We start from the raw sequence: 144,179 nt of genomic DNA, 5'->3' as shown, positions 1-144,179 counted from the left end.
AAGAAAACAGAAAAGGAGAGCTTGCTTGCTTGCTTTTTTTCTTTCTTTCTTTTTTTTTTTTTTTTTCCTTGCTTCTCTACACTGTTTTCTTTGACAAAAATGTTTTTACAATCCAAAGTCTCTCTGGCTTTTCATGCCTTTTCCCAGGAATTCTCCTAATGCAACAGCAGATGAGGACATGCTGAGCAAATTCACTCAGCTTTGGTAAAGGTAAATACCGGTAAATAATGGTAAAGGACAATACTGAGCAAAGAAAATATCTGCATACCTAATATTATAGTATCATATCTTTGGAAATACTTGAACTCTATCCTTAACTGCACTGCCTACTGGCAGTCAAGATGCATGGGTAGAGGAAGAGACACTGACACTTGAAAATATTACATTAAGTAGAGATGGGTGTTAATGTCTTTCAGACAAGACAGGGCTAAATAAAAAATGCCTACAATTCAATTTTGTTGTTATTTACAGCTGACAGTGGATTTCTGATGAATGTGTAAGGATAAAGATGGGTGTAGGCGGTTCTCAGACAGTAGAAAATAGCATTAACACACCACACTTGTCTATGAAAAAACCAAGGTTACAAGCAGATGCCAGGGAAGGCTCACTGACAGTTCCTCACGGATTATTATAGTATTCATAACAAAAATTCTTCCATGGGGGGGAAGGGAAAGGAAGGGAAGGGAAGGGAAGGGAAGGGAAGGGAAGGGAAGGGAAGAAGGGAAGGGAAGGGAAGGGAAGGGAAGGGAAGGGAAGGGAAGGGAAGGGAAGGGAAGGGAAGGGAAGGGAAGGGAAGGGAAGGGAAGGGAAGGGAAGGGAAGGGAAGGGAAGGGAAGGGAAGGGAAGGGAAGGGAAGGGAAGGGAAGGGAAGGGAAGGGAAGGGAAGGGAAGGGAAGGGAAGGGAAGGGAAGGGAAGAGTCATGTCTTAGCAGATGCAAGGATATCCTCTCTGTCTTGGGAAGTCTCTAAGCGAAAACTTAGGGAAACCAGAAGAAAATCTGAGGAAGCACTACTACATGCTGGTCCTGCTACAATTGTGTTACAAACAGCACCTGCTACTGATGACTAACAAAGTCAGGATTTAGGCTGACATCTTTATATTATTACTCTGTATGTGGTTCTGTGAATCATAAATAGTATAATGGCTTTTCCAAGTAAACACAGCCCTGCAGTGGTCTGAGTTCTGCAGAAACATGTCATCAGGTGATATCTTAACTTTAGCATCTGCTTAATACCGAGTTCAGTGAAACTGCTGCTGTGATTCACTTAAAATAAACCTTAAGGACAGGATTCTTGTATGTCTAAGGACACCACATGGTAGCAATGACACAAAACCTTCTGAAGACTCAACAGGAGACCAGATGAACACCTTAAAGGATATCTTTAGTTGCAATGAATGTCTATGTTCAAGGAACTGAACCTCACCCTGTCTGAATTGGCCACAGAAAAAGCCCATGTCAAGACTAAGCCCTCTAATTCAAATTCAGTGACCCACATTTTGCAAAGCTTTTTTTTTTTTTTTTTTGTCTTGTATTGGGTTTTTGTAACCTGCTGCTTTGGGACAGAGAGAAGGTACTAATGTCTAAAAGCCAGTGGATAAGACGTGCACTGGGACCTTCACTGGAGAAGGTCAGAACTTGAATATTTATTTCATTTTATTGATTAATGTCATTCCAACCCTTTGAATATAATGGGAGAAACAACAGCAAGTCCCAGTACAATGGCACTATGTTAGAAGATAGTTTCATGCAGAGAACACAGTGAATCTCATAGTAGGGAAGGATAGAAAGAGATAAAAGGTCTTGGTATCTGAACTGGAGATTTTGGGATTGCTAAAACATTTCACAGAGCACCATGACTGTGCTGGAAAGTAATTTTGACTCAACTTTTCATTTTAAAATTTCAATTAGAGCAGATGAGACAAATAAAAATACATCACAGATGACAAAAATAGCATTTTGAAAGTAAAACTTTGCTCCATGTGAAATTATTTTTTCTGGATATTATTTCTTGGCAAATTTTAAAATGTCAGGTTTCGTACACAGCTGAAATTAAAGTAATTTTTTAAAACTGTAAGCTTCTCTGAGAGAATGAATTTCTACTCTGTGTGTCTCAGACAGAGATTCTGTGTGGGCTTGAGAAATTTAGGCTGGAACAAGGAACTTCTGAAGGAGACAGGAGAAGATACACGTAAATAAATTATTGAAATTTTCACTATTAAGCAATTTTAAAGTGAATTGCTCTTTAGCTGCTGGACTTATAAACTACATTCAAACCTTTCTTAGACATAAGGAAAAGTATTCTAAATTAAAGTACTGTTATGGCCAGGCTGAGAAGGCAGAGAAGGCAGCCCACAGTCTCCATCTGTGGAGTTGTTTGAGACATAAAGTATATACATATTATATGTTTGAGACATAAGTTACATCAGGTTGGGTCACTTACTTTTTTGGTGCCCCCAAAGTTTCAATCTGGAATATAGACTTCTGACTGCGTTTACAGTGTACTTCGGGAGAGACATTTCTGAGGAAGGAAAGGGAGTTTGTCTTTTCTTCTCTCTGGAGGACCATAGAAAGGAAGACACACGCTGTATGATAATATGTCTCTCCCCAGGTAGCCTGTTTTCTCTTTCCCTCTCCTTTCTTTCCCCTTTCTTCTACTCTTAATGCTAGAAATGAGTCTCAGAGTTTGGTGGTCTTTGTAGGAGGTGGGAGTTAAGGCCAAAATAGAAATATAGATCCATCTTTTTATTAAAGATATTTAAAGATATATTTATTAAAGAGAACATCGATAATACCCATACCTGTACATCCTTAAACACTGTTCTGGGATTACAAATGAGCCTCTTTTGAGAAAAAGGGAAAGGCTTCCAGCCTTCAGGGCACAAATCTGTTTCCCAAGATGACTGGAAACATCTGGTAATCATCTCTCATTGCCTCTGACATACAAGTATCTATTAGATTGAAAGAGCAAACACTTTAAATAGAAGATATTGGGTAATTTTAATAGCACATTGGGACAAGATTAGCCATTCACTCCTTTAAAAATTAAAGTCTCTGCTGTTGCATAAAGCTACTCTACTCACATTTTTCAATACTGCCAAAGAAAAGTTCAAATCAATAATTAAAAATAGAAAGATATTTATGGTGAGAAGACACATCATCCACTAATACCTGATGACAGATATGGTGATTGATATGCCTTGGCTGATTTGCTAGTGTTGCTTATGGGACACCACAAAAAAGTACTGAGGAAAATTTAAAAATAACAAGTAACGTGTAACAAGTGATGAATCAGCCGTGGCACCTCTGAAGTGCCCCTGTCAGAACAGGCAGGTGCTTTTGTGGACACTCAATGCAGTGAGGGCATGATTTGAGACCTGAACACAGGCCAACAGACCCATGAGCAAGGAGCTATCTGACAAGGCACCAGACAGGGAATGTGCCCAGCCCCAGTTCAGGATTCCATACCTTTGTGCATGTACCGTAGTCTGAAAGCAACCTACCTCAATTTACATCCAATAGAGAAAAAAGATTGTTACAATGCCATAAAAGGAAAGAAATCAATACAGAGAAACTGATTAATAAACTCTATGGCTTTAGTCAACAAAAATTTCTACTTATCCCAGGGTATAGGTCATTACATGTTCTCATGGGCAAGTTATTCCCTGGAAATTTATGAAATTGAAGACTAGATTCATTTTACTTGGGCACTTAACAGAGTTAAGTTAGGGATTTTTAGGTCCAGCATGGACACAGAAAACAGAAAGACAGAGGCTTCCCCAGGAGAGAGAAACGCCTCTTGCACATGATTCAACACACTTCCTACTCTGCCACTATTTCTTCTCCCCACTGTAGCTCTGTTCTCCATCCCTTCTGTACATCTTACAGAAATGGAACTCTTTCTTCAGTTCCTGGAAGAAATGGAATGTCATTATGGATGGGCTGGAATAAGAGCAGGTGCCATAAGAAAAGAGACACTGGGAGTTTCTGAACTCTTGTGATACTCATGAACAAAGGAAAGCTTTCCTAGAAGGACCTGGAAGGGAAGAAATAAACCTACCAGCTTGCTGAGTTATTTATTAGAGACAGATTCTCATCTGCAATTGCATCTTCTGTATTACAGCTGAAGGACCCTGTGCATTTGCCTACATTTTATTTTGTGCTTATGCCCCAACCTCACTCAGCATTTGATGGTCCAATGCTCTCCTGGGCTCTTGTATTTAGGGACCCCTATCCAAAGAGCTTCCTGACTGACCAAGTGTGCTATTGGAAAGCATGAATCATGGGGTACTCTGAAACCAGATTCACAATACTTGAATATGAAAAACCTATATTCATTCAAAAAGGGCAGACTGACTCCAGCCTTTCTGCTGCACAAATGATTCATTCCAGGACTAATGAAATGTCAAGGTTTTGGCAACCCATACTCCCACAGTCTGCCATATCAAGGCACAAACTTACAAGGACAACCTGAACTCTGAATTCATGTTCTGATTACTCTGTTTATTCGACCTTAGAAGTGGTGTGAGGACTGCAAATGTAATCATTGCCTGGTGTGGTGGTGCTTAAATTCAATTCCAGTTGGGTTTTCACTGCTCCAGTTTGGTTTTATAAGTTGTGTTTTATAATTTTGTAATTATTACTATTGTTTAAGATGGCCTCTCCTTCCCTCTCCTTCTCTCCTTCCCTCAGACTTTCCCGCCAAAACCTTGGTTGTCCTGGTAACCCTATCCCATAATAGTTGTTTACCAGTTTTCTGTTAAGTGTCAATCTTTAAGTTATATAACTTCCCCACCCCCTCATCATGTATTCCTCCTCCCCAAGTTACTTATTATTGGTTCAAAAGTTGTGCATTCCCTCATTATACGTTGGCAAAAGGTTGTGATTGGTCCCACGCAATCCCACCCCTGTAACCCACTCAATAAAGAGCCGTGGCATCCCGAGGTCAGCGTCTCTCTCGGAGTGCTGCCTTGGGGAACACGCATCCCCTTGGTTGCACATCCTGAGAGTCCCGCCTCTCTATTCTGCGCACTATCCGCACCGTGGTCGGGTTTGCCCACGCCTCTGGCAAAGTGGCCCCCGGGTTGTAGTGGCGGCAGGGCTGGCCGGAGCTGCACCCATTGGTAAAGCCGAACCACTGCAGCCTGGCAGGTGAAACACTCACAAGAGCAGGATAGTGGTTCCTGCCTCCTAGACTTCTGTTCCTTTGTGCTTATTTTCACAATGATTTCATAGGCCCTTACAAGATGTGAGACTAAGAATTTGTAAGATTTTTATGTTCAAGAAGTCTTGAACAATGATTTGTCACTCTCCTTTCAATTGTAAGCGATTTCAATGAGCAGGAAAATCTTACACCCCCTAATGCTATATTTGGCCAGTACTGCTGCACAAGTTCAAGTGGTCTTCTAACCAAGGAGAGAACACTTCTACTTAGGAGTAACTTGATGAAAGATAGATACACAGCAAAAATCATGCATTTAATGGATAATAACCATTTTGTATGCTTCCACTGTACATGTCATCTGAGGATTGCAGAACACTTCTCAAATGTTAATTGAACTTCATAATACCCTTCTGAGACGCATAAAAGATGTAATGAAGGCTTCAGCTCCTCAGTAAACTGTACTGGTTTCCAAGAGAGAACTAAGAAATTATCTGACAGTATATAAACACTTCTGCAGGAAGTGAGAAATGTCAGTATATTACTTTGAAATAAAGCAAAGGGAATTCAGTCGCAATTTATTCCAGAAGGCTAAAACTTCATTTTGCTTCAGATTCACTGAAACATTAATGAAAATACAAGTCAGAAATTTACAATTCACTTCTATTAACACGGCTGACTGTTTAGTAATACAAGTGCCCCAAGCTCTTTTTGAAGTACTGCTGCAGTATATTCCACCAAAAAGCAACTTCCATTGCTTCTCTCCTCCACTTCCTGCATCATTTGCAATCCCTGTACAGCAGCTATACCATCAGCTATGGCTACTGTACAGCCTCCCACTATAGGTCATGATACATATGCAGCAGGAAGTGGTGTGGCCCCAGGCAGGCCAATTCTGTGAGGCCAAGGCTCTGGAAACATAGAATCATAGAATCACAGAATCACAGAATTGTTAGGATTGGAAGGCACTTCAAAGACCACCTAGTTCCAACCCCCTCACCATAGGCAGGGATGCCTTTCACTAGACCAGCTTACTCGAACATCCATCCAGACTGGCCTTGAACGCTTGCAGGGATGGGGGACCCACAACTTGTCTGGACAACCTGTTCCAGTGCCTCACCACCCTTATGGTAAAAAATTTCTTCCTACTATCTTGCCTAAACCAACTCTCCTTCAGCTAAAGACCATTGCCCCTTGTCCTATCACAACATGCTCTTGTGCAAAGTCCCTTTCCATCCCTCTTATAGCTCCCCTTTAGGCACTAGAAGGTTGCTACAAGGTCTCCTCAGAGCCTTCTTTTTTCTAGATTGAACAACCTCAATTCTCTCAGCCTTTCTTTATAGGAGAGCTACTCCAGCCCTCCTGTCATCCTCATGGTCCTCCTCTGGACAGGCCAATGTCCTTTCCACTTGGACATTGAGACATGGACTGCAACTAATATATACATAAAAAATTAAAATATAGTCATTAAACTACAATATCCATGTTTACAATCATCCATCACAAAACTTTCCATTGCATTCTCCATATGTGGTCCCATTTACCTCAGGCAAAAAATGCACATACTTCTTCACTCTGTTTATTCTTGCAGGCAAAGACAAAGTCACACATCAGAGGTTACAAGGGATCTTGACCTAATAGACTACAGATGTTTCATAGAAGGGAGAAATCAAAGAGAGAAAAGATACTCTAAACTAGTTTGAAATTACAGAAATTTCAATAAACAATAATTTCCACAATCTAACGGGGTGGGGGTGCAAGGACTATTTTTTTTCCATCATTTCAAATGTCATTGTACCCTAAAAGGATACCTTTCTTCTGCCAGTGGCTGTTAGCATTCAGAATCTTAGTGAAAAAGTAAAGGTCATTTTCCTATATGTCATATCCTACTGCAAATTAGTTTTTACAATCACTAATTGATGAGAAACTGGAAGTGCTTATTATACAGATAAGTGTGAAAGCTTCACTTCAAGTTGATTTCTTTCTCCTATTGTGGTTATTTGGAAATGAATCATCTCCTATGCTCTCTTTTTAGTAACTGCAGACTACTTGCAACGAAAAAGAAAATAGGAAAGGAAGGAAGAGAGAACAGACATCAGAAAAATCAGAAATAAAAGTTTATTTCAAATTTTAGATTTTATGTTACCTAAAAATACATAAATAAATACAGGTCCTACTTGTGACCTTTCATCCTGTCATAAGTAGTACTATTATCCCTCCTATGCAAATGTGAAAACTATGACTCAGACATCTAATTTGTGTAGCTTGCTGATTCTGTTACGCATTTGATAAAGAGACTTAGTAACTCACTGAGCAGAGTCTCTGCGTGCTTGCACATATTCACAATACAAATGGTGCACACAGAATACAGTAACATATCACCATATTTCAGTGAAATCCCATGCCATGTGGCACCAAGAAAGATTATTACTTGTTGATACGTTGTCTCTTGTACTTGCCGCAAAGAAATAAGCTGAGCAGATAAACTTCTCCAAGAAAAATTAACCAGGAAAACTCTTTGTCCTCCTTCAATGTCTCCCCTCACCAGGTTAACTGTTCAAAATGAATTAGTGTGGGGACAAGGCTACAATAGTTCACTGTTGCTTCGCGTATCTGTCTCTCAGGTCAGCTCAGCGTCCGGCTGGACCACCCTGCTAGCTCTGATACACCCAACAGTGCCTTCGCGTGGGTTTTTGGCTCCGCAGCCCCTTTGCCTTAGCTGTCTCGGCCGTGGTTAGAAAGAGGGGACACTCCAGGCTCAGGGAGAAAAGGTTTTATTCGGGTAACTCAGGGAGCAGCCCCTGGTTCCAGGCCTGTGCCTCTGGGGAGTGACCCTGGGCCTCGGTTACAGGGGGTTTTTGTTCCCCCAAATCTCAGGGGTGGACACCAGTTACGGAGACCAATCACACAAAACCAGGTGGGTAAGGTCAAAATGCAATACACAACATTAACAAATCAGGTGAATTTGGGATGTGGTCCTGTGAGACCCACCAATCCCTGTCAGACACCTCTCCTGAAGGTTTTGGGGCCTGGGGGATGGTGGACATGTGGGGGAGAAGTACAATGGGATGGGGGAAAACACAATAGGACTATCGAAACCCAGGGCAGAGGATTAGAGTTGTCTTGGCAACTCTTATCAACCTCTGATAAGCACATTCCAAGACAGTAGCTTTACCTGGCTAGGGTTAAAGTCCAATTTACATCAAACCTACAACTAAGAAACTTATGATACTATTCCAGCACCCCCACACCTCCCCCTTTTTCTTTTATTTGTGTCACTGGTCTGGAGTGTATATATCTGATTCACACTCGCTGCTGGAGTCAGAGTCCGGTGGGAATTCGATGGCAGGTGTCACTGAATGCACTGAGGGGGCAGTAGTGGGGAAAATTGCATTCATGATCAGGCTTTTGACCAAACCAGAAGCAATGGCTACAATTAAGATGATGAACAGAAACAACAGTCCGGTTTTGATCCACGAGCTGGCGATGTTAGAGAGTCCAACACCTTTGAAGAGGTTATCAAACCAGTCCCCTGTTTCTTGTTTGATGGACTCGACCATTCCTCGCAGCTGCTGGATTGATGTTTTGATGATCTCAACCTTAGATGATAAAACTCAGCAAAAAAGGGTTAGTTAAACAACCATCGAAAACACTCCCCTGGGGGAAACAGCTTTTCTGCTTCCCCTTCATGACAGAAAACCCAGGAGGGAAGAGTAATTGGGCTGGGAGGACTTGCCTCTGGGCCCGCATCCTTCTCCTCCTTTTTCCTCCTTCTCCAGGAGGCCACAGTGACCTGGGGTACTTTCATTTCTGAACCCTTGGGAACATAGGGTCTCACATTTCTGGAGGGGATCCACCGCAAACCGGTGGGAGTGGAGACGCAGGCGTATCCACGTCCCCAGGTTACTAAATCATGGGGACCCTGTATTTTCAACGTTTCTGGATCCTTGACAAGGACCTTTGGCCTTTCCCGGGGCTCCAACTGTGAGCTCCCACGGAAATGCCTTGTCACCGGCGGGTTCATGGTTTCAAAGGAACAGTTAAGAAAGTTCAACGTGAACAAGGCACGGGCTAATCTTACAGACGGTGGCTCAATCTTGAGAATCGGTTGCTGTTGGCTGAGGACTCTTTTGAGGTTCTGGTGAGTCCTTTCTACAACCGCCTGGCCTGTCGGAGAGTGGGGGATCCCAGTTTTGTGTTCCACTCCCCATTGTTGCAGAAAACTGCAGAATTCTTTGGACCTGTATGCTGGACCATTGTCTGTTTTCAGGGACTTTGGGATGCCCAGGACAGAGAAAGCCTGGATGAGATGCTTGATAGCATCCCCAGCCTTCTCCCCTGTGTGGGCAGAAGCAAAAACCGCTCCTGAGAATGTGTCCACAGAGACGTGCACGTATTTCTGCCTCCCAAAGGGGGCAAAGTGCGTGACGTCTGTCTGCCACACTTCACAACTGGACAAACCACGGGGATTCACGCCTGTGGGCATGGATGGGATGGCATACCTGTGACATTGCGGACAGCCAGTCACAATCGCTTTGGCCTGGTCACGGGTTAAGTTGAACTGCCTGACCAGACCTGGTGCGTTTTGATGGTGAAGCTGATGACTGATTCTGGCTTGCTCAAAACGGTTTGGCAGAGGGGCCACCTCCACAGGGGCAGCGAGAGCATCGGCTCTCCTGTTTCCCTCTGCTATGAAACCTGGGAGCTCTGTATGCGACCTGGTGTGCATCACATAAAAGGGTTGCTTTCTGTGGGAAATCAGTTTGACCAGCTTGGAAAGCAACTTAAATAGAGTGACATTGGAAACCTCCTGCAGCACAGAATGTTCTGCTCTAGAAACTATCCCTGCAACATAACTTGAATCTGTTACCAAATTGAAAGGTCCAGGGAACGTCTCAAATGCTCTAACGACTGCGGCCAGCTCGGCAACCTGAGGTGATCCTTCCACCTCAACCACCTCTGATTCCCACCTCTGGGTGAGGGGGTCCCGCCAAGTCATAACTGATTTGTGGGACTTTCCGGACGCGTCAGTGAAGACGGTTAGAGCCTTAAGAGGCTCCTTGCTTTGGACACTTTTTAATTCCAATCGAAATTGGGCATCCGAATTGAAAATTTTGTGGGCAGGCCGATGAATAGAAATTTGACCAGGGTAGTTATCTAGGGCAAACTGCAGCGCTTCGTTCTCTTGAAGCAGATGCTCTAGCATAGCTTTTGTAATTTGACCAGATTTCAATTTGATTGGCATGTGAATGCACTCGAAGTCACAACCAGCCAGTTCCCTAAGGCGCATTCTGGCTTTCCTAATCAGGTCAGCCATCAATTCTTGTGGCTTTGTCATTCTTTTGGTCCTGTGGTGGCTCAGAAAGACCCACTCTATAATAGAGAGAGGATCTTCTTTGCCTTGGACCTCCCTTGATTTTTTGAGGGTTTTGTTGTTCCACTGGAAAATCATCCCATGGAGATGTGGCAGCTTTCCTAAAATGATGAAACGAAAAGGCAGGTCAGGTTTGCATCTGTTGGCCTGTCTGGTGGACAATGCATGTTGAATGTTATCCAGTGCAATTTTTGCCTCTGGGGTGAGGGCCCTGGGTGAACTCAGTTCAGCTCCCCCTTTTAACAAATTGAAAAGGGGGGCCAGGTCTTCGGTAGAAAGGCCTAGCCAAGGTCTCACCCAATTCAGAGCTCCACACAGCTGATGGACATCTGCAAGGGTCTGAATTTGGGTTTTGATTTCCAATTTTTGAGGAACAATAGTCCTCTTCCCAATTTCCAGCCCTAGGTATTTCCAGGGTGGCATCTTTTGAATTTTGGATTCCTGTAGTTCAAAACCTGCATCAACTAGTGCAGCCACGGTGAGGTCAAGGGCATGTGCCAACAGGTCATCTGTTGGTGCAGAGATCAACACGTCATCGAAGTAATGTTGGATTATCACTTGGGGCACCGCTGCACGCACAGGTGCAAGCAGGGAAGCAACATACCTTTGACAGATCACTGGCGAAACTTTTAGACCTTGCGGAAGGACTCTCCACTGATACCTCTTTCGTGGAGCCTCTCGGTTCAAGGTGGGCACCGAGAATGCAAACCTTGGGGCATCATTGGGATGGAGGGGAATGTGAAAGAAACAGTCCTTTATGTCAATTACAGTCAAACTCCAGTTTTCGGGGAGCATGCTTGGGGCAGGCATCCCTGGCTGCAGGGATCCCATGTCCTCAATTACCTCATTAATTTTGCGGAGGTCATGGAGGAGCCTCCACCTGGTCTTATCTGCTTTCTGAATGACAAACACTGGAGAGTTCCACGGTGAAGTGGTCTCTTCAATGTGGCCCTTTTTCAGCTGTTCTTCCACAAGCTCATTGAGCGCCTTTAACTTCTGTTTAGAAAGTGGCCACTGCTCTATCCAGATTGGTTCATCTGACAGCCAATTCAGTTTCTGTATAGGGCGCTCCTCAGTGACCACTGCCTGAAAAACCTTTGGAGGGTCAGGAATGTTAATCGTGACTCCCCATTGGGACATCAAATCTCTTCCCCACAGAGGTTCATCAAAATCTAAAACAAATGGGCGTAGCGTGGCTATTTGCCCGTTTGGCCCTTCAATTGTCACTGCCTTTTTTGACTGCTTGGCTAGTTGCAAGCCTCCAATACCATTTACATGTTTGGCTATGTCCTGCAGTTCCCAATGTGATGGCCACATCCTTTCTGGGACGACCGTCACATCAGCAGCTGTGTCCCAAGCTCCTTTAAGGAGTTTGGATTCCCCACTCATAGAAAGCTTACAGAAATCTTTTGGCCTGTTTGAGCCTATCTTTTTTACCACAGCGACAGTGGTGTCTTTGTCGCTTTCTCCTTTGCCACTCTCTGTGGCACTTTCCTCTGGACTAGTCTTTACTACAAGTCCTTGCACTGCAGGGATGGCCTGGGCAATAATTTGCCCTTTTGGTAGGAAGGTGGGTGGGTTTTCACTGCGGAGCCACACAACAAATCGCTCTGGGTCAGTTGTGATTGTCCCAGGGGCGATCTGTATGTCTGAGGGGGTGAACTTACAGTCCCCAATGACCACAAATTTTGTCTCCACCATGTGCCACGTGCCGGGTTCCTTTGAGACCATGGCTGTTTGCCACTGACTGTCCCGCAGGTGAAGAGGCTCAGCCAACTGGAGCCTAAATGGCCCATACCTGTCCGCTGTTGTCAAGGATCCTGATGGCTCAGGCAATACTATGTGCCTCGGTTTCTCTTGTTTTGTCAGGTCCTGTGAAGAGAGAGACAAATCTGATTTAGGTGACCTTTTTTCTTTTTGGGTTGTTTGGGCTGCCCGATTGGGATCGTCACGCTGGGCAGTTCCGCGCTCTCGAATCAGTTTTTTGACACCCTGGTGTTCTTTTTGTTCTCCCTCCCCTCATGTTCCCTTTCCTGTTTTAAGAAATTGTCAAATTGTCCCTTCAATGGACACTGATTGATCCAGTGACCGCTTTTTCCACACAGAAAACACTGGCTGTTAGCACGTGCAGGAGCGTTCTTCTTGTGTGGTTCTGGTGTTTTAGGTGTTTCCACAGCCGCAGCGGTGATTTTATGGCGCGTTTTCCCCTCTTTAAGGGCTGGTTTCCTGCAGCGTGGGACGACGGCACTGACGGCTTGTAGCATCTCCTTGAGAGGAGGTGTCGAGCCTGGTTCTCTGGGTATCAGATTTATTGCAGCAGTGGACTCCTCGTTCGCATGAGAGAAAGCCAACTGCTGAATCACTTGTTTCTGTGCCTCCTCTCCATTAAATTGCTGTTCCACAGCTGAAGCAAGTCGCTCCACAAATTTGACATAGGGTTCTTGTGGTTCCTGAAAAATGTCTAAGTAATATTGTGAGGGGCCATCGGGCCGCATTTTCAGAAAGGCTTTGCATGCTTGATTAGCTACAAACTCAAGGACATTTTGGGGAATGTTGGTAGCCTGGTCTGCGGCTGCTTTCCAATCCCCTTCCCCTAACAGGTGGTTTAGGGTAATAGGATTGCCTGCATTATCAGTTGCTGTGGTTGGGTCCTCTAGCAAACTTGGCAATGCAGCTTTCAGCAGTTTTCTCCAAGTGACCTCCCATAGCTCAAATTCCATTTTGCTTGAGAGGCACTTGAAAATCTGCTTCAAATCAAAAGGTACAACTGTGATTCCACCAAAAGAAGTAAACAACAAGCCTTCGAAATAAGGACTATGTCGCCTATATTCCTTTAATGCCTTCATGAGGTCTTTAACAAGCGTCTGTGACAACGCTTTCCAGGTGGCTACTGTGGTTCCCTGCCCCCTGCTCCTTCGGTATGTCACCGGAGTAACTGTGGGTACCCCACCTGTGTTTGCATCCCCGAGCTCCTGCTTCCCTCCCTCTCGGACTCCAGCCACTGCCTCAGGTTCCCAGTTGTAAGCTGGGGGTTGCTCCCAGCCTGCCTGTGGCACGGGCGGCTGTGGCCGTTGAAAGCTTGGAAAAGCATTCCCCAAAGGAGGTGCTGTTGGGGACACCGTGTTCCCGAATGGGGGGTAGGGCGGGGGCGGTGCCGGTGGGGCTCCCCCTGTGGGAGGGGGCTGCGGGGGGGCGGGCTGGGGCAGGGGTGGCGCCTCGCTCGCGCCGTGGGGGGGAGGCAGGAACGCGGGCTGGGGCAGGGGCGGCGCCTCGCTCGTGCCGTGGGGGGGAGGGAAGGGGCTCCACGGCGCTGTGGGGTGCTGCTGCGGCGGGGGAAGAAAGGGAGGGGGGGCCACGGAGTCCGGTCTTTTCAGCCACTGTCCCGGGAACCCGGCAAAAGCGGCTGCAGCGCCGGCATTCGGTGGGGGGAGGGGAACGGGCGGCTGCGGTTCCGGGAAGGGCGCCGGCAGCCCGGGCAGGGGAGGGGCAGTCGGCAGCCCCGACGGGGGAGGAGGGGCCGGCAGTGCCGGCGGGGGAGGGGCAGCCGACAGCCCCGGGGGCAGCGGCGAGCTCCACGCTGTTGGGGTTTTGCCCTGATCCCCTCCCGGTCCCAGGGGCAGGGGTGGGGGAGGTGGGGGGTGCAGGGCTTTTTCGGGACCACAAGGCTCGGGATAAATCGGTTCCGGAAAAGCAGGCTGAGGAAAAAGGGGGTGGGGTGGATAAGGAGTCTTCCCGGAGGAAGGAACCGCCCACTCCGGGGGCGGGGCGGGCAGGGGGAAGGTTCTGGGCGGAGTTGGGGCGGTGCCCTCACAGTAGGAGTGGGGTAAACCCCACCCCTGGCTCTGAGGGGGCGTGGGAAGGGGCGGGGGAAGGGGCGTGGGAAGGGGCGTGGGGAGGGGCGGGGGAAGGGGCGGAGGCAAGCCTTGTGAGGAAAAAGGGGGCGGGTACAGGGAGGGGCCAGTAGGAGGGGGCTGAAAGGGATTCTGGGAACAAGAAGGGGGAAGGGCACCAAGAGGCTGCACCTCGTGGCTGTCGCCATTATGGAGGCCTTTTCCTTTGTTCTCTGGGGAGGGGGGGGTCTCTGTGTCTCCCTTCGGGGGTTTCTCACAGCCGTTTTCGCTGCCGGACCCACCCGGGGTATTTGGGGACTGGCGGTTTTCCTCGGCGAATGAGAAACGGACTCTGGGTTTGTTGGCTGGGGAAATCGGGGGGGTAGTGGGGGGGGTTTGGGCGTTCTGGCCAGCCAGACTGCCCCGGGAGCCCCGAACAGCCCGGCCGTGGCTGCGGGGCGCGGGGGACCCAGGAATTCTCAAAATGCTTGGCGAGGGGGAACCGTGGGGGGCCGGAGCATTTTTTAAAATACCTGGGGGGGTTTTGGGGGTTTTAGGGGACTTAGGGGGCTTGGGTTCTCTGGGGGAGGGAAAAAGGGGAGACCTGGGGGGTTTGGGAGATTTCGGGGAGGCAGGGGGATGGGACCGGGGGGGCTGGGGGGACTCGGGAGAGGCAGGGGGAGGAGGATGGGGGGAAGGGACTGAGGGACGGCAGTGAGAGAATGCAACTTTGTTATCTTGCATTCCTGTGATCTCTTCTAAGGCAGCTTTTATTTGCCACGGCCAGAATGCAAATTTTGCAGCCAGGACGTCTCCTGACTTCCCTAATTTTTCCAACTTTTTAGAAGCATTTTCCCAGAACCAAATGCTGTTCACTTGGTCCGAATTAACATTCGGAAAATGCAAAAACAAATACCTAATAAACTTTTTCAGTTCCTTTTTTGAGTATTTAATTTTGGCAACAATTAAAACTCCAATTAAACTTTTAAAAACCTCTTTCTGGGTGGTGTTTAGTCCGTTTCCCATTCCGACTAGCTGTTATCCTTTTCCACCACCCCTTCCCAGCAAAACCACCCCCCAAATCCCTGTGAGCGTCCTTTCCTAGGGGTAAGGGCTTCCTTCGGGTGGACCCCCGGTCCCCCCCTGTCCCGTCCCTCCTAGGGTTCCCTGAGGCTTCCCAAGCCTCTGTGGTGGGTATCCTTCCCTCCCTTAGAGGAAATATACTCACCAAGCCCTCGGGACACTGGAGACGTTGCTGGGGCAACCACGAGCCTGAAGGGACTCCTCTGGGCAGGAGCTGTTCCCTTCTTCCACCAGGGGTGCTTTTTTAGCAAACCCAGTGGCTCCGTGAAATGCTGAAGACCTCGGGACACGACAAGGCGACGTCCTCTCAGAAGGTCTCTGGGTCACAGGGTCCGAGTCTTCCTCAGGCCTCCGTGTCAGCTCCCACGGCACAGCGGGTCAAAAGGCGTCTGCAGGCCCCACGTTGGGCGCCAATCTGTTGCTTCGCGTATCTGTCTCTCAGGTCAGCTCAGCGTCCGGCTGGACCACCCTGCTAGCTCTGATACACCCAACAGTGCCTTCGCGTGGGTTTTTGGCTCCGCAGCCCCTTTGCCTTAGCTGTCTCGGCCGTGGTTAGAAAGAGGGGACACTCCAGGCTCAGGGAGAAAAGGTTTTATTCGGGTAACTCAGGGAGCAGCCCCTGGTTCCAGGCCTGTGCCTCTGGGGAGTGACCCTGGGCCTCGGTTACAGGGGGTTTTTGTTCCCCCAAATCTCAGGGGTGGACACCAGTTACGGAGACCAATCACACAAAACCAGGTGGGTAAGGTCAAAATGCAATACACAACATTAACAAATCAGGTGAATTTGGGATGTGGTCCTGTGAGACCCACCAATCCCTGTCAGACACCTCTCCTGAAGGTTTTGGGGCCTGGGGGATGGTGGACATGTGGGGGAGAAGTACAATGGGATGGGGGAAAACACAATAGGACTATCGAAACCCAGGGCAGAGGATTAGAGTTGTCTTGGCAACTCTTATCAACCTCTGATAAGCACATTCCAAGACAGTAGCTTTACCTGGCTAGGGTTAAAGTCCAATTTACATCAAACCTACAACTAAGAAACTTATGATACTATTCCAGCACCCCCACAGTTCACCCTGTTCTCAGCCCATGAACTGGCAAGCCACAGGTGAAAAATGCATCATCCCATGACAGTTTTGCTTTCTGAGTGTCATGGTTTAAACCCAGCTGGCTACTAAGGACTGCAGTCACTCACTCCCTACCCTTGCTGGAATGGAGAGGATAATTGGAAAAAAAGTATAAATTTTTGGGTCAAGATAAGAACAGTTTAATAATTGAAACAAAATGAAAAATAGCAATAATAATAATAATAAAGGAGAAAGAGGAACACAACACAGGAAAATGAAGTGATAAACAATACAAGTGCTCACCACTCGCTCATCAATGCTCAGCCCATCTCCAAGCAGTGATTATCCCCTCCCAACCAACTCCTCCAAGTTCATACACAGAAAATTACATTTTATTGTATGGAATGTCCATTTAGACCATTTGGACCAGCTCTCCTGGCTGTGCTCCCTCCCTGCTTCTTGTGCACCCCCTCACTGTCAGAGCATGAGACATTGAGAAGTCTCTGATTTAGGGTAGGCACTACTTAGCAACAAACATAATGTCAGTGTGTTTTCAACAGTATCCTCGTACTAAATCCAAAACACAAGACTGTGCCAGCTACTAAGAAGAAAATTAATTCTATCCCAGCTAAAACCAGGATACTTAAGAAAAAATAAGTGGAGAAGTATAAGTGCCTTTCTTTTGTGTTTTATATAGATGCAATACTTATAAGATGCAAACTCAAACATTTGTCAAAGGTATGACAAGGACAAATGCAAGTAAACAACCTGAGAAAGAGTAGTGCTCTGCTTTCTGTCATAAATCTAAACTGAGATTACACCAGCATTCTGCTTAAGATACTCTATTTAGACAATGTCATTATCTCGCAGCAGTCATCTATAGAGCACTGTGTGGGTTGAGTTCAAACTCCAAGGTTCCTTTAAAGCAGGCATTTGCAAGTGTTAAAGTGAATTTGAGTACCAAAAGCAGAATTTATCCTTTGGACATAAGGATAAAGGTACATCTTACCCAGTACCTGAGGAAGATGCCTCCCTCAATTCAAAATCACAACCACAACTCCTTCCACTGCTGGGTGGCCATCTCCATGTCACTTCATCAATCACTGCTGCGGCTGCTCCTATGCCTTCTCTCTCATATGTCCTAATATGCACCTCAAGAAAAACACATGCTGCAGAGAAGATGGAATGCCCAAGTTCTCAACTTTCATGAGATCATAAGGACCTAAGCACAATTTTTAGCAGAGTGCTTAAACAACAGATAATAGTTCATGGGAGATTGGGAGAAAAGAGGATGTGAAAGATCTCTCTTTTTGGAAGCTGCTCCATTTAATTGTGGATAATTAACCATTTACTTAGCCAGAGCAAAAGGACAATGATAATTCCCAGTTCAGCAATCAAGAAGCTTTGCTTCCTGAGGTGAACTTTAATACCAATGCCTATTCCAGTGAACACTGTAAATACAAAATATTTAGCATCTAGTGACACATGGCAGCCAAACAGAAGTATGGAACTTCACATTTTGGAAAGGAGTTGTGATTCTGTGATCAAATATCTAAACCTTTTGGTCAAACTGGCCTTTTGTGGCTAAACTGATGACTTGAACTTGAAGAACTCATGTTGCATCTTAAGGTAATTGCTCCTGCTACTCAATAACATAAAATGAAGTTCAGCCTCTGCACTATTTGCAGGGAATTCTAGGACTGCACCTGCTGTTATGAGAAGCCAGTTTGACCAAATTCTTTATGGAATTCAAGTTTCCCATTGTGCCTTTTCCTTTCCTGTGGTGTTTCTTTGCTTAGCCTCTAGTCCTACTCATGTCTTACATCTGTTATGTGCAAGATTTAAAGTGTAGTGCTGTCTTGCAAAAGCAGGCAGCCTTCCATTCTGAAAGAAGCAAGGCAGGCTGCACACAGCAAGAATGCACACAAAGGCTTCAAGAGCATTTTGAGTATCAATTGTCAAAGCAGACAAATCAAGCAAGAAGGAACAATTATGAGCTGGAAGACAGAGGACCTTATTTTACACTAATTGATACTTACTGGGATGACAAAAGAGAGATTAATTCACTTCGCAGTATCACTTACTGTGGAAAGGTTTGAAAAAAACAAAGCCCATGGCACGCCTGTAGGTAATTGCTCTCACTTGGGTGTGTTCCCGGTGCCTTTGCAAGCACTGTTGGTGAGGACACTGCCTTCATGATTTATAGGAGCCTCTAAAATTATCTCCCTACAAATTACTGCAGATATGGTGGTAAAGTGGGCTTCCTCTGCATGTGGAAGAACAGAGAGATAAAGGCTCTGAGGAGGTGCGCTGAATTTTTATTTTGGCTTATTTCAATGGTGCCTCAGCTCTGGCTTATGTTTTCATGAGGGGGAAAACAGGATATTTGAAGGGCACATCAGTAGTTTTCTTTCTTTATTCCCATTTAATATATTTTATTCAACTTGGCCTGAAACAAGAAAGAATAAAATTATAGCAAAAATACTTCCTAGAATATAACATTTATTCATTGCCAAGAAACACCACATTTCTTAGAAAATATTTTTCTAGGATTTAAGGTTCATAAGCTGAGATAAGAAATTCATCTCTTCTCTGCTTGTCTTCATTGTAATTTCCAGTATATCTAATATATTTTTATTAGCCCTTTGAATTCGTCATGCATGGTTACCCAGTGTAATACCCTGAAACACTGTTATTTCTTTAGATTTTCTGAATGGCAGAAGCTTCTTCAAGTAAGTTTATTTTAACATTTTACATTAACATCAAGCATACCTCTGATGATATCAAAATAAAATGCTTGAGTGTGTTAACAAATATATAAAATCATTTGGTATTACCACTGATTTCTTATATTAGAAGTATTCTGAGTGGAAATTACCATTGAAGAGTTTAAAAATCAATAATTATCTGTAAAGTACATGTAACAACTTCTCACAAAACTCAGGAAAACATGTTCATTTTTTCAGTGATCCTAAGGAAAAGAGATCATAACTCCTTGATTAAGATTTAAATTTAAAATACTGTCTTTAGGACTTATTTGAATTCAAAAATACTGATTTAGAGACAAGACTCACACATACATACATGGAATGCTAAAACACCAACTCAATTACCCCAGCATGGGGTAATTGTGTCCTTAGCTGATCAAGTGGCCCAGCTTTCAAACAGAGAATACGGAGTTCATTGGTTCTTCCTGCAAGAAACAAGCAGATTTAGGCAATTCTGAATGACATCCATGAATCTGCCTGCCAAGGATGTGACCCACTATGATAGACAACATGAAATGGCAAGGACAAAGCTGTGACATCCTGCCCTTCTCAGCAACTCAGAGGTAACAATGGGTAGCATCCTCTACTTCATCCTTCTCCCAGCTGTCCTGGAAAATGAGTCTTGTCTTCGAAAATAAAGCTGAAAGAGACTGATTTTAGACAACAGCTAGCAACTCATTGCAGTCATAAGTCACAGCCAGCATGGCTTCATGAGGGGCAGTCCTGCTTGTCAAAACTGACCTCAAAGAGTAACTCACCCAGCTGGTCTAGGAAAGCCAGTAGATGCACCCTTTTGGACTTCAGCAAAACTTTTGATACTGTCTCTCACAGTATCCTTCAGGACAAAATATCCAGCACACATCCATGAATGATGGGTGTACAGCTGGCTCATGGGTCAGGCACAAAGGGTTATAGTGAAGGGGCTTACATCAGGTCCGGTCACAAGTGGGATTCTGCAGGACTCCATGCTAGCGCCTGCGCTCTTCAACATCTTCATAAACAACCTGGATGCAGAACTCCAAGGAATACTAAGTTTGCCAAGGGAGAAGATGTCAACTCCCTTGGAGGCAGGGAGGCCCTTCGGAGAGACCTCAAGAAATCAGGGGACTGGGCGACCACCAACTGAATCTGGCAAGTGCCAGATTCTGCACCTGGGAGAGGGCAACCCTGGCTGCGTGTACAGGCTGGGGAAGGAGAGATTGAGAGCAGTGCTGCAGAAAAATGGCAAGTTGAACCTGAGCCAGCAGTGCCCTGGCAGCCAGGAGGGCCAACCCTGTCCTGGGGGGCATCAGGCACAGATCACAGCCGGGCAAGGGAGGGGATTGTCCTGCTCTGCTCTGAGCTGGGGCGGCCTCGCCTGCAGTGCTGGGGGCTGGTTTGGGTGCCGCAATATAAGAAAGATATTAAACTATTAGGGAGACCTTTATTCTGCCACACTGCATTATTTAATTTCATTAATCACTTAATGGGTGGCAATTACTTAGTGTCACATAATGCTCTACTTTCAGTACTACCAAAGTGGCATTACAGTGTAGTTAAGAAATTATATTTGTCATAGGGCAATTTATGATGGCTCAAAGTTTTCCATTTATTTCTAAATGCTTTGTGGAACCTGTGAAGTCCATAACAAATATTTTACTAGTGCATTCTGAGGATTTCGTAGAAGTATATAACTGTATTTAAATTATCTATTTGAATCTCCTCCCTTCAGCAAAAGCCAATTTTATGGCCACATAAATATTTTTCCCTACATTACCATCTGTGAGTGGGCAGACTAGTCAGTCTCTGTGGACAGTATTTCTCCAATAGGTGCATCCTTTGTGTATGCCTAATGTTGCCTTTCTGGCATATTAGAGAAATCAGTACTTAGCAGTGAGATTGCCAGAGATGACTTTTAAGTTATGTGATCTGTATCTGCACACACACAGGGAGAGACACCGAGACAGCAGCAAGTGGAGGGACCTAAGTAATTCTCTGTCCTGGCTATTCCAGGGGCCACCAGAGGAACCACCATCCCAAAAAAGACCCATCTCCTCACACAGGAAGGAGCACCAGAACACTAGGACAGGTAGGGGAACACCAATAATGCCATCAGAAAAATGAGATTTCTTCCTAGATTGTCCTCAGGCTGTCACAGGGAAGTCTCAGCCCCATGGGCCAAGCACAATGACCAACACCATAGGGGAGCAGTTGCCTGCAGCACCTTCTAGACTGTGGGGTGTCACTGCCTAGGGATATGGGACACAATATGGGATGCAGGAGAAGAGTATCTTGAGATTGCACAAAAATGTGTCACGAGATGCTTAAGGGAGGAAGCACAGGAAAAGGGAGGTATCCAGGCCAATTACTGGGTACACACTAAGCCTGAGAATGGTTCCTAGTGTGTCCCTCCATGTGTGTGTTGGGTGTCTGAATGTGAGTCCATATTCACAGCCTGAGTGGGGCTGCAGCCTCAGGGCTCCTATGTCCATGTGCAAACAGCTGGGATGCAGGGAGCAGCTACTGGGCAGACTGAGAGTCTGATCCAGATGCTCACTGAGGAGAGCCATATGGTGTACACCTACATATATATATTCCTACTAGCAGATTTTTCACCCTGAACAGCCAGAGGGCAATGGGGTGAGGCTGTTGGTGCAGTTTGTGGTTTTTTTACTGCTGAGTTCATGTCTGTGCTGGTCTGTGAGGCCAGCTGTGTGTATATGCTTATGTGTGGGTTCTATAAAGGTGTTTGCAGGCATGACTATTGGGAATACAAGCCCAGTCTGGCTATTAGTCGGACCTGAGGGCACAGAGCTGCAGCAACCTCCCCTCTGTTGAGCTATTGGATTTGGAAAGCCTAACTAACAACCAAGAATTGAACTTGCAGAGTCAAAATACCTAAGAGTTAGAAAATGTAAGATTGTAGGAACTGAACTGGTCCCCTTACTATAGTATTTAATTTTATCATACACTAACTTCCTCTAGACCCTTATGTCATTAACTATAGTGGTAGCTTTTTGGAACACCTTTCACTCTTCTCATTCAATACATAGCTCTAACTCAGCAAAAGTAAAACTATTAGTTTGTGAAGGATAGTTGAGAGCATAGTTAACTATCAAGGACAGTCAATACAGTCCTTAAAAAACCATCATGAATCTGCTTTGTAGCCTTGCAGATAAGGAAATTGAAGACTATATCACAGAATCACAGAAACATCAAGGTTGGAAGAGACCATAAAGATCATCTAGTCTAACCATCAACACGGTCCAACTGACACCCTTCAGACTTGTTATGCAAACACAAAAGCTATCACTTACAGCTACGTTTATTAAACTTTGAAGAGATATTTTATTTTTTACAAGGGCAGAAGAACTCAGAGATGATGAAACTTAAGGTACTTATTTTCAACAAATGGATATAGTATTTGCCACTCTGCAGATTGACCTTATCTGCAGAGTCACTGTCACAATCTAGGAAGGAGACACAGGTGATCTGTGAATACAGAAATTATGCAAATGACTGAGACTGCTTCTTTTCTGTGAAGAAGGAAAAAGCTGAACTTCTACCAACAGGAAGGAATTACTGGTCTTCAACTTCACAAACACCCTTTCACCAGAATCTTGGGTACATAGTCCTATATTATCTGAAATTATTTGAAAAAAGGGTCTCACACATTATTACACCCAAAATGACCTTTATCATCTGAAAGCATTATTCTAAAGATTTATTTTACATTGCCTATGCCCTTGCAAAATAAGACTTGTAATAACTTTGCAAAGAGGTGCATTCAACTCTCACTCCCCTACCCTGAAATTTTGCTTAATGAGGGCTGTCTTAAACAGGCTCAACTCCCAGGGCTTTTTGCCAGCCCTCTCTGCATCCTAAGTTTTCATCTGCACCTTCCAAAAGGTTGATTTATTTGGGCATAATAAGTTTTTATGTGTAATCACTTTTCTGTGAGCAGTCATAAAGACTTGTATATAGCACTCCATTTACCTGGGCATCTGTTTTTAAGGGTTTTTTTAAAGACATTTTAATTTAATTTTTAAGTCATTTGTAATGCACAAAAGGGCTTTCTGATAGTGAGGATGACAAAAATCTAGCTATGACACAAGATATGGAGTGGATCTCCTGGCAGCCTTGATTTTTGTTTGCCATCTTCCCCATCCCTTCCACAGCCAGGCACAGTTGTGTTCAAAGGGCTAAATACTAATTGTGTACAGGCTTAGATTAAACTCTTCTGCTGGCTTTGGTGCAACAAAAGGCAAGCACAGAGAGAGGCTCCCACACTCTGTGCACATACCCAGAGATGAAAGTCTCTGAGAAAGGCCCAGTTTTAAAGCCTTTTTCCTCCTGCTCTGTGTATGACTATACATGCTATACTTCAGAAGGGGATGAAGAGGCACTGCCTTTGACCACGTAAAATCTCTGAGTTTCTGCTTTCATTTCCCCATGTCCACAGCTTTTTCCAGAGACAAAATAACTCCTATTCTAAAGCTCTTCCTAAATGCAACGCTAAATGGCTCTCTCCTACCAATGAAGGATGCTGAAAATACTCTCTCTGGCCATGAAGCAATACATGCTATCTGCTGAAAGTGCCCATTAATAGCTTACTCGTCCTTCACCTTCCATTTCAGTTTAGAATGAAAAGAGGAATACAAATTCTCCAGATCTATATCCCTCCCAAAGTCCAGTGACACCCCTTTCCCATTCCCTCTTCTTCCCCCCCCCCCCACAAATTATCAGATATACATCGAAAGAGTGTGTGGTCAATTCCACTACTGTTACCTGCCCTGAGCAGCACTGGTTCCCATTGTTTGTGGCACAAGCACACAGGTAATCCTTACAGACTAAAATGCCTGGGATTCTGCATCTTTCTCTTAGGTTGCAACTTCTTTCTTCTCCACTTTTGTGGAGAAATAGCGGGAAATAGCGGGAGGTGCTCTGCACAGGGTGAGCAGGATAAGTTTGCATCCATGATGAGGCAGCAGGAGCAATCACTGCTACTCTGCCACTTTCCTGTTCACCAGGAAATATTTTTTCTGCCTTATCAGGGATCTCTTCTGATTTCATTAGCGAGGCAGTAAATGAGCTAAGTCCTAATAATCAGCCATCAGGCAGTCCTGCACCTCTGTTCTCATTTGGAACACCTGATCACGAAAAGGTGCTGCTGCAAACAAGCAGTGTGCGAATTCAGCACCCAGTGACAATGAGTGCACGGCTCAAGAGAACGGTTTTGATGTCGTTCCTATCCGTGTTACCACATCCGATAATAATCACACCAATATCTAGGGGAACACTAGAACTTGGAGCTCTGAACAGAAGGTCCTCTGAAAATCCTGAGGATCCCTGAGATCTGAGACATTTCCAAAGGACAATTCTGTTCACAACCACCCCTCCCAGTAACTGTTGCCGTAAAGTTCGTCATATTTTATTACAAGGTTCTATTATCTTTATAATCACTGGGACATCATTTTGCCAAGACCCCCAACTCACTGGGATGATCAGTCGTGCACTGATCTCATCTCTGCACCGGCCTTTATCTCGCCAAGTCAGTCTCTCCCGGCTCTCTCTCTCCGGTGTTTGCCACCGACGCCTGTGGCGCTGGGGAAGGGAACATTTTGAGCGCTTTTGGCTCCAAGTGCCCCCCGCCGGGGCAGAGAACACCTTCGGTGCGCCGCCCGCTGGCCGCCGCGGTGCGCCCCGCTCTCCGCTGGGGGCGGCGGCCACCGCGCCCCGCCGGCCTGGGAGTGGCGGCGGCGGGAGCGGGAGCGGGGAGGCGGCTCCTGCCTCTCCTGCGGACCCGGCCCCTCCTCCCGGCCCGCCCCGGCCCGCCCCGCCCGGCGCACACATGTGCCCGCAGCCAGCGGAGGGACGCGCCGTCGGGGCGGGCGGGTTCCGTCGCCTCCCCGACACGGCGGCGGCGGCACCGCGGCGCGCCGGGCGTCCCTTCCCTGGGGCGCGGGGAGCGGGAGCGGGTGGCCGCGCTGGGGCCGCCGCTCGCCATGGCTGTCGCCTACCTGCTGGGGAACGGCTCCGCGCCGCTCCTGGCCGGCGCCCTGGAGGTGCCGTTCGCCGCCAACGCCTCCGCCTGCCGCCCGCCCTGCCCGGCCTGGAGCAACGCCTCGGCGGCGCCGGGCTGGAACCGCTCCGAGCCCTGCGGCGGCGGCAATGGCAGCGCGGGCGGCGGGCCCTGCGCCCCCGCGGGCGGCGGCCCCTCCGTGGTCACCGCCATCGCCATCATGGCCCTCTACTCCGTGGTCTGCGTCGTGGGGCTCTTCGGCAACTTCTTGGTCATGTATGTCATCGTCAGGTGAGTGCCGCCCTGCCCCGCCCCGCGGCCCAGGGGCGCTGCCGTCGGGGCGGGACCCCGTGGCCGGGACGGGATGCGGGACGGGGTCCCAGGGGTGCCGCGGTGCCCCTCGGCCGGGCAGAGCGCACAGGGGCGCACTGGGGCGTGCGGACGGCGCCGGGCCCCGCGGGAAAGGGAAGGAGGCTTTTGATAAAGAGCCGGGGCGGGTGATGGGGATGAGAAACTTGCGATGGAGCCGCGGGGGGGCGGCCGGTCCGTCAGAAAGCGCTGCGCGTCCGGGGACGTTCTGAGGACCCTCCGAGCTGCAGCACCTTGGCCAGCGGCTCTGGCCAACGGGGCCTGGATCCCGCACCTGTGCCCTGAGCAGCGGGGATTTAAAGGGACTGTAGGCACTGTCTGTGAGCGTGTATGGGTACGGGGCGGTGCACGGGTAGCCGGCGCGTATCCACCTGTCTTTCCACTCATCTCTCCCAAATGCACGAACAAAATGTAAATGGCACGGCGGCTAAACGCTTCTCCGTGGCCGGGTGCGGAGATCCTCTGCCTGATGTCTAGATCTATATGTGCATATTGCAATACATTGATATATGTGCACAGACATACACGCGTATACACGTGTACAGATGCCGTGATCGCGCCGGCTTTCCATAATCCCGGCGTTCCGGCCGGGCTGCGGCACCTCGCAGCTTCCTCGCCCGCAAGAGGAAAAGCCCCCGGTGGGGCTGTTACAGCTCAGATCCCGCGCGATAAACCGATTGCCCGTGGGGGAGCGGAAAAGGAGTGAGGGGGAGATGAGAGAGGCTCTTTGCCGGCCGGAGCGGAGCGGGGCCGGGCGGTGGTTCCTGGGGGAACACTGCCACCTCCCGGAGCCGCGGGACGGCAGCGGGGCGGCACAGGACGGGCCCGGCTGAGCTCAGCTCCCCTCCTGCCTGCTCGTCCTTTCCAATCCGAGCATCCACTGAGCCCTGGAGAGCCCAGCGGGCGCTTTTAACGGGGAGGAGATGGGGATACCCCAGGGGCGCGCTCCGATCCTATCGAGGCACCCCTCGCAATTCCAATTCCCTCCCTTTGAGCTCTGCGTTCTCCGAGGGGTCGGGGCCGCAGGAGCCGGGCTTGTCTCTTGGCCTCACGGGCAATGCAGCGGCAGCCGGGGGGCTTTGAGCTGCCTGGGGGCAGCACAAGCAGTACCAGCTGTGAAGAAAGCCGGGCTGAGGGTCGCGGTCACGGCGGGGCGCTGCGGGAGGATGAGAGATGATTCCTTCGGCACTTGTTAGGGATGTCACTGCAAACCCTCTGCATCTGGTAGACCTAGTGGGAACACAGTGTCCGTCAGTGGTTCAGGAGCAGTTCAGAAACCTTGTGAGTTTAACTATCCTTTAGAGGCTGCATGCACAGAGCTGGGGGGATTCTCTCCTGTCCTGTGGTTTTGGTCAGTCTGAAGCTCAAGCTGTCTGTGCGAAGATCCATCTGCAGAAAGGCTTCAGAGTGGGGGCACGACTGCAGTCACCATAGCAGTGCTGAATGCATTCCTCTGGGAGGAAAAGCAGATGCACAGTGGAGCAGACACAGGATAGCTGTCAGCAGAGAAATATGCCACAGGTTGTCCCTGCCTGGAATTATGTATTTATTATCCTGGGCATAACCCTTACTAGGTTCATATTTCTTACAGTAATTAATTGAATTACACTTGCACCACAAAGCCAAATCGAATGAGGCACTTGTATTTAGATTTCTAGCTGAAAAAAGCATCTTTCCCTGAGATGGCAGCTTAAAAACAAAAGCCAGAAGCAATAGGAAAAAAGCAAAAAAATATTTTCATTTTACAGAGGAAAACACAAATTAAATGGCTTGTCCAAAACCATGTTATGGTTTTATGGAATTTTATGGCAAACCATACATCTCTTATGGAAAAACAGCTTTTAGTATGACGGAATTCCTTCCCAATTAATACCACGCAGCTGTTTAACAATTGGGATGACAAGGAATTTACATGCTAATGGCTGAATAGGATCTGTGGCTTAAGCAGCATAAAAATACATTCCCTTTCTCTGCTTCTCTGTAGGTGTAGTGTATGTGGTCAGCAGTAGGGAACTTAGTCATTTAAATCCTGTTGCAAAGTATCCTAGCTTGAGAGTGTTTCAAATCATATAAACCTATGGAATGGTGACCCTATGTGCTCACATTCATGCCTCCTTGCATCCAACTGCACGTAAGAGGCCAAAGTTTCTCTGGATTGAATTTGTTGTCATATTAAACTCCCCTTCTTTATCTGCCTTTCCCATCATGCCTGCTCAGGAAGAACAAAACATTGAAATTCAAATTTTTGTGAGAGAAATTGAGGCTACTAAAAATTAAGATTTTAAAATAATATTGGTACCTAGTTTGTCTTGAAAATTGTAGGAGTTGGGAGGTAGGTACTTAGGTATTTGAAACTGTCCTATTCACTTTTCAGAGTCCAGCCTAAAAACAACAGTGACTTCAGATCAAGTGTGCTGCATGCTAACATCTCATGTTGGTTTCTTTGGAAATAGTTTTAAAATAATTTTATTGTTCTTATAAACATTATTACTCTAAAAATTTTTCCACATGAGGCAAATCCACGGGTTTGGATCCAGAGCTGCCCAAGTGCTGACCTGACAAGGAACTATCACTACCACTCCAAAATGCCACCGTGCTATCCCTGCTGGGGCAAACAAAGGTCAGAAAGCAGATATGTCAAGGAGGAGTTAGAAATGTATTGTGATTATCAATGTGAAAAGAAGGCTCTTCATGCAAAGCAGGTCCATGGATTTCCAATTTATACATATTAGTTATAATTAATGCATTCTCATCCACCCTCCTCATTCTTCCAGATTGTTCCTGTTCAGCCAAATGCCTTCATCCTTGAATTAATATTTACATGTTTTATATGTAGTGTGTAAGGCTTAACCTGATGTTAGTAACATTGAGCTGTTTTCTTTCTCAAGTACCAAAAAATGCCTTCACGTGACAGCAGTAGTAGTTTCATAGGTTTTACTGCCAGCTGTGAATGTCCTGTAATCTGAAAAATCTATATAGATAATTTTTATTATCTATTTTCTTCACGTGCTTTGTGTAAGTTACTAATATGAACACAATGTTGTTATGGCTATATCAACAGCACAGCAAATGCTACTTCTAGCTGCTGCAGAGTACAACAAGACAGTGTACAATTAGTACTATGTGGAATTGAATTAATTTTCACAGTAATCCAAAGGCTTTTCCAGCTTTCTCATTGTGTCGGTGGAATATTAGTCTCAGAATAAGAGTGGAAATATGAATATGCCTTGTGATAAAGGCAATATGCTAGAAAGCTGCAATAGATCCTAGAAGAAAATCTTAAGCATTGCAGGTCTGGAAAAGAGGAATAGCTCACAGAGGCCCCAGTCCTCCACAATCCAGATGCTCTGGGAGAACTGTAATTCCACCAACAGCCGCTGAAGTCACTCCAGTTCAGAGTGATTCCTCAATTGTTTTTCTATAAATTTTTCACATATCGTAAACAAAGGGATCTCAGGTTCTTCACAATCCTTTGTAGAGGAAGGAAATGCCTTGTTTCATTGAGTAAATGACTTTTACAGACCTTTAAAGAAAAAAAAAATATGAACAGGGAAAGAAGTTGAAGAAGTCCTCTCTCTGAAATTAAGAGAAATCTTTTCATGTGTCTCAAAACAGCCTCTTAATAGTGTTTTGAAAAACAAAGAGCTGTGATTGAAGCATCATCCAATCTGGAAATACTGTGCAGCACTGAAAACTCTGGTTAGTTCAGCTGTGCTCACTCACAATTCAGAAAAACTGTTCTGTTAAGTAGAACAGACTTACAGCTGAAATTTCAATTGTAGAAAGAATTGATATCAGAGGAATAGATATTCTCACACGTGTGCACAAAAGTGTGGAGTCTTTTTAGAGAAAAAAATCTGAAAATTATCACAAGCTTGAAAGTGAGTGAAGCAAAACAAGTGTTTCTAAAAAATAGGTTCTTTGCAAGGTGACATGATGTTATGGATGCAGTGTGTAAGGTGACCTTCAGCATCTTTTGTAGCAGCATAGATCAGGGAGCTTAGAAACTGAGAAGTGCATAAAATTCCTGCTTTTCTTTCCTGTCCACAGCCTCATGAACTTCTCTGCCTTTGCACTGCATTGTTTGTGTGAGTGTCGTGCCTGTTCCTGTGACTGCAAAGGCTGCACCCCCATGCTAAGAGCTGAAAGCCTCAGCAGCCTTATCCAGTCATGGCAATTATGAATTAATACAGCTCACAGCAGCAGCCAGGGAAGACCTGGGGACAGAACTGAGGGAGCACTGTTAGGCAGGAGCAGCAGAGGAGCTGGATTAAATCAGCAGCATAGCAAGGGGGTGACCCTCAGCATCCTGCCTTACAGAAAGGCAGGTGTCCCTGTTTACATATGTTTGTGATGGAGTTTACCTACCTTTGCTGGTGGGTAAATGTTTAACTAGCAAGCAGCTCCCCTCCTTCCCCCAAGATGAAGGAAAGCAGACAGCTAAAATGGACTGTATACCTTTATATTCTTATTTTTTTAAAAATATGTTTTTATAGACATGATCAAAATTTGACCAAAAATACGTGAGGCTACCACCTGGGTGTAACACCCATCTCACTGAGCAAACAGAGGCACCTGAGGGATGAGTGAAAGCTCTGCAGCCCCAGACTCATCTCCAGACACTGGGCTGGCATGCTGTCCTGTGTGCAGGAGTGCACAGACCCTCTGGCTCTGCTAGCACCTGCCACCAGGCAGTTCTGGGTAGAAAAGGACCCTTCTCACTCCATTTGCCTGCAAAATGCTGTTTGATCCCACCATACTTTTCCTGGAGTCACATTATGGTAATGGCTCCCATGAAAAAATAGTGTTAAGCACTTCCTGATTTTTTTTTTTAATTTCTTAATAATAATCTCAATAATAATCTTAATAATCTTAAATATTCAAAAGTTACCAACTTTTCAAGGCTTCAGTAAGGGTAGAAAATACTGCATTGCTTATATTACGTAATTGCCAGCAAGCTAATGACTAATGAGCTGTTTAGCTAACATAATCCTAAAGCGCTGCTTTATTTCATTCTCATTTACAGTGTTTTCCCAAACCATCAAGCATAACTTTTGCTGAACACTGTGGATAAGCTTTTATAACTTTTCTAGATCAAAAGGTGACATATTTAAAAAAATCTCAAACATAACATGATGCAAGTCCAAATGTCTCAGAATCATGATTTATCTTACTAACCTCTTTCCCAGCCATAGCCAGCAGCTGGTGTTTAGTCACAGAGTGGAAAAAATAGGGGCAATACTGTGTAAGTATCCTTCTAATAGACTTTTAGACTGCAGAGAGACTTTTAGAGCTGCAGTTTGCATCAGCATTTATTCAGTAGCTTTTTGTGGACATTTCTAACATGCAGCACTGCCCAAAAATAAGATTGGAAGAAGTAGGTCAAAAAGATTGCCATTACTAAACAAAGGTGCTTCAAAACAAACATTTGAAGCTTTTTTACTGATTCTAATTTGGTTATTTTTAAGCTTAGGTGTTCTAAGAGGGTTGTTGTAGAGATCTTCATTAACAGACATTTTCAAAAAACTACTTTCATGACGATTCCAAGTGAAAACAAGTTTTCGATGCTTGATAAATCTCTTAAAAATACAAATCCACTCTCGTAATTATATTTTTTAAAAATCCAAAAGCAACTATTTTCTGAATTGTTGTGCTTGAGCTGATCTCAAAGAAAGCTCGTTTTATAACCATCTGTGTCTCCTTTGCTTTATATCAGGAATTTTTGGTTTATGGTATTGAAAGTGGGGATATTATAATTATCTTTCAAAGACCCCTAGTCCCTTTTGGAAGTGGGCTTTTAATAGTGTTCACTATCAAGGAATTCCACAGCTTAGCTGAGCTGTGATAAGCATTCTCATTCATCCATTTAATGTTAAACACTTCTAAATTTTATTTATATTTCCCTTTGAATTTACATGATGAAAAAAGGTAGGGATGACACACCATAGCTAATCAAATAACTGTGAAGGACATGAAATAGATTTTTTTCCACCTTCTTACTGAGAAGTGTTCAATTATCAGCTATAAGATCTTGTATCTCAGATCAGGAATAAAACTTCAGAACAAAAATGTTTGTGTAAAATGGAACATCTCCTCCTCGTTGTGTTGTGTGGAGCAGTTCCAACTGCGTGAAGTCTCTTTTTTAAGGTGGAACAGGGAACAGCAGTTGTCACTGTGCTAATCTTCAGCCCTGGGATGTGCTGCCCCTATAGAAAAATCATCTAAGGAGTCAATTACCCAACTCACTCTCTTAAGACTGTGGTCTTAGCAACTCCCTCAGAGCTGCAGTTTCAGACACAATCTCATCCTTTTCATGTAGAGACTGAGTCCATGATTCCCAGTACTTTTGATTTGGTGTTCTCACATAACACCTAACTGTGCTCCTTCTTCCTGTCATGCCAGCTTCCACCATTGCCTGCTTTCCCCTTCTCCCCACATCATAGGCAATGACAATCCACCGCATTTATTTTCTCTCTAGTTTCTTTGTCTCACCTCTGTCACTCCTTTCCAGACCACACTCAACAGCTTCACCAGAAGATGCCAATCTCCTGTATGCAAGAGGCCATGCCTTGTATACCTGATGCTACTTTGGTCTGTGCAGTCTGTGTGTGGCCTGGCCTCCTTGCCCCATGCCATCTCCCTGCTACCCTCTGACCAGGGGCATTGACTACCTGCTATTCTCTACCACACCTTTAGGGATCTCACATCTACTAGCCTTAAAACTGACTTCAAAGGCTTCCCTGCCAGCTCCCCTGCTGACCAGGGATATTTCATGTACAGTCCTTATCTCAGGTGATCAGTCCACAGATCAGGAGGAGGGTATCCAGTGCCTGGAAACCAGACAAAGTAGCTGATAACTTGTCCCCCTCTAGAAAAATGTCACCACAGTTATCAGAGGTGTAGTCAGCAATTTTACTCTCAGTCGCACTTCCCTGAAGGCAGAGGGGAAAAAGTCAAATTGAATATACTGACAGTTTTCCTTTATATGTCTTACTAGCAAAGCAAAACCTTCAACAATAAGCACCTGCTGGTGGATAATGGCAATATATTGGAGTTAGCCTTTTTAGCACCATTGATTTATTTCAGAGAGATATGCTACACAATAACCATGAAAGCAGGGACCTTTATTGGAGACTTATATATGCCTCAGCACCAGGCAAACAGAGACTCAAATAAAAGTGGTTTGACAAACAGGCCAGATTAACTTCTGAAATAATTGGCAGGTAATTTTCCTCCTGTCCAACTAGGCTGGAAGGGAAGGAGGTGTACCGGCAGATGACTGTTTGGGCGCTGGAGCATACTTATTACTGTCATTTGGTTTTTATCATTAAGTGGCTTTTTAGGATGTCTGGGAAAAGGAGAAGAAATTAGGACATAAGACATGGCAGCATCTTAAATATTTTTGTGGCAAGTGATATACCTGTACCTATTCTTGACTGGTTCTCCACCCTTTTTTTGAAGAAAAGAATGCATCACATCAGTTTTATTTTGCATGGATTTCTGCCAGGATACTTTTCGCATTTATGTAGCTTAAAGCATAAAAATAAAAATAAGTCATAAAATAATTACTTGTTATGACTACTGTGAAGTTTGTGTGTTCTGTCTGAAGTAATCTCCTTGCTTGTTAATCCTCTCAGTCGGACATCAGGGGAAAGGACCAGCCTTCCTCCTGAAAATAGCTATTTTTCCCAAAAGAAAAAAACTTGTTTTATTCTCTCCAGGTAGGGCCTAAACTCACTGGCTCAAACTAAATAACAGAAAGAGGACTTCTATATGATGCCTTTCAGTAGGAAAAAAAAAAAAAAAAATAAAAAACAGGCAGAGCCACAAAGACAGCAGCAAATCATTTTTAGTCCAAAGTCCAACACAGGAAAACAGGATGAGTCAGATGCCCTCACAACTCTCATGGTGCCACATCATTTCCCAAAAGACTGACACTCATGTCTAAAGGTGACTCTGCCTAAAAGGCTTTTATTTAGCTCACCCTCTCCCAATACTGAGGTATGAGATGAATTCCTGATGGGCTCTGAATACAAGAAAAATGGCCCTGAGCTGGTGCTGCTTCCCAGGAGGTGATGTGCTCTGCTTGCTTCTTGCGCATCCTGTAAGCAAATATTGCTGGATCGGCACATGCCTTGGCACTGCCCTGATGAGAGGAAGGGATAAGCTGGGAAGTCAAAGATGCTAACAAGGTAACCCGAGGGAAGTAAACTATGGTGACATTCTGGTCAAATCTCTTTTGTACTACGGAGGAGAATAGAGTGACAAAGCATTAGGAAAACAAATTCTTAGGGAGGAAACAGGTAGCAACTGAAGCAACTACCATCCAGCAGCTCCCTGTCCTGTGCTCAGGTCCACACTGAGCACATATAAACTCCGACTCCTTCAAAAAATGGACATCCCCTTGCCAGTGAGTGAAGGAAAGAGAGAAAGCTGCTCCAGAACAATGTATGTGAAATATGACCGAGTATGTCAAATAACTAAACTTTTTGAGTTTAGATCTACTGCACTCCTTCAGTATGTCATGCCTTGACACCTAAGTGATGCCTAATATTTTTTGTCTCTGATTAAACCACCGTGACAGGTCACAGCAGTGACTGGGTAGTGCTGTGCTGGGAGTCAGGATGCAAGGCTTTAACAGGAGGGAACAGCAACTGTCTCTGTCATTCTTAAAGGCATTAAAAGCTTCCTTACTTCCCCATTTCAGCTTTTAACCCCAAACTCGGGATGGGCGCAGGAAGTAAGTGATTGTGATGCAAATTGCACAATTTCATTGCAACCTAGTGTGAACACTTTCAGCTCTATTGTTGTACCTGCTCAGGGTTTTGTTTAGTTTTTCAATTCTTTGCTGGTTTGGTTTCACTCAGGGCCAAATTACAGCCTTGTATAAGGCTCTTCAGTAGAACATACATCAAAAGGATGCAGAAGTTGTTAACCACAAGATGGCACCTGCAATCTGGGTGGCCTTACTGCCTAATAACCGATCAGTATTGTGCACAAATTTATGGTGCTTGTAGCCAGAGATGAAATTCAATGGCTAAAGGAATAAGCATTCAGAAGTACCCATGAATAGAAAAATCAAAGACTTATGTTTTCAAGCTGATTAAATCATGTGTTTGCAGACATGAAGGTTAGACCTATCCAGAATATATATGACTTCAGAACTTTTAATAGGTTAAAGCCTGCCACAACACACGTCACAGCGGTGGCTGAGATACAGTATGGGTCTTTCACTCTATAGAGACTCATTATCATGGAAATAAAAGAAAAGGATAATAAAATAGATGAACATCAGTAAAGTCCATAATTTGAGACCCTTCAGCTCAAAGGTACTTTCCAGAATGTGTCTTGAGAGACTTCATTTCAGTGTCAAATATTAAAACTGGCTTGGCAGACAGAAAAAATTTTGAGGGTTTTTACAAACCACCTTGAGTATGTCATGACTGTTCAAAGCTTTAAGGGCTCAAGAAAAATTGAAAGTACCAGATATCTCAGGAAAACATGACAAAAAATCCTGGTTTCCTACTGTTTTTTAGTTGCATATACAAGGTGTACCAGAACAATCATGGGGGGGAACAAGTTAATTTAAATTGATTCAACTAGGCATAGTTCACATGTTTTTAATCTTCCCACCCAAGGCAACCTCATCTAATCTAATGTATGCACATAATGATTCCTCATTTGTTTAACAAGTCATTTATGCAAGAAGAACATGAATTTGAAATGCTAACCTAATCTCCAGCATCAATAAGGGTCGTGTCAGGTGTCTGTGTGCAGGACCTAATCGTTGGCTGTTGTTTCTTTCAGCAGCCAAACCATTTGGAGAGTGACTGCTTTCTGCAGTGAATCTCCAGTGATTTTGTCCAGTTTTTTATGTATTTTGTGCTGAACTTAAACACAGATCTTAGAGTAGTCTTTGTCTCCAGATTGGCATTCTGTAGGCAAAACCTTGCATGCCTTTGTGTTGCTGAAAGCAATTATTACCAGTCTGTCATTGACCAGCCCATTTCCTAAGTGCAAAAGATTTCTGCTTTCTGTTTCTGCTTTCCTCCTCATAGATGTTATTCAGAGAGGAAATTTTTCAAGTTAATTTGTGATGTTATGAATTAGTCTGAGCATCATAATCATCATCATCATCATCATCTATTATTATTATTATTATTATTATTATTATTATTATTATTATTACTATATTCTGATCTGGTCCAGAAGGGCAGAAGGTCCTTTGGAGGAGGGGATATCTCAGCAATCCACATGGATGAAAACCACTTGACCAAGGAGCAGTAGGGACACAACTACTGCAGTTGTATAGACTAAATAGCAATGTACAAACTCTATGAGGTTTAAATAAATGATGCAAACTAAAGGTGTCATTAAATTTTAAGAAGCTTAAAAGAAGAGACTTTTTAAAAATATTTAAAGGTGGTAACTAAACTATTGGAGTGGACTGGCCAGAAACAGGGCTGTGGCAGGTGTCTTTGCAGAGAGTCACAAACATGCACACGTCTCTCCTGTTGCATGAGAAATGGAAGAGAAGGCACTCCTGGCTCCTGTCCAAGGTGCTGTTACACTTGGGAGCTGTTGTCGCTCTGAGGTTAAACCGGATGAAAGTTTTATTTGGTTTACAAACTACAAGTGGCCTGTGGGCAGACAGTTGAGGGGTCCATTTCAAGACTTTCTAATAATCCTTCAATACTAGGAACTTGGTGACTATCTGAGGTGATTTCTCACTCTTTTCTCCATCGCTTTTTCTTATTCCAAGTAAATCTCAATTGAATGGACTGTACAGATCAGGTCTTCAAACTTGAAGTTTACTTTAAAGCTTTGTAGGATTGAAGATAAAGCTGAGCTCTCTTAAAAAATTAGACAGACATAAAGTGTACTCCTACTGTTGTAAACCTGATTTATCATCTACTATTACCAATTAAAAAACAGTTCATAAACATTTATTTTATGATACAAAACCTGCACTGAGGAGTTAGAAGGCGTATACTAGTAGGTACCAGTATTATCATGAGCATAATTAATTTGGGTATATACCAAGAGCAGTATTGCACAAAATATTCACAAAGAGCCCCTGAATCATCACATTCTATTAGTCTTTTCATTGCAGAGATGCAAAATAAAAGTAAGGCCACCCAAAGCCAGCTTCTGTCTTCACTTGCAATCTTGCTCATTGTCATGCAAAATTTAATACACTTGATGTTTTAGATGATGAAATTTCAATGTAATTTAAATACCAGGATTCAGATTTTCATGAGTTAGCAATTAGGATTTTTTTCTCTACATGTCTGCTAATTTTTAGATTCTCTAGTGAGTTTGAATAAAAGTGTGAAAGCAGTACCTTAAAAGATTGCATTTATAAATTTTGATATTGCATTATAAATTTTGTTATAACTAAGTCCCTCTCAACTGTAGAAATCACATCACATATGCATCTATGTCTGGATAATGGAAATGTTTGTTCTGCTTGTTCAAATAGGTAGACCGATACCTTAGCAAACAGTATAATAACAGCTAAGATCAAGACTTTGAAAAACTCCATTTTGATCAACTGTTACTTTTCATGCTGTTAAAATTACGTTTAATTGATTGCTTTGGTATTTATTTATTCATGCAGAAAAATAATCCTGGGGACACTGATAATCTACTTATTTGGAAAAGTACATGTTTTACAAAATGTACCTTGCAGAAATAAGCCCCTTATAAAATCTTTAAATTTTCTACAGAGAAACACCCAAATCCCATCAAATTCACTGAAAAGATTATTGTAAATTTCAATAGGCTTTTGTTGATTAGGCAGTTGTGGAAGTAAATACTTGCTATCGCCAAAAGTGCTCTGCTTCTATTCATTGTAAGAACAGCATGATTAGAAGTACAAAGGGTACAGAGTACATCAAGCAAAAGCCTTCACTAAAGGTCTATAGAGGCCATTAAACAAAATAAGTCCAAGAACTTTTAAACTGACAATGTATATTAGATAGCAAAACTGAAAAATATGTAGCATTTAAGTAGGATAAGGCCCATGCCCAGCAAAGAAACTTTATTCTATTTATTCTGAGCTTTTTTCTGTCCATCCTCTGTCACGCTGAAAGTCATTTACATATTGGTTGGTGGTTTGGGCTTTTTTGCTGTGTCAAGCATTCCTTGTAAATCATAATTAATTATGATTTAAATGATTTAATTATTATTTGATGGCTTTAATTGCTGATAACAAAATATTGTCATTATTATCTTGTCCTGGAATCACGTGTGATGGCAGCAGCACTGAGCAGCATTCCCAAGTGTGCTTTCTTATCCAGCTGTAAAGAAGGAAGGCAACCACCTAAGGTCTGAGCAGGGATCAGCAGCCTGGGTGAGGGCACAGAATCCTCATCCCCTTTGCCTGTTTGTGCAGAGCTGAGAACCACTGCCCTTCTATCACTGTTCCTGCCTGAGCAGATCAGGCAGGAGCAAGCTGGATATGTCTGCTCACAACACAATCAAACCTTCAGGTTAGCTCTGGACACACTTTCAGCTACTCCTGGATATCCCAGACCTTTGGAGAGATACTCATTTTGATGAACCACAGGGCTTAGTACTGGATAATAGTAAAAGCAAAATATAAATGTTGCTGCTTTTATTCTCATCTGGAAGATTCTCCAGCAAATTGCCCAAGAAATATTCTCCCTCCAGTTTTTAGGGCTGTAGCTTTTATTATGTACCTCTCTCACACTGCAATCCTGTACATTTTTTCCAATTTCCAGAAGAGAGATGTTTGCAGCATCTACCTCCTCCTGTGTTAGTTACAAACTTGTTATATAAATGGAGTAAGAAAGATTTTCACACGACCTTCAGAATATGGAGTTTATTTACAACTTGAAAGTATCATATTCAGATCATACTTTCTCAAGGCAGCAGTCAAGATAGAGTTTGGATCTACTTGAAAATCTGTTTTTAAAAACCACCCTAAATTGAAATTAGGATTTTTATTGTCTTCTCATGGACAGTGGTAAAAATGAGAGAACAGATCAAGTACCAATGACTTCAAATGTTCATCATAAAAGCTTTCTAGGTCCATTCAACATGAAGTCCGCATTTCTGCACACCCTACCAAAGTTCCAAATGCACATTCCCCACACAATCCTTTCATTGGGATTTTTTGCAGCTGACTCATGTTCAGAAGAGATCTAACTCAGAGAGAGAAAATCCATAAAACAGAGTATTTTACATTCTGTCTTCCCTAGCAGGTTCCCTGACAGGTCTTTTCAAATGAGCTATTCCTCTTGAAAAGCACTCAATAAATTGTAAAATGTTTGATCAAACGCTCTGCTTGTTAATTTTGCAGAAATGGAAAGAGGTTTCTTCAAAAGACCAAGCCATCTGACCCCTCAAAATCCAAGCAGCCACAGGGCTCAACAACCTCAGCAGCAGTTAGGGCAGCATGGCCAGGAACATTACTTAAATTGAAACATTTTTTGTGCCACTGCAGAAGTACAGCATCCAGATTAAAAGTGGGTCTCAAGTGTGCTCATTTGGAATGACTTCATTACTACTCCACAACCTACAAGTGAATTCTCTATTTCTACAGAACATAGTTATGATATTTGGCACATCAGCCGAAAATCTGTCCATGTAGTACAGTACCTGATCAGTAAGCATAAATTTTTTTTCAGCTTCTCAGTTTTTAGCATCTATAATATTGTTTCTTCTATGTGTATCTTTTCCTTCTGCACAAGTTAAATTAATCTTTTCTTCCTTGCATGCTGTAGCTGATGTCTCACTGAACTGCCAACATGTAGGTGAATCATAACATGGTCATTCAGTTCAAAGCAGAAAATATGATCTTTGACAATATTTAGCACATTATTTAGCACATTATTTTACAGAAGCTTCTTATAGATGATGCACTGAATTCAGTTTTATTTAACAGTGTCAGTTGTGGTCATTCACCTGCTCTGCCAATTTTTTTTTCTAGGTACACGAAAATGAAGACTGCCACCAACATCTATATTTTCAATCTTGCATTGGCAGATGCCCTAGCAACAAGTACTCTGCCCTTCCAGAGTGTGAATTACTTGATGGGAACCTGGCCATTCGGTACCATCCTTTGTAAGATTGTTATATCCATAGACTACTACAATATGTTCACCAGTATCTTCACCCTCTGCACCATGAGTGTGGATCGCTATGTGGCTGTTTGCCACCCAGTTAAGGCCCTTGATTTCCGTACCCCCCGAAATGCCAAAATTGTCAATGTCTGCAACTGGATCCTTTCCTCTGCCATTGGCCTGCCAGTTATGTTCATGGCAACTACTAAATACAGGCAGGGTAAGTCTGGCTTTCATTCCTAAATTGAGTACTCAACATTTAAACTCCTTTCTGCATTGCTTAACTGTTGTGTAGAGGCATTGAATTAACTTCTGACCTCCAACCTGTGTAAAGCAAGTATCAGTGAAAACGAGTCCCTTCAACAAATTTGCATCTGGCTGTAGTTGACTGGACAAACAGTGCATGTGATCTGTCCTTTATGAGAAGCAGCTCCCCCTCCTTCTGTGGGTCCACAAGTCTTCTGTACCACTCAGTTTACTGTAGTGTTTGAAAAAGCATCTGTGCCTGCCTGCCTTCTGCTGTGGGGCCTTCTGCATTGCCCTACAGCCACCAGAGCCTGTGCTGTACCCAGGATACTCCCACTGGGAAGCTGCCCATAGATATGTTACACCGTGTCCAGCAGGACATGATACAGAGCAGAGAGCACATTCTGGACCACTAGTGCTCTAAGATCTTCCATAAAGCAGCAGTGAAAGCATGTCAACATAAATCTAGACCCTCCACAGTGCATAGTTACCAAGTGTCATGTCATTGCCCATTGCCCTGAAATGTCCAAACTCTCAGCATATATGGTGGCTTAACAATCTTTCTTTTCACCATGCTTTATACTGAAAGTGAAAATGAGTCAAAGTTTAAGCATTTATGACAGTTCAGCTCTTTTCATTGTTTAGTATGCATTAAATTCCAAGCCATAATATGCAAAAGAGAATATGTTAATTTGGTTTTGTTTTCCTAACTCATGCTTCATGCATGTTTTGCAGCGCTCGATCCTACCAATGTCTGTGCCAATGACAGGTCACAGATTGCTTCATTTTACATGTTTACTTAGGTGTAAAGTCTTCATATATTTGCCTATGATATTTAATTAAAGATAAGTTTAAAGAAAAGCAAATGGAAAACTGACCTGCATGTTCTTCTCTGCTGTTTTCCTTTTCCTCAGGCTCAATTGACTGCACACTTACATTCTCCCACCCTGCTTGGTATTGGGAGAACCTCCTGAAAATCTGTGTGTTCATCTTTGCCTTCATCATGCCAGTCCTGATCATTACTGTGTGTTATGGGCTGATGATTTTACGCCTGAAGAGTGTCCGCATGTTATCCGGCTCCAAGGAGAAGGACAGGAACCTGCGGAGAATCACAAGGATGGTTCTCGTAGTGGTGGCAGTGTTTATTGTCTGCTGGACTCCCATCCACATCTATGTTATCATTAAAGCCCTGGTCAACATCCCAGAAACTACTTTCCAGACTGTCTCGTGGCACTTCTGTATTGCTCTAGGGTACACAAATAGCTGCCTTAATCCAGTCCTTTATGCATTTCTAGATGAAAATTTCAAAAGGTGTTTCAGAGAGTTCTGCATCCCCACTTCCTCAACCATCGAGCAGCAAAACTCCACCCGAGTCCGACAAAACACTCGTGACCATGCTTCCACTGCCAACACTGTGGATAGGACTAACCATCAGGTATGACTAGCAGTGGAGATGTCATCTCTGGATCCAGGCCATCCGCTTGGAGATGACATGTGTTCTGAAGTTACCACTTACACTGATCTGTAGCTGTTGGAAAGTCTGAACACCTTCAAGGTTATATTTGAGACTGGTGTATGCATACACAGAGACCCCAGTCCTGCATGGTGCTAGTTGTTCTCTTCCCTGCTTGATGCTCAGAAGCCAAGGGTTCAAAAGCGCACCTTGGGTGACTGGGTCCAGCGTGCATGCATGTACAAAGCACATAAAACAGTGTTTCCCTTGCAGGATGTTTGCAACAGGTTGAAAATTAATCACAGATTTCCCTGTTCATACTCCTTGTCTGCTGATGGAGACAGGAGTGGGACAGAATACAGATCTCTCTTCTTCTCCCATCGCAGCAGTGAATAAAAAGATAAAAAACTCTACTTGTTCACTTTTTATTGAAGAACAAAGAAGGCCTACTTGGCCTTGTTTGTCCTGAAAGTCATGCAAGAGATAGACCAAGGCTTGTCTACATGCAGTTCTTGTGTCAGATAATTATGTGGTGAATAAGATGGAGTTAGATATGTGTGTATATATATATATATGTTTGTGTGTGTATATATATATTTATATATATATGTGTGTGTGTGTGTGTGTAGATATATATATATGAAAATACATACACACATGTTAAATACTAATGTGCCATTTTGCCATTTTGCCATTTGAGGTACACCAAGAAAATACCTTTTCCATATAGAAAAAGCCTTTAAGAAGTAGGGATTTTATGGCACATCAGATAACAAGAGTTGTTTTGGGGTTTTTTTTATTCAGCCTAAATGCCTAGTTTTTGTAAAGAAGCTTTTTTGTACATGTTCAATATCCATGGTCCTGTGCTTAGTCTTGAGAATTTCCAAGCTCCATCTCTCAGCAAAACATGAAATCAAATATAACATTCATGAAAGTAATTAAAGAACATGGCAAGCACTAGAAGTCTGAGTTGTCTCTGTAATTCCCTAAAAATAAGAACAGAAGGCATAAGTCTGGTTCATTCCTTGCCATATCACCTTTCAGCAATATACTTAGGTTGCTCATGCAACAATTTCTCACTGCTGCCACTTCAGCCACAAGCTGACTGCCTCCTCGAGGTGCAGAACTCAGTGGCTTCTTGTGAAAACAGCTACCTTCCTGACACTCAGCTGCTGCCAGATAGCCCAAATAAGAATATCCCCATCTCCAAGGGGATTTAACAGTAATTGCACCAGAAAAGAGGAGGGAAGTCTAAATGGAGAAGGGCTAAAATGAGAAGCTTTGTTAAGCATCAACAATTGGTATTATTCACCAGTCTCTGATTCATACATGCCAAACTGTGGCCTGTGAAATTGGCACCTGCTCAGTCTGGTGGTAAAGCAGAACTGCCAAACCTGGCATAGGCACACATATATATGTGTGTATGTATGTATGTATGTATGTATATATGTGTAGTATTTACTAGGTGTAACAAATTACTACATTCATCTGTTAACAATGCTTTTGTAATCATCAGTGGAGTCAATTTTGTGCATGTGTCTGACAACCAGATTGTATTTCTGTCTAGTACAATTCCAGCTTTTTGGAGTGCAGTGTGTATGCACCCATTTTCTACATTTAGTTACATATCTTTATATTACCTCTAGTAGAGCTGTAGCCTTCTAAACTTCTACCCATAGAAAAGATTCATGTGGTACTGCTAGGAGGCTGAGTGAAATAAAATCTATTTCCCTGAGCACTGAGAAAGCACAGAGTAGAAGATGATGTTTCCCAGAGAGATGTTTCAGCCTACACCACCAAGAGATACAGCCTTCTGGGGCTGGGATGGAGCAAGCAAATGAAGGGATCTTGAGAGTGGCAATAAGGAGGAAGCTAGTCCTGTAGTTGGATTCTTTTCTGGTTAGGGTTTGATTTTTTCCTGCAGGGAATAGTGATGATATAAATTAGTTACGAAGAAATAAAGCATATGTAAAGAGAAGGGAAGGGAAGGACACTGAAGGGAAAGGGAGGTGAGAGGAAGAATGATGAGGAGAAAGAGAAACATAAGGAATGAGTCCAAGTGAGGCAGTAAGGATAGAAACAGAAGAAAAGAGCCAACCTGCATGGAACAAAAAAGGCATATGCAAAGCTGGAAAAAATTGTTCAACTACTTTGGTAGCTCTTCTGAGCAACCATGACTTTTCCTCAGAGCCAGGGAGAAGAAGACAGCACTTGGTAGCTCAGGTCTTCATATGTGAGTGGATAGGTCTTGGCATGTTCGGGTATTTGAAAGACTCTGGAGGGGCCAACTCCACTTCTGTCCCTGCAGTCCTTGCTTTGGCAGCTGCTGATGCTGCCATTGGTTTATTTCTGCCAGATGTGCTCCCTGAATGCTGATCTGGGCCTTCTCCCTGGAGTTCAGCTCAGCAGCTATTTAGTACAGTCTTTCTCACTCTCTATAATGTCTACAACATGCATTCACAGCAAGCCATTTTCAAGGCTTAATTTATCTTTTTTCTCCAGCAAACATTTCTGTAAGAGACATTTTTTGATGTCTGCTTTTATCGGAATGAGAGACAAGATTGTTGAACTAATTACACTAAAAAGGTTTTCTGGAATAGTAAGTACAAGTGTAATACTTAGTATTTTTATGTTATTATTTTAAACACAAAAAGCCCTAGAGTGAATGTAGCTTTAGCTCTCAGAAAAGAAAAAAGAAAATAAACTCCCAAACCAATATTTGCTCAGACAGTGAGATTCTGTAAATTCTGTAGACAGGGTATTATTTTTACAGGTAAGTGCTTTCTGTGTATCTGTTGACTGAAGTATACTGACAAGCTCTTTCCTGTATAGACAAGGCCTTGGAGAGCATTTGGTATGAATTCTGATTGCAAGGCTGTGTAGTACTTGGCACACTTCTCATAATTTTCTAAGAAACAGACGTTCTACAAGTTGCTTTTTTGCTAGGTGAGAATACTTTTCTTCTGCTAAAGTTAATGAGAACTGCAAGGCTCAATCTCTTAAGGCCTAACACTCTTAAAGCATTTAAGAGCATTTAGAATTAACACTCCTAAGTATTTAAGTTGTTGGAAGGAACAGCAGCGATGAGTTCAAAAGCACCAACAGGAAACAACATAAATATTCATATTATTCTGAGTGAATAGACTGGCCTTTGGCCTACTCTGTGGCTCATTGGCACTACCAAAAAAGTCTAGATTAAGTGCTTATAGTTTTCAGGAGGGTTTATGCAATCTTATAAGTGCATTTCATGGAGAGGGAGTGATGTAATCCCAGGGAAAAAATGCTTGAAAAGCAAAACTGCTTTCTTTGAACTTTTCTCTGTGATCAAGTATTGGCAGGGGAGGGGAATGAAGAAACTTTTGCAAATGGCTGAGGGTTTTTGGTGTTGTTGACATTAGCTGATTCATATCAAACTCTTGGCAACTATATTGAAATAGCTTTTACTTCAGATGCTCAGAGACTCACTGCATCAACTTATCTCTGAGATTAAAAGAAGGTTTAAATTTTTTTAAATATAAAATCAATTTATAACTATTTTCCCCTGAAAATGAAGTTTTTGCTAGTACCTATGTGTTAATAACAAAAAATCCTAAATCATTAGGGAACTAGATTAATAGTTACAGAGATCTGAGAAATCTAATTTGTTTCAGTGGATTAGTTTCTTTGTGACCCATTTTTATAGCAGCTTCACCTGAATGTATCCATGCAACTAAGCAAATTATGTATAGGCACATCTTCAGGACTATTTAGTCCTATGGTAACTCTTCTTTTCAATTTCAACTTCTGATGCTTTCTTGTCAACTACTGAAATATCTACATGCCCTAATGGAAACTGTAAGTCCTCCCATATGATGAAAATCAGGCCTCAGATATGTTCAATAACAAAAAGCTCAATCCTGAAAGCTTTGCCTTTACTGCCTGGATTGGCAGCCACATGTAAAAATGAAAAGGATATTGGATTCAAGAAAAAAGTTTTTAAGTTAAAACAAGGAAAAATTGAAAGCCAGTTATACTTTGATTGACTAAATGAAGAAAGTTTTCTTAATTCCTAATTTTCCTTGTGCTATATGACCCACTGTGAACAAATATGGGGAATGCTGGTGATTCCTGTTGCAGAAACATGAAAAAAATTGGGCAGTGTCTTGGCAGATTCACGTCTACTTGCACTGACAGAGAATGGCCTTCCTGTGTATTTTTAGAAAATTAATATGTCTCATTTGTGAATTATACTGTATTCCATAATAATTTTCAAGTACTGGTTTCTTAAAAAGCCCATTTCTGGCAAGATAGTGACATCTATAAAACACTTGTCCAAGTTCAATAGATCCTTAAAACTGGGCTTTCTTTTGTAGCTGGTATGCATTGACATGAGCTGTTTGTGAATCTCCGGGCTTCATCTGTGTCTCTGCTTTCCATTCCATAAACCCTCGATTTGCAGAGTCTCCCACCCAGCTCTCAACAGGTTTTGGTACAAAATTTGCAGAGCAAAAAGGGGTTGCAGCCTTTCAGGACAAGCCATGCAGTAAGCAGGTTCTCTTGATGAAAACATCTGTAGTGCTACTGTGCCTGCAGGCAAGTAGGACTCAGCATGCAGACTGGGCACACAGGGCTGAGAGATTGTTGGGGATTTTTTGCTGATGTAAGTCCACCTCACACAGAATTGAAACTAGGCTATAACTGAAAATCCAGAAGTTAGACACTGTTCTGATATGAGCACAGAATGTATTCAACTAAAACACTAATTACCCTGTAACTGCTACAGAAAGAATACAGAAAGGGAGTGAAATTTTTCCATGGTCTTGAAATTTATAGAGAGTTCCACCTTAGAAAGAGAACAACTGGTTTGAAATGAAGTATATTCTAATTCAAATTTCAGACCTACTGATGTTTCTTTGTGATCATTTCCTCTGTTGCTTCACAGCAAAAGCCAAGTCTTGCCTTACTCTGGGCTAGATGCTTAGCTTTATTCATCAGGACAGTAGCTGCAAATGAGAAATAAATTCCTCTTAAAAACACACACACACAAACTTGTGGGTGGGAAGATATCAAGCAATTGTTCATTGTATTTGCAATTTCTTTCCTTTCAGCTGGAACTTCAAGAAGCTGAAACTACTCCACTGCCTTGACAGGGTCTCCTGCTGCATGGCTCTCACAGCAGTTGCCACTGCCACAGTGCGCTAGTGGCAACATGTAGGATATGCTTTCCCTCAAAAAAATACCACAGAGGAAAGTGCCTGCTTTTCCAGTCTGTCAAAAATTGCTTCTGCAGCACATCTGCATTGCACATAACAGAAGCATGAAATGTAACAGCGAGCAGAGCCAGGATATGTGGGGCCTTCCAGGCTCCAGTGTTCAAAGCATTCCTGTTTACCAGGAGCACATACATTAGTCTAAAACAAAGCTACTGCACCTGTAGCAACCTGACATGCTCTTGGTAAGTTACAGTAGTGTTAAAACAGGTTGGAAACACAAACTCAAAGGCTAGACAACTATAGTTTGAAAAATAAGGTGAGCTTTTGAGGACAGAAAATAATGGAATATGAAGTTGTAATACAGTTGGGTACACTCTATTTATTATTAAAATTTATTTGTAGAGGTGTTTTCTGTGCAGGTTATTTGCGTGCTGAAGTCTCACGAGGTCATGTAGAAAAACATATTTGTAGTTGAAGAGGTCTTCTCTTGCAAGGGTTGCACATTCTGCAGTTTCAAAGGAAAATATCTTTTTCAGTGATCCCTTAATAAATAAAAAAAATCAAATCCCCCAAAAAACCCTTCAGACTTCATCTGCTTCTAATTCACATGTATTTTAAAAAGACTTTAAAATCAAAACAATGAGCTATCACTTTTTCTAAAAGAGGTGAGTAAATGAAAGTATTCTACATTGTTATTGATTGTCAAATGATCGCCAAAACAGCATATATTAACATAAATTTCTTTGTGAATAAAAATGTAGCTATGCGCCTGTCAGAGCTTGCGCAGGCTGATGATGTCTTCTCTTTCAAGTAGTTTCTCAAATTTCAGCTGCTCTGTCAGCAGCATTTGAGTTTGTAAGTAAACGACAGCCCCTGTGTGAAGTACTTGGAGCAGTTAATGTGTTAGACCTTTTTTTAAAAATAAATTTTAAACAATTTGCTAGACATCTATTTTTTTCTTAACCAAACCCATACGTAGTATGTTTACTTTTCTAATTAACATAGTACAGTCTGCATCTGCATTTTGTATTAGCCGCTAAAACACATTAAGATTTCAGGAAGAAATATTGTGCTGCAGGAAATGCCTTCTTAGCTGTTTTCTAGTATGAAAATTAGAAATATACATGTAAATAACGCGTAGTGCAATGGTATTTTCTAGACATTGTTTCTTACTTGCTTTGTAAATAAATCATCAGTAGTTAGCTGGGGGAAAATGTACTTTGATGTATTTAAGTGTATTCTGAAATACAACTATATGGAACAGGGGGCTTTTTGTCTTTCTGCAGCCAAAATGTATTTCTTATTTTCATTGTTAAAGTCTGTGTTATAATAAGGTTATAATGTGAAATTGTTTGTTTCTGCCATAGACTGCATAATAAAGATTGAAGACCAAATCCTTGCGAGTTGTAAATTAAAGGATTATTTGAGTTCCATCACTGTGTTGCAGCTAAATATGTAGCCTATGTATCAGCAGAATATGATGCTAAGTATAACAGAAGTGCCTTAATTTTTTTCTCTTTCTGTTGAAAATTCCACTGTGTGGTCATATGGATTTATGTTTAATTTTGTGTTAATTTAGTTGTATCACCTCATAGTCATCATTAAAGTTTAAACCAGAGTCATCACCATTCTTAGAGGTTTTGCATCTAATTTTTAAACAGAATAAGATAGGCACTTGTAAAAAGTTGATATGTTGTTTTGCACCACACAGCAGTATTATTTAAATAACAAAACCAACACAGAATACATAGATTTGAATGGACTTACATCCTATGACATCATTACTACCTGAGGGATTCAGAGTAGTCTGACATGCTCACATACAACAACCAAAAATTTTTAAAATGTTGAATGAGTGTTTGGAAAGTCTTAACTGATAGACCAAAAACATGCTTAAGTAAACTTAAGATCACAGTTTTGTGAGCAGTCAAAAGTTCAGCTTTCACAAAATTTACATAATTAATTGAAGCCATTCTTTCTTTACTTTGCATGGAGCACACAGGCAAAATGCTGTGACTTGCTAGCAGACAGCCAAATATTTTTAAGGACATTTTCTGTTTCTGCAGTCCAGCAATTGAGAAACCTGACTGTAAACATGTTTAGCAGTAATAATGTAGCCTTGATGGTTTAAGGATATGAGGAAGTAAATTTTATTAGCAGAGCACTAGCAAAAAGTAAGAAAAATGGTTTTTTTTTCATAAGGCTTGAGTGTTCATTGTTAGTGCTTTGCAGCAAGTAGCATATTATTACACCACCTCTGTATCTGCATTGTAAACCTTTAATAAAAATGTCTGTTTCTTGTGGATTTGCGCTCAGCCCCATTGTCCATGTTTGTGGTGAAAACATTAAATAGCACCGACCCCAAACAAACCCCTGAGGAGACCATTTGTCACGGATGTCCATGTGGACACTGAGCCTTAGACCACTGCTCTTTGAGTGTGGCCGTCCAAGCAGTTTCTCATGTATTGAGCAGTCCACCTATCAAAGCCATATGTGCCCAGTTTAGAGAGAAGGATATTGTGGGAGATCATGCCCAAAGTCTTACCTATGTCCAGACAGATGACACCCAAGGCCCTTCTCTAATCCACTGATGTAGTCACTCCATCGTGGAAGGCCACAAGGTTGGTCAGGCAGGATTTGCCCTGGATGGCTGTACAGGCTGTCCCAAATCACCTCCCTGTCCCCCATGTGCATTGATATAACTTGTAGGAGTTTTGTGATGTTCCCAGACACAGAGGTGAGGCTAGTGTGTTGGTTCCCAGGAGCCTCCTTTCTACCCATTTTAAAGACAGGTAGAATGTTTCCCTTGTTCCAGTCACCTGTGACTACACCTGACTGCCATGACTTTTCAAATATGATGGAGAATGTCTTGGCAATTATATTAGACAATTCTAATTACTTGAAGGAGTCTCTACATAAAGGGAAGAGGAAAATTGAAGAAATTTTCTACTTAAATGTCTCCTCGACACGAGATGCTCCATCCTGGAGTTGACATTTTCCACTGCAGAGAAAAACTCCATGAACCCAAGTCTCTTTGTATGTTTGTCTCTCTTGAAGCTGGAATGTAGCTGAGTGTAATTGCAGATGCTTTAGCAGAAGAAATATGCAGCTGAGTTGGCTTTGAGCTGACTTGTGCCAGTTCACTCAACTAACAAAGGAAAAGGAGAGCTCACTCAGCAGCTGAGCTCTCCCTCTTTTAGGCTTTATTGTTAATAAAGGCTTACCTGTGCTACAGGTGTTTGACTCTCATTTTGAATATTGGGAAGAAACCTTAGAAATCTACATCATGCCCTTCTGTATCTCCAAATTAATAAAAAAACAGGTCACTTACATTAGATTATGTCATGGGCAAAACAATCTCAACTAATTCTTGCTAATTTGGTGGCCTCCAGTGGATCCCTGCCTCAGTGTGGGTTGCCTGCAGACACAGTCCTGCTGCTACTTATTTTTTGCAGGTTTTGGTGTATTGGGGGTCTTTTTGACCAAAGCAGCTTTTTGTATAAGGTCAGTGTTTTACCAAATTTACAAAAAAAAAAAACAGTTTAGCACTGATTTTCCAAAGACCATTCAATTTTAATTTTTTTTAAGTGACCTACTTCTGTGTTACTTGATTTTCTCAGAACTGTGTTTTTAAGATCAGGTTCTCTTGAAAGCCTTTTTGTACAAACAAACTGAAAGACGTTCTTTCAGTCTGTGCTTTGCATTAAACATTTTCTTCAACATGTAGGATCAAAGTGATGACTTTTGTGTCAGGACTGTTAACTGCCTGGAAAATCATCTAAGAATTGCCAGTACTGAAATCTCCAAACCAGGTGATAAGATCAACACTTTACTTGCTACTGGTGTCCAGTTCCTAATTTTACAGCTGCTGTTTCTCCTGATCTTTTAAAAATTTTCTCTTGATTAGTGATTCCATGTACTACATTTTGTCAAATAAAGTGAAGGCAGAAGTGCTTGGACTTTTGTGTATTTTTTGGCTGAACTTTTTACCTGACACAGGATCATATTCTTCTCTGTTTTTTCACCCCTACAGATTTCCAACAACTAGTTATTTTCTTTTGAGTCCTTCAAAGAAGCGATATATTTGTGAGTAAGATTCAGTTTAGTTCAGGATCATATGAATTCTCTCTCATTTCTTACCAATTCTGCGAACGCATGTATTCAAACCTCTTATATTAAATGTTTGCTTGGCTTACTCAATAGTGCAGAGATGATACAGGCTGTTCAAATTTAATTGCCTTTTTTGTATTTCTTCACTGGGATATTTTCTTGTATCTGATGTTCCAAAGAGAAGACAAAAGAAAAGGGAACAGGCAGGCTCCAGGCATACACTGTTCACATGTAAATGATGCATCACTTTTCTGCTCATCAATTTACTGTCACAGTCTCTTTCTGTAAATATCTATTTTATTTTTCCCTTGTAATGCTGTTAGTAGGCAGCATCAGAAGAACTCGTTCTTCTCAAGAGTCCTGTACATTGAGTCAGAGGGATAAATACAACCTGGTAATCCAAATGTGATAAGGGGCCTGATGATGAAGGCAGACAAAACTTCTTGCTCTGAAAGATTTACAAATCAAGATTGCTTCCATGTATCATAATGCAATTAGATAAAAAACAAAGAATAGTAGCATCATAACACTGATTAACACAAAAGTTATTATACAATGTTTATGACACTTTTATTTTCAGCAGAGGATCAGACCTTATCATAGTATCCACTCTTGATGGATCAAAATTTCATGCATTGACATTAATTCTTGGTAATGGAGAAGACGAATTTCATCACCAGATTAACTCTGAACAGAAGGCTTCCCATTGGTGTTGCTAATAACTATAACCTCCCTCTGTGCTGATGGTCTCTGGCTTAATGCAGTTCATTGCAGAGCAACAGAAAATTCTTTTTTTTTTTTTTTTTTGATAGAGCATTTATGTTGCCTTTTATACTGCCATCATAATTTTTGTAATTTGGAAGCTGAATATGGGATAATATTAAGAAAGTTTTTCTTCTCTCCTAACAAAAACCATGCACTAGATGTGTCAGAGAAACCCCATGTTAACTGTGTGAAAGTAGAAGTAGCAGTAGAATCACACAGGTACTTGTAACTGCACACACTACCTGTACTTCTGCCTGTTGGTTGAGCTGAAGTAGAATCACAGAATCATAGAATCACTTAGGTGGGAGAAGAGTTCTAAGATCATCAAGTCCAACCATTATTTCAGCACTCCCAAGCCCACCACTAAACCAGGGTGTATCTACACATCTTCTAAATACCTCCAGGGATCAGAACTCAACCACTTCCCAGGGCATCCTGTTCAAATGCTTGACAAGCTTTTGTATAAAGCAACTTTTCCTAACAGCCAAACCTCTCCTGTTGCAACTTGAGGCCATTTCCTCTCACCCCATCCTTTGTTACCTGGGAGACAAGACCAACCCTCGCCTGGCTCCAACCTCCTTTCAGGCAGTCAGAGTGATAAGGTCTCCCGTGAGCTTCCTTTTCTCCAGGCTAAACACCCCCAAGCTCCCTCAGCCACTTCTCCTAAGACCTGGGCTCCAGACCTTTCACCAACTGGAAGTTTTAGTCCCTTTAATAGCAAGGGGTCTTTAAACAGTCAGAAAAGAAATTGCAATCAGTAGGAAATGAAGCGATGACCTATTCAGGTGGCTCTCCTCTATGCATATGTATTAGAGACATTTTAGACAGAAGTATCATTAAGGTATAATGGGTTTTCAACTTACTGAACCAAGAATATCCTCCCTCTACACTTAAAGCAAAACATCATGTGTTGGGATCACTTGGATTTGATAAAAGACTTGCAGGATACTTGTGTAGAAAGTCTGAACAGAAGGTTGTAGCATATAGGTTTGGCTTTCAAATCTCTGGATTGGTGCATTTGCCTGTGAGGGATGAGAAAAACAGCATCTAAAGAAATCCTCGCCATGTTTTGGTTTAAAAGTAGTAATGCAGGTCACTAGTTGCAGTAGATTTTAGGTAATGATGGCAAAACTTCAGCAAATCTCTTCCCAGGCCCTAAACTAACATACATCAATTATAAAATGCAGTCTAGAATTGAATGAGAAGAAGAAAGCAAACAGCATAAGTAAATTTATTATGCAGGAAAATTCAGCGAAATCTGTATTACCTATAATGGAGTAAAACTTAGGGCAAATTTTAAATGTCACAAAAGCAGTTACCTCCCCAGGCTGTCTTGCTAAGGTTTCCCCTTTCCACTCCTTCACCCCTTTCCCTTTAACATTACTGCATCTGCTTTGTAGTTGCTGTTTTACCTTCTGCCTGATATAAGTTCAGTGGAACTACTGCTGCCTCTTCTCCAACACAGCCCCAATCCTCTTTCTTGTCCTATTCTTTTGTAGAAATGATCCTTCTTTTTAAGTGCATAGTTTCTGATCATGTATTTGATGGCTGCAGCTGGGCTTTTAGCAGAGATGTCAGTGTTAGAAGAAGTATTTTTTTTTTTAAGTTTATGATTAAAAGAACAGCGAAATAAAATGTTATATAAAAGTGTTATGAAGAAAGAAAGTATTGTGAGTGTTCAACAGTGTGCAGGCTTTTTTCAACCTCTGGGTGTTTTGTTGCAACCAATATAAACAGCTTTGTCTGTGAATCTGTGGGTATGTGCAAATTTACGTGTACCCCAGAACAGGCTGCTGGATTAGAAAGGATTAATTAGAGCAATACAGAATAAATGTCTCTCTGTCATCTTAATCTGTATTACGTTTATATTCCTCACTAATTTAGCACTCAGGAATTTAGCTTGATACTGCAGCTACAAATTATTCCAAAACTTTCACTGAATCTAAGAAAAAACTATCTCTCTTCCTTCAGCTAATGCCAAAGGTGAATTTGGTGCAGTTGAATTAATTGGATGCTATATTAAGAACTGAATACAGGTTTGTATATAGTTACTTTTCTGATCTTTATTGTAAATTTTGACAGACAAAGTAGAAGCACGAAATTGTTGCAAAGATCCTCATCCAAAGTAATTTTAATGAAACTCTGGGAGGCCGCAGGTGGCATAAGATCCCAGAGATAGCTATGTCTTTCTAGGCAGTTATGCAATGTCTCTGTAGCTTCCCTTGATCTATAAACAGAATTTATCACTGTTTCCTATCCAGGAGGTAGGTAGTATATCAGGGAAGGTGTAAACCCACACAGTAGGATTTCATATCTTCCAAAGCAACATAATCACCAGAAGACTAAAGCCTGGAGAAACTAGATTGCGAAGATTGCCAAAAGTGGCGTCATGGTTCAGGCCACACTCCAAAGTTCAGGCCCAGGGTGCTGATCTATTGCAGCTGCCTCTTATGTACAAATATGTCTTTGGGAACTGAACCTACTGCAGTTTCCCTTGTGTCACCTTTCCATCCTGTCTTGACACCAAGACACAGTTTGCTATGTCTGGGTGCTCTACTTACCTTGCCATGTGGTGTCTATGAAACAAATGGAACTTGGGAACTAAGGCTGGTTCACCCTGTTTTTTTTCTCCTCATGGGATCCTCTTACCTTGTGCCATTAGCCTTGTTCCAGACCTGATGTGCTGTCCAGCCAGGTCACCCTACAATCCTCCAGAGCAGCCATGCTCCTAAACTAGTCCATACCTTCCTGCATCTGAATTTTATTCCCAAAGGCTACTTCACACACTGACTTTTTTTTGTGTGAATAGCAGTGTCACACAAACTCAGCCTTCATAATTTCTCTGATTCCTTATGGGAAAGGCTTCCTTTCTCTCTTTAATAAGTGAAATTCCCACATCTTCTTTCAAAATGTCATTTGTGTGACTGTCTCCAAAGTGCTGAGCTTTGCCTGTCACCTCAGTCCTGAGGCTCTCATCTGCTTCTTTCAAATAGTACCAACACCGTAAGTCATTTTTTTCTTGTGTTAGAAAACATATTTCAGAAACAACACAGCTGTCTGAATTGTCTCATGTCATCAGCAGCAAGATGAACAGAATAAATTGTTTCACAGAAAAGAAATTTTGCTCATGATGAAATATCACATCTATCTGGGAAGGTGGTATGTGCGTTTTACAACAGTATGGAATGATTTGAAGCTCCTCCTGACATTTGTAGAGCAAATTTCAAATTTCACAGCAAATGATCAGAGTCATCTTCATAGCTGCTGTAATATATGAACTTAAGTTCTAGCCAAGGTGAACTGAATCTACTGCCTGTAAAAAAATAAGATTTAGGAAAATACACCTTAGAAACAAAGATTCTACTTCAGCAACAGGACTACAAGAGCACAGCCCTGTCAGCTACCAGGGCATGGCTGCCATTGCAAGGGCTGAGAACATTGGAAATGCCTCTGACTTCTCAGCTATTTTCTTGTGACGCACCATGATAGTGGCTTTGGGGTTTCACCAGGCATGCACAGAACATTTCACAAGGGACAGAAACACACCACGGTCCATGAGTGCATTTTCCACAAAGCAATCTCTGACATCTGAACCCTCAACTTTCAGGGTGCTCTGCAGAACAGCTTTAACAAATTGCTGGATGAGATACATGGATATTAAATAACCAGATACTAAAAATCATCCCCATCCATTTTATGGCTAACTGGAGTGTTCTACTAATCTCATGCCACCCATTTTTCATCAGACAATAATTACCCCTTTCCCACACCCTCTAATTTACCAGCATTTTTTACTTTGTGTCTGCTTTTGCTGCTCAGGTGTTCACTTGCTTTTCCTCATAGAGCATCTTTATCTCCAGGCTGACCTCAATTTCATTTTACTGCTCCTGTATCAGGTCTGGAGAGGGTTGGTGTCCCAGACAGCATCTCCATTTTCACACCTGCAGTAAATGTTGTCATCTCTCTGCAAAACTTCCTCAAATGTGGGACCATCACAAACTTGTACACATGCAGAACATGGGAAGAAAAAAGCCCAAAACCTTCTACTGAGGATAATGAAGCCAAAAAATCATGATCCTGCAGCAAACCCTCTTATTTCTGTTTCCCCTCTTACACACATCTCTGTGATTTCCCCCCTTGCTTGTCGTGCTGCCGACAGCCAGCAGGCTGTGCTGAGGGACCAGTTTTCTCCTTCAAAACATGCTGAGAGACCCGCTTGCAGAAGCCGTGTCTTCCCACCGGCAGTACAAGAGCTTGTTTGTCTGCCCAAGACTGAAAGCTCTTTGCCAAGAAGTGGAAAGATACAGTTTCCCCACCAAAATAACAGAGCAGTTTGTCACTGTACACTGTATCCCATGTACTGCCAAGGCTTCTGTCAGACAATTTGAAACAATCCCTAGTAACAGCGAGGATATTTCTTGAGAATTGGGAGATAATACAGCAACTTTCTCACCGACAACAGGAACCTTGTTCCAGCAATAAGAAAAAGCCACACTAATAAGAATAACGATGACTGAGCCATTCCAAAACAAGCAGTGATGAAATGGGGTCAGATGCCAGGGATGGAGCCTTTGCCCTCTTTGTTGCCAGTGATCATGCTCATCCCAGGCTCATAGAAAGCAAGCCCAATAATGCCCAACAGGTTTTTTTTAAGCAGACAAAAGACAAATGTCCAAATCATAATGAGCAACTCAACGATACCTTTATAAAACTTTGGAACAGCTTATGTTTTGTACCACCACAAGAGGGTGTAAAGCAAAAGCAAGAGCCAAACAAGAAGCAGCCCAAGCCAGTGAGGTGAGGTGTTACTGCAGGCATAAGGGTAGACATATGGTGCCCCACTGGCTTTCCTGTCAGCATTCCCACAGCAAGCATGCCAGGAAGGATCCTAAAGAAAGATATAATTGAATACTTTTTTGTAGAGTTTTGTTTTCAGGCCCAGAAACCAAATGTTTGGCGGTGCATTAGGCACTGCAAGCAAGAGCACAGGCTGAGATCACATGAAAACAGTTTCCTCAGGTTGTCTTCACGACTCCCTGTCTAGCAGGGGGAGAAAAGAGAAATTATTGCTTGGTGGAAACAAAGGTATAACTTTGTGGGAACCTGAGCCAAGCTAATGCTCTACTTCTGAAAGGAAAAAGGCCCCCTCTTCCCTTGCACTTATGCAGCTCTTCTTCCTTCTGCTTCTCTCTACAGAAACCAGCTACATTCCTTCTGAGGACTCTGTCAGGCACATTGCCTCTCCATAAGGCAATTTTAGTTATCATCACTGTAGATGAGTATCCAGCTCGCTGTGTCTGTTCCCTGCTGCCTGACTTGGCTGAGCTGACAGAGGTGCCAAATGTTGAGCTGATTAGCCCAAGGCAAGCAGTGGGAATATGTAGGAGGTTGGGGAAAGAGAGGGGACAGAGACAGGGACGTTCTTTTTTCAGCTGAGCCCTTAGGGCAAGCTCATTTCCTAGGAAACACACCTTCACCATAAGTGCTACCTGGCTGGCCTACCCAGATAAACTGAAACTCTTTTAACAAAAATACCTATCTTCTTTTATTTGAAACAGACTGCTCTGTGAGCTTAAGAAAAAATCTAGTAATATTCCATGCCTGTCAGAAGAGACTAATCTTCCTAAAGGGTGTCTACAATAATCAATTAAATAGAGTTAACTAATTTGAAAGCAGTTTCAAATATAACATTGCAAACTAGTAGAGAGCATTCCTCAGTCAAATGATTCATCGAGTCTTCCTGGTTCCACATTATACAACTTAATAATAATATTAGTCCCACTGTGAAATTGCTTGTTTAAAGAACCAGCAAAAATTTATTTTATGGCAGTAAACTGAAAAATCTGCTGTGAAAATAGAAAAGAAAAAAAAAGGCTGAGCAAAATATTCTGTCATTTCAATGTTTAATTGACAAGTGCAAACATAAGGCTCTCATTCTGCAAGATGTGTGTATCATTCCATGAAAATCAATTCACACATGTAGGCAACGAGCAGTAAAAAGGCAGCGCTGAGTGCCAACATTGTGCTGTGAGTTTTAAACCAGTGAAGAAAAAAAAAGACTCAGAAGATAAAATATCGAATTTGGATTCCAAATGTACTTTCATGGTGCTGCAGGCCTGCCTCTGCCTTATAGAAGTCCTTGCAAATATTCCTCTGTGCATGACTTTTCCTCTACACAGAGCACAGTGGGAGAGACACATCCATTCTCCCTTTGGGCCAGTCCTCAGCGTTGAAAGCTTGGCACAGGAGCACTGCTATTTGTATGCACAAATGGCTTTTCACCAGGTGAGTTATTTTGCTAAGCACTCATAAATAAGGTGACTTACATTAATCTCAGCTAGACTGGTGCTAGTTTTTATTCATGTGGGAGTAGAAGATGTGTTTTCATATCCCCTTTTTATTTTTAGTTGGGAGGAGATAAAACTGACATAAGAAACTTCAAGAGTCAGAATAATTTGGGCAGGTCCTAAGGCATCTAGGACACAGGGAGTGGCTCCTAAGCTGTGGTATGATGACACAAACTATTTCCCCTACAGAAAAGCCATTCACCTACATCTTCAAAATGGACCTCATGTGGACAAGATCGGGTGCACAAGCTTCAGACACTGGTAGCTGCAATCCTTTCCCCCAAAGAAATGGATTTTCTGTGTTACAGGCTGAGTCGTCTAAAGTCAACCATTTCCAGATCATAATCAAGGTCGTTGAGCTATCAATTACATGCATATTTCATCTTTAACATGCTGCCATCTTATAAACCACTCCCTTTGGATTTTATCAGGAGGAAATTAGGAAAATATTCATTTTTCCAGGGCAGACAGGCCTTGGAACTTCTCCCATAGCAACTTTCAAGGAATGTAGTACTCTTTTCAACACCTTACAATTTTTTTTCAATGTTGAAATGCTGAGCTTTTGGCAAGCTCAGCTCCTACTACCCTATGCAGAGATGTGAATTTCAGCATGATCTTAGCTCCGAGATTTTTCTGTTTTATTTTCCTTTTTTCACCTCAAATTTTATTTCAGTTCAGAATGAGGGCAGTTTTTTAAAAATGCAATAATGTTGCAGCTTGAAGCAAACTAAAGCGGGATAAATCTTCAAGCATCAAGGAAATGCTCACTGACATCTTAAAATATCTGCTGTTTTGAAATGCCCCACACAAAACAGAAAATTCCACTTTGGCTCTACTACTATAAGAAAACCACTTTGGTTTCCTGTTAGCAGAAAGATATAACTCCTATAAATGAAGTAAATGGGGCCCTCAGTTGGTTGGTTACAACTGGTTACTTTTGAATGACTGAACAAGAAAAAGAGTAAAAAAAGGCTCAAAGCCCAAAACCCAATACAGTACATGGAGTTCCCCTCATAAAAATATGCTTATGTGGGCTCCTTTGCTACTTGGAAAGTTTAAAAATACAAGTTTTCTTATTAAATCTGTAATAGACATGTAAGTTTACAGAGTCACACAATAGATGCAACACACCCATAATTTTTCCAAGTTAGAAATAATTTTAAATTCTGGATTTCCACAGAGTTTTAAACCAAATACCATGTTTTTTCGTCCCCTCCCTCCTTGACTGTCACAAACCAGCCTTTTCTCTCAATATGATGGTTTCCTCCAAAGCTCAAATTATTTGCAAAAAAAGAGTAGTAGTACATTATTTATTCCTGTTTATTCCTGGTATCAGTTAGGGTAGAGTTAATTTATTCTTCAGTAACTGTTACAGTGCTGTGTTTTGGATTCAGAATGAGAATGGTATTGATAACACACTCATGTTTTGATTTTTTTGCTAAGCCATGTTTATCCTAAGTTAAGGATATTTTTCCTTGTCTCGTGCTCTGCCACTGCCGAAATACACAAAAAACCGAACTGGCAGGGAGGATATCTGGGACAGGAGACTTGAACTGACCAAAGGTCATTCCACACTGCAGAACATCATGCCAGGTGTACAAACCAGGGGAAGCTACCTGGAAGGGGCAGGGGGGCCTGATCTGTTTGGGAACAGGGGTCTGGCAGGTCAGTGGGTGGTGGGCAACTGCATTGTACATCACTTGCTTACGTCTCTTTCCTTTTTATTATTGTTATTATTATTTACCATTATTGCTGTATTTTACTTTATTTTCAATTATAAACCTGTTCTTGTTTCAGCATACAAGTTTTACTTCAATTCTGCTCCCTATTACATAGGGATGGGGAAGGAAAAAAGAGGGGGAGTGATCAAGCAACTGCATGGTGTTTCATCTCCAGCTGCACTTAAAACCATGACAAGGTGAAACCCTAGTATTGATTGAATCATCAGAGCTAGATGTAAAAATTATTCACAATTCCCAAAAGAAATCTCTTCCATCACAAGAAAGGAAATGTGATCCCACCTCATTCTGGGATCTCATGAGATCTACACCACCAGAACAGAGAGATTTGATTTCCAGAAAAGCTGTAGAAACCATTGAAATTGTTTTTTGTTACCAAGAATTCCAAAATCTCCATGGCTGGACTTACTGCACCAACTGGCTTTACTGACAGAGGAAAAATTGGGCATGTGCACATATCCACAGACGCGTACTTCTCCCAAAAAAGTATATAAAACATGTCCCTTGAGGCAGATGGTTAGACATGACATTCATACACTGGGCATGCACAGCTCCCTATGCTAAGAGTCAATAGTGCAGGTCTTCCAAATCCAGACCAAGAAACACCAGTTACTCCAAGCATCACTGAGCAGAGTACAGACTTGTCCAAATTTCTCCTGTTGGGGTGGCTCCTCTCTGTAGCTGTCGGCTTGTGTGTAATTCTGTCTCCAATTATGGCTTTCACGCTGCTGGGCAACCCCTTGTGATAAACCCAGGCAAAAACTGTCACAGTAATTAGAAATGCCAGAAAATTAATCCTGTTTCACTGCAATTTTCACTTCACATTTTCCACGTTTTCCATTATTTTGAGTCTAAATAGCAAATGAGTGGAGTTAAACTTCCCACACAGTACTTGCATAAAACCCATACATTTGTTTTCATGAACAAATAAATTTGTTAAAATTATAACTGGGATTAAAGTGACCCCATTCAAGAATTTTCTGTTCTTTTCTAAGTGATGATAGCCCATTCTCAGCAGGTCTCCAAAATCTCAATAGTTCAATACAATAAGTATCTACTGACCATTTAAAAGAGAGTAATTTAAAAGCAATTTTAGGCTATGTAATCTGTCAGAACCAACAGCTTGGGCAGTCCAAGGGCACCTCTTTGTCTCTAGATTTGGGAAAGCTGTTTTGTATATGCTTATCCAAGTGCAGTGTGAAAAGAGCCAACAGAGCATATACAGGCCACATAGGCTTTTCTTTGTATACTGAAAATCTACTTTAGTAAAATGGAGTTGACTTGGACTTTGCTCAGAACTGCAAGGAACTGACTGACTTGTCTAGCCCAGCTCAACAGGACACTTAAGCATGTGCTTCTTTTCAATATCTAAGTGAAGATGCTTTTGAAGGAAAATGGTGTCTAAGTGCTTTATTTTGTGAGAAACCCGCACGTGTGATAGAAAATGTACATGCAATTTGACCTCCAGTATTTATCAATCTCTTAGCACTAGGTAGTTAAAAATGAAATGGACCAAGGAGATTAATCCCCACACTCCTGATTTTTAGGGTGCTCTCAGCATTTAATTGACAGCATTTCAATGGGAACAGTGGAAGAATTATTAAAAAAAAAAAAAAAAAACACAAAAAAAAAAAAACCAAACCTAAAAATGGGCTACGTTTTTAAGATTACTCCAATCCACATTGCACCAGGTATTAAGCTTGCTTAGCTTCTAGTTAGAATTAGTGAAGTGATGAAATCATCTCTTATATGATGATTTCCTGAAAAGAATAGCTTTTTAACCATCTAGGGGTTTGGGTCTGCTTCCCCATTTAGTCATTTTTTATCTATTTCATTGCCTCTATTTTAAAAGAAAAGCTACTGAGCTTTATAAAACACAATATAAACAGTCAAACCAATCACTACACAGGTGGAAAAGATTTCACATGTTCCCACTAACAACATTATCTTTTTTTTTCTCAATCAAGCTGTGATAAAACATAAAATGTATAAAGACAAATGAATATGGCTGCATCTCTCTAGTGTATTTTGCTTTAAAAATAAATTGTATTGAAAAGTAATTGCAAAGAATATCTTTATGAAATAGCAATAGAAGTGCAGATTGCTGCAGTTCCTGTAGTGGCATTAATTTGGGAATGGTGGACTAAATCTTGCTTTTCAAAATTCAGCACTCTGAAAAATTCTTGATACTCCAGAAGAGGGGAAGGCAAAAGCACAAAACCTTGTACTGAGGACAATGAAGCCAAAAAAGTAATGATCCTGCAGCGAAACCTCTTATTTATTTTTCCCCAAAGGGAAATCTTGGAACTTTCTAGAAAACTTTTTTCAGGCCCTAAAATCTTTTTCTAAAACTCAAAGCTAGAAAAGCAGAAGAAAGAGTCACAGCAGACATCTAGGGTAGTCTCAGCTTGTAGAGGCTTTACAGTGATCTGTAATGGAACACAAGATAAAGAGGCATTTCAAGTCAATCTGTAAGCACTCGCAGCTGGGTGGGCTTGGTCCACATGTGCCTATTTATATTAGGAAATTCAGCATATATAAATATATAAATAAAACATCTATACAGTACATAGTCACATTCATATAAGCCATAAAATTACATATATTTACAAAAATATTTGTAGCTTTGTTTTACACTTCCAGGTCCACATTAGGAGTATAGTTATTTAGCTTCTGGCTTGTGAATATGATCAGCTTCCTTGAGTTGAACTTGTACCTTATATACTCCCAACTGTCAAAAATAAGAAAGAACATAAACTTCCAAGGAATTCAGCCAAGTCCATAAGAAAAGTTGAAACTTGTCTCACTGAAGAGTAAATTACATGTTAGCAAAAATTGAGAGAGTTCTTCTTCATGTAGAAAGACAGTACCTTCTCCATCTGGACTATAAATAAATTTAAAATTCATAAAACATCAGGCAGAGCCTGAACTGGGTGCCTGGCAGTTTTCTACAATATCAACTCAAGATTAATTACTCTTCCATTTTTCTTAGTTTAAACTGGTAGAGTGGTGAAAGTAAATGGGTACAGAGATGAAAATGTATACATCAGGTCACCTTAGAGGGTAAAAAGGTAGAGTAAACAACATCCTGTTGGTATCAGTTTAGCTTCATTTCAAGGTAAATTGTATGGTTAAAACAATCCCAAGGTTCTCATCTTTATACAGTACATATTACATAGTTCTGTGTCCTCCAGGAGCTGGACACTTAAAACTTTCTTCTCCAAAAGCTGAAAAACATTTCTTTGCTGCTTTGTTAAATAGTCTTTTTATGTATACAGGCCACGTTCAGATGTGCTTTTTGGGGAACTTGGGCAAGTTTGCAAAACTTGACCTTTTGATATAAAATGAGTTCTGCAAGACCATTCAAAACTTTGGAGAACAGGTTGTTTTCCTTTAGAAGCACACTTGTGAAAAACAAATCTCAAGATAGAGCAGCTTAATATGCTTGTGTGTGAAGACCCGTGGAGAAAAATCTTGCCATGTGCCATTAATCAAATAGCACTTTCAGTGATTGGCCGTGGAGTTATCTCTTGCTCCTCACTGTTCTCTGTGGACATGTCCCGGACCTCCTGCTGCTGATAAATATCTTGGACCAGCATGATGTTTGTGCTCCTCCACTCTCTGTACTTCGCTGCTGTCAATTTTGGGTCCTCTAGCAACTGGTTAATTGTGGCCAGGTCATGTTCCTTACACTAGGAAGAGAACAAGTGGTTATTTCCACAGAAAATGTCGAGACAATTGTCCCTAACAAAAACACTCTGGGCACATTAGACTCGTGTCACAAGGAGATGGCCAATCCTCCTGGCAGCTTGTTCCCATTTTTAGAGCATAAGTCATCAAAGTCATGTCTATATCAAAAATTCTTCCCAATTAAAGGTAAGTTATGATTTCATCTAGATTTTTTAAATGCTTCTTAACAAAACTTGATGAGAGAAGATTCATGTGAAAATTACACATTGTTATGCTGTCTTTCAACAAGAGAGTACTTGCATGAAACTAGACACAACAGCATTTATTTTTCTAATTCACAGCAGTTCTAACTTTCTCAAAAAAACCCACTTATTCCATGTAATAAATGTCACTTCTCTGGGAGCTGGACTGAACATCATTTTGGACATAATATGCGCACTGGCAGTAGAGTGCCTACAGTACATGTGGCTGCCATCTACCACCAGCTACTGCTAAGAAATCTGGTATCTACTTTTAGACAAGAGCAGCTCAGACCATGCATTGCAGGCACTCTTGTAAGACATCACTTGTAAGATGTGAGCAGTGACTGATGCAGGGACACTGAGACATTCTATGCCACAGAATGGTTTAGCTTGTGAGGGTCCTCTGGAAGTCATTTGGTCCAAAACACTTCCTCAAATAGAGCCACCTACTTGCAGGCTGCTTAGGACTGTGTGCAGATGACTCTTGAATATCTCCAAGGATAGAGATTCAACAGCTTCCCTGGACAACTTGTGTTGGTCACCCTCACAGTAAAAAAGTGTTTCCTGCTATCCAGGGGAAACCTTCTGTGTTTCAGTTTGAACCCATCACTTCCGGTCCTGTCACTGGGCACCACTGAAAATATCCTGGCTGTGTCTTCATTACATCCTCCTTTCACACACTGATGCTCTTTGATGTCCTCAGAAGTTGTGGCATAACAAACCACTTTGCTTTTCCAGCCTGTATTGCCTATCCATGCAGTGGACCACAGGACAGAGAAGTCCCAGTTAGCAGACATAATTTCTTAATGGAGGCACCATGCTGCACAAACAAAACTTGCCTACTTTTTCTGGGCTTACTCCCTCCAGTCTGTGTGTGAAAGCAATGGAATAGTGCTAACTATCTTCTCCTGTTGCCACACATTCATCACACCCAAGGACACTCTGTGCTGGTGGCTGCCTTGAAAACCCCTTGAAAGTACTCCTACACATTCATTCCACCTCCTGATAGCAGCAATCAGCTATTTATTCATCCATATCCCACTACTACTCTAATGAACCTTCAACTGCTCCAATCTCTGTGGTGCCTTAGCTGCTTTTTAAACCCAAAGCTCATTCAACTGTATATTTTACACACATCCTACTCTCAAGACCTAGTGCCAGCCCTTTTAAGAAGACTTCTGGCACTGATGCAGGAATATATGCAGTTAGCTTAAGAGGAGAAGAGAGGAGATAGGGAAATGGAAGGGAGAGGAGTATTTCTATTGGACAAACTTGGCAACAAAAAGTCATGCCATGGAATTTCTCCCATAGCACTAAAACTATTTCCCACCTTCACTAAGACTATGATGCATTTGCACATAGCTTCCCTCTTTTCCAAAGTATTCAAAGCATGTTTTGTTAATGATATATTGTGGCAGCAACATTAATCTGTTGTTAAATATGTGGAGTCAAAAGTCTAAAATTAAAATTGCATTGAGACTTGCATAAATCACTTCTCAAACTAATAGGGTTTTAATTAAAGCAGAATACATATGGATCAGAAGAAAAAAAATCCTGATTTTTAAATTTCCAGTAGATAATTTCCAATTATGTTGTTTTATATTATGCATTAAGAAAATTCACTTTCAAAGCACATAATTCCACTGATGTAAAGAATATGACACTCTCCCACTGCAGGCACTTGACTTTCAGACAGGCTAACTTAAATACTGCTGCATACAGAACTCTGTGTCTATGAGAAAGTGTCTGTGCTTTTATATTTGTCTTATCAATACTTCAGTTTCTTAGTTTGAAGAAAGAGAAAGAAAATCACAAAATAAAACCAAAGAGATGAACACATTTTATATGTTATGAACACTCCAAAACTTATTTTTCCATATTATATACCAGTGTTAGATGTACCTAGGTTAATCACAACTTATATAATATCACCATGCTAAATCAATGCACTGTTGTCCCCCTTACTTATGTCTGATGTTAAAGGCTTCCATTCAGCTCCATACTAATGAAAGTGACTGTCCCACAAAATACAACTCCATTTTGCACTAACTAGTTCTTAGATTTATTAGTGAGGCTCCTGTCAAGGAAAGCCTTCCAGAATGTTTCTGTATGTAGCTTCCTATCCTATAAAACAGACATGCTTTTTAAACTAACTTTCTGCTGTGTGGGGGGCTCATTTTATTGCTGATGTCAATGAACACTTTTGTAGTCACTGCCCCACATCACTGAAAACTCCTTGATACTAAGGAGAGACTTCACCAGGTCTCATATGGAACCATAAAAAATGCCTCTCTTCTCAATTCCCTCTACAATTGTACTTTTCAGGAATATCAGTACAGGCTGAGGTGCCAAACCCAAGCCTCCCATTGCAACTAATAATCAAACCAATGATTCTGCTGACAGGATAAGTGTTTAGAAGCATAGAACTGCTAAGGTTGGAAAAGACCTCTAAGTCCATCAAGTCCAACCATTTTACATGCATTTCTCCATCTTACAGTGCCTGAAGCCAAATACATCCATTTGAAACAAGATACTCAATTCCTGCTTCTAATGCATATAAAAAGAAACAAGTGAAGCCCCAAGTTTGCATTTATTCTTTCTTCTCCTTACAATATAAATGTTAAGCTTTTTGTTTCTCTCAGTACCATTCAGAAGCTTTGAAATCCCATGATACTTGATGCTGGCAAGTAAACCACTTCATAAATTCCCATATTGTAGACAGATTTACTGGCCCTTTCATAGAACATCTCCTGAATCCCTGTATCCCTCCAGTGCGTGATATATTTCCAACATAAAAGCAGGATGCTTTTGTTATTAAAAATATTTTAGTTACAGGAGGTCTTTACAATAGCTTTGGCACATCCTGTACATTCTCTGATAATCACATAAGGAAAACTTTTTTTGGCTCAGGGTCATTTTCATGTGCTTTATCATCAATGTACTTTGTCTGCTCTTCCTTTTTTAAAGCTCTCCTGTTTATTGCATTTAGCTGTGCTTGCAAGTTTTCCAGTTAACTAAGAGTTTTCTTTATTAAATTTTCCAAATGGACTGGAACTTCTGCAAGAAGAGTCCCTCCTGAGCTATTGCCTCTGCTTCCAGTTCAAACTGAACAACATAATGCAGATCAGTATTTGCAATGAAGCAGAAAAAAAAATTCAAAACTTAACAAAATTCTCTGGGGCTTTCAGTAAAAATGTAATTAGAATTTGGCTGAAGTCTATACTGCTTCTTTTTCAAGCCAAACTGTTTTTTTCTCTCAAGCTTTTCCTTGGCAAGATCTGCAAACTCACCTTTAATGTGCTGTTCAGCATTCGGATTTTGTGGAGTTTCTCATTAATGGAGGGGTTTTTGCTGCGCTTGATAAATGACTTCCTAAGCTCCTTCTTAGTTGACAGTCGACGATCTCCAATGGGAGACAGGCTTGCCTGCTCCAATGACTTGTAAAGTCGCTCCATCTCATCATCATCATCACATTTTTCCTGGTCTGCAAAGAAAAAAAATAAATTGGGTATGAAAACATGAATGTGGCAGCAGATAACAGAAAAGTTATGTTCAGCCAGCAGGAAGGCTCTCAACCAACTCAAAAAATAATGGTGTTAGAGTTAAAACTAAGGGCAATTAGGATAATTTCTAGGGTAATAGTGCCTGTGAGAAAGACATACTTCCAAACTCACATGTTGTTAGGAATCAGGTAATGATCCAAACAGATGTGAGCCTGTATCTCCACTAATTGAGTGCTGCTTTAATGCTCTGAATATATCACAGACTTTGAACAACTGTCAGTAGCTCTATGTTTTAATGAAACAACTCTGATAGAATCTACACTTATTCACCCCTCCCTGCATGCTACATACAGTGAATTCTGCTTCTATCTGGCAACTCACAGGGCAAATTCTCTTTGGTGTGCTGATTCATCACCAGGTTTTGGTAATTATTGAAAACAGAGTTTTTAAAAAATAGAGTAATTAAAAGAAACATATAAACATTTCAGAGTCCCTAGAGAATGTCCCTAGAAAACAGATTAAAGCAAGAACCCTTGGGACATCCAATGCCTTGCCCCAGAATTTCAGACTGCAGACTGCAGCAGAGAATTTGCTTGTAATGCCTTACAACAAAGCCTTGATTATCTCCACCTTAATTATTCTGATGGCTCCCAAACTGCAAGACCATCTTCCAAGACAGACAGTACACAAAAGGAAAAGTGAGTAAACAGAGGAGAATAGCATAAAATAAGATGAAAATTGAAGCAAAGGCATTTCTTAGAATAAAACAACCTAAAAATGAACAGACAGAAACTAAAAATGTGCCAGGCATATGTAGGGGTGTTGTAGCAGAAGGCCATTTTTAGCAACAGACTGTGCAACTCGCTTCTTGTCCTTCAGTCCATACAGCTTCAGTGATCACTAAAGGAAAATCTTACAGCTATTGCTGTTTTCAGGGTGCTAACGAATCCCTCAAGATCTACTTGGATAATACTTGGTTTTACATCACTGGCAGTTGTGTTGGTTATCAACTGCAGTCCTTCCTATTCCCATTGAACTGGCTGGGCACTTTTTCTTTTAAAGGTAAACATTTACTTTTCTAAATCATCTGCAGTCAGCAAATACATTCTGAACAAGTCCTTCTGCTCACTCATGCTGCTGTGAAAAGACTTCTGCAATATGTCAGCATGCTAAGGAGGCTGGTTCTTATCTTTTCCATGTTTTATAAAGTACAGCATCCTCCTCCATCCCTGTTCTTTCTAAATATTTAGGTTACAAGAAAGGTTTATGATATGCTGCAAATATTTGCTTTCACTGTGTTTCTGGCCTATTCTTCACTACTGTGTGATTATAAAAAGCCTACTGTAACTTGACAAAAACTAAATATAACTCCCAACATTGGTACATTGCTGGGGGAGGAAAAGGAGAACTGCTGTATATTTAACAAGCTGTAGGAAACAGAAAAAAAATGGAAGTGTAAGGCATAATACACGGCAGTAGTATTTCCTGAAAGCTGTTGGCACATGCCATGAGGCTCGTAATAACTAGTTTCCTGCCTAATTTCTTGGGATGAAGCAGCTGTTTGTTTCATTAGCCAGTTTCTGCAGAGGACTGGCTCAAATCTGCTGTAGACATCACCCATCAGGACTGTGCATAATAATACTTTGAGAGATGAATTGATTTTCATCAGCTATCCAAGAAAGACTGTGTCAGAAGAAAAAAAAATGCTTCAATCCTGTTCAGCAACTTTTAGATAAAGTCAACCCACAGGGGACTTAAGGTCCCTGCTCCAGACACTTTTTGAGACTAACTCATGATGTTCCTCGGTGTCCTAAAAGGGTTACAAAGCAGTAAGCATGAGAAGTCAACCCCACTGAACACTCTTTTTCCACACTAAATATTCTGGTATCTTCCATGCAGTTGTGGGAAACTGTAAGGAGCAGAGTAACTCAGTACAGAAAAAGATGGAGCCAGAGTCAGAAAAGCCCAGGAGAAAGCTCCCAGACTATGCATTTGCCCAGCAAATGTACTCAGCTCCTGCAGACTTTCAAGACTGCTACATGAAACTCCTTTCCTATTTCTTATTCTTCCACCACTCTCATACTCCAAGGAATTAATCAGATCAAATAATTTCAAAGGAAAAGGAATGTGTCTGATTCTTCATGTTAGGTGGATAAACAAAGTGGCAGTACAGCAACTAAATGGAATTTCAGCAAACTGCTGGAAAACAAGGGTGAGTGGAACTTACAGGTCATGTATAGCCAGGTATGAGTTTCATAGCACTTTTGTCTCCATCTCTGATGAATTTCAACTACAGTCAAAAAATAAAAGAGTATCCTAATATTGTGTGTTTATGTAGAACACTCTTGCTGTTGACAAAGGATATGTCTGCCAATAAACCTCTGTAAACTGAGGGCAGACTATCTGTTACCTATCTGGAATTTTACCTTCAGTGTCATGAGTACCCCTGAGCCAAGTTCAGAAAGAAAAAGACCACATTTTGAAGGGTTGGTGCTGCCACTGAATGCACTAGATTGATGCTGTAAGTCTGAAAGGAGGAGAGGTAATGGAGGAACTGAAAAATTCTGATTTAGGGAAACTAAAACACAACTCTGAGGCTTGATGCCATTTATCTGGAATTTCCGTCTAACAGGAGGTATCACAGACAAGAATAACCTCCCAGATGTTCAACATGCCTATTCTTCACCTCCTCAACTTTCAGCTTCCTCTCTCCTGTCAGCCAACTTGCCACAGGCTGGAGACATTAAGATATTGAGACTCCCCATCTTGGAGCATCAGTAGAGGAGCCTGTCTGAAATCTCAACTTTAATGCTCTTAAGGTAAGTGAAATTATCCAGAACTTTCAAAAAGCAGCTGTGAAAAATAAAGTTGATGGTTTCCCAGTGGTAAAGATAAAGAAATTGGAAATGTTTGGCAGAAAGAGCATTTTGCATTGAAAACCACCTCCAACAGAATATATCTGACTAAATTCATCTGTAATGTAAATATTTGTTCTCTCACTCTGTAACTGAGATCTCACAGACCCCCAGTCATGTATTAATCCCAGGGAAAAAAAACGTGCTTCTTCCTCCTGTTCTTGCTACTCTTATGAGCTTCTTGTAACCTTTCCAGCACCTCTGTTTCTGATCCTGCTAAAATTTTTGATGCCAGTGGGAGAGAATACATACACCCAAGGCTGAAAAAGCAGAGGAAAAAAAGTCATAAATTATTTTTGCTCTTACCTATCTATCCATCCCCTAACCCTTATCCATAGTAAATTTTTCAATGGGAAAGTCACCTCAGGGAAATCACATTTCCCACATAATTATGGAACAGAAAATACGGAAAAAATCAATTAGGTGAGCATAACTCAGTCAAACTCCTCACTGGCAAATGTAGAACTAAGGGGGGAAAGATTGGAAGAAAATAATAGGAAAACTATGTTACCACAAACAATTAGGTGCTGTTGTCTGACAGTATAGTGGACTCAGTAGTGAGGAGCGGAATTTTAATAAACTGACTGAACTGGAAAAAACATAAAGAAGTATCTCTTTTTCAGAGGGTTCAGAAAACCACAGCACCATAGTTTTCACTGTGACTTCTAAAGTTTTTTTGATGAGAAACAAAATAATTATTCAAATAGTTTCTCTATACAGTTGTTCTTACGATAGGCACATTTCTCGGCTAGCCTCAGTCATAAACTTGCTATTTGCTATAACTTGTGCAGAGGGAACAAAGAGGCCAGAGTACACCAGAGGATCTGTTCTGGCTATTACTGGCACAGGCAGACTCCAAAGAGGAAGAGGATATCAGTAGTGAGAACAGAAGGAACTGAATGGATCCAGCTCCTATTTAACCAACTCCTTCCCACAAAACCAACCCAGATAAAATCCAAGAGGTATTTAAAAAGCTGTCCAGGCTCAAAAATACCAGCACACACCAGATCTTCCACAGCTACTGTGAGCTAAGGTAAAATAAACCAGAAGTGGTAAAATAAGAATGCCTTGCCAAGAAGCATTGAATTCATATGATCCTGAAACCCTCAGAAAATGCAAGGAAGAAGGAGCTTACTGCTATAGTAGTAGATATGTAAATAAAGAGAAACATACATTTCTATTTTCTTATATAATCTCTCCATTCCTGTGGCTTCCTTTAGCTGTTACGGGTTTTGATCATAATAGTGATGCGTCAGTCAGATACCTTTTCTTCCAGTGTTTGCCAGAAGAAATACAAAGGATGGAGTTTGGCTGGAGAACATGTCTAACCATCCTGGAGGGGGCAAGGCCAGCTTCTGGATACAATGCACGTAGTCAGACAGCTGTTTGTAGTCTCAGCTGCTTCTTGTTTACCTTTCAGTTTCTTTGCATCACAGGCAGCTTAGAATCCTTTGTCACAGTGCATGTAGCAAGCTGCACCACAAAAGTCTTAAACATTCCCCAAAAAATATATGAACACATACTGTTGGTCTCCTTTCAAAAGAATAAACTGATAAACTCCCCTTCTTTGTATCACTCTCTGGCTTGTAACATCTCCCCTGTAACTGGTGCAGAGAATTGATGCTGACAATGTTCATAACACCACTAAGAGGGGTTGAAAAAATTGTTAAAAATATCATATGCTATGATATGTCTCCTTGCACCAGATACTGACAGTTGCTTAACAGAGTTCATTAAATAATTTCTGTTGAAAAAATAATCCATAATAATTTAACTGAATCAGTAGCTTTTCTTATGGAGATTCACCCATTTATTTCTGAAAAATGTTTCTTTCATTGTTTAACTCATCACTAAGGTTTCTTCACTGTTTTTGTACTTTTTCATGGTAAACTCTTCCCACAAAACCACAGCTATGCTTTCTTCCTGCTAGATACCAGCTTTACTCACATTGGTCTCCATTTCTAGACTTAGAACAACAAAAGCGCTCTTCAATTCTAGAAAATTTTCTCCTCAACTCTAGGCTCTTATCAGCTACAACGTATATGTCAATTTGTGGTTTTACTTTGAAGAATTTGGTCAGAAAACAGCGTGGCAGGTTTTTTTTTATCCTTACCAAGAGAAAGAGAGAGCACAGACACACACCTAGGTTCTGTGGGTGACTGGGATCAAAGACTATCAAAGAACATAGCTGTTCTGATGATAGCAGGGCCATCTTTACACACAGGAAACGTGCTTTAGGACAAATGTTTTCAAAAGAGAGACTTGTCTCCTTCTGGATGCAGTCTCATGACTCTGAAACATGTCAGAAATGCACTATTCAGAAGCACTGTAAAGCAAGTAATACTGACTGCACTGAGGTATGCCTTCTTGTTTTGCATCAGATAACAGGGGTGTTCTTACCAGTTATTGGAAATCAAGAGAATTTGCAGCTAGATTTTACCCAACAACTTGAATTCATCTCAGAGTATTCATGCACATGCTTATCAACTAGCTGTAGAGAGAAATTCTTGAGGGATAAGCCACAGAACCAGAATTGCATCCTTTTTGATAACTTTCATTTGGAACAGAATTGTTATTTTACATTTATCCTTCTTTTCCTACCTCATCCTCAAATTGAAGTAGCTTAATCTCCTTGCAAAGCGTTTCCTTAATGTTTTCAGTGACCATTGCAAGGGAGGGCCCCACACAGCAGCACTCTCCACACCTAGTCCATAATATGCAGACTGATAAAGGAAAAATCAACCTGCAAATGGTGTACATTTCACCTGGTCAGCAATGGGTTGTGATGCAGACAAGAACTAGTGAGGTTATACAGTTTCCATAGTGGCTGTCTTGATGAAATTATCTATTTCTGCAATTCTGTCAGCAATCACCACTTTGGTTAGGATGGAATTGTTCTGTGTTCTGCCACCACAGTTGCCCATCAACTAAGCAATGAGCAGCAGAATTCATTTCCCCGGGAATAATCTTATCAAAATTAAACCATCTTGCACACTGCAGGAGAATACCAAAATATGCCTTGATTTACATTTTAATCCCATTTTATTGGTTAGTATGATTGAGCTGATCAAACTATACTTTAAGAGATTATGAATGTGTCATGCTAATTCTATGACATCCATTAAAGTATTTGTCACCCTTCCATTACAATGGAAAGCAGTAACCTACACATTATTGCAGGATTTCTGACAATATCAGAGGAATATATTCTAAGTAAAAATTTAGATTTCTGAAGAGCAACCACTGAATCTTTGTCAACAGGATCTATAAGCCACTATGCCATTTATGACCTACATTCCAACAATCCACTTCAATGTCTCTAATACTGTTTTCCAAGGGCATTATTTTATCAAATTTAACCCAGAAGTTAAAATTACAGAAAACAATATATTTAATATGTTCTTCTGACATTTTCATTAGGGACTCTATTTCTGCCAGCCCCAGCCTTTTCACAACTTCCAAAGTCAGAATTAGGGGACTTGGATTCCACAGTAACTCAAAGCACAGCACTCTTTTCCAATACATAGAAACAGCACATATGTTCACTCTGGATTTTAATTCTTTCTGATCTTCATTGCTCCAGAATTTTCTAGCAGAAAAGCTTAGAAAATGGATAAGGTAGGTAAGCATAAAACACTGAGTTAGTTTTCAGTTTTGATGAAAACTGTACTTTTCTTAATGTCCCTTTTTTGTGTAAAATCAGAAAAGGTATGACAACATAAAGGGGTGCCAGTTTTCTAAGTGTTGATATTTGTAAAATGTAGGGGACTGACAAGGTAACTAATATGTCTCATCATCTTTCAGTGTCAAGTTCACCTGCAGAGAAATACCCTGAGTTCCCAACAACTCCAGTGCTGTTTCTTTCCACCACTGCATTATTTTCAGCCTAAGCTCTTAGATGCACCCTTCTTTTGCATTGTGCTGAGACAACCCTTCTCTTTCAGCAATAAAGCACTCACTTCAAATCTTTACAAGGTCTTGGAATCATGGGAAGAGCTGAGGCACAGGAATGTTGTTGTTCCCTTATGTATTACCCCTCTATTCAGAATAATTGTATGCCAGGAACAACTCTTAGGCTTCAACTGCTTTTAATTCAGAAAGAAAAAGCTTTGCTCAAAAGGCAGGAGATATTTCCTCCCAACACAGGGGAGTTATGAACAGTAACAATGACCGAATTCTGGAACCAAGCCACCTTTTTCAATTAGCAGTACATTTCAGTAGGAGGCTACTGTGCAGATACCTAGTTGCTTAAACAAAATCCAGTCTTAATAGACTTTCTGATTCAGGATTTCAGTTGTTTTCTCTTGATTACAATGAAGCTTAATGAAGCAAATAGGGAGTATGTACTTTGAGTAAATGCAGCAGCACAAATTTGTAAAATTGGACTGACTTAACCCCATGTACACCATTCCCTACATATTACGGTTTTGTTACAGTGTGACACACTGTTAAGATTTTGATTTAATCCTAACTGCAAGATATCTGCATTGAAATAAAGACTGTTAATAAAATTGTCTGTGCTAAATTTATATACAGAGGTTATGTTCTAACATAAATACAATTTGAGAAAAGTTGTAAAGGTACCTACCAACTAGATACTCAGTTATATATTTAATGCGCAATAAATTAAATGTGATAAATGATGTGCCACTGGAAAATTCTTCAGTGAGGAATACAGAGGAAGGAAGGGGAAAGGAAATTAAGGAAACACGTAACTCTCATATTGGATGGCTCTGCAGCACAGATCTCCTCTCTCATTATCTCACCTTTGGCTAGTGATCGCTGTCCTGTTGCATCCGGCACAGCTAGGCAATGTGTATCTGCACTTAAGTGAGAGGTTTGGGATCCACCATTGGGTTGGGAAAGCTGGCCTTCCTGGCTTTCTGCTGCATCTCCACAGACCACTTCTGGCGGCTCCTCAGAGTGAATCTGCACACAGAACGTTAAAGGCTGATCACCCTCCTCTGTGGCAGAGCTGGTAACCAGGTCAAGCCAGGACTGCCTCTCGGAACAAACCACTTTGGATGCCAAGGAAGATGATGATTCTTGGGAGTTGAAAGTGCTTTCAGGAGAGGAGAGAGAACAAGATGCTTCACTTGACAGAGCTGAAGTGAATGATGACTTCTGCTGATCCTGCTTTCCAGAAACAAAAGCAGGGGGGAGAGGAAGAGAAAAGAAAAAATTATTTACAAATTACTCCTGTTTCTAGGTTCTACATGATATATTGATAATGCAGCTGAAATGCTAAATGACCAAAAATTTATGTAATCTGATAACTTATTCACCCAAATAAGCCTGTGGTGTGGCAATCTTCTACAGAGCAGTAACTTCAGAAATCAAGCCACCAGAAAGCCGAAGGCAAAAGAGGTATAAACCTGACAATGCCTAGAAAGGCTGAATGTAGCCTTCTGTGCTAGGCCTCACACTCTCTTTCTTTCTTTACTTTATCTTATTTTATTGGCCTAATCAAGAGTGAAGAAGAAAAATTCTAAATTAGCCATTGAACATGAAGCACTCAACAGTTCCACCAATGCAATAACCAGAGTAAGACGGAAGGGGCCCCAAGCACCACAGTACAGTAAAGAAGTATTTTTCGTAGTCCATTTAAGGGATAGTCATTCACCAGGGCAAGAAGAATTAGCAGAAACTATCAGAAATTGTGATGAGATAATCATGATATGAAAAACAGATTTCTTGCTACTGCAGAAATTTACTCCTTCTGCATATTGTCTCCTGTTGGCCAATGCCAGCATCAGAATATGAGAATCGCACCAGAATTCTGGCAAGTTTCTGTCCTCAATATTTATGTAGAATAGATCTGTGTAAGGATTAAAACAGATGATAACTAGACTGAAAATATTGAAACTTACTGAGAAGGTGTTGCTAGGGAAACCTGGAAAAGCTGAAAACACAGTAAAGGGGGTAGCCTGGAATACCTATTTATAATCCAGTAAACCAGAAATAAGTTTTATTCAAATAAACCAAACCAAGAGTAACAATTTTTTAATTATGATTTTTAAACTCTGCAATTCAGTGTTGTATACTGTAATGTATACTATACTTCTTTCTTACATTAAACACAGCAAAGCCTTCCTGCGCTTCTAATACAGCTGCATCACATAACAAGCAGTCAATTCAGAGGATGAGGGGGACCTGTATCAGACTGTGAGCAGTATTTGTTTGTAGCACCTTCTTCACTTTTTCAAATTTTCAAAGCTATTTGTAGATTCATTGAATTGTTAAGGCTGGAAGAGACTCTGAAGATCATCCAGTCCAGCCATCCATGCAGCACTACCACTGCAACCCCTAAACCACATCATCCAGACTGGATTTGGATCCCTCTTGAATACTTCCAGGGATGGTGACTTCACCACCTCCCTGGGCAACCTATTCCAATCCTATTAGGTTGATTTCACCAACCTAATGCTGAAAAAATTTGGCTTATATCTATTCTGAATCTGCCCTTTCCCAACTTAAGGCCACTTCCTCCAGTCCTGTCACTGTAGGCATGGCCCTCACCTGGCTACAACCTCCTTTTAGGGAATTGTAGAATGCAATGAGGTCTCCACTGAGCCCCCTCTTCTTGAGACTGAACAAACCCAGCTCTCTCAGCCATTCCTCATTAGACATGTTCTCTGGTCCTTTCATGATTCCTGTAAGACTGTGCCAAACATTGTAGGACCCGGACATTTTTATTCGCATATGAAAAGTACAGCACTATGTTTCAGGTGTATTTTTGTTTCTAAAATAGAAACCTTCACATACGCATCCTCAAGCGAAGAACGAGGAGATGCTGCAGTAAACTACGAGTGCTAAAAATGCCCTTGGGAACACAGGTGATATGAAGCATTTCATCTAAGAGCTCCTATCACAAAGACAAATTGTTGAAGCGTTTCTAAAGTCAAGCAGAATAACTGAACAGTAACAGCTCTTGCCCACATGTTGTAGATGGTCTAATTTCAGTTGATCAAAGCTGGAAAAGGAAGATACTGTATCTCACCTCTATTTTTCTGGCATTTTTCCATATGAAAATAAAAGTGTTACTGAAAAGAAGATTGTGCCTCACTGAGGGGAATATATTTTTGTTTTCATTTTCATTGTGTGTTAATTTAAAAATATGAGTGAGAATAAATATGACTGCCAGAAGATGTTTCTTTTTCTCTACATATGTGTTGTATTTTGTTTTTTCTTTGGCATGACAAATCTTTACCTAACTTATTTGAGTGATTCCTTTGGAAATTTGCAATCATCCATATGATAATAAATTTTCATTTGGGGATTTTTAAAAAGCAGATCATAAGGATTTCACTTGAAATTAATGAGTCCCTAGGTATTTTTTAGAGAAAAATTATGACCATGAAACTCTTCAACTGCTTTTTTGGCTACTGCTGCAATCTATTTGTCTCAACATATCTGCTGATTTTTTAACTGTATATCCATTCACATATGGACAAATTAATGCAGGTGGTCAGTTTAACTTTTGTCCTACAGATGTTATAATTTACTTGTTCCTTGCTTGCTTTTTTCCTTCACCGTATCCAAACCCGTGCGTATACATGGAACATCATGATCAATAATTTTTTCTTCTGCAAACTTCAAAATGGTTTGAGTCAGCAGAGAACAGAACAGCAAGTACAAACTTTGTGCTAGAAGTACAGCAAAGTGTTTGCTGCTCTAAAATGTAACAGAACCTACACCTGGGTTTTTATTAGTTTCCAGACTAAGAGTTTTTGGTCTGGAGCTGACGTCAAGAAGTTTGGAGGCCTTTCTGCTTGAAATAATAAAGTCCAGTCCATGCCTGTGGCATTCTTGACACTGAGCTGAGTTGACAGGATAAGTGTCACTTCCAGCAGCAATTTGTAAAAATTGAGGTATGCCAAGTGCTGCACCCACAGAATATGAACCCAAATTCATCACATTTTTGAGATTTCACAGCTTGGTTCAAGAACTCTGCAACAAATAAACAGGTAGAGAGCCGTGTTCAACCAGCCCTCCCTGAGACAACCACAGGCTCCAAACCTAGAATTGAGTTTTTAGTAGAAGCTGCACTTTCCCAATCCTTCCAGTGTTTTTCTTGATTTTGCACTTGTCCAGAAGTGAAAAGGGTATTAAATATGGTATTTAAAAGAAGACTCTGACTTGCAATCAAACAGAGCTGCTCCTGCTCACTACATAAGCAAGCTGAGCATGGGGCAGATCCACAGTAAATGGAGCTTATTCCAGTGGCCAGTTCTGGGATGAAAAGATGACACCTTTGCTCAGGAGACACAAACTTTGTCCACAAGGAAAGGGATTGAAAGGGATAAGAAGAAGGAAAAACAGCTGACAAAGGTAAAGGCTGAAGGGAAGGTACTCTTTAAGGGAAAACTTGAGAAAGCAGGATCCCTCAGCATCTGCACCACTGCCTGCCTCCCACATGTTCCCTGACAAAACGTGGAGACCAGCACTCAAGAGGAGCATGTGGGAAGGAGACAACCGGAGATCGCCTCTGCAGCAACAGTCCAACAAGCAGCAGGAAGCCAGGAAAACAGAAAACTAAAAACAGCACCTGTTTAAAACTCATCATCTGGAAAAACACAGGCATTCACTGAGAGGTGAGCAGACGGAAAACACATCTACAGCCTCCTAAAGGCAAGACACTGAAGTATAAAATTCAAGATGCTTCATTAACTGACCCTGAATAACTGTAGGAGGCATATTGCCCAAGTTCTCCTCTCCTCTCCTCTCCTCTCCTCTCCTCTCCTCTCCTCTCCTCTCCTCTCCTCTCCTCTCCTCTCCTCTCCTCTCCTCTCTCATATTTATAGCCACTCAGTCACATTTAACTTCTAGTTAATACAGGCAATAAAAAATCATGCTTTACAGCAGTGAACGCCTCACACCCCCGGGTGCCAGGCAGCTGCCAGGAAACATTGCATATTTCAGGAGAGGAAGTGAAGACTGACTTATCTGACTGAAAATGAGGGGGGCAAGTGGGTGACTGTGTGACCTGTGCTCCCAGCTTTATGTGAGCTAATTAGAGATTGCCAGACAGGCAACCCTGTCCATGACATCTCCTTTTATTAATGCTTGTGATTGCACAGGCTTCTCTAGCTCATCTGTATATTTCAGATTTGCTCCTGCTTTGCTGGTCCTGTGCCCACCCAAGCTGCTGGATGTCATTTCAGTGTGCCACAGAGGAACTTGTACCACAATAGTGAGGCAGCAGACACTTCCCTTCCATGAGATGCCATCAGAATATTTAGTACCAAGTATATTACTGCACACCTCTCAGTGTTAACTTTCAGGTAGTGAAGGGAATGGCTTGAATCAGGATTCCTTATTACCAACCCAAACCACATCACTCATTTCTAAACACAGAATTAAGTAAATTTGACTTTCCATTTTAATGGAAAAAAAATTAAAAATAAAAATGTGGTGACAAAAGACTCTGACAAGGCTGCTCTATACTTTCCAAAGCATGATATGAACATCTGTTTACTCCTAAATTGCAGACAAACCCCCAATGCCTGTTGCTAGCTCCAGAAAAACTTACTGGTTACAGAAATCAAGGGATTGCCCCTGCTACTTGCAACAGCTCTCCCTGACTTCCACTACAAATGAAATGTTTCTTTTAAAGGCTGCAAAGAGAAGGAAAAAAAACCACCCCAAACCTACTAGTGAAGCTACCTGTCATAGCAAATTAACAAATTTTCTTTCTCGACTTAAAAAAAAAAATAAAATGGAAACATTTTTTTAAAAATTAAGGATTTTTTTTAAAATCCATTTAAATCACATGTAAGAACAATGAGATCACTAGGAAAAGCAATGAAATAGAAACAAGATTAATAGGGCAAGAAGTAGATAATAATTAGGCAAGCCAATTTGATTAGACTCATGAGGGTTCATAGTGCTTATTTTAATTTATGAAATGAAGTGAGACAGGAAGGAATATTTTGGGGCAATATGCTACATAGTTTTTGGAAGAATGCCTATTTTCTTTTTTCATGTCTATTTTTCAGAGGTAGAGAAAAAAACAGATTTTTATCTCTGTGCAAAGAGGTTTCTTTCCCTTCATTTCTGTTCACTGACACAAAAGCAGGTTCAAATTCTCCAGTCTTAAAAACAGCTCACTCAAATAAATAAATATGAAGCTGTTGGATATGCTACCAAGGTTATAAAAAGAAAGAGGTTTCAGGATGGATTTTCTAAAAATGAGGGAATAGTATGAAAAAACAGCTTATAGCAGTGTGTTAAAAATCTTGTAAAGAAAAGATACTGTTTGTGTATGAGGTAGAACAGCACCTTCCTTTCCCCAGCAAGATAAATAGGAAGGAACTGATCTTTTACAGGTCCCTGTGGTGCAGGATGTGCCAACTGTGTGCTCTGCCACTGGGCAGGCAGTCTGTGCCTGAAGGTTTTACAGAAACACAGTGTGGACATTTCCAGACAATGTTTTAGGTTATTCCTAGAGGTCCACCACTTCAGGAGAGTTTTGTTTCAACCTGCCTGCAATAAGAAGGTAATGACTGGAGCACTTACTGAAGGAGGAGGTGGTGTCTGGACTCTGTAGGGTGGAGGTGGCGTGTCTGTTATTTCTGGATCATCATGTTCACTTTCACTGTAGCATTCTGAGGTAGACATGGAAAATGAGCAAAAAATAAAGAGTTAGATGGACACATTATTCTTTGCAGCACTGTGGCAACCAAAGATCACCAAGAAGGGTGTTCTGGACTCAGGACTACACTTTAACAAGTCAGTATCTCCTAATCCAATTGCAGTAATGCTGGAGAGCTGTTGCAAGTAGCAGGGGGAATCCCTTAATCCCTGTAATCAGTAAGTTTTTCTGGAGCTAGCAACAGGCATTGGGGGTTTGTCTGCAATTTAGGAGTAAACAGATTGTTCATATCATACTTTGGAAAGCATAGAGCAGCCTTGTGAGAGCCTTTTGTCATACATGGTATCTCATATAGGTACACCACGTTTACTTTTGGTATTACCTCTTTATACCTACAGCATGGCAGTAGATATGAAGAGGTAATACCAAAAGTAAATACAGAACTCTAGGACTCTCTCTCTCTCTCTCTTTTTTTTTTTTTTTTTTTTTTTTTTTTTTTTTTTTTTTTTTTTTTTTTTTTTTTTAACAAAAACAAACTCACATGAGCCTCAATATCTCTTGACATGTGGCAGAGGCAGTCATGCTGTTATTTCTTTCAACTATCTGTGCGGCAGGGGAAAACATTTTCCACAAATCTGAATTAAATGAAGTGATAATCATTGATAAAATTAGACACAGAAAAAAGGAGGGAGAATGTTGCTGGTTCTCATGTCCAGACCTGGCAATAGTAAACATTGGACAAGATCATAGAATCATAGAATATATTGGTTTGGGAGGGACTGTAAAAGGTCATATAGTCCAACTTCTCTACAATGAGCCGGGACACCTTCAGTTAGACCAAGCTGCTTGTCCAGCCTGACTTTGAATGTTTCCAGGAATGGAGCTGCTGCCACCTCTCTGGGCCACCTGTTTCAGTGTTTTGCCAACCTCACTGTAAAAAATTACATCTTTATATCTCGTCTTTCTTAGTGACCCTTTCTTAGTGCAAAACGATTACCCCTTTTCCAGTATACCCTGCTGAAATTTTTGCCCCCATCTCTCTTATGGGTCGTCTTTGTGCACTGAAAGGCCACAAAGATCACTTTTGTTAAATCTCCCAACACAAATGCAATCTTTACAGGAGCAAGTGTTGGTATCCTGCCCCGCACCATATGTGCAGGGTGACAGCACTCAGCCCCACCCCACTGAGCTGGGGACAGGAGAGTTGGCAGAGGCAAAGTGAGGAGGCTTGATGAGAACAACTTGAGTGCCAAGGGTCATAGAGCAGAGGCTGTCCCTGTGGTGTCCATGGGATCCAGCACTGCCCTTTGCTGGCCACATGCACTCAGCAGCCTGTGCTGTCCAAGAGCTTCTGTCCAGCTCTGGCCCAGAGCACAGAGGTTGCCTGAGTCCAGCTCTGGTTACTCATCAGAGCTGGACTTCAGAAAGCACTGGACACTAGAAAACAGTGTGTTAGCATCATCTCTGGACAGTCACCTGAGATTATTTAATCTAAAATTAACTCATTTAATACTCACACGCTTTATTTTTCTGCATGTCATTGTGGGGGGAGGGTGGGTGTTAATAAGCACAGAATGAGGGGAATAAAGTTGTAAGAGAGAAGAATTTTGTGCATGAGAATTTTCTAACATGTTAACAAAGAGGAACTTAAAGAGGTTCATTATTTTTTTCTCTCTGTACCCTTTGCAGAACCATAGGTTTTTGAGTAGCATAGATGTCATTCTGTTTACTGGAAGTATATGCTGGCACATCTAAGCATAAAGAACTGAAACTGGCTGCAATAAGGCCTATTCAGATTCTAATACTCTATTAGTGTCTTTTTGAGTAACTCAGTAAAAAGCTTATGCTTTCTACAGCTCCACTTTTAGGCACACAGAAGAACTCAAAAAGAATCAACCATTGTTTCTGATACTCTAAACAGACAATTGGCATGGTGTGGGGGAGGGTTAAAATGCACAGAAAGTACCTGAATACACAAGAAATGCCATAAAAAGAGCCAAGACTTCTGAAGAACTATGGTGTGTGATACAAAGAGGAAGAACTGGTCAGCAGGAACAGAAGTGCCTGTGGGTAGTGACAGTGTTTTTATGAAACATGGCAGTGTTTCTGTAAGGGCATGTCCACCCAGGCACCAGTGGGTCATCCACCCACACTGGAGGCAGCTGCTGGATCACCTGTGACAGAACATGCATGAAAAGACCAGGAGGTGTTTGACACCAGAATCAGGAGGCCTTTTCCTGAGGGGGGAAATGGGTGACTATCTTTAAAAGCTGAAGAAATATTGGCTATGTTATGCTATTTTAAAGTTGTTAGATAACTTGTTGCAGAGGTTATTGAGTGGACTCTTTTTTCTCTTTTGGACTTCTTTTTTTTTTTTTTAGATTAAGATTGGTGGAAGGAATCATTTTTTATTGCTTCATAATTCTTGATTCAACCAGTATCACATTTTTTTGAGATTTAAAAAGATTGGTTTAATGTATAAAATTTTGGCCATTCCCATTTTCCATCAAACTCTTCCCTTCATAAAAAGATGGACAACATATTTGTACACTTCCTCCCTCAGTACAAGTATCTTGCTTGTATGCAATTCTTGCTACACAACCTAATATTCAAAATAGCCCTTTATCCTAGAGAGTTTTGATAAAGTTGGCTTCAAATGGGATAAAGGCAGGAGGAATTAGTTGGTGTGTGAATTAACAAGTTTCCTGACAAAAAAATTGTGAACTGAAAACAAAGAAACTGATGAGACTTGCTGAATTCTCCAGGAATCAGTATTATCTGGGTTTACCAACCCCAAAGCTGCTTTAATGGTAGAGCATAAATGGAGCCAGATCAAATGAATCAATAATGTAATTACACGTCCCAAGCCTGAACATAACCACAATCTTGGATTTTGTGATAAAGCAGAAGGAATGTGGAGGGGAACCCTTCATTGCTTAGACAAAACAGGCTGCATCACTTAAGTGTTCATACTACTGCAATACCAGTTTCTTCTTCACAATGACACCTCCTTCACAAGCTCAGCAGTTCTAAAAAGGGTCTGGGTACCAATACTTCAAAAATGGAGACTTAAAAACCCAGGTGATGACACATATCCCTCAGGTTAGAGTCCATTCCTGGTTTGGTAACATAATATTCAGAACACTTCTCATTCTAAACCAGCCCCAGAGCACTTCTCATTTCAAACCAGCTCCCTCTGCCCACATTTGTGAATGGAGTGTTGGTATCCTCCCACCAAAGAGTTATATTAGGTCAGTGTACAAATTAAGACAATAAATAAATTATTTAGAACTTTTAAAGTTTCTCATTCCATAATTAACTTGGACTTGGCTCTGAAACAAATTGTAGCCTCCAGAATACCAGTAACACTCCTTCAATTCCCCAACATTGTGGTTGTTGAAACCCCCAGGGCTGGAGAACACCACAGGGATGTGTCTGCAGAGCAAAAGGTGTTCCCAGGCCAGTAAGCTGCCATGCTGCAGCACAAGTCCTGTATTATAACTCATAACTCAGAGCAGCACAGCTGTTCCTCTTCACACTTGGTAGGCTCAGCAAGCCAGCAAACTGCCAGAAAGTATTTACACACCTCTCACAAGATCACCTAGTGTCTCTCGCTCACTGTTTCTCACCATTTTTTCTTTTCCTGTGATTAGTCTGCGCTGTGATAATGTGGTTTCTCTGAGCTCAGACAGTAGACAGACAGTTCAATACAAGGAAAATAGCTGACCAAAATTTGGCCAAGCAAAATCTCTGAACACAATATAGTTACACACTGAAACCAGTTAGGAACATACCTTCCTCATTTTTCCTGTTTGGTGCCAGAGGGTCTACAGCCATTCCCAGCTTACTTAGCCACCTGTGCTTGAAACAGAGGGAACACAGAGTCAGGGACACTCACATGCTCTTCAGACTAGTTTTGTTCCTTTCAGTTTTGTTCTACATCATCACATCTGTTTTCATTAGCCTGAAGACTAAATGTCAAAGTTTCAGTTTCTTAGATCATCTTCTAGAAAGGCACCAGTTACCTCCATATTAATATTCCCTGTAGTGAACAGGATTAGTTGCCTGGGACATCTTTCCCTCATAGTGAAAAAAATTGTACTACTGATGACCCAGGAGTCACATTTGTGTAAGCTAAAGAAAAAGTCTTTGTGCTGTAACACCATGTCAATGAATGAGTCCAGCTGTTGAGGGGTCATCTTTCACCTGAGATGAAGAAAAAGGCATGGGAGCCATAGAAGATGATGTCAGCTGCCTTGGCCAAAATTATTGCAGCACAGTCTGTGCTACGTGAAACCATCTTTTTGATCATATCACATTTTTCAACTTGCTATGTACTTTTGGCTCTAGTAAGTCTCACTTCCTGTGTTATTTAAAGCTATTAACTGGGGTGTCTTTCACTTATCTTCCTAGGTAGCTGTATTTTTCTAGTGCCAGAAACATTCCCTAGTTACACTTTTTTGTATATTATATTTGCCTGTAGGTCATTCAGATCTAGCCACATTTTAAGTAACTAACTACTGAAAAGGCTCAAGCTTTTAAGGTTAAAACTCAAAGCATATATAGAGAAAGTATGAAGGGCAGGAATTTGTTACTGAAAAAAAAGCCATTTTGTTTGATTTTCGTTCAACTAAAGCAATAGGGAATTCGCTAGTAAGATCCGCATCAAAGTAACTGCACTAGACTGCAGAATGAGCAATAGACCCACAAACAATTCAGAGAAATAAAGTCTCATTTCTATAAGTGTGGTCCATTGACTCTATTCTGACAACTAATCCTAACAAAATGATTTTTAAAATGAAAATCCACCTTAACAAAGATAAGATTTGCTAAAATTTATAGGACTTCATTAATGACAAGAGCCAGGTCACTAATAACTATGTACAACTGGCCAGCTAAATGTATGCAGCTAGTCAGCATAGCTTTACTTCTCATGTGTGCATGACAATAGCAAATACATGATAAATTAGTCAAACAAATGACTGTACTAATAAATCCACCGTTGATTTAATAGAGATATATGGGCAAGTATATGCATATATTGATATATGCATGAAGAGTTACAAAAGGTCATGATCTATCAAGCATTTATGCACACCAGGAACTCAACACACACAAGTGCTTCAGTGAGCTCAGTGGAACCATTCACATGTGTATTTGCAGGACTGGAGCCAAGAGAACAGATGTCTTTTAGTCTGTTTCGACATATGCGTGAGTATGCGTGCAGTTTATGTATTAAATGCAAGTATTTTATACTTTGCCAAGGAAAACATCATCAGTTGCAACAGTGGGGAGTTAGTACAGCATAGTGCAGGCTGCTCTAACACCAAGCTACCTAGCTTTAAGCCAAAATGAAATTTACTCGAGAAGTGGAGTTTGAACAAAATCATTCTGGGGGCATAAGAGCTAAGACACCTGCATAGATTTTAATCACTTACTCACAGGAGACTAAACATTTTTCACATGAGAATTTCCAGCTGGGCTCAAAACTGGCTGTTAGCACTTACTAATATCCTCCATTAGCTCTAATTTTCCTTCCCCATATGCTCTTCCATCTCTTCTTTCTTAACCAGGGTTAACCTCCAGACTGAAATATTCCTGTCCAGCTGTCTCCGATTCTCATCCTATCTGCCAACCTCATCCTATCTGCCTCAAGAACTTGTCACTGCATTCAAGAGCTCTGGTACAAAACGCAGGAACACCAAAATGGATGGTTATCTCCCCACCACAATGTTCTATGATGCCCCAGCTTGCAAAAGGCAACAGATTCTTTTCATCTATATTTACTTGTAGGCATCTGTAGAGTACAGATTTATTAATACATATCTATGTACACCCACAACTGTAATATTGCACATTTCTGTATCTATAGATCTTTCAGAAGGTCACACACATTCTCTCAACCTCTCTCTTTTTTTGTTGTGGTAAATATGTATGAGGTCTCCATTTATAGAGGGAATGAATAGTCATTGCCCTGTGAAAAATCGCGCAAAGATCACTAGTAGAGCCATGACTAATATCCTGACCTGACTATTGTTGGAGCTCTCTTCTCATTTAAATTGTACTGCTTTGTATCCATTATTTTGCCATTTAATGCAATAACATAGACAACAAACTGCAATCTGAAGTAAAAATGGCAAAGATATGAGATATATCTAAATCAGCCAGAATTGGATTAGTAGGAAATAATGTCTTTCTGATAGCTCAGTGGTTTCTAAAATGGCAGCATTCATATCCATTTTTTACTTCTTCCATTGAGAACTATTTGATTGTTAATCTTCTGGACATTTGTCAAAAGAAAATTTCTGACCTGTCATTCAACTACAGCATAGTTTGATGCCGAAGTTAATGCTAATTTACATTTAAGACACAAACCTTTCTATCCCTCTAACCCTCCTTGTTAGCTGATATGATATTCTGAAATCAGAAGCTGTTATATTCTAGTCCTAGATCACTTCTGGGACTTTCCCCTCTCTTTCCTTTCTCCTCTCACTACTTCCTAGGTGCTGCACTTGATATTAAATCTAGCACTACTCTGACAGGAAGGGATTTGTACCAGCAAATACTGGCAAGATTAGTATCAAAATTGGGCTAATTATGCGATTCTGATTTCAATCATAATTAGTGAACAAAGAGAAGTAGTTTTCTTCCATATAGTGACCAGAAAAATTAGACTCAGTAATTCCCCAAATAACTTTGTCAATGACGGCTTGACAGTGAAAGAATGAACTTTCAAAGGGTGTTCTCATGCATGAGACAGGATGAAACATGACCAGTCGCTCCTACTCACGTGTTCATTTCCAGAACATTTTCTGCCGCAAAATAAAATGTCTTGATCTGTGGGTGGCTGATCTTAATAGCACTTTAGGAAAAGAAAAAAAAAAAAAAAAAAAAAAAGAAGAGATAAGAAGAAAGCTAGTTTCTATAAGAAAGAAAATATAATAGCTGAATGAATTATTTAAAATATTTATTCACTCCACTGTATTAATCTGGATTCGCTTGTCCATCAATACAGCTCTTCCTTTAAAGTTTAGTGTATTTTTATCTCATTTCCTAGGCCACATATTATTCAGAGAGTAGAAACTACAGGAACTAGAAAGGAAGGAATAAAGAATAAAACAAAAGTCTTCTATTATTTCATTACATAATTCTGTTGCATTCCCATACCTGAACTACTCTCTGCAAATTTGCTTCCTCCAGCTCTGAAATGTAAAGCAAATTTGAAAAATGTTGGAAGAAAGCACCACTAGTGACCCAAGACATGGAACAGCTTCCATGTGCTGTGGTCAATCAGGCTAAGACCCCAAAGCATGGAAGACTGATGAGTGAGGGAAGGGGCATATGACAAGCAGCACACAGTGTTTGAACAGTGACTGACTCTTCTGACTTCTCTATCAGAAGAATGAAGGCTTTCTCTTGAGTGATGCAATTAAAACCATGCTGCACTTTATAACTCTGAACAACAGCAACACCCCTCCAAACCTCTGAAGTGTGTTCAGAAGCAGCTGGAAGTCAGTGCTGCATAAGGAGTTTGGAGAGAATATTTTTAAACGTGCACCCTGCGAAAGAAAGTACTTATTGCCTGCACAACCAAAGGCTTCAGGTACAGCCCAAGCTCAGTTGCACCACTGCAGCCTAAAGAATAGTCCAGGCTTAGAGGAATGCAGCATTATTTGCACCACTGCTGACCTCCTCAGATAAGTGGGGACATCTGAGAACTACAGTCTACTCATAATCAGTGAATAAAAAAAAAGGAGAAGAAAAAACATTTGTCCCACTCATTTGGTCTTTTTTGTTTGTGGTTTTAGCAGAGCACATCTGGCAGAGATTTTTCAAAAATATTTTTGCAATATGGTTTTCTTTCAGTAGCTCAATTAATATCTCATTATTTATACAACACAAAAGAACTCCCTACAGATTCACTGTCAAGGACTACTAAGATTCATTCCTTGCAACATTGTAAAAATCATGCAAAAGTGGGAACAAGAGATAAACTTACTGCTTTTTTTTGCATTCAATCGCACGATCCACACTGAAGTCTGGAAGTCTTATAAATCCTTCTGCTTTTTCAGCCTTCCATAAAAGAAAAAAAATTCAATATAACACCACATCAACCAACTGGTAAACTAGTAGACTCCAATGCTGAATAATACTTCACATGCAAGTGCTTGTTTTTGACAGCTTTTTATACTGTGAAAATATATGCTCATCACCATGGGGACACATTAACGCCTGATGAAATATTTCTATGCCAGCTATGTTTGTGCAAATCTGGGGTGCTGGAAAGCTACCACTCCTGTAGGTGCAAATGGCAGAGTGTAAACATAGATTTTGTTGACCAATAAGAATGAACAAGGGTTATGTCGTCTGTTCAGTTCTGGATGGTACCTACAATCTCAAAGGTGGGTTTGTGCCATCATACAGCATGTGTGTATCTTACACAGACATGTAACAAGAGGACATAAAATAACCTATGTATAGCTGAAAAATACAATTCAAAAGTGCCCAAAGATGATTCTAAGTAGAAACGGAGGAGGGTGTCTCCTGTGTAATTGCAGCATGGACCATTTTGCAGAGTCAGCTGTACACAAGCAAGGCAGAGGCAATGCAGGCTGCTCCCATCCCACAGGGTGCAAGATCATCCCACGCAGCTGAGTTCTGTGGTTAAACACTGCAAACCTGCCTCAGAGGGCTTTGGTCACCCAACTATCACTCCCCATAGAAATTTGCAGGCGTGGTGCAAGAGGTAGCAAAATCCAGGCAGACATTTACATTTACAGTACCCTGTTTATATCCAGTCAGCCCTTTCTGCATGCAAGAAGGTTTGCTGAGCATTGACGTCTCTGTTCTCAGTCAGCAGGACTCTGAGTCAGAGCGTTGCTCCAGCAAAACAGAAGTGACAAGCCTCAAATCCCTGTTTGTGCAGCCTGAAACTGAAACATCTGAAGCAGAAACATCTTCCTTACCACATCTATCTATATACGCCTGGTCATCTGCAGTAAGATTAGGAGTCCTCCTAAGATGAGCAAAAGGTGACAAAAAAAAATGTTTTGTCTACATTTTTGTCTATAATGAAGGCAAAAGTCTGTAGGACATAATGTCAGGAAAAAAAAAAAGTACTTTCCAAAACACAGAGTGCTCATACCTGAATTACATTTTTGCTGCTCCCAGCCATTACTCATAGACACATTAAAATTCTGAAGATGTACACTGAGTTAAAGCAGGTAAAATACACACAAAAATTACAAAGGCAGAGGATAAATGAAGATGTCTGACAGTATCTCAAGTCTCATTATGCATGAATATGATGAGACTATAAAAAGATGTTCATCAAGACAAGTCTTTGAGCTTTAATGCTTGAAGTATGGATTTTCAAGAACTGAAATATGTATACAGAACGGATACTTCAGTGGGTGGCTTTCTCTCACATCTGCATATCAGTTCTTTGGTATACAATAAATCATGGCCTAACCATCATTTCTGTCATTTACATATATTAAACATTCATGTGAGAACTTTATATTTTACACCCTTACTAGTAAGTGGTTTTGCTGCTCCAAGACACACACATACAGACACACAGCATCAGTGGAAAGGGTTTTTCTTGTTTTCTTTCAGTACAGGAGAAAAAATTTTTTTTTTACGTCTGGGCTGAAAAATTCTCATTTTGTAATATTTGTATGAAAAAGCGCTTATTTGCTACTCTGGGCTTTTAACACTCTCCATTTGTATTTGTATCTCTAAAACTTGTTTAGTGACTAGTTTGGGGAGCTTTTATTTCCATTCCATAGGCTGGAATTTCATGAGGCTAAAGTCATTAAGATAGAATGACAATTAACTAAACCTAGTATTACCATCCCAGATCCATAGTATATTAAGTATATAGGGATGAGCAAATAAATACTGGTGAGTAATGAAGGAGCACTATTCTTGGGCTGCACTGTACTGTTTGTAGAGATTGTATTATCCAGCGTTTCTGTTCCAAAAAGATGATCACTTACTGGGTCTGGAACACCGAATTTCCTGTTTTGTTCCCAAGACCAGTCTGAGAATACCAGAGATCAATCTCAAAAAAGCTGCCCATGAGGTACTACAACCACTGTTGCACCCATTGCTGGATGAGAAATGCATACAATGCCAGTTGCTTCTCTGCAGTGTCAATCAATACTCCCACTTTAAAAAAAGTTACCCATGAGACCCTGGGTGAAGTACCTTGCTGCCCAGGTATACCCACGCAGCAATAAATCTGTGGCCTGAGCTAGGTAAGCCATCAGGTGGGTGAGTGGATGACTCAGATCTGGGACTGATTTGGCCTTTCTTCCATGTTTTGAATGCAATTACAGATTAGCCTGTTCTATCTATTGGTGCAGTAACCATTGGTCTAGACTGCACCCTATAAACAGTTTAGAGTGCTGCAAAAGCACTCCTGAGGGGATTAAGTCCATGAAATGCCATTAGATAAGTCACTTTCTCTACTGTCAATACATAAAAGTAGAGTGTGTGGATTTTGTATTGGACTAGTGAACTACCAGCACCCCATAAGCCAGTGTGGAGACACTCACCTGGAATACTCCCACCCATGCAGAAATGGAGCTCAGGCTTGAACCACTGACTTAATCCATTAGTAATTCAGATAGATTCTTCTATCTAAATTAGGGGAGCTCCCTCTAAATAAATGAATTACTAATGAATTACTAATGTATTACTAAAGTCTGTAGGTTTTGATTTCAGCACTTTAATTTCAATAGTTGTACAACAGAAAACCCCCTGATTTCCTATGGAGTATTTGGCCTGTTCCAGTTGGTAAAAGATTATGTTCTCACATACGCATTCTCTCTCAATGCATTCAAATTTTATACTAATTCTGTCTATGATTTCATATTTGTTTATTTAAAGAAAAAATGTTTCATTTTATGTATGAGTGAAATACACTATTTGTACATAGCTAAAACATACCATCTGTGTAAGAGAAAAGAGGGCTTTGATGGGTATGTAGTTTCATCATTATCAGGGAAAAAAAAAGGAAAAAAGGAAAAGAAGTGACTTAAAATCTTAAGGGTGTTATTTCAGTGAATAATATTTCAGTCAGCAAACAGAATTCCAAATAAATCCTAGGAACAGAACATGTGGAAGTCATCTTTTCACTCATTCTTGGGATAAAAATTATGTTTTAAAACATTTAAAGCATATAGAAATCCTAAGTGCTTTCTTTCTTTCAAAATGTTATCTCTAACATGACTTTAGCATGCTATTATTAAGTCACACATTCCTTCAGATTTTGATGAGAAGCTGTAAAATAGCCCTAAAAAGCTCTGATAAAAAGAACCTTGACCTGTTTTCTACTTAATCAGGATGTTTAAAAGAATAAGCTGTTATCTCTTGTGGGTTTTATGGAGGTTAGCCTAATATACATCTGTGCTTCTGCTATTCCAAGTTGCCGAAAAATAATTTCATTAATAACAACAGTCTCTGAAAATTCTTGTGGCAAAAAAGAAAGTAGCCATTTTTTCACAGAAAAAGCTTTGCACTCAAAAATAAAGAAACTATTTATGAAACACAATGCATTAATCCAATGAAAGAGGCTAATGTCATTTTGAGCTTGCCTCAATACGTTATCTAAATGTTGTGGCTTTAGGAGATTTAGTAAGTCATTTAAAGTGAGTGTAATGTTGCAGCAAGATTTTAAAAAATAGTGCTAGAAAATGAAATATCTTGGTTTTGTGGAACAGCTCCAATCTGCAAATCAGGGTCACCCTCATGGCTTCATCAGTGTTTCAGCACTCCCCCAGAAGACCCTATGGATGTTGGAGGAGCAGTTCAGAATTTGAGTCTTTTTTTCTCTCTGCCAAATACACCAGTGAGGTATCCTACAGAACTGTGAATAATTTGTGTAACATATTGGGCCATAGGTCCCCAAGCCTCTCAGCTCAATCAGCTGACATCAATGACTTTTTCTCATCCATGTAAGCACCTATTACAACTCAAAGGTGAAAGATTTTTCCTTTAAAATATCATAATTATACAGCTTCCAGCAAAGCTGTTGGAATGAGGAAATTTAATGCAGTGAATAAGGAAAAAAAAAAGTACAAAGACAAATAGTGACAGTAGATCACAGCCTGCAACTCTTTAATTTTATATTTATATTTCTTTTCTGCTGAATCCCCATGACAACCACTGTTAACACATTCTGCAACAGTCTATTTCAACTCGATTTGGAAAACCAGTCAAGCTACCCTAAAGATCCACCAGACAGAGGTATTTAGTCCTTTGTCCCATTGCAGCCAACACTATTCAACACAGTCCAAACAGGCACAAAGAGCCAGGAGCCTGGGATTGCATGTGACAATCTTCCCCCACCACCCCTCTTCCTATGCAGGAGTACTAATTCCCTCTGGGGTTTCAGTATGAGAATTGAAACAGCTAAAGGGTCAGGCAGGATCACAAACTGTACTGCTTAAACACTTGTCTTCAAGACAGCTGCTTACAGAGAACAGTACTAAAAAAAATAGAAATGAACACTAATGAAGAGCAGTTGTCCAAGGAGTCTGATGTTCTTGAATGCAACCAGAAAGTCTGACTGCCCAGATACCTTGTGACATTTCCTGTGTTTTCATTGCAAAACCAACCTTTCTGTGCTTCCTCCTAGCCCAAACAGCTTCCCTCCCTAGACTGGGGGTGATTCCATGCTGCAAAGAGAAGTTTACTTGCCTCATGTTTTATAGAAAGAAGAAGGGTGTGTGGGAAGAGGTTCCGGAGCTGCCTACCCAAGCCTGCTGAGACCACTGGGCCCTGACCTCAGCTAGCTCATCAAAAATTTATTCAGATTTACCTGTGTTCTCTAGCTTTCTTTCAGTGAAGGAGAATCTTGACTCTTGGAGTGTCTGATCTGCTATTGCTGACCCGTTTGTTATTTTTACTCTTTTGAGCTGTGTCATTCACAAAATATTTTATGCTAAATTGAAGGAAATATCAGCTGCAAATGTCACAAAAAGTGTCCTGTATCGTGTACCCAAACCTGCCTCTCATGAGAGACCCAGAACCAGATTGGCTTGAAGAAAAATTAAACCAGAGTGATAAAAACATTCAGAGTTTCTTTGGCATATGAAGACAAACTTGATCAAGAAGATGCTATTCAGATGAGGTTATCTACCCAAATCCAGGATAATGCACGTTCCCATACAAATTCCACCCACTCTCTATTTTCTCCATCTCCATTAGAAAAAAGGTCCAGCACCCTGTTGCTATGCTACAGTTGCCAGTGTTTGGTTTTCACACAGCCACAAACAAACCATGCTCATTTCTCACCAGAACCAAACTGGTCAAGCAGAGCTACAGGCAACCAGTGTGCCCCAGGCCCTTTGATGTCAGCCCTGCTCTTCACCACCATCTTTGGCATCAGCCTCTGGAAAAGGGCCAGGCACAGGAAGCCTCAGGCATATGAGAAGCAGGACTCCTGTTTAAACAGAACTTTAGACTGTCATCTTCTACACCCTCTTGGGACCAAGGATTAACTTTACTGAAGATAGTGAAAGTGCAGGGAATCCAAATGCCAGGCCAGAGACTTGTCAAGAAGAAAGTGAATGTGTCACTGATTTCTCCTTCATCAGTCTAGAAGTGAGAATATCTGTGTCTAATTGATCTCACACACAACTCTGAGCATGCCTTCAGTCTCAAGAATTTATGAAAGCAGGTCTTAGCAAAGAACACCTCCTTTCCTTACAAACCCCTCAGTTACTGACATTCTGCAAACACTGATTGAATCTATAGTTACAGAGAGGCTGCACTTTAAGCTGCCAAAAGAAACCTTGAGGTTTTAACATAAAATAGTGTGTGAGAGTTGGCAGAAGTTGAAAGCAAAGAGGTACTACCAGCTAGCATGCTTAAAGCACAGCTGTGATAGGTGAAAACTCAGGGCTGACACAAGACAGCAGTATTTTGAAGCCATATGAGCTCTTCAGAGGAAATGAAATAAATTGGAATGAGGCTGACATTTTTCAGCCTTGTTCATTTGGGGGCAGTCTGTAACAGTCAGGAAGTAGGAATGGACTAAAAGGATGAGTGCTGTCTAGGAGCACTGGAATCAGCATGATCATGGTTTCTCTGGGTCTCAGGAGTGGAATTTACCCAGGCCAGAACAACTGAAGGAAGTGGAGGAATTTGCACCTCTCCCCCATCACTCTTGTTTTCCCAGAGGCAAACTTTTCCTAGTCTTGCCTTTTTTGTTTCCTCCCATCTTGATCACTCCTCAGGATCATTTCTTTCTGATATTTTCTGTGTCTAAAAAGATGTCACCCAGCCAGCTCACCTTTCTTAAAACTGAAAGGCCAGAAGTACAACTGCAAACACAGATATATAAAACCTTATCATAATAATAAGGTTTTGCAAGGTAATAATGCTATTTATTAGTATTACTGCCTTGCCATGTCTTTTAAGCAGAGATATTGTAAGCAGTAGGAAAAAAGTGCCTTTTTAAAACTTTTTCCCCCAATTTTTCTATTTCTTTTCTTTCTAAAATGTATGTATTTGGCATAGTTTTGAAAGGAATCCATATCAGACTGCCACAGCAGCATAAAAAACAACAGCTGAAGATGAGCTGGGTTGTTTTCCTTTATCCCAAAAAGAAATAGTTAATATCATCTTGAAGTACCCATCAAAGTTTTTATTTGATTTAAAAAGCAAACAAAAAATTTCTCTCTCTCTCTCACACCCACAAGCAAACAAAAACCCCACAAAAAACCACTAACGCTATACCCACTACTGAAGGGAAAATGTGAAATAGTCTACGTGAGTAAAGCTTCCTTTAGGGTATTAAGATGTTTTTAATGGCCTAAACTATTTTATTGTTTTCACTAAAACAGTTAGGAAAATTTTTGATGGGGATTATTGCAATAGAAATAAACAAGTGGAAGTCATCCAGATTGCCTTTGATTTTTTTTTTTTTTAATGCTCTAGGAATTAATAAGGTTTCCTTTAATCTTTCATCCTTTGCTGTGCCTGCCACATGCTGATTTCCAGAGCAGCTACTTTGCATTTAGGGAACTTCATGTCCATCCACAATTGGACATTGAAGCTGCTGAGTTTCAACCTATGTTTTTGCTGGCATACCCTAATTCTCAGCTCTGTCACTCCACCATTTGAATGTGATGAGAGCGTTTTAGACGGTGCAGTGCCAGACAGCAAAGTGAAGGGAATAACTGTATCTGGATCTTCCTAGGATGGACAAGACACCTTCTCTGCCCAATCAAAAAAGCCCAGAGTAAAGGCAACTGCCCTCTGCCATTTGAAAAGAAAAAAAAAATAAAATTTAAAAAAAAAAAAAAAAAAAAAAAAAAAAAAAAAAAAAAATTCAAAGGGGAAAAAATTAAATTAGAAAAAAATTAGAAGAAAAAAGAAAAATATACCAAGCACACAAACAGAATAATCTCAGTGTGGAAGGGGATGAAAAGAGAAATAGTAGAGACATTTCTGAAAATTAAATTAGTAAGTGAAGAAGCATTCTTGTTTTGAATCTCGACAACAAGTGTTTGCAAATTGCCTATACCCAGGAAAACATTTCTCAAATTCAAATGCTGCCAGAGCCTTTAAGGAACAGTTCTTTACAGGGAAAAACAGCAAGTTAGCATTTCACAAGTGCCTGCTAAAGTAGAAAACACATAGTTTTCTGCATATTTCAAATTCATATAGATACTGCCCAGATCACAAGAAGTGTCAGTGCTGAGAAATAAACCCAGCTGGTTATACTCCTCCAAGGTGCACCTAAATTGTGACCCCAGGTTCCATTCTCTCAGTCCCAGCAGATGCTGTTTTTCTGGCTCCCAGAGCTGCCTGTATGCTGTACTCACCAGCTGACTGCTGTACCAATACAGCGATGACTCCTTTAGCACACACCAGAACTTTTTCCATTTGTTGCCAATGAAAGCGCCTTTTTCCTTCTTTTTGTAGAGCCATCCTTGGCAGTCAGCTTGCCCCAGCTCTTTGCACGATATCCTCCGTCGGCTCATAATAAAGAACCCTGTGCCATTAAAAATACAGTGTTGTGCTTGCTTAAAACTGCATTACCAGGGAAGATGTTGCTGCTAATTAAGGATATCATCCTTAATTAGGAATCTCAGCAAGCCATCCAAGCATATCTTAAAATATACTTAGAAGTCATTCAGTTTTATAATGGCTGTGACAGTAACACACATTCATTTGAAAGGCTTGCTGATGTTCAGAAATAAAACAGTAAGCTATAGATAATGCAGATACTAATTAATGGTAAGATAACCATACAAGAGTTTTTGTAAATTAAAAATACAGCCCTTCACTCTTTTAAGAGAAGCATGCACATATTTTCCTTCACACAGCTGCACTGAAAAGAATACATCTATTTAAGTCAGCTAGAGAAAACTATTATGCCAAGTACATGAAAACCACTAGTGTCTATGTCTGTGCAGGCAGCTGATTCCTCACTGATTTCCAGCTTTGATTCAATTAACATACCACAAGGATTCAGTCCAAAGGAACAGCCCGTTGTCATTTTTTCTCAGAATCGGTGTAAGAATCAGTGGAGTTAAAAAGCAGGTTTTTACCAGATGAGTAGCAGTACAAAATCCTCACCCTCCCAAGAATAAGAATACTAAGAAAATAACAAAAGAGGAATCCAGGAGAGAAAAGAAAAAACAATCTCTCATTACCTTGACTTTTCTTTTTTGCCTTCTGACGCAAAGGAACCTGTAAGAAATGCAGGAAGGAAAGAAAAGAGGAAATTTCAGATTGTGTTGCAACATTTGTGTAGAAAGGGGAGGGGGAAGCTAGAAAAGGACGTGGTGGTGATGCTGGTGGTATATGCAGGATGGAAACACATAACCCACTCACTGCTGAAGGGACGTTAGCAGCTGAAGCACGAAACGTGTTAATTAAAATTGATGTATATCTAGTTGAGCAAGAGCAAACACAACCCTATTACACATGTGTCTACCTACTACTGCTTCCTGTTTCACATCCACAGGCAGCTTCTACTTTGCTATGTTTGCCCGAATTGTATTCTGTGTTTTCAAGTTCAAATTTAGAAGTTAACGCTCCAGCATTTCAATGCTTCATTAGGCTATACTAAGAGGATTTACAAATATGGGGAGATTAAAATACATGCCAGATGACTGAGAGTCATTTTGCTCATTCTAAGAAATTCTGAAAAAGAAAAAAAAAAATCTTCACCTTTGCCTTTTTTATTTAATGCAGAACATGTATTTTTTTTCCCTAAGAAATAGTTTCATAATATTTCTTAAGAAAAAAAAACTCACACAAAAGACATGGAAATTTTAATCGCTGCAAAAATAACACAATTGAATTTATTTACACATTTACAGTCTACATATTCAATCCTGCATAAACATATAGAAAATGAAACTGAAAGAGAAGACCACAGAACAAAAAAAAGAGGTTATTGAAAATGGAAGCTATGGCTTTTGGAGTAAATTCTCCCCAGACAGGCTGATTGGTTGTGTGATTGTGGACGAAGTACTTGACTTCTCTTTACCTCAACCTTTCCTCCTCCAGTGTGGGAACTAACGCATTCATTTTTTCTATTTTTAGGGTGAGTTTGAAGGCTCCGGATGACAAATGCTGGGTGAAGTGATGTATGATTTAATATGCTGGCCACAACGTTGCTATGCAAAGCTAGTAGCAGCTACCTGATCCGCTGCAGAGCTACGCTGTGAACATCCCTAATGTAGCGCTCTCCCTCGCCAGACAGCTCCCCAGGAAAACAAAACCCCATTTCACACCACTCTTGAAACATTTGATGGCTCTTCTCACAGACAAATTAAAGGTTAGTAAAGCTAGACCGTCCGCAAACAATGATAGAAGAACCATTGCCACCAGTATTTACAAGAGCTACAACTTTCTGAAGCAGGGATCTCTGCAGCCTGTACCACAGAGCACAGAGCCATGTATTGAAGCCCTGTGCTTATCTGGTGTCTATTTGACTTGACCTGAGCAACACTCTTGTGGGAGGCTTTGCCAGGCATGAATAATCCCAGACTCCTGCTTATTGACTGAGTATTCTTTTTTCCTTTTTCTCTTTTTTTAAAAAATTCTACCACTGCCTCTCTCTCTCTCTCAGACTATTCTCCATGACAACACACAAAGAAAAGCAATAAGAAAACACATCAGCTCTATTAGAGACTCTGCTATTTCCCTATCCTTTATAGGCCACCCTTCATGTCTTCATTCCAAAGAAACTTACGCCCTATTTAGGACACTGGAAATAATATATAGCCTCAGGGAATCAATGGGTCACATAAACTAATTACTTTCCTTCAGAGCTATCAAAAATGATATTAAGAAAAACAAATATTAATCAGGTCTCCTGGCCCAAAAACCATGTAGTGAAGCTACATCACATCTTTGCCATGGCATTATATTGGGGTCATTTCATCTATAATTAGTATAAAGTCATACAAAAAGAAGAGAGATACTGAGACAGGATGTGGCTCCCTCGCTACACAGCTGAGGAGGAAACAATCTTTCCACTAGCCTTGTTGATGATCAAAAGCAAGATATCATGGTCTACTGCTCATCTGTCAAGACAGAGTTAATACCCATGTTATGTAAGTCTGAGGCCCAGACTGAGGCAAAAACTGATCACCTAGTAAGAGCTTGGGCTAGCTAAAAGAATTTACAAATTTATATGCATTATTCTGTGGTAATGATGGTATCCTGCTGCCAGCTGATAGTGGTGATGAACCAAACCTCTTTTCTCCCTCTATTGTGGGAGGAGTTGGGAAATTAATGGTGGAAGTGAAGGCAGTTTCTCCAGCGAGAACTGTAATTAGTTTGCCCAGATAAAATCAGTGGGAAATCTCTAACAAAATAACTGCTGAATGATTTTTTTTTTTTTCAATTAAGATACATTTCTCATTATCTTTCCAAGTATTCCTGAAAATTGAGGCAAATTTTCAACAAATTAGCACTAAACCAGGAATTCTGCAACTTCTGGTTGTGTTTTAGTGCCGTTCAGAAACTCAGCTTTATCCTATTAAAAAGTATGTGCTCTGCTCCACACAAGAGAAAGCTCTTATCCCCAGCTGCAACAATAAAATGTGGCATGATTCACAAAATTGCCTTCTCAAATTTTGTTGATCTATAAACAAATAAAAACAATCTCTTTCTCCAAAGCATAGTGTTTGGAGTCAGATAGATACTTTATGAAATAAACAAACAGTTTTCAGTAAAACTGTTTTCATCTCAAACCAATAGAAAGCCTGTATTTAAATGAATCTACCACAAAATTCATAAAATGCCTCACCAACACAGTTTGGATTCAATTTTCCATGAGAATACAACACATTAGCAAGTCTCCAGTGGCAAACCTTTTTTCAAGAAGTAAATTAAAGTTTCCTTCACTGAAAACTCTTTCATAAAAAAGTCAATAATCTTTTATGTCAGTGGACCTGGGTGAACATCGATTAAGAGATACTTTTAAGTTTCAATCTTCTAGGGGTTCTTACCAGTGCAGAACAACTGTGGAAGACAGAGTTGTTACCAATAAAACCAGGGGTATAACAGCAATTTCAGATGTGGATGTACTGTAACTAGCAGACATAGCCACTGAAACAATCTGGAACTAAACCAAATGACATGATTTTGCTTTTAACCATGGTGGATGTTTTTCTATAATTTTCAATTTCCTAATGGGAAGTGATTTATTTCATTATCACAGGTTCAACTGAAAACAAACCAAGAACAGCAGAGGTATTTCTGTTTCTTCTTACCAAGGGAAATCTAAGAGCAGTAGTTCTCGGAAAGCTCTGGGATAACTGCAAAACACACACTTTTGTGCATGACTGGTAATAGAGAGTAGATTTTAATTATTTTGGTAGGCTTTGGTTAGCTAAGGACTGAACAGAATGGGATAGTGGTCCTGCAGAACAACACAGGCTTCAAACTTGCTATCTATTACTGCTCTACTTGGCAAACACACCTTGACTGAGTTGCAAAGGAACTTGTTCAACTGTGCATTGTTCATAGCCACTCCTGTGCCAGGCAGGTTCCATGATGAGCAAAAAAATATGAGAAGTGACAACTTCAGCAAAAGCCTCTGTTAGTTTAGATGTCCTATTTTTCCACAGAATCACAGTATGATTAAGAATGAAGGGACTTCAAGAGGTCATCTAAGTCCACTCCCCACCTGCAACTGGTTTTCCAGGACTGTTTCCAGATGGCTCTTGCATTTCACCAAGCATGGAGACACCCCACTCTCTCAGGGCAATCTGTGACAGTGACCAGTCATCCTAAGTCATGCCTAAGAATCATAGAATTGTTAAGGTTGGAAAAGACCTTTAAAATCATCAAGTCCAACAATCAACTTAGCACCACCATCATGTTGGCCATTAAACCATGTCCTCTTCTTTGCATCCTCCTTTCAGGTATTTATGCACATGGGTAAGAGCCCCCCATAACCTGTTGTCCAAGCTAAACAATCCCAGTTCACTTAGTCTTTCCTCATATCTTGGATGCTACAGTCCCTTAATTATTCTTCTGGCCCTTCATTGGCCCCTTCAGTACATCATGTGTCTTATATTGAGAAGTCATTCCAGGGGTGGCCTCAGCAGCAGTGAATAAATTATTACCTCCCTCGACCTGCTGGCAACACTTTGTCTAATGTAGCCAAAGGGCACATTGTTGGCTCATGATGTCCACCAAGATTCCAGGGTCCTTCTCTGCAAAACTACTTTCCAGCTCTACAGCCCTCAGCATATACTGGTTACCCCTAGCAGCATCCTTTGTGCTCAGATGGAAAAATAACAGGGGACAGAAGTCAGAGGGCTGGACAGGCCTTGGCAGTCTCTGCACAACATCCTGGATCCTAGCCCTCCCAGGCAGCAAACACCTCTAGATGGTTGGTCAGGCCTACAGATGGGTCCTTTGTCCCTCACAGCAGGGAGTCACACACTGCAGGGTCTCACCATTTCTTCCTGGTAGACCTGCATGGTTTACATGGTTTAAATGAACCACATCCTTTGCTAGGGGATACATCTGGCTCGTCTTCAATTATGAGGGCAGTCAACCTGTTCTGAGATGAGGCAGGAGCTTCATCTTGATACAAGAAGTCATCAACATCCATGCTTCCAATTCTCAGATGTTCTGCTTACTTTGATAGCAAGCATAGACACTGCCTGCATCTCCATTGCAGGTGGGGACTGATGGTCTTCTCGCTGCTGTGTTTCAAAGACTCTCTCTCCCTTCCACTTTCTCTGATGCTGCACAGTTTGCATGCTTCCTCCTGAACCTCCACTTGCCAGGACAACTGCTCCAAGATGCCCTGCAGGGCCAAGAAACATTGCCCTTGGCCTCAGGGAGAGATTCCTGACACCCCCTGACTTAGAGGGCTGCAGCCACTCTGTGTGGAAGCCTCTGTCCTAGCAGGGACAGCTGTTTCTACACCTTCTGGGGAAACTGCCTTGTTACCACCATGTCTGTGACTGTTTCAGCTTCACAGTTTCAATGAAGGCCTCCCAATTTCAAACCTTCTTCACACCCTGGTGCACAAACTGATGGCTCTGTTGGTTGCTCTCAGGGTAGGTCCCTCCCAAACACCAGTTAAAGGACCCTTGACCCTTCCTAGTCAGAGGGAGCTGCATCACAGGCTCCAAGAGTCCTGGGTAAGGGGCAGCCTGCAAACTCCCCAGGAATAAAAATGGGGTTAAATACATATATGAGGCTATTTCAGGGGAAAGGAAAAAAATCTACATGGAAAAGCAGGGTCATTGGGCTAATACTAAAAAACAGGCTTCATGCCTCAAAGTGCTACTCACAATGCATGAGTCTGAGAAGGCACCAAAAACAGCTATGATCAACAGATATATTCTACAGAGCTGTGTTTCCTTTAAGCTTCCTAAAGGTTAGACTGTGTGGCAAAGAAAATCCTTTGCTATGCTCATGTATATTAGGTAATTGTTACCTCATCTGTTGAGGGGTAGGACTTGGAAGTGAGGGCACTCCCAGCATCAGGCATGTGCAGCAGATTTCATTTTCTCCTTACAGCAGAACTGGGGCAACCACTCTGCTAGGACTGGCCCAAATGTTTGGATACTAATGCTGTTCATGTGTGCTATTCTTGTATGCTGTTCATGGTCTTTGTGACTACAAGGATATAATCTCAACATGACCTCTTCAGATGATCAATAACTTCAATTATACTTACAAGAATATTGCCATCAGCTTCCATGAATGGTTTCAAAGCTCAATGGAAAAGCTGTGAAAAGAGAAAATTTTGTGTACTTAAGCTCTGTATTATATTTTCATGTAAGTCTTGGCAGTAGAGTAAAAAAGTGCTTTAAAACATTTTGTCCTTCTAACTCTACCCTCCAACTTCTTCCAACCCCTAAAAATTTTTTTCAAAGACAATCCTATGTTATGTGAACTGATTTTACTGATTTAGAAATCAACAAGCAGTAAGTAACATTAACTCAAAACTATGCAGGGTTATTTTTAAGAAATTAACAGAACAAAGTTCATGGGTGTGACCAGAGGGTAGCTTTTTGCTTGGTTGTGATGGATTTTGGAGCTGGGTGGGATTGGAGGTTTGAGGGGTTTTAAGAGGAAATGCAAGAGACAGAACAAATAGATAAAATTGGGAGTGGATTTTTGTGTTCATTTTTGTCCTCAGTCTGAAAGAAATCTATAGGATTTGGATTCCTAGTTTGGTTAAGTAATTCCCACCATTTTCAGGGAATAAAAATTAAGTAACCTTCTGGTTGTCCTGAATGGGACAAAACCTCATACTGCACTACTCATTTTATCATGTATTGAAATTTTCCTTTCTGGAGACCAAAATCCGTGCAGTCCAACAGCAGACACTGGATTCTATTTTCCAAAGACACACCAGGTTAGTAGGTGTCCATTTTGGTGGCAGATGAAGTGATTTCATTTGGTTAACACAAGCACCTGTCAGCTCCCTGGGTGATTTTCCTCTGGTTGGTAGAATGGGCAGATGATAAATTGGTGCAGTGTACCAACGTTTTTGGTGCCAGCAAAGTTCCTACAAAACTCACCCCTCTTCATGTGAAAGAGTCATGGAGGAAAATGGGAGAGGATACAAAACTCTGCTGAAGCAAGCAAGAAAGGATTTCCAGAAATAGAGCCACACTTCAGAAGAGTTTCTAACAAGAAGATTTTCCTGTTACCAGAACTAGTTATTTAAGATATGTGCCACTACTCATACATAATATTTAGTTTGAAAATAAAATCTTAAAGAAGAAAATAAAAACCCACCTACTCACTTCCAGCAATTTCAAACCAAAAATAGAAAGGCAAACAAATACATATTTTTCTGGCTCCCAGCCATTTCTGTTCAAAAGTAGAAAGAAGCACTTTCTATAAGTAGCACAAGTTGAAGTAATATCATGATGTGGAGAGATGTTGTGGCCAATAATTTCAAGGATGTTTAGAAATCATAGCTAGTACAAACAAGCAGAGGAAACACCTTGAGTTATACAAGTAAATTAACACTGAGCCTCAAATACAGAGCAAGAAAGAAGGGGAATAACAGACCATATCACAGTAAGTATTGTGACGTGGCCTTTTTCCTGTCATTTCTTAATTTCATGTGTGCCTTGGGTTTGGGGAGGAACTGCACAGCTTTGAATCAGACACAGTACCAGGAGCAAGAGGAGAAGCATTAGTTAACTGGCAAGGTGATATTTCCTCCTGTGTGCTTTGTGCCAAAGGAGCTGGAATGGATTTCAGCTAACCTTTCTCAGTGACTTTAACTCAAACATTCGTTTGGTTTCCAGAAACTGGATAAGCAGTTTTGAGCCAGCACATAATGTTCAAAAGCAGCATAGACTTCTGTCCCATTCTAGTTAAAAAATAAAATTTATTGGTCCCTGTGTAATGAAAGATACTTTAAAAATCACACAGTCACTGCAGAAATAACTCTTAGATGCTTAACCTGAGTTAGTTTCTCCTAAGAAAGCCCAATCTGAGTGAGATTAGTTACTATGTGAAAAGGCATTAGGATTTTTATACTAATTCAAGTGTACTCAACTGTTTCAAAACTAACATTTCAGAAGGGCACAACCTGCTTATCTATGCACTAGAGCGAAACAAGTGATTCTTTTCAATTTTGTGCAGGTGCACTGTGGGAAAACTATCTCTCCTTTCTAAACAGTCAGGGGAATTAGGAGAAGGAGCTGGATAAATATAGGAAATCAATATGCACTGGATGGCCCAGCATGACTCTGCAAGGGAATGTCTCTGAGAACCAGGAACCAGAGCCCCCTGCCCCTTGATAAGCCCCTCACACAGGCTGCAGTTGGGATCTCATGATGGAAATTACCCTCACATTTCCCTCTGTGTGGTGGCAGCGGTCACACCGTGGCAGCCCAGGGGTGTGCTCAGCTTGGGCAACAGAAGGGCTTCCCAGCCCACAAAAGCTACACCTGAGCTCAGGAGCTCTGCAAGCCAGTGAGAGGTTAGTAAGAGACACCCCTTCAGTTCATATCATCAGGAAGGTGTCCTGACTCTGAGCTGGAATAGCTGCAGCAGAAGACTTGGCCCATTTCACAGCACTTGCAGTGCTATGTTACAGCCGGAAGACCTGTGTGTATCCTTGTCCTAACTTAGGTGGACATTGAATTTGAAGAGGGATGTCACCCCGAAAGATGGGTGTGGGATTCTAGCCCTCTTCCTAAAACTCTCCACTTGCAACAAGATAATTTCTAAGAACAGAAGGAGAGGAAAACCCTCCAGCCTACAGATTAAGGTACCCACATGGAAAATGTGCAACAGGACTGCAGTCTGCTGTAACGGATGCTCAATTTGCTAAAATGGAAATGTGGAATAAACCAAACACAGTAAACCCTCTCCCACTTCAGATGGCTTCAGAAACATTAAAACAAACTTGAATCTCTAATTTTCTAGGGGCTAAACTGCACCGGATGTACTCAATACAGGCAAAGGGGAAGGATTTACATTATCGTATGGTAAACCAAATCTATATTTCTTTGGCTTTTCTAGGAGTTGTCTGAACTACCTGATTTCATTTCAGTCTGAATTGAATACAATGTCAAATGTGGTCTCAGTTAAAAGATTTCTAGATCAAATTCTTAAGGGCTTTTTTTTATTTTGATTTAACAACCGGACTATAAGTATCCATGTGCATAGTTTTATTAGTCTCATTTCACCCTCGCTTTTTCAAGAAGAGTAATAAACAAGCAGGTATGTGAGCAAGAAGCTGATGCAATAAATGTGGAAATGTGACAGGTGATTTATCAGAAATATCTTGCAATAATAGAACTAGTCTATTTGACTCATCATCTCCTAAAATATGTAGAAATATCTCTATAAAGATCAAATGTAATTTGAAAGAGTGGGGGAAAAAAAGGAAAAAAGAAAAGAGAACACTGAGGTTCCAATGACTCTAATTGCAAAAATCAATCTTAATTCATTAGTAATATTCCTCTTGGGAAAATCAAAATCCACGAGGCCTTATGCTGTCTCTTGCCAATTACAAGCTACAGTGACTCTGTCAATCTGCAATGATCATGGCATAAGCCTGCCAGACATGCCTTCCAGGCATCTCTCAGATGACATCCAGAGTGGACATATGCCTTCCTGCTTCTGAGGAAAGTATTTGATGTATGCAACATGACTCAGACTATTTGTGTCGCAGAAGCACCCAAAATGTGCATAGCTAAGCTCCTGTTCAGGTGGCATTGACACAGACTATTCCAAAAGAAAATTTCTGTTTAACCAAGCACCAAGCCAGGGCTGTAGACAACCTGGAAAATAAGCTCTGAGCCTTCTGTTTACATTTCTCACGCTGGTCACCAACTTTAACCCCTGTGCTTGTTTTCTGTTCATTTGTCTGCCTGCAACAATCTGCACTTCAATGGGCAATGAATTGACAGGCAATATGAAACTAGTGAGAGTGCTACAAAAGTTTCCCCCCAAAAATCAATGATTACTTAATCACATATTTCACCAGACATTAGGAATAGCATTGCCCCAATTTACAGCAGTGCTTGAAGCACTGTCCTGTGGCAAGGAGACAGCCTTACATAATAGTCCTAAATTATCACATTACCTCTAACTGGGGTTCTTGCAACCATGCAGGGGAAAAATGATCACAGTGATCATGCAAGCTCTTAATTGTCCTTAGGCATACTAAAGATCAATTTAATCTGACAGAACCTTACCACTAACCACTAATTAGTCAGCTCAAGTCAGGTACTTAACTGGTTAATCAGCTATCTTAATTGACTGTCTAACTTGTACACGGAGTTTCTTGGCCCGCAGATTTTCTCTCACACAAGGCTCGCCAGAGAAGATGGATATTAAGGTGGTACTTTGCCTTGGGGCAATGACAAATACACAGTATGGTAATTTTCACAAAAGTTCGTGGAGTGGACCCATCCCATCCTGGATAAGGTTGCCCCACCCACCTCTGGTCCCCATGACTTCATGTTTCCAATTGCAGATAAAACTACAGATTCACCACTGGCATCAGAAAGAGCAGATCTGTGAAATATAGTCATAAGACATGATTTTCAGAGTATACCTTCAGCTTTGGCTACAATAACTTAAAACTTTTGAATAAGTGTTACACTTTGAAAAGACCAAAGGGCTCTTTTCACAGGCTTAGCCGCAAGAAACTGCATTTTTCGTGTCTAATACATTTAATTTTTTAACACCACTGGTTATAACATTGTTTTCAAATGCATTTGGAGTTACTCAATCCCCTCATGTGAAAGCAATTCAAAAAGATGACTTCTGACTCTGTTTGGGAGAAGGCCAGGAAAAACTGGAACAAAGTTCACTGCTCCTGTGTTGGAGACAGAAAGGGTCTGGAGACATCGCCTTGCTTGGATCATGGCCAGGTCCTGTCAGCCCAGCTGAGAAGCCCAAGGGCAGCAGGTTATATGTGCTGACAGCTCTGAGCAAGCAGTTGCAGGAGTCAGTGCTCTCTGCCTTCAGGAGGAGAGGGGCTGGAAAGAAAGAGGAGGTTCAACAAAAGGAAGACATGCTCCAGCTGCCTCCATGGCCTCACAGACTAAAATGAGAACACAAAATGGCATTCTTAATGAAGTGCATCTGCCCCAAATTCCTTGTAGTGTTGAATTGACTCCTAGTGCTGCTATGCTTGAAGGCCAAGGAAGAGTTTACAGGAACATTGAATGCAATGCTTCAATTCCTACTGCCTCCTAGGTGGCTTTTTGTTTTTTGCTGTGGCAGGCAATGAAAGTGGGCAAAGTTAAGCTGCTGCAAAAATGGATGAAGAATTAGTGCATTGAAAGGATAAGGAAACACTCCAGGGATAAAGATGCACTTCCCTCATGTTCTGCTCTCTTCCAAAGATGCACAGGTTTTTGCTAGTCCAGAAGATGAATACAGAAGGGAGGAAGGGAAAAAAAAAGTAAAAAACCTATAGACCCTCCTGAGACAACAATCTAAGGGGTTTCACTCGTGAAAACATACAGATGAGGAGAGAGGGATCATCACTCCCTCCTCTACTTTTTCAGGTCAGTTGTTCAGCAAAGACAGTTTTGACGGAACACTGCAAGGTCCAGTATATAAAGAGAGAACAAAGGCATGATTCACCCTAGCACAGAGGTACAGAACTGCTGCTTTACTTGCAAATTTGGTTTATTGCAGTGACAAGAACCTGAGACATCCTCACTGGAATGCAGTTCTGAATAACCTTTGCTGTCATGGCATTGCAGGACTTTTATGCATCCAATGGAAGATAGAAATTGCAGGAACATGTTTTCAACTCCTGCATTTGAGAACAAGAAGCCAGAAAAAATTGTTACTGTTTGGTCTCTCTGAAGTTTAGATGCAAGTCTTCTTTCTCCTGCTAAGGAGGCATTTGTTGTATCAACAGCACTATACAAAAGGCCAGCATTCACACTTCCAGGGAAATCTCAAGGGAACAGATTTTTAAAAATAAACAAAATCATTACATTGATGATTATAAGGATGAAAATAGGTAAGAAATATCTGAGGGACTTGCTGCTTCTTCCATCAAAGAATTCCACTCCACATTCATAAAGTTCTTAAGAAACTGAAATCTCAAGAGTCTTGCCTAGTTCTTCATTAAAAGATCAGGAGCAATGAAGAGTTTATCTTCCTCCCACACGTCAGAGCACAGCAAATACATGTGCTGCACTCAAACATCACCTTTGCAATAGGGCAATCCCAGTGAGGAGAGGCATTGCAAGGATAAACTGCCCTGGCAAGTTTTGCCAGAGGAGGGTGGAACTGCTTCTGCTCACAGTGTCATCTGCTGAGCCATGCAGATTTGCAAGTGGCCTCCTTTTTCCAGTGGCTGAAAGGCATTTCCCCAGGAACAAGGGAATGGAGAAAACTGGGCGGCTGACATCACAGCTTCTCCAGAGAAATTTAGCCAGAACTCGTTCCTCCATTCAACATCCATGTGCTAATGTATAGCATAGAATTTCTCTGAGGTCTAGGACAGGCAGGCCTGTGAATTGGGCAGGCAACTGGGAGCCAAAGGCTGTTCTCAGTATGTCTGAGTTAGACCAGATATGGACTGCTGAGAGGCAGAAAAAATCATCTCTAGGATGAAAGCTCAAAGATTATGATGAGAAGGTACTCTTAGAAACATTTTGTCCTGAAATCAAGTTTAATTGTCAAGTAGCTTGCCTGCTTCTAGACTGTTTCAGCAGTAGATTTGTGTTTCTTTTAAACATATTAATTCTTGTCTTCAGTTGCTAACAGCCACATAAACTTTGACTTACATTTGCAAAAAAGATAAGAGAAAAAAGCCTCTTCAGCACACAAAAAAGCACAGTAAGTAACATCTGCTAGAGTACAGACCCTCACCACTGTGTAAAGGGGGTCTTGTCTAAGGTGGGTAGCATAACAAGCTGGTTAGCCCTGAGAGTTTCAATAAAACTTAAAAAAACCCTATGATTGGTTGCAAATGGTGGCTGCATGCAAATGATTGCTGCAGTACTTTTCTTCAGCCTTCAGCACTCGTAGGCATTCAGGATTTACTAATTCTTGTTTCTTAAACACCATAGCCTGTGCCAGAACATCTGCACAAAGAAATAAATCATTAGAGATAACTATTTTCTGCTCCTGCAAATGCAGATCTGACTACATCAGACACTTGCTTCTTGAATCTTACAGAAATGAACACTTTTCTGTACTCCCTTTCTGTAGTGCTGCCCTCACTGTAGTAAAATCTGAAATGAATGCAGTGAGCCTTTTTCTAAAGGAGAAACTCATATGTTAAAATTACTTACATAGAACTAAAAGCTAAACTTTTCTTTCACAGGAAAAATTTCAAGGTTTTCTCAGATGATCTGAATTTTTTTTTTTTATGTCTTAAACTCTATTTCACCAAACCTTTGTACTTATATTCCACCATCCCACAGTTCTCACAACAGTCTACACAAAGTTAATCTCTATGTCTTATTTTTCTTCTAAGGAGAGACTTCCCCTCTTCTCTGTTTTCCTTCTTAAATGTTCCCAGCTCTTTATGTCCTTTTATATTTAAAAGAGTGTCTTTCAATATAGAGCACCTCCATTTTTTCATAATTCTTATACAAATATTTGGAAGCTTTATAGAGGAAAAGCAAATAGTCAAAATAAATTCTTGACTTTTCGGTTATAAAAAATAATAATCAAGAAAATATAAAATTAGTATGATCACCTATTTGTATATCTTACAAATATCTTATATTTTTATAGCAGCCCCAATAGTTACTCCTATTTCTATAATCCTCTTTAAATAAATTGTTTTAACTTGTTACTTCAGTTTTTTCTCTCATTGGCAAGAGAACCCCATGGCAGTAAAAGTAATAAATGAGTGGTAACTGCTTGAAGAAAAGGAACTCCACTTTTCCCATTGCAGCAGAGCTCTAATTTATACCAATATAATATAATGTCCAAAGTTAACCATGTTCTGATTGAAAATATTTATTTTTCAAATTATATTACAGTCCTTAAATTTCAGTTTTATAACTTATATACAATTAAGTAATAATATAAAATTAATCCAAATTCATAAGAAGGTTAGCACAAGAAACCTACTTCTCATAAATTGGACAGACTTTTTGACCATCAATCTGTGATTTATTGAGATCAATGAGGATGAAAAAAATGCAAGCTATTCCAAACCACTTCAGAGGACTCACTTTCACAGTATGCTTGTGTTGTTTTTTTATTAAATGTCTGCCACTCCAGAATTTAAGCCCCAGCTCCTAGCAGGAAAAGAAGACCTGACTACAGGGATAGGATGTAAGAATGCCAAAAATGTTGAATTCAAGGTAGCCAAGGCTAAAATTCCACAGAGTGAGGTCAGAAGGCTGAACAGCTGTTCAAACTGGATGTCAATCAAGTTTTCAGCATATTTCATAATGTCTTGCATGTGCAACCAATATGTTCCTACTTTGTCATGTCCTTAAAAGTGAAAGAATAGGAAAGCTACGGAGTCCAACTGAGCACCTACTGTCCTTGCACATCCACAGGCAGCAGTATGGAACACAAATATAATATCATCTGACATAGTATAAAGTTAAATGTGGCCCAAAAATAGGAGCAACATATCTCCACACGCTGAGCAGCTGCCTCTGAAGCTGTACCAAGGTTCCATCAAGAGATAAACAGGACAGAACACACCTGAAAGCCTTTCTGATCAGAAATCACTAAAGTGGAGGAACTGGAAAAAGCCCTATGGACTGAGCAGTTAACCAGTACAAGACCAAGTCCTTTCTCTGGATTTAGGAACCCAAGACCAGAGTGAAATTACTCTGATTCACTGTGTTTCTAGGATTTTATCTTCACAATGCATCTTTGCATCTCATTTGCACTTCATTTCAAAATGAAGTGTATGCCAGGCACAGACAGCACATCTAGAACACAGAAAACTGCTGGAGGGTCTTGCTTATCCCTGCAATGATGTGTACATGGCAATTTAGAACATAGATTCAATTTTCATCTCAGCATTGCTTTAAGTGTGCTGCTAGCACTTGGGCAAAACCCACAAGACCCCAGGCAGAGACACAATACAAAAATCACAACTGAAAAAAATTCCAGTGCACTGAATTCCTAGTAAATAAATAAATAAATAAATTAATTAATTAATAACGATATTTTCTAGTTCTCCATTTCAGTTCTCTTCCCTCCCAAAATTCCCTATTTTGCTCTTATCTGTAGAGATGTTAAACAACCAATTTGGGAAATGCTCCATCTTACTAAATAAAAACAGCTTCACCCTGTTGCTTTCTGAGAAAGCATGACAATTTGACATCATCTCCTTTCTCTTTGCCCTTTGTAAGATCCACACAAATAATTTAAAAACTCTGTTAGGAAGCTGCAGAAAGTTGAGACAATGAGCAAATTACTGTGTATTAGCTGAGACACATTAGCTATGAAAGAGCTTTAAGGCAAACTGAATTACCTAGAGGTTGTTTTTGCTTTAGATTAAGAGAAAATAAGCACAATTAATATGACTCAGCTGGTACAGTATTTTGATGGTACTTGTACCCAGAAGCTGCTCCTTAAAGAGCCTGGTAGCCTTGGATGCACCACAGAGTAAGAGCTTGAGCTCTCTTGAGACCTTGCAAGAAGGAACAAGGATAGCAAAACAGCTACACAATGTAACAAAGCAGGAAAATATGTAAAGTGATTCATAGCATCACCACACAAAGTATTTTCAAAGAAACTTCTCTGAAGTATTAGCGACAGGGATTGCAGTATGCTGGCTTCCATTACAACGGACCACGTGTACTGTAGGAACAGGGAAGAAAAGACAACTGCTCTTGGCAGGTTCAAGACAAGATACAGCAGGAGGATGTAGGCAGGAATCAGACAGACTCCAAGATAACAGTGGGACAACAACCACCAGGATCATATTTTGGGTGTCAGAAAGTCTGAGGACAGGCATTGTCGAAGGTTTGTGTTAGCACCAGAGCAAGGGCTTTGAAAAATAATGAGATAGTATATATTCAAATGCTTGTAAAACTAAGAGAGAGATCTCAGGGAGTGAAGGATCCCAGGGAGTTCAAAATAAGAGTTCAGACTCAGTATGTTTAATGCTGCTCAGAAGTATAAATAAATAAGATAGTAGATTTGTCAATGAACCAGAGTAGGAAAACTATCCATAAACTCACTAGTTTCTGCACTGATATGAGGTGATGAAATTACTTTTGTCAAGGCCAGATAATAGGAGATTTCAGTAAAAGTGACATTAGATAATAACACTTGGATAACAGCATATTTCTGTCTATGGAGGATGAAGGCATTTGAAAGTTTATGGTTGAAATTTAACCAATAGCTTGGAAACTAGGACAGAGAACTAAAGAAAGTGCTTAGACTATGATAGCATTATCAGTATGATATCATTGTCAGTAGTGAAGAAGTATGACAGGAACGGTAGAAGTTGATCATGCTGGATGGATTCAACTAGAGGCTGAGCCATGACACACCACAGAAACAGGCCAAACTCTACATTTAGTCAGAAAACAAAACAAAACAAAACAAAACAAAAATAAATAAAATAAATAAAATAAATAAATAAATAGAAACAACAACAAAGACAATTCTGTGTTTAGGATTAGCTCTGTCCTTCACAGGAGAATGTTTATGAATAAAATTTAGCAAAATGTGCAGAGGAATGGATCAGAGTACAGTACCATTTATTAGATCATAAATAGCATGTTGAGGTATATCAGGACCTTCTGAAAGACATTTTACCCATGTTTTCAGAAAACAGATGGAGAACCCTTGGCAGATAGAATCACAGATGGAAGGTTTTAAGAAGCGATTTTCAGATAAGACTGAAGGTAAATGCCAGGATAAAATGAAGGCAGAATGGACAGGATTTTGTTCATTGATTGTAATCAATAGAAGAAATAAGAACATGCTAGCTGAGAAAGAGAGAAAGACTAGAGGACGTTTTGGAGAAAAGCAAGGTAGAGAAGTCAAAGGAAGATGAGCTCTGCCCTGATGAGGAAGCCATATCTGCAGAAGAAGAAGTTAAAAAAGTAGTAGGTGAGTCAAGGCCATGTCATTATGTTGATTTTTCTTCTTCCCCCCCTAGAAGCAACCCACAAAAGCTGTTTGGAGACAAAGGACACAAGAAAATGGGGACAATTGAAAGCATAAGCACAGAGAAAGCATGACTCAGCTAAGCCAGATGCAGGGGATAGAGTTGGAGGAAGACAGACACAGCCTATTCACAAGATTTATGCCAGAGATGCCCCATAGCCAAAGCAAGAGAAACAGACACTGGAGGACAGCCAGACTGTAACTTGATGATAGGAAAGAGAAGTGAGCAATTAAAGAGTAGAGGAGGCTGCAAAACGGAAATATTTTTAGAAACACATGTCGCTAAGGCATAAACGCAGTACACACACTTTGATGAGCTGTGTCTTTAACTGCTTTCCAGAGAAATTCTTAAGAGAAAAAAATGTGGCTCTCCTTCAGGCAAGAAGGACCTGAGATGCAGAAAGGGGTAATAGGTATAATTTCACACGCAACATTACTTCTGTGTCCATCTCCCTGTCTAGTGATTGTGCAATACCCAGCATGATTTTATCAGCATTAAGTGACACATCAGGAAGGACACCTTCTCCAGACATGAAACCAGTATTAGCTACAGTGGCCTGTAAACAGCATTCCTGAGTTAACAGGGGGCTGAGTGCACAAAACAGTGAAACTATTCAGCATGTCATTCAGTGACAGCCCTTGCCTTCGTTACTGCTCCTACCACAGGATCCAACAGCAACTGAGAATCTCCTAGGATGTCCCCATGACAAGCTGGTGAGCAGTAGGCTGCAAATCCATGCTATTTAATCAAGCGAGTGCACAATACTGTTGTCTGTACAGTGCCCTGCAGCTGTGTCTTTATCCACAGCAGACCTTGTCCCACTAACCTACAACCAAGTCAGTATTACTTTAGCAAAATCATGGGGAATGTGTAAGGGATGGATTTCTGGGGCAAGGGGAAACATCTAGAATCAACAAGGACAAAACAGAGCATCTTAAAAAATGAGGAAGCCCTTCTGCCTGTATTGGCTTGGTGCCTTCCCCAATCATCTTGCAGGGACTGCACAGGGCTGATGGAGAGCCTGCCATGCTGAGCAGGCAGCTGCTGCATCTACAAGGAAATACACTCAAAGAAGTGAGAAGCAAATGTTGGTTCTGGCAACTAGACAGCCCTGCAAGAAATCAGGTTTCCCAGTATGCATGGAGACAAGAAGCAAACAGCTATAACCCAAAGTTCACGTGAGCATCAGCAGCCTGCCATTAATAGCTTTTCCATTTATAAAGTAAAAGAGCCTTTCATCACCCTGTGATGGAAAAGGGGCAGCAGTGAAGCAGCATACTGAGCAAAGTGAAGGTGATGCAGCATTTGAAAGCAGACAGCTTCAGCATGCCTGACCTGAGACACACAGCCTCCACATGCCACAGGACTCACACCTGGTCACATTGTGCGCAGCTCTGCCCACCAGTCAATACCAAGAGAGGGGCGCTGTGGGAATCCCCTTTCCACAGAGGTAATTTTTGCATCTAGAAAGTTTCACCATAGAGGAAGGCACAGAAAGTCCATTCCATAAGAAGTCAGAAAACAATTTCTCTCTCTTTTTTGAATTGTCGCAAACCATTGAATACTGGCCTAACTGGCAGATGGGAAAATCCTGCCAAACTGAACTGCAGTTCCTGCACGGGGATAATAAACCTTCCAAGAAACCTAATTAATACTACTGAGCCCTACACCTCAAAAAGAACTTGTTGAAAGAAAGTAGGAAAGTGAATAATTAAACTAGATGCTAATCTCCACTTTCTCCAGAGGCACATTTTGTTGAGGAAGACTCGAATCCAGAGATAAAGAGAGAGCACAGAGGAGAGGAGATTCTAATTCCAACTGTCCTTTTGTATGGGTAAGCCCATTAACACAGTACTTTAGCCTTCTCTTTACTTATTCAATTTAATGTGTATGAGAGAAACGTTAAAATTAATGGACTCTAAAATTCTTTTCACATTGAAAACAGAAATTATTCTGTTCACTGCTGTCACCACAGCACAATAAAATCTACTCCCATATTGCACCCTAAATTCTCTTCACACAACACTATTTGCACATTTTTCTCTAGCAACCCAAAATCAACAAGGGAATTGCTTTAATTTCTATATTACACCTTTGTCTTCACAAATATCAGATTTACATGAAGGTCATTAATAAATTTTCACCACGTCCCTTGATGGATCTTAAAACATAACTGAATTAAACTTATCTTGAAGAGAATAATTCATATACGTGTTATCCCTTGTCCTCACTCAAAAAAATTTTTTTTAATTATTTCATAATTTTTTAGTGATCCATTTGCATTTTTAACCAAAGTAGAGAGGGGGAAGGGAGAACATGAGATCTTTTACACAGGCCTTTAAAAACAGGCAGCTACTTGCCCCTGTGAACTTCCTTTATCATACCAATGAACATTGTTTCTTATCAACTAAAACTACACTGACTTTTAAAAAGAAAAATAAAATAGATGTGACTAGACAGAAATAACTCACATTTGTCACTTAAGCAAAAAGAAATAAGCCACAACCTTACCAGGAAGGAATTCTGACCAACAGCCACATTTGTCCTGTCAGCTCCATACACCTTGCAAAACAGAGAGGAAACTCTTACAGGAATCAGTTGCAATGCTGAAATTGCCCAAGAGGAAACTCACGTCACTTTTATAAGCCATGACTACACAAACCACGAGTGAGGCATAAAATCCTTGCCTGCCAGAAGTGTTGATGCTAGAACCCAGACGTGTGGAAATGGGGTAGGAGAGGCGAATAAAATATTAGAATAGCTAATTTTTAATAATTTTTGTTTGTTTCCCAAATGGAAATTAGTTTAAAAAGTGTATTCTCATACATTCGTGATCAGAGGCTTGTGGGAGACAGGAGGAAGTATACAACAGTCCCTGTGACAAATGGCACTCCCCAAGCCTCAGCACAGCCTCTCTTGCTAACACATTCCTCAGAGCACTTCTCCAGTCCCAGTCTCCTGGGGGCCCCAGCGTTCATTCCTGAAGCCTCAGGTGTGGTAGAGCCTGAACCCAGCCACATCAAGGCCAGGGAGCCCTTGGGACAAGAGGAAAGATGGGACGTGGAGTGCTGTTGGTTTGGTTTTTCTGGGTCATCTGCAAGGTGTGTCCCAGGAAACCCCATCCAAGCAGGGATGACAGCAAGATCTGCAGACAAGCACAAGGATCTAGTAGTTTCAAATCAACCATCTTTAGTCACCACATTTCCTTTTCAACTAACTGATAAAGTGGTAAGACAAAATTAATAACCCTGTTAAAAATATGAGACAGATGCTTCTGTAAGTTACATATTCACTAGGCTTGTGGAAAAAAAGGAAATGAAAATTCAGGACCTTCTATTTTTGAGTACTTTTCTGGCTTATATATTCAACACTTTTAGTTAGCTAAAAGTATGTGGACTTCAAGAATGAATAAACATCTAGCAGAAATATTCAAGTAACTTTTCATTGCTCTATCTACACAGCTCTTTACTTATTTCACGTATCACATTAGTCTTTTTAGACAGAGCATCCACTCTGTTAAATTTCATCCTTCTTCAAAGTGATAGGTATTGCTAAAAATAAGGCAGGCCATCACATACTTTGAAATTATTTTTTCCTTTTTGACTCACTGGAATATTACAGACCAGTTCCCTCAAAGCAGGATGGAGGGATACTGCTGCTTAGGGATTCTGCATTTTCTCAGATCTCTTTCCCCGCCACAGCAAAATTCCAGGGCCCAGAGTCAGGTAAAGGAGATATACAGAGATCTCCATGCTTTACTATTCATGACACTGAAATTACAGTGCCACCTGTAGGACAGCCATAAAAAAATTAATTCGGGCCTTGCTGGTGCCACAAACCCCAGTTATAATTACAGGCCCTTCTAGTAGTCTTGGCAGAAGTGTAGGAACATAAAAAATGGATGACTCATGTTGGTCTACAGGGAGTTATTTGAAAGCTTTGTTCACATAGAGCAACATGCATCAGCACATCCAGAAGAGGATATTTTGCTACAAAGATGAATCTTTTGTAGAAGGAAGATGTGCCAGCACAATGCATTCATAGCCCATCCACTTCAGAGCTTGTGCCAGCGTGGGCAGGAGAGATCTGCCACATCCTCAACCACTTCCAGTCAAGAGAGGCATCACCCTTGAACGTAGGGAAAGTTTCCATTGTGGCTGCACACTTTTTGTTTGTTTTTAATTTATCCACTCTCAATTTGGTATTTAACTATGAACCATTTTAACCTAGTGCATCACATTTCATTGAATACAATGAAAATTGTATTCCAATATTTGCATTGCATTCCCATGTTACTTTGCACCAGCATTGAAAAGCACTCATATATCCTTCAAAATATATTAATAAATTTATTTTATATTGGTTTCTCTTTTCTTTTTCCCCTCTTTACCAAGAGAGTAATTTTCCACCTTTCTAACCCACAGTTAAGGCAAATGTCTGTAAAGTCTTCTCTCCGATGTATCATTTCAAGATATAAGGTAAGACAAGAGTAAGTAGATGCATCTTTGCAGCTAAATTTCCATTAATAACATTTGAAGTGGAAAGTACTCAACTGATTTACTTAAAAGCTCTCTTGCTGCAAATGAACTTAAAAAGAGGAGGTGTACAAATGTTCAAGGGCAGTGAAAAAAATGGTCAAGAATTGCCAGGGGGAAAAAAAAAACCTTGTAGGACGATAGATTTTAATACAAACATGGATTTTAATACAAACAATGCTTTGTAGTGTGGCTTGACTGATAAGGGATTCAACATAAATAGCTTAGATTATGATTTATATAGGGAAAACACATCTCTTTCTCAGTCATGTAAAACAAAAAGGGAAGGAACAAACAATGAAATGTGATAAAATGAAGAGAAGGAAGAGGATTCAAGCACAGTGTTTGGAACTTTGGTACAGAATTGAAACTATTACTCTGTGAAACAGGGCCAATAGTGATTCAATATGCATAGAGAGCAGTAAATTAAGTAGTTCCCAGGAATACTAGGTCAAAATATTCACGGGAAATTTCATAGCATAAAAACATTATTCTCCTGGTTTTAATAGCTTCTTATGGCCGCAGCAGTGGCAAAGAGTCAGAAACTGTCACTAAATTTTGAGGGAGATTCACAATCAGGAATAAAAATTGCAATAGGGTCAGTGATGCAGACAGTTAAAAGAAATTATTTATATAGTTGTGGAAATACAGGCTGTAGAAATCACTAGGTTTCCACACAGGTAGTTATGGAAGGCTAGAGCAGAAAAAGGATTTGTGAAGGGACTTCCTGCCAACATGGCTACAAGGACACAGGAAAATTTGCTGGGAGGAACCAAAAATATTTAGGAATTTTCAATTCCTGTTTCCCTGACAAGCTGCCTGTGAGGAAATAAAGGATTGCTGTAAGCAGAAAAATCAGAAACATATGTACCAGGGCACATATGAACATGAGGGCAGCTCACAGAGATGAGTGACATGTGGTGAAAGCAGGCAGGTAAAGCTAGTTTTCCATTGTACTCCTACAGCATATTTCATTGGAGCTGAGAATTCACAGTAGAAAACATATCTGCCTGGTTAAAAATTTAAGGCATAGCATCTTTATTTTTCCCTTGAGCTGAACAGCAGTTATCACAGAAAAGGGGAGGGGAAAAGTCCCCCAATCTGCAGCTTATTTGCAAAAAAATCGCATTAGACACTGTATTTTTTTATTCAAAATGCTCTGTGAGTGTTTGTTTCTTACCAGACAGGAAAGCAAGGTATGGTCTGAACTTTCCTTTGCCTACTCAGACAACTAAGTAACCAATGAGTATACCAAAAGGTATGGGAAATCTGCTGAAACATATCACCAACCAACAAACCTCTTGGTTGGATGACTCCTGTCACAGGCTGTAGAGACCACAAGTGGGAGGAGATGAGACTCTGCCAACCAATATGATTCATATTTACCAAATGCACCTGTTACAGGCAAACCAGGTGTTATCAGCACTTAACATTAATGATTGCAAGCTACTGACTTGCACAACCATAACGTTTTCCTTCTAAGCAGTAAAGATGTTCCAGCTTCCTCTATGAGCTTTCTTTTCTATTTTAACTTGTTTCAGTTAATGAAGTGAATTTGAAACAGAGCATTAATCTGTCTTTGAATGCTCCAGTGTTGAGAAAATGGTGGGGGTTTATACACATCGCCTCACTTTTGTATTTCTCTCTATCCTAGATCATGTCACCCTTGTGGAGCATAACTGGCAAAGTCTAAGGGAGGAAATCAGCTCCATATTTGCCTTTTCTACTTGGCAAAATCACAGTGTGCAATTCTGAAAATAAAGTGTTCATGGACAACATGAAACTGAGCAGGGAATCAGTACCCAGAAGCTCCAGGCCTGATTCTGGCACTGACTTACCACTTGACTTTGAACTCACTTCTTCCACAGCTTTACCTCCATATTTTTAAAGGACGTACACAATAATTACCTTATTGTAATTATAAAATTTTAATTTTAATATTAATTTTATATTAATTAATTTAATATTAATTTTATTAAAATTTTATAACTAATTCCTCTAAAGTGTTTGGAGCTCCCCAGATAAATTGCTTCACAAGCAGGAAGCATATGAGCTACTTTTGTAAGGACAGCATTATCAGAAAAGAAAAACACCTTCAAGTGGCCAGAAAATTGCTTAAACACCTTGAAAACAAACAGTTGCAAAGTTAAGCATTAGATACTGGTTTTATTGCAGCACTATACTAAACAAGGACTTTAGCATCTGTACAGAATCCTAAATCCCACTCTTTGCTTCAAAGCCGTTTCTTGCACAACCTTATGCCACTGCTTTCCTTTTATCTTTGATAAAAAGCCCTCAGCAGCTCTAGTCACATTAGCACTACTGCTGCTTGTTGTGGCTGTATATGTTTAAAATGCCTGCCAGAGAGCCTGCAACAGCTTCCCATTGTAAACGTTGACATGGACACTTTTGTCACTAACCCAGTGACAGAAACTGGGTGTTCCAGATGCACTGGGAATGTGGTGGGCTTGCAGGATGGCCAGCAGCCTATAGAGAGGGAAGCACAGCCAGGAGATTGAGGGACATGATTATACCCCTCTGCTTGGTTTGAGCCACATCTAAATGCTGTATCCATTTTGGGGCACACACACCACCATAGGAGAGATGGAGACAAAGTGAAACAAACTCAGCAGGGGACACTGAGATGGTTGGAGCTGGATGACTGGTTCAGTGTGAAGTTGAGGGACTATGGCACTTCCAGCTTGGAGTAGAGACAGCTTCAGGGGCCCTCCAACAGCAGCCCTCCACCACCTATGAGGTGATCAACAAGACTATGGATGGGCTCTTACCAGTGGTACACAGCAAAAGGCTGAGCACAAGAAGTAGAAGTTGAAACAGGAGACCTACAGGCAGAATAAAAAGAAAATCCCCTGCCCTATGAAGACAGTGGGACCAATCACCCAGAGAAGTTGTGCAGGATCTGTTCTTGGAAGTTTTCAAGCCTTGATGGGATAAAGCCCTGAGGAAGTTGGTTTGAGCTCATGGATGAGCCTGCTTAGAGCTGGAGGTTGGACTGAGGCTGCCTGCCTGGGTGGTGCAAGGAGCCTGTCATTCTTTGTTAGTTCCAAACCTTTGTCTGACCAGCATATCACCCAAAAACCTGCAGAGAAAATATTAAAATGTCTTCCCAGAAGAAGAAAAACACATATATTTTCAAAAAGCAGGATAAATATGAACATAAACATGAATTTAGGACAATCTGTGACTCGTACATATGTGTAAAAGTCTCTGTTAAAATCCAGCCATAAAATACCACTGTTAGAAATATGATAAAGAACTAGTGCAATTTCAAAAAACATGTTCCTTTAGAAGTTACCTTTTCTCACCATTTCATCCTTCTCCTTAATTCATATAATTCAGCTCTTCTGCCAAGTCACCCAAAGTTTTTAAAGCATATCTTTTAAAGCATATCTCAAAGTGCTTGAAAATCTTCTAAAAACACCTCATATTATTTTCACATATCTTAAATCAATTTTTTCAAGTAGTTCTAGGGTTGTGCTCTAAGATTACTAAGGCTAGCCCATCTACTTTCTTGTAAAAGAACCCAAAATAAGGATGTCCCATTCTGGTTGCAAGATAATTAGATAAAAACCCAATACAGCCATTGACTTATGTTATGAAAGTCAACAATTCATCAGCAATTAATCAATAAAATTAAATTACTTTATATGTAAGTCATTGGGAGTGCATGGAATTCAATGATACTATAGGGTCACATGAGTTACACCTAAATTCAAATACTGCCATGATATACCCATCTGAAATTCAGTCTCTTCAAAAATTCACGGCATGCAAAAGGTCAAATTTTGAGACATTTGTAAGAAAAGCCTGTCATCCTGTGTTTTGGTGTTTAGAGGGGTTTTTTTTTTTGCTGTTTGCATGTCTATTTATCAAATAATGGCTTTTCAAATTATACTACCATTAGGTGTATGCACATCATCTAAATTCATTTGGGTTAACTGAATTTGCCCAAACAAATTCTCTCCCTCATTTTCCCTGCAGGCATTCCCTCTGGCCTGAGCTCTCACACCTATGAGGGACAAAGGAGGTCACACAGCAGCGCCAACACCTTCTCTAGGAAAAGCAACAACATCAGCTGCATGTTTGCCATTTCTCATCAGTATTTTCTGCTGAGGTTGCAAAGCATTCACAGTTTCTGCTTCCTCTTTCTCTCTCTTCCTCCCCCACATCATTTGTGCCAGGCCCAGCAACAAACTTCGCAGATGAGGACAGTGAAGGCTGCTCTCCAGTCATCTTTTCTGCCCAGCTATCATTTTTGCCCTTACTCAACTCCCCCAGGTTATTTGCATTTTTCATGCTCAGCAGTCATAATAATAAGGCAAGAGAAGGGAATAAAAGCATTTTGCAATACATCTCAGTAAACGTTTGAGTCACTGTGGTCTAGTGGTTAAAATCTCCCTCTATTTTGAATAGGCTTAAAGAAATGCATTTGGGACTTGCTTTTCCTTTTTTACCAAGTCTTTTTTTTTTTTTTCCTAAGTTCACATGTTCCTTAACAGGGAATTTCACCTTAAAAACTCAAGCTTAGACAACTCCAAATAGCATAAGTAAAACAGCTCAGTGTTAAGCCCATAGTATACGTGAGGAATGCGAAAATGTTAGGACTAGATCGCACCCTGATTAAATAAAACCATAAAAACCTGAGAACTTGTGACACATCTACCAACACTTCTACATTGCTAATGACAGCAATTCTGTGCAAAGGTGCTGAAGCCTCCCATGCAGGCTGAGGATATCCCACCTCGTTCTCCTTTGTAGTAAGAGTGATTGCTCAACTGGCTCTCAGAAAGGCCTCTTCTTAATCCTTGATTAAGAAGACAATATTATCTATGATATTGTCAACTCTAATTTTCAAACTCATCACCACAAGCAACAATTTATTTTCCTTTTATACCAGAACTGACCAGTGTTTGGCACCCCTGAAAGCACCTTGGCTAAATAGGGAGCTCTTAGAGGAACTCAGTGGAAAAAAAGAGAGTTATTGACCTTTGGAAGAAGGGGTAGGCAACTCAGGAAGAATACAAGGATGTTGTTAGGTCATGTACAGAGAAAGGAGGAAGTTCAGCTACAACTCAATCTGGCCACCACTGTGAAAGATAATAAAAAGAATAAAAAGGGGTTTTAGAAAAACACGAACAACAAAAGGAGGGTCAAGGAAAATATCCATCCTTTATTGTACACAGGGGGGAACATTGTCACCAAAGATAATGAAAAGCCTGAGGTTCTTAATGCCTCTTTACCTCAGCCTTTAACAGAAAGACCAGTTATCTTCAGGGCAACCAGGCCCCCAAGCTGGTAGACAGACACAGGGAGCGGAGACAAAAGCCTGCAATCCAGGAGGAAGTAGTTAATGACCAGTTGAGCCACTTAACACAAGTCTACAGGGCTAGAGAGGATTCACCCAAGGATTCTGGCCGGTGGAAGGACTTGCCCAGCCACTCTCTGACATTCATCCTCAGTCCTGTTTAATCAGGGAGGTCCCAGATGACTGGATGTCAGCAAAAGTGATGCTCATCTACAAGAAGGGTTTGAAGTAGGATCCAGGGAACTACAGCTTGTCAGCCTGACCTTGGTGCAAAGGCAGGTCACGGGGCAGATAAGTTTGAGTGAAAAAACATAGCAAGTACAAGACAACCAGGGGATCAGGCCCAAGCAGAATAGGTTTAGAAAAAGCAGGTCCTGCTTGAATAACCTGATCTCCTTTTATGACTGAGTGACCCAACTCCTGGATGAGAGAAAGGCTCTGGATATAGCCCACCTGGACATAAGCCTTTGATACACTCTCCCACAGAATTCTCCTGGAGGAACTGCCAGCCCATGACTTGGACAAGTGCACTCTTCCCTGGGCTGACAGCTGGAAAGCTGGGCCAGAGAATGGTGGTGAATGGAGTTCACCCAGCTCTAGGCCAGTCATGGGTCATGTAACTCTGGGCTCAGTGCTGGGCCTGTCCTGTCTAATATCTTTATTAATAATCTGGATGAGGGGATCAAGTGCACCTTCAGTCAGTTTGCAGGGAACACTCAGGCAGGAGTGTTCATCTGCTGGAGAGCAGGAAGGCTCTCCTGAGGGATCTAAACAGGCTGGACCAGCGGTATGAGGTTCAACAAGGCCAAGTTCTAAGTTGTGCACTTGGGTCACAGCAGCCCCATGCAGGGCTACGGGCTGGGGAACAGTAACTGGAAAGTAGCCCAGGAGAAAAATACTTGAGGGTGCTGGTCAACAGCAGCTGAACATGAGCCAGCTGTGCCCAGGTGGCCAAGAAGGCCAATGGCATCCTGGCCTGTGTCTGTCAGCAATAATGGGGCCAACAGGAACAGGGCAGTGATTGTCCTCTTGTACTTAGTTCTGGGCCACTCACTTCAGGAAGGACATTGAGGGGCTGCAGTGGGTCCAGAGGAGGGCAAGGAAGCTGGCAAAGGGTCTTAAGCACATATCTTGTGAAGGGCAGCTAAGAGAGCTGGGCATGTATAGCCTGGAGAAAGGGAGGCTAAGGGTAGACCTCTGCAACTCCCTGAAGGGAGGGTGTAGCTGGGTGAGGATTGGTCTTTTCTCCCAGGAAACCAGCAACAGAACAAGAGGAAAATCCTCAAGCTGCACTAGGGATGTTCAGGTTGGACATCAGAAAGAATTCCTTCACTGAAAAGATGGGAATGGGCTGCCCAGGGAGGTGGTGGAGTCGCTACCCCTGGAGATGTTCAAGAAATGACTGGACATGGCACTTAGTGCTGTGGTTGAGTTGACAAGGTGTTGAAGGTAAGATTCAACAATCTTGGAGGCTTTTTCCAACCTTAATGATTTTATTTGGTAATGAAACAGATAAAGAGCCCTTCCACTGTCCTCCACCCCTGCGGCCAACATGACTCAGTGACATTACCACACATGTCCTTTGACACTTCAAGGGCTCAGAACTCCTCAACCCCACTGCTACTCCTACATGTTTGTTCCACCACTACAAACAACTACTGAAACACAAAAAAACTTGTTATGTGAGGTTTGGGGCTTAACAGCACTGCAACCATCTCTTCACACTCATGTATTAAAAGTTCCAACAGTTCCCATTTTAGGGGAACAAAGGTTACAGAAAGAGTGAAAAATAATAAGTGAGAAGGCAAGAGAGAAGATGTGATTAGAAAAGCCAGTGGTACAGATTCCCACTTTGCTACACATGTTACTTCCAAGAACCTGCACCAGTTCTGGGCTGCAAAGTTGAAAAGACCTTTGAAACTTAGGAGAGCACCACATCTTGAGGAGCTCTCCATAGATTCCCAGGCAGTCTGCTTACCAGGACACCCATCCACCTGGTCTTACAATTTCAACTCTCTAAGAAGCTCTCCACATTTTCTCCAGTGTCACCACTTAAAAGAAGATCCCTTGCTGTATTACAGCCTCCTGCAACACCTGTAACTTCCCTGGTGCTTCTCAGAGTCAGAAACCACTGAATGCCCTTTGAGTGTTCTCACTTGTCTTGGTCCTTGTCACAGCACATCTCCACCCACCATGTGCCACCTCTCTGCTACCACAGACCTTTGCCCTAAATATCCACATCAACATTGTTTGTAGGGCTGACACAGTAAGTGCAGGTCGTTTCCCAGAGCTGGAAACTACAGCAGGACCCTGCAAGTGGGGTCACAGGTGGTGCAGAAGGCTGAGAGGCCCCATGCAAGCCTTCACAGCACCAGCAGCAACCCCAGAATTAAAGCAAGCTCTCTTTGGGACTGCAAGACAATGCAATATTCTTAGAGAATAAGGTACATGTGCCAATTTCATGCTCAGCTCTTTCTAGAGAGCTCGACCCAAGACTGCAACATAACAAGAAGTATGGATAATCTGGGTGTCCCAAGGGGATGCAGAGAGGAAGTATTTGTATCTTCAATAACAAGCTGAAGAAATTTGATCTCATGGATTATTACTTTTCTTATTTACTTAATAATTTGCCAGATTTTGAGAGGAAATAAGACTGGCACTTTTATTTAGTGTTCAAACTGTGTCAGAATAAAGGTAAAGTGGAAATCAACAGAGCACAGGAAAAGAGTCAAGAACAGAGACAATGTCAAGTAAAATCTCCATGAGGAATTCTACCATTCCACAGTCTAGGCACATCCTGAAGGAAGATTTGCAGAATTTCACAGTATGAAGAGCTTCATTTCTCAACAGCTTGTCCTTCCATAAACTTTTCTCTTTGCATTTTTAACCCATTTATACATTCAGCAATATGAAATCTACACTAACTCCCACAATTTAATTTTGCAGTGTGTGAAAAAGTACTTTTTTTCCTTTAAATTTACTGCCAGCTTTGTTGGGAATTTTTGTCTGAGTTTTTTTGAGGCATTGGTTGTGGCTTGCTGTTTGTATTGTTTTAATAAATGGTGCATACTAGTTTTCCTGTGAAAAAAATGGGTATTCAGTGCCACTTTGTAACCACCTCTGTGGCCATCATAACTGACAGACCTCTCATATTACCTCTCAATCCTCTTTTTCAAGCTGAGGAGCCCCAGTGCATTGAAACTCTACTTCCCCTTTTCCATACCTTGTTTCCAGCCTTCGCTTCCCATAGTTTAATCAGCTGTTAGCCCACAAAAGAGCTGCAGCTGCTTAGCTGTCACAAGCCTTTGGCTACAGCCCTGCCAAAAGGTGTCTGGAAATCCAAGTCTGCTGCAGTGATACACACATAGGCAAGCAGTGCAGTAGGTTACCAATAATGAATCTATAGGGTAAAACATACAGTGCCAAGGATGTGCCATGGACACATAAATGAGTATCAGTAGTCCAGTCTCATGGACTGATCAGCAGGGAGTACATTTGGTTAGTTTTATTCAAAGGATGCTCGTTTTGTATAATGCAAGATCTGCCTGCCATGTGAACTACAGCAAGGTAAGTGGGGATAATCTGGAGATTCGCTTCAGAAGTGCACTCCTTATCTGAATTAACACACCTGCACCAAAATATCCCCTATCAACTGGATGCACCTTCAATTCAGGTTGACTCATAAAGCCTAAGAATTCTGGATTTATGAAGGGCATCATCTTCGCCCCAAAAAACCCCAAAATCAGTATGTCTCCCTTGATACATATGAACCCACCTGTTTATTAATGCCTCTTCTTATTCTTCTAGTACAAAATCAGCTAATAAATTACATGCCACAGTGTCTATTTTAGCATTTCCTTTTCCCGGTTGCTCTAGAATTCTCCATGAACACTAATGGCTGCTCATGATCTACAAGTTTTCTTAACTTATTTGTTTGAAAATTCATTCCTGTAGTCATTCATTTTGGGATAGCTCCTTAGATTTCTTCCGCCAAAAAAAAAAGCTTTTCTCTACAAACATCTAGTAAAAGCTCACACAATACTGGTTGTTAGTCTTATCATCTTTTCCTACTTCTGCAACTCAGTATCAAAATCTTTCTCTGGTTTCTGTTTCTAATGATCTGAAAGGATTTTGCTGTGGGTTCCTCCCCAGTGCATTCTTTATGACTTTAGTGATCAAACCAAAAAGACAAAATATTTACCAGAACTTACGATCTTTTCCATTTTTATTCTATTGGATATGACTCCCAATTTTTGAAAAAAAAAAAAAAAAAAAAAAAAAAAAAAAAAAAAAAAAAAACCAAAAAAAAACCAACCCCTCTTATTTTTAACAGACTGATGTAATTTGCTGTCTGCACATACCATCTTTGTCATGTTATTATTGGTATTTTTTTAGTCTTCCTTGATGTATACATATTTACTCTTAGTTTCTACTAATAGCACAATTAAAGAGACTTGATGCCATTTCAAACAGCTTGTCAATTTAGCTGTTTCTCTTATTTTTCTCTCAACACACAATCATTTAGGTCCACTTTTTAAAGTTACTTTACTTGATTTCTTAACTACCAGATTGATGCTGAATTTGAAGTCACTGTGGTTCCTACATTTCTTTAACTTAATAAAGATAAGATATATAATACTTTCTTTGGCATGCTTAACTTCTGCCACATGGAATATAAATTTTATCCAGGATGTTGCTTTTTGTTGGTTATTTTTTTTTTATAAGCACTTCCTACTAAACAACCTTGATAACAGAAAAGTTTTTGTCCATCATCAAAAAATAATCCCTACATATTAAGTACTGATGTTAGTTTTCTCAGAAGTCCTGAGTTGGAGGGTTAACAGCAATAATAAAAGTAACAATAACAGTTTCACCCTAAAGCCAAGGCAGGGAGGCTGCAGGAGGCAGCAGGACACTGCTGCCCCACACTCTGGGGCTGGTTCCACCTGGCAGGAGAGGACAAGGGTCAGGCTCTGCTGGGAAGCAACTCCATGCTCCAGACATATGCAGAACATGTGCTCATCTCTCCTGCTAGGAAAGCCTACTTGTTTAATAAATACTAGGTTGTATGCACACATTAAGCATACATTCATACAGCAGTGAATTTACAAAAGCCTTTCTTTCCCACCCCTTAGGCTGTCTGCCAGAAACACTCAGCTGTAGGTTTCTCTACAGACTAACCCCACATTAAAAATCTGAACCAATATGACCCAGCCTTCTTAGGCCATGGAGTGTTTAACCACCTGTTGAAGCACAGCAGATTTCTATCAGCAGCACTTTTCCTGGTCCAGCCACTGCATTAAGGTTGGATGAAGCACTGGTTTAAAGAGCAGAATGTGACAGCTGGTGGAGTGCCCTGCTCCAGCAGAGCTAAGCAGGGATGTAGGTTTGCCTGCAAGACACAGGATTCAGTGGGATGCTCCTTGGGACTTCTTGTCCTCTGAGGGGAGATAAGGAGAGTCTAAAAAGACACCTAGTTTCTGTGCATGACTCCAGAAACTCCATCTAACCAAAGCATGGTAGAAGTTGGTAATGTGGAACTGCATTCATTTGTGTAAAATGTCAGAAACTGTAGGTATACAAGGTATTAAAGAAATCACTAGTCATAACCAATTTTCAATCCCAAAAGCAGTAGTCAAATTATATATTAAAGTGTCTTTTTCCAATCCTGCCTTATTACATATTTCTCTTTTTTTTTTTTGAGAAACTCAAAAGGAACATTACACATAGCTAAAATATTTTAGGAACAAGGTATGAAGATATTTTAGAAGAAACGCCACATATAGATCTGGCTGTACTAAAGTGTGTAAGAGACAACAGGTCCATTTCAATGATTATGCCCATCAGAGGCTCCCCCTCCCACAGATGTCTGCTCAACCTTCTGCTGCAGAAGGTGACAGCAGCATGGGCATCTTGTCCCCAAGGACACAGTGCTCTGTACATACACAATGGAGCAGGCAGTGGAAACACAACACAAACCCTAAGCCTCTCTTACACAACTTTTCCGTTCCACAGCTCAAACCATTTCCTTCCCCCTTCTCTAGTAAGGAAAACTGTGCATTCTAATCCACAAGAACTCAACAAATAAGATTTAGGCATTGACCATTTCTGTTACCACCACCACCAAAACACCAAAAAAAACCCTAAACCAAACAAAAAAACCCAAAACCAACAAAAAAAAAAAAAAACAAAAAAAAAAAAAAAAAAAAAAAAAAACCAACCAACCAAAAAAAAAAAAAAAAAAAAAAAAAAAAAAAAAAAAAAAAAAAAGTGGAATCACTCCTAACAGTTTAAAGTGGGGACTAAAGATCTTGAAAGAAAATTTAAACTCATCCTGGACAGAAAAATATCCAATTGTAATTTTTTCTTAGGTTAATTTGGAGACTTAATTTTTTAAGTTCTTCACTAGATACTAAATGAACTAAATACAGTTCAGCTGAATCCTCTGCAGGCACAGAAACCCCATCAAGCACAGTCATTTCAAAGACTGAATAATGGGTGGTGGCCACTGCCATGCACTATTGCATTATCCACACCAACAGAACAGTTAGGAGAACGACAGCAGGGAAGATAGTTCAGCTGCAGAAGAGCATTGGTTTACAGTTCAAGGCCTTTCCATTCCCCCATTTCCTTTGTGGTGCTGAGCAATCCTGGTTTACCTCTGTCTCAGTTCCTTAAATCATCCAAGGAAAGCAATGGCTGTTGTCTCCTGCAGATGGAAGCGTTGTGAAGGGCAGATGTAAATCCACAAAACATTAGAGAACTTTGCTCCCAAGACGTGGGGATTGCAGTCCCCAGTCAGCATCCAAAACAAGTACCTGTTATTAAATGCTGGCTGAGATCTATCCACCTCATTACAGCAGCAATTAGCCTTTCAACACAGGAAATAAAAATATGCAAAGACTCAAAATTGCTGACTAAACTCTCTGATTTTAAGTTAATGAAGCTGATGGCAATGCCACAGCTACAATGACACAGAAGTCAGCTCAGAAGAAGAGCAGGAGAGACTCTCCCACAGAAACAACTCTGATCCAGGGGCTATCAGTGCTCCAGTCCTCACATAACAGCATTAATGCCAATGCATTCTTGACAGTCATTTTCCTTAGGGTTATGTGCAACATCTTCTTATGATGTCTGACAGCAGACTCTGAGGAAAAAACTGAACCCTTTAAATCTACTCATCATTCTCCTATAGAAAGCCTCCAGCTTCCAGGCACTTAGAGAGGAACCTCCTTCCCTTTTTTTTCTTTTTTTTTTTACAGAGAAGCCAGATGATGGAGCTGAACCTGTGTGTTCAATTCTAGTTTCATAACATTCAATCTCAAGAAAAGTCTTCCTTTTACCCCACCATTTAAAAATTTCAGACATTGCTGGATAGTCATGAAATTTTCTCAACTTACATAATTCTTTCCCTTCTGTTCCTCTTCCCTTACATCCTCCAAGCTGATGAAGCAGAGGACATGAGCAGAGCTCCAAGAAGACTGCACTAGGAAGAGCAGTGATCCCTGCTACCTTCTCACCAGTTGTGCTACAGACCTCCCAGACACGAGCAGGAGATGAAGTGAGCATCAGACTTTCTCTACCACATGGGGATGTTCCACATCAGAGTCAATTACACTTCTGCTCAGTGAGTCTCTTCAGAGAAGAAGGAAGAGACAACTCCAAACAAAGGGTGACTTTGCTTTCTTTCTTCAGACCTACTGACATCCCCTTTTCTTACTCTTCAGTTCCAAGAATTGTGTTTTACCTGCCAAGCTTACTTCAGTTCCAGGAACATCTGGGGCTGAGAAGCGACCGATCATTCAGAGCAGATACTTTTCCCAAGCCTCCATCAACCCAGCTGCAGCAGAATCCAAGTTGCAAGTGTGACAACCGAGTGGGAAGAGAAGCTCTGGGAGTTTGCTCTGGCACAGGCTAAGGCTGGGAGGACTGGAAGAGGACTGACGTAACGAGACCTATATAAGGCTTTGTGAAAACTAGCAGTTGTCTCAGTGGTTTTACAAGTATCAGTTGTATTTACTCTAGCTCAAGTGTTGCTGTCTGCAATAGAAATTCAGCTTTCCTATGGCTGCTTCTCAATTCAACATTCATGAAACAGCCAACACCCTTGGTCAGGATCAAGGGCTCATCATGGTAGATACTAGGTAGATAAAGAAGATGACATCACCCCATTCCAAAGACTTGGCAGAGATAAAAAGGGAATAAGATGATGACAAAGTGCCTGGAAAGGGAAAAAACAAATCCAATCCTGTTCCCTCTTGGCCTCTATCAAAATAATGATTATGTGTAAAGCCCTGATTGTATGCATATACGTAAATAAAAATCAAGACTCATACTGAGCACCGGGAAGTTGTTTAGCTAAAGTCTGCAAGCTCCTGCCTGTAATAATCTTCCTGCCTTCTGACTGGAGTCAAGAAAAGGCTTTAGCATTTTTCCTCTTCTCTAACCTAATACTATTTGTAAATGTGTTTTTCCCCTCTCCTATCTTTCCAGTTGGTTTTATTTATGTAGACATGCCAGTGTGGTAAATTTCAGACCTATAATTTGTGGCTTCCTGATTCAGGGATGGTTCTGAAGTAGTTCCTATGTGGCTGTTCCTCCAGCTGGGTGTTTACACACATATACACTGTGCATAGCTTTTACTTACGTGCATGAGCAAGGGTTCTGCATGCTTCACATAACTTTTCAGAGTCTACATGTGTTTCTGATCATGACAACACATAGAAAATATGTGCCTACAAAACACATTTTAAATGTATTTATACAACACAGTATGTGCTTACCCTTGAGGTGCTTTCTATATATAGAAAAGCCAAAGATTAGGCTTCCTGTTCTCATTCTTTCCGTTTACGTTCCCTTCTTGCTATTCATTGTATCCAGGTTTCCATTACAACTCAGCTACACATTATTTTTCACTGGCATAAAATCAATCAAACCTGAATTCCAATACCACACATGCACATGATAATGCATGAGACTATCGCCTAAGGAGATATCTGGACTTTCACATTTCAGCCAATTCAACAACAGTGATGGTGTGGGAACAAGCATCAGCTCAATGTCTGCTGAGAGACCACACCTCATAAGCCTTCAAAGTATCAAAACATATAGTTACAAGATACTATCAGCGCTCATTGTCACCATATTGAACATTTATGTGCTTTAAATCTCTTTTCTTAAACAGAAAAAAAAAAAAAAAGTAAATCTATTAAATTCAGTCTTGTTTTTAATGGTTTGAAATAGTGCTTTAGCTCCACAGTCCTTTTTTTATTTGGTTGTTTTAGCTTGCAGATGAGGCCCAACAAGCCCTTCTGAGTTTCCTTCCAGATATCAAACTTGAAGGCATTTATAAGAATTTTCACGCCTGAATCTTGTAATAAGCTACACGCAGTATAAAAAGTCAGTCACCCTATTGGCCCCAAATAGGAAACACAAAGAGCCATGGCTCGTTCTTGATGGCCCCACACTTCTGAAAATATTCACTCTTCTAAGATTTTAGAGTATGAGAATTAAATATTACTTTCTCCACCATGACCTTCCTTTTCCTAAGGCCAAGATGCAAGAAGGGAAGGCAGGCAGACTGCAGCAGCCCTGGGATCTGCACTCACAACTTGCCAGTTCCCAATAAACAGCTACAGCCACCTCGAGGATGGCCTTCCCCCAGTGAGGAAATACAAAACACATATGACCACAGCCTGAAGACAGTAACACTGGAAACTAAATGAGTTTAACAAAATGACTGTGTGTGTTCCACAGCCTTTAGAATAATCTTATAAACTCAAGCAGTCCTAAAAGTCAACAGTGCTACGTAAATGTATTCACATGTTGATAACTGCCTGCAGGACCAAAACCTAAGTTAAGCAGATTCTACAAACCTCATTATTGTCTGTATTTACAGAATGCGATCTATCTGACATATGTATGTTCCATTTTTGTCATCATTATCTTGAATGGATTTTTATTTATGGGCATGACTAGACAGACTGCGTTTTGTATGAATATCAGCATTCATCCACAGGAACAATAAAATGTCTTTCTCCCACTGCAAAAGTTTGTCTGGGAGCAGAGACCCACACAGCTGAGGCAAGCAGTTAAATGCCACAAAAAAATCCACATAGGAAACCATGTAGGTAAACAATTGCCAAAGGACTTGTACACCAGGCTGTGATACATAATCTGCTTGTTGCACTGTTATGGACAAGTCAATTTTTACCATTCAGAATATTTTCACAATCTGATTGACATAAGAAGAAAGAGAGGCCTGAGAGGACTAGAAAATCCAACAGGGTTAGTCACCACTGACAAGTCCTCATCAGCCCAACCAGCTGAGTAATTCCTGTGGTGCTCTCCTACAACAGAGTCACACAAATAAAAGCCTAATGGCACCAGCAATCAGACAGCAAGTGCCAGCTGCTCACACAATGATATTTGAAAAAAAGGTTATATAATACAGCAGCAAAACATTGTCCAGAAATTCCAGAAGAGGGCTAGCCTTCTGTATAGATCCGTGGTAAGCCTTACCCTGGCAAGGAGGAGGCATCATTCCTCTTCCTTCTCCACCTGTGAGCAGGATCTGGAGCTGCTGCCACCCTTTCCTGCAGTGGGAGGAGTCCAGTGGAGAGACAGACAATGGGAAAATAAACAGCTCACTCTGGATCTCCCTTATAACCTGTTGGTCCCAAAACACACTCTGGACCTCTCACCTATTAACTTTCTCTTCCTAAAGAGAACACTGAACCTGCTGATAGGATCATTGGGAAGAGTAAAGCACTGCCAAGGACCTGTTTTGGATAGTGAGGAAGCCAAAGGGCACACGATGGCACATTTGAGAGAGAAAGGCTCAAGCATGTCCTAAAAGCACAAGTGTTCCCAACAAGTGTCTCTGTGCTGGTTCTGGGTATTCTAGAGCCAGTCAGGTATCCAAAAGGCAGAGACTGATGGTAAAAATAAATAATAAACCCACAAACTCAAGCCAAAAGCCATTGGGAAAAATGATTTTGTTCCCCAAAACATTTACCATGCTTGAGCCTTGTTTAAAACCTGGAATGGAATTTCAGACCACCGTTTTACCCAAATTTTATCTAAATCCATAATTTTTTGGGGAAAAAAAATACAACAGGAATTTTAAGTAAAATTATTTTCTAATCAAATTGAGGACCACTTTATCTGTTTTGTTCCATTCTGTTAAACCCAGTCTCTTACATAACAAATTAAATTCAGAATAATCCACTTTTTCTGTTCATTCTGATAATGTTTTTTCAGGAGAATAAATTGATATTTATCAGAAAAGGAATAGAAATAAAACATTTTTTTAAAGAAGGTTAAGTGGCACCTGATGGTCTTCAATACTACAAGTTAAGCAAACAAGGAGAAGGGGAAACTCTACCTTGTAAATAAGGCAATTACAAACCTAGTTTCTACACTCTGGAATGAAGGCAAGATCTAAGTGTGAAGGATTGAGAGGAAAATCTGTTGTAAATTCCTTCAAGTGAAAGTCCCTTTTTAAAAGGCAGAGAACACATTTTAGAAAGGTCATGAAGTCACAGCAGTTGTTTGGGTTTTTTTCAAAGCACAACTCTAAATGAAATTTGACTTCTTTTTAAAAAGGCAGAGATAGACACAGCTACACTTGGAGTGTAACCCCTAGACTAGAAGGAGACTAGCAGGGATTAAAAATAGGTCTTCCACTGAGCTTTTTGTAGGTATTTCAAACACCTACTGAGTAGGAATTGCAACCTCAATGATTGTGAAAATTTATTCTTATATATTCTCAGTTTAAAGGGGAAAAAAAAGAAATATACCTCTCATACAGGCATAAAGTGAGAAGTTACACATAAGCTTTTTCACTAAAATTTCACATGAGAATGGTTTTATCCTCTTTCTAGGTAAGGGGGCTGTGTGGACAGGGAAATATGGCAACAGCAGACTCATGTTCCTTGACTATAGGTCATAAGTCTAAGCTCCTTGGAAGGTTTTTAGCAAAGGTAAAAGACTGAATCTGAAAGACAGAGATGACAAGTCATGCCATTCCATCTCAAATACTATGGTTGAGTAGTTTAAACAGGATTCAGTGCATGGGCATATACATTCACCCACAGGCATACACACATGTAAATACTTTTATACTTATATAAAGCTCAGGCAAATTCCTCTGAAACTAGGAAACCAGACTGGAAAATCCACTTACATTACACCTTTGCATTTTAGTCATAAATTAAAAAGACTGTGGGTGTTGTGACTAACTGACAGAGAGTAAATTGAGCCACTACATGGTGTTTACCATGGGGTAAACTGTTGCCTCTCCTGATTTTTAATTGGAGGTTAACTTTGGCACACTCCACTATAAACAAGTCCTGGCACTAAAAACAAAGAGACAAGGAATCATTTCACGGATGTATTCCCGTAGTTCATCAAATATTCATCACTTACATTGCCCAGAAATATTGTCAAAGGTGATAAACACACACATATCAATAACAATAGTCTGATTTTCTGCTCCATTCCTCATCACAGAGGTACCCAATCCTGATTCTTAGGAAAGCAACAGCACAGTGTGCAACCATATCCAAGAACATGAAAGGTCTGGCTCTAACTCTCAGAAGCCTTCTTGAGCACGTACAGCAAAGCAATACCTTGATCTTGGCCCCCATGTCTATTCACCTTACATATAATTGCACACCCATACAAAAGTGACTCTGAAGTAGATTTAGAATGACCTAGCAACACTTCACGCACCTCCTACATAACACCAGAAAGCCTCGTGGCAAACACCCCAGACACTTGTTGCCATTCCTAGTCAGGATGCTGACAGATCACACACACACAAAAAATGTTACTGCAAGAAAGGGTCCTTGCAGAGAAGTGATGGCAAGTTCCAGAACAAAGCTACTACAGCACCACAGGGTATGTAAGTAGTCTCAGACTGACCAGCTGCCACATTTCAGGCAGTACATACTTAAGTATGCCCAGCTTATTTGGAATTGCACTGCAGCTCAAGCAGACAGGAAGAGACACAAATATCTCATTTATAATTTTATGAATACTTTGAAAAATAGAGGTTGTTGTTTTTTAGCTTATCAGGCTGTTACTCTCTTGCATTGTTACTCTGCAAAGTATATTACTCCCCAAAAAATTAAAACACAACACCCTTAATCACAGGTTGTTCCCACTAATAAATTATCTATTTAATATGTTTACATAGGCTCTTTTCCACAGTATGAGTCATGTTGAAATTGCCCTAATTAAAATATCTCCATTTATTTGCATGAATAATCAGTACTTATCTGTAACATGGCACTTTATATCTTCAAAGCACTTCAACTGCATATAAATGGATTATCTGAAAACTTGTCCAAAAACGTATCTTGAAATCTGATGCAGAGACTCAGCTATTGCTTCCTAAAATAACTACTGGCTTTACGTGCACTCTGAATCATAGTGAGGGCAATACTGACAGGTCTGCAGAAGCACATGTGTTACTTATGGAAAGAGTAAATATTCCACAGAAGAGATAAAGGCAGCAGACCAGACAGTGTTCCTTGATGACATGGAAAAGCAGATGGCTCAGTCCTTTGAGTGGTAGTAAAGACAAAGTCTGTCCCACTTCCCACCGTGCTTTTTGCTGAAAAGAGCTGTCACACTCATGTGCAAATGAAGTCCCACATCCTTAAAATTGCTTGCAAGACACTTGCCACCATTCTTTCACTTCCTCCTCCTTGGAGCTTTCTACAGACTTGAATGCCAAAATATTCAGGACATCAGGTGCTGCTTTCTGGAGACTCTGGCCACTGACAACTTGCACTGCATGAGAAATTAATCTTTTGATATCATGTATCTCCCCATAAAGTTCATACCCCTGCGCTACCCACTGGTTGAAAGAAGATGAAGGTGGGTACTTTTTTCCTTCACAGCTTTTTGTAACAAAGAACTTACATTCAGAAATAAGCTACTTCCATAAGCACAGAGCTGCCCTACCTGTCTGCAAGTTATTTCCCTTCTTAAAAATTAGAAATTACATTAGAAATGGCAATATAAAAGAGCAGATTTTGTAGGTCTACTGTCTTGATTTTAAAAGGCCAAACCATATTTTGGAGCTATCAATATGCTTTCCCTTGTCAGAAGCGTAGCACCATTCCTAATACTTTATTTCAATCAAGAGGAAAAGCCTCACAGTTCTTCAAAACAAGAAGTGGTGGGTTTTTTTAACACTCTGCAAGTGCCTCAACTGAAGGAATAACAATGGTAATTTTCAATGATGATTTTACTCTAGATAAGTACTAAAACTGCAAAATTACTGATTCTAAATGTTACTGCTCCCTGTCCCTCTTTCCTGTGTGGTGCCCCTGAACTGCACCCTCTCATGCATTCATTTGATTGCTTCAGGGTCCTTTAAACCTCTAAATTTCACTAGGGTTATGGTGAAGTGTGCATGGTGGCTTTTACCCAGAAGGGCCTGAAAGCACTTGATGAACTCCACCAGGATGAAATCACATACAGCCTACTCACATCTCTGCAAATTCATGACGTTGTAGAGACATCAAGAGATCATTAAGTCCGTCCCTCCAAGCAGGATCTATTATACTCAGGCTACTTCTGACAGAGGCTGCCTAACCCGTTCTTTAAGACAAAAAATAATGGAGGTTCCACAACTCCCTCCAGCATCTCAAACCAGTGCTTAACTCTCCTTGACATCAGGTTTTTCAACCAAATTCGAGCTCTGTGCTGTAATTTAAGCTTATTGTTTCTTGTCCTATAAATTTCTTACATAAATCTTTAATGTTTGTTCTTATGACACCAACGCAGCCATCTTTTCTTAAGACTATGCAACATTTATTATTTTCTCAAAGGCCAATGCTTTCTAAGCAAGAGGGGCTGTTGCCCCCTCGCTGAAATTACCTGCTGTGGTAAGTACTTCAGGTTATTGCAGGCACTGCCAGCCTAAAATGACAGTCACCAAAAGGCATGAAAATGCTCCACTTAATGAGAGGCTCTCTTGAAGAATCTGCTGAGAACCATAGCCCCAGCCCTTTTTTCCTGTTTTGTGTTGGTTAGAAATACAAGTAATTTGCCATCAGTTCCTAGGCAGTTCATTACTCACATTGACAGAGTCACAGAGTTTGGTTTAGACTCACAAGATTTGAATGCCTGCTGGTTGTGTCCCTCTTCAGCTTCGGGAAAAAAAGAAAAACCCAAAGAAAAGCCAGACAAACAAGATCTGAGCAAAGCCTCTCTGCATTGCTTTTTCCATTCTAATGCTCTTTAGACCCTTTCAACTGTACTAATAAGTACAAGAGAGAACAATTAAATCCCCAACCCAGCACACTCAGGAAGTTAAAACTACAAGACAAGGCTTGCTAAAAAAGGGAAAATCTTACCATCTAAATAGGTAAGACAGACTGTAATAAAGGGATAGATCATTAAAAAAGAAGAAAAAAACTTATTCACCAATGTCAACTTAAAGAAAATATTCACACACAAAAAAACCCCAAACTAACAACAACAATAATAATAAAAAAAAAAACCACCACCATCCTAAATGTAGAAAACTAAGGATGTAGCTGCAGGGAGTACATGTGCGCTTTTCTGCAAAACTACTGCTCCCCCCAACCCTGTCACATGTCTGTCCAACTCCTGACCTGGGAGTTTTTTCAGCACTTCATTACCACTGAGCTTCAGTAGGCAAACATGTAAATTGGGTGTTACACCATGAGCAGCACAAGAGATATTGAGTTACTCTTTTTTGGCTGGTGACTGAGGCAGTGAATCTCACGGTTCACCTCCTTATTTCAAGAGGGGAGCAGGACAGAAGTTATCAAGTCTGAAGGACTCCCAGCCCTAGCACATATCCCCTGTCTTCCTCCACGAAGAACTGCTTGAAATATAACTTATAATAAACAAATCATGCCTAAAATGTTCATAAAGCATTATTACTTTAAAATAAAAACACTCTATAACCTAGTTGCAATATATATTGCCTCTCCAATCTCTTAATATAGTTTTAACTTACCACGAATTTAGGGAGATCTCAGGAAAACCATAAAGTTTGCACACATGAAGCAATAGCTTCTCCCCCCACCCCGGAGACTCCCTTCTGTCTTCCTTTTCCTCCCCCACCCAAGCCCTGAATACAGGAAGAGAGATCACCAGCTGCCTGCTGAAGAAAACAACTACCAAATAGTGTGCATCATTCAGATGGCTTGGATGATTCAGCTTTTCCATGTGAACTTTAAGTGGCATAAATGGTGCTTTGTGCATTTCTGAATCAAGCATGTATTTAATAGTCTAACTACATAACACAATTTCTACTTGAAGAACAACTTTCCATCTTAAACACAGCAGCATCTGTTACCTTACGTTGGCTCCAGTTCTCAAACCAATCAATAATTACATCTACCTGTGCTTAAGGATTGCAGCATCTTCCACCTTTAAAAATACATTTCATATTGTTCTCAAAAGTTGAACTGAGTGGGACAGTGAAAAGAGGATCTAGTGACAAGCTTATAATTTTGAAAGCCACTTGATGTGATGTGCATTGGTTTTAGAGTGGGAGGGCTGGGAAGGAACAGAAAACCCAGATGTAGCAAGCAGTCTGCTCTCTCAAAAGACAACAGCACAATAATACAGCAGCAGCTTGATCATAAGCATCCCATAGTTACCTTCAGCTCATTGTCAAGAAACTTGTAGGAGAATAATATTAAAAGTTTCCAGACGGTAGGCTGAGATATGAAATCCCACACAAATGCAAAACACATACACATTTACTATGTGAATTTTTAGCACTGCTCAGATGAAGAATTAGTGCCTGGTTTTACTTCTCTAGTTTCTTTAGCCCTTTATTAATTTGTTCAGATGTTTATTTGAATCATCTTCATCAACGAAATCCTATTTTCATTTCACTTTTTCAATCATAAATCAGAAACAGCTCCAATCAACCAATCTAGATTTGACACAAAAAGTAGAAGGAACAATCAGACCTAGTGCTGAGGACAGAACCTCTTGCCCAAAAAACCCTGTTTACTTAGCAGGAGAATTTCTTATTTATGCTCTAGTACAAAAGCAGCACAAGCCTGTTGAACACACTTCCTTCTGCAGGCATCCAAGTGTGACTGCCAAAACTGCCTGGGGTCCTCAGCACGGGCATCTTCAGCAAAGGGAGAAGGTGGCAACAGACTGAATAGACTAGTTATCACTGGAAATCACTCAAGACCGAAAGAAAAACAACAGAAGTGTTGCTTGGCCTGTGCTTTAGGCAATGGAAATAAACCTTTAGGGTCACATAGTGCGGCACCTCCACTAGGGCAGCACCTGCAATTTTGTCATAGGGGTGCAAACTAGGCAAGAGTACTGGAAAGCAACCAGAGAAAACTGTTTTGGCAGCATCTCTTCTCCCACTAATGGCTTTTGTATGCTTTTTGTGATTTTATAACTGACTTCCACTTAATTTTAAAATGTAGGGATGTTACGGACATCCAACCTAAAAAGCTTGTATTGAACTAGTCAGGGCAATGCAATTCTCACCTTACAGCTCCTACCCTGAGACAACACTGCCAGAGTCAGCCTCTCTAGCCAAGATGTCTCTCTCCACAGCCACACACGAACAGCAAACACTGTGTGAGACCAGAGGGTGTCCAAAATATTTTGCATTTTGAAAACGCACCAAATACTTCATTGCAAACTAGAGGAAAAATCCACATTTGTAGGAGTGACCTGTGGGAGAAGTCATGCACTTCTTGATTAGGGTGTTTTTGAACTTCAGACTTTCTGGTGATGTTTGTTTTCACTCCCTGACATTTCTTGATAGGGAGAAAGATAGGAGTACTGCTCATCACAGCTTCCCATCACACTTCCCCCGCTTTGGTCAACCACTGGGAAAATGAGTCACAATGCCGAAACCTGAGCCTCTTCCACATCCTTTTAAAAGACTTATTTCCCACACAGACCACATCCATTCCAAGCATAGCAGTCAGCCATGGTCAGCAGCAGGTCAAATGCATTTCTTGTGGCCAGATTCACCCATGGGTGAGCACCTCGGGGTATCTGCCTCGCTGCTTCTCCCAGACAGCCCCAGTTCACTTGTCCCCTTTGCTTCAATCAATGCCTCTCTGTGCAGCACTAGGTGAAACATGCCTGTGAGCTCATATGCCGCCAAACCTTTTGGGTTTTAGACAATGGCTCCCTCCACATCATCCCTCCACAATGTTCCCACATTTCCACAGGAAAACAAACTTTGAAAATCATGTATCACGTCCCATTAGCCTTTCATTCAGAGGCCTGTCACTCATATCCTGAGCATGAGGGAGGGAAGAGAGGGGCTGCTACTTTAGCTGATGGGTTTCCCCTTGTCTTCTCCCTGCACACAGTAGGAGAGGGCAGGCAGGGAAAGGCAGGAGGTCCACACCCATCTCTCCAATGCAACCTATGAATCCAGTGTTACAAAACTCTAAAAGAGGAGAAAAACCAGACCTTTCTTCCTACCCAATTATAAGAAGCTGATGTGTCTGGACCTAAAGGACCAAGGACCACCTGGAGTGGTGGTCTAAGTAACTTCAAAGTTACAGCTTCAAACTTCAAAGCCAACAGCTTACTAAGCAGAGAGGAATTCTTATATGAATTAAGAACTTGGAAATATCTTGTGGGCAGCACTATTTTTGCTGGAAGGCTCTAGCCAAAACTATCTCAGACACCAAAACAAATTAATTATGCTATAAATATTAATGGATTTATAGCTGTTTGTGAAATACATTCTTGGAGAGTCCCTTACCCTTAATGTAGGGAGGGAAAGGTCAGAGAGGAAGAAGGACATAGGAAAAGGGAAATAATTAATTTAGGACATCATTTATTTTGCTCTCATCCTACTTATAGGAACTTACACCAACTTCCCCTTGGAAACCAGTTGTCAAGAACTAAGCCTAACAATATTAAGACTTCTGCATGTTCAATGGGACATTCAGTAATGTGGGAAATAGTTTCAGCTAAAACTGTGCAACACGTAAGAAAGCCTTTTGTCATGTTCTATGGAGACATTTAAACACCACTGTTGCTCTGCCAGAATCTACAATACCTGAATGACAGCTCTCACTTTCTACTATGTAATAAATTTTTTAAAAAAATCACCCAAGCTGCAGCCATTGAAGTTTGGCAGATCTTTTACCTGGATGAAAATCCTCAGTTTCATTACTATTATCATTCATGAAGTTGTTATTCACAAGGCAGAAAAAGTGTTTCTTCTTGTGTTTTGCTTATGGAGTTTTGTTTGGTTGGGGCTCTTTTACAGTTTAGATTAAAATTTTATGGCTCATTTGTGGCTACTTGGCATTATAAACGTTGTCACTGGGAATATGGGAGGATTTCATTAGTAACATTGAAAACGGCTAATGGGGGATGAAAGAGGAAAACACATTAATAAGTAGCACTGAGAAGCATGTAATTACTTGGGAAAAACCCCAAAACATTAAATACACAGTCAAAACATGAAATATCACTTCAGACTGAGGCATATTTTATGCCTCTCAGTAAATATTGCCCAAACAAAAAAGCCTCTAAACAAAAGACAAGAGGGTCTGAGATTCCTCACCTGCAAAGGCACTCCCAGAGCACATCTAAACATGTGGTGGCTGAGCACCATCAGTCAGCACAGTCCAGCGATCCATCAGGATCTTGTCAGATTTGCTCCACAGGTACATTTCAACAGTTCCTCCTCTGGCTCACTTGTACTGCAAAAGGGCTGCACTTACCAAGGAGGGTGTGGTGTGTCAGAAACAACCAACCAACAAACCAAAGAAGCACAAGCAACTACCCCTCTCAGCTGAAGATGGCACAGTAAACTGGACTTCCTGTCCTCTGATTCCTTGGATGCTGTCTGGCAATAGAGAACATTTGCCCTCACCAGAGAGCAAACAGAAACCACAATCATAAACTGACCCCAAGGATTCTCCCTATAACTTGGCACTCCCTGGTACTTATTTTATGGTTAATTACTCTGTTTCCATCAATCCTGTTTCCCTGTTAATCAATCATGTAATTGCCTAAGACATTTTTGTCTTCTCCCAAAAAAATATGTTGGTTAACTCCATAACCACTTAAGGGAGAAAGTCAGTGGCTTACATCATCCTGAATAACTGAGGTGGCCACACAGGGAGGTTTAAAAAGAAATGTTTACATCTATTCTATGTCATGCTAAAACAAACACATTTCTCCCACTGGCAGGAACTGGAAGACACCCAAAGGTCTGGGGTTTTTTCCTCCACTGAGTATGTAATCTTCATTTTTTTCTTCCACTGGCGAAGTATATGCAACAGACAACTCCTGCCTGTTTCACATTTAGTATGTATAAAAAAAAAATCCCAACTCTAAGTGATGTTGGAGCAGTAATATTGTTTTTAAATTTGACTTTCCACTTTTGGACCAAGTCCAGAATAACCCAAACTGAGCTTTTGGACCACTGAACAAGGCCCTGTGGGAATGATGCAATCTTACCAGCAGTTGCTAACTACCACAAAGGAAGACAAAACTGATGGTTAGGGACTTGCATTGTGCAGACAACAGGATAAAGAGAGGTTACTATTTTAAACTGATGCAACAGCAGCACAAGCAGCAGAATTTGGTGAAGTGACACACTGACAGCAGCTCTTGACTGCTTTTGTCATCTTATAGCTCAAGTGTGATGTTTGGAACTATATATAACTGCTTTGAAAGGCTGCCCTTGTTTCATATTCTAG

At 40.9% G+C, this 144,179-nt stretch overlaps 2 protein-coding genes across 5 annotated transcripts; one reads left to right on the top strand and one right to left on the bottom strand.

Annotated features, from left to right (window-relative positions):
* Positions 1 to 25,265: 25,265 nt before the first annotated feature.
* On the top strand, positions 25,266 to 46,636 carry OPRM1 (opioid receptor mu 1; the record flags this gene model as incomplete). 2 transcript variants are annotated; one of them, XM_083857712.1, is made up of 4 exons in its annotated part: positions 25,266 to 25,573; positions 39,609 to 39,961; positions 40,902 to 41,422; positions 46,528 to 46,636. In XM_083857712.1, 4 exons carry the CDS (start codon positions 25,266 to 25,268, stop codon positions 46,564 to 46,566), a joined length of 1,221 nt encoding a protein of 406 aa, XP_083713838.1. The 2 variants fall into 2 exon arrangements, with proteins under 2 accessions (XP_083713838.1, XP_083713839.1); XM_083857713.1 differs by lacking the exon at positions 46,528 to 46,636 and adding an exon at positions 44,273 to 44,323.
* Positions 46,637 to 60,791: 14,155 nt separating this feature from the next.
* On the bottom strand, positions 60,792 to 139,539 carry IPCEF1 (interaction protein for cytohesin exchange factors 1). Of its 3 annotated transcripts, none has more exons than XM_083857709.1 (11): positions 139,469 to 139,539; positions 102,724 to 102,774; positions 97,214 to 97,250; positions 96,380 to 96,549; positions 88,537 to 88,610; positions 87,328 to 87,399; positions 84,332 to 84,393; positions 80,462 to 80,550; positions 74,710 to 75,079; positions 66,816 to 67,009; positions 60,792 to 63,285 (listed from the first exon to the last, which is right to left on the bottom strand). In XM_083857709.1, exons 2-11 carry the CDS (start codon positions 102,745 to 102,747, stop codon positions 63,085 to 63,087), a joined length of 1,293 nt encoding a protein of 430 aa, XP_083713835.1. In that variant the 5' UTR covers positions 102,748 to 102,774; positions 139,469 to 139,539; the 3' UTR covers positions 60,792 to 63,084. The 3 variants fall into 3 exon arrangements, with proteins under 3 accessions (XP_083713835.1, XP_083713836.1, XP_083713837.1); XM_083857710.1 differs by having other exon boundaries at positions 74,710 to 75,076; XM_083857711.1 differs by lacking the exons at positions 97,214 to 97,250; positions 102,724 to 102,774; positions 139,469 to 139,539 and adding an exon at positions 97,020 to 97,103.
* Between the last annotated feature and the right edge of the window lie 4,640 nt (positions 139,540 to 144,179).

Source organism: Zosterops lateralis, assembly GCF_965231275.1.
Source record: "Zosterops lateralis genome assembly, chromosome: 3".
Lineage (NCBI taxonomy): Eukaryota > Metazoa > Chordata > Aves > Passeriformes > Zosteropidae > Zosterops > Zosterops lateralis.
This window is presented reverse-complemented; position numbering and strand designations above follow the sequence as displayed.

Bases quoted from the DNA above. Each gene is read 5' to 3' on its own strand.
- IPCEF1 (XM_083857709.1), bottom strand. From the start codon at position 102,747: ATGGAAGCTGATGGCAATATTCTT. The intron at 96,550-97,213 runs GTAATGAGAGAT...TTAATGGCACAG, and splicing joins GGCAAAAAAGAAAAGTCAAG to GGTTCTTTATTATGAGCCGA. The intron at 84,394-87,327 runs GTGAGTAGGAGC...TTTCAAGCACAG, and splicing joins AATGTTCTGGAAATGAACAC to GTGGCTAAGTAAGCTGGGAA.